We start from the raw sequence: 142,966 nt of genomic DNA, 5'->3' as shown, positions 1-142,966 counted from the left end.
TCATCAAGATCCGAAGATTGTGCCAGAATCGTCCGCATCTTGACTTGCCACAGTGCAAATCTCGTTTTGTAATCCAGCAACGGTAGATCAAACTTTATCGATGCCATCGCGAAACCCTAATGTGAAACCCAGCTCTGGTACCACCTGTTAGAAACGATAGGTAATATAAACGACGAAGGACAGTAGATCAAACACAGAGGACACGAGATTTTAACGTGGAAAACCCTTCTAAGGAAGAAGGAAAAAAACCACGGGCACCAGCCAGTAAATCTTCACTATATCAGGTGAGGTTACAAACGTCGGGAATTTACAACTTTTCTTATCCCAAGACGACGGCTCATATATAGAGATAGAAAACCCTAATAGGCGACGATCCATACCGCAGGGGGCTCCCCCCTCCCCCCCCCCTCCCCCCCCCCCCCCCCCCCCCCCCCCCCCCCCCCCCGCGGAGGCACGGTAGGGAAATACGATGGGTCCAGCTTCGCTCCGGCAGAAGTAAGCCTTTATCTTGTACATAACTGAATTTGGATCACAACTCAACACTTCGTGCATGAGTAGATACCAATTAACTACTTGCACACTAACAAGTAGAAACACGTGTTGACGGAGGTTATATTTTAATAAGATAAGAGGTCTAGAGCTCAATGTCAGACGATGTAAACTTTTTAGCAGAAAAAAGGAAAAATCAAAAGATGTGTGTATAACGGTGCCGAAGGCATGTACGTGTCTTAATTAATTTTTTTAAAAGCCGAAGGCTTGGCAGCTTTGGAAACCTTTTTTTTAATATTAATAGAAAGGAGAAGGGAAGGGATACTCATCGTGGATTTTTGTCTGATGTACTCGTTTCGTCCAGAAAACCCAAAAATGGCCGAAGGTCCGAGCTTCCGGCCTTCCGCACCACCGAACTCCCATCGAGGGTGTGCCCGGAGGCCGGAGGTGTGCTATAGCCTCTTCGAAGCATGGAAAAGCACGCAGCCTGCTGTATTGTTAGTATAGTATTTGAGTAGCTGATTTTTTTCGTATACTTATCTTTATCCGAGTAGGCGAGGCCGCTGAACTTCTGTACGAAAACAGGGATGCCCGGAGGGAGTAGTCGGTCTCGGCGTGATCCGAGGAGCCGACCGGTAGCCAGCAGGTCGACGACGTTAGAAGCGTAGTTTGCAGGAAGAACAGGTCCGTCCGTGCGCGTGTACTGATCGGCAGGCTCTCTGAATCGCCGCGCAGGCACCATCACCGCAGCGTCATAGGAGCCAGCATCGGCGTGGCTCGGGACTGCCAAGCCAACGACGCAAGATCGCTCCTGCTGCCTAGCTTGGTTAGCGACGTGGTGGCTGCGTTGTCTCGTGCCATCCGTGGCGGCGTCCATGGCCACGCGCGCACGTTGAAGGTGCGGGCCGTGCGCCTGGACTTCGTGGAGGTCGAGCGGGGCTCCTCGGCCGCTGGTGGCTGACGATGACGCAAGCTGGTCGTCGTCGAGCCGGCCGAAGGTGCTGGTCAGGCTCGGTTCCGTTGCAGGGCTCCGCAAGCAGGCGCAGGCCTGAGGCGCCGGGGCGGAGATGAAGCTGTGCCACTGGGGCCGAAGGCGCCTTTGACTTCTCTTAAGCTGACACCGCTTTTGCGCTCCCGATGACTGACTACGAGTTCGGCAACTCCCGAAGGACCCTGAAGGTTCCTACGACCTCCGATGGGTGGCCGCTGTACCTGAACACCTTGGTCCCAGAAGGTGAATCTCAACACCTGCATTTACGAGGTCATGCCTGCAAAGGGGTCTATGACCCTTCGGCAGTGGTCATTAAGAAAACTGCTCAACTTTTAACGCAAAAGCAAAGGAGATGCAGGCAGTGTTCGGCTCGACTTAGATTTTCCTGTTCATACTGGAAAACACTGTTTATGCTAAAATTTATGAGAGGAAACACAGCTCCGGCTGAAAACTGTAGCCAACTAGCCAGCCGAACACAGTCTACATCTCCTTTGCTTTTGCGTTCAAGACTTTGAACAGTGGTTAGACTTTGTTGTTTGGAAAATCGAAGGTTATGCGTACAAGACCTTGGCATTGTTTTTGGAAATTTTGGGAGTTAAAGTCGACTTATCTGGACCATTGGAGACAGAAGGCTTAGCCTTGGCGAAGGCGCCGAAGGCTTCCCTCCAGGGTTCAAAGTTGACGAAGGCTTCGCTCGGAGACTTCGGTGGATTTTTGTCCCCTCGGTTCCGACTCTCGAAAAAATCACTCCAAAGAAGGTCTCCCAAAGAAAGCCGGCCGGAAACTTCCCTCCAGGGTTCAAAGTTGACGAAGGCTTCGCTCGGAGACTTCGGTGGATTTTTGTCCCCTCGGTTCCGACTCTCGAAAAAATCACTCCAAAGAAGGTCTCCCAAAGAAAGCCGGCCGGAAAAGGTTTTCGGAGAAGGTCCGTCGACGAAGGCCCGTCCGGAGAAGGTCTCCCGACGAAGGCTGGTCGGAGAAGGTCCGCCGACGAAGGCCTAACCGAAGAAGGTCTCCCGACGAAGGCCGGTCGGAGGTCTCCTCATGAAGGTTGGCCGAAGAAGATCCATCGACGAAGGCCCGGCCGGAGAAGGTCTGTTGACAAAGGACCGTCCGGAGAAGATCTCCCGACAAAGTCTCGGCCGAAGAAGGTCTCCTGATGAAGGCTCGGACGGAGAAGGTCTGCCGACGAAGGCTTGGTCGGAGAAGGTCTCCCAATGAAGGCTCGGGCGGATAAGGTCCGCCGACGAAGGCCCGGCCAGAGAAGATCTCCCGACGAAGGCTCGGACGGAGAAGGTCCTCCAACGAAGGCCTGCCCGGAGAAGGTCAGTTGACGAAGGGCCGGCCGGAGAAGGTCTCCCGACTAAGGCTCGGACGGAGAAGGACCACCGACGAAGGCCCAGCTGGAGAAGGTCTATTGACGAAGGCCCGGCCGGAGAAGGTCTACCGACGAAGGCCGGTCGGAGGTCTCCCAACGAAGGCTGGCCGAAGAAGATCCACCGACAAAGGCCCGGCCGGAGATGGTCCATTGACTAAGGCTCGTCCGGAGAAGGTCTCCCGACGAAGGCTCGGCCAGAGAAGGTCTCCCGACGAAGGCTCGAATGGAGAAAGTCCGCCGACGAAGGCCCGACCAGAGAAGATCTCCCAACGAAGGCTTGGCCGGAGAAGGTCTCCCGACGAAGGCTCGGACATAGAAGGTCCACCGACGAAGGTCCGGCCGGAGAAGGTCTCCCGACGAAGGTTCGGACAGAGAAGGTCCGCCGACGAAGGCCCGGCCGGAGAAGGTCTATTGACGAAGGGCCGGCCGAAGAAGGTCTCCGACGAAGGCCGGTCGGAGGTCTCCCGACGAAGGCTGTCCGAAGAAGGTCCGCCAACGAAGGCCCGGCCGGACAAGGTCCGGAGAAGGTCTGGTAACGAAGGTTCCAACTTGCAGCTCTCCGAAAAAATTCGTGCCAAGCACGGTGGGTGCCAATGTTTGGGAAACGGTTCCCAAACAGGTTTAAGAGATGAGAGTGGAAAGAGGCGGCTAGGGTTTGTCAACAAGAGTCGGAAGGGAGAGCCCCCTTGCCCTTATGTTCTTAGCATTATACAGGCAAGCAGAAATTTACAAACGATCTCTCTCGGTGGGGATGTATTTTATATGCCACTCCAATAGTGCTAGTTGGGCCTCTTCTCAGGGACTTGGCTCATATAAATATGGCACGTCCCAACAATGGAGAACTCGGGCCTGAGAAGCCCAACGGCGGAGAGGAAGCTCAACTCTGATACTTGCAGCTTCATGCAGTCGACAACAAAAGCAAGAAAGCCGGCGCTACAGAAGAAGGTGGCCACCGGGCTATCAATGACCACACACAAGAAAGCTGTTGCTCCAGCTGTCCAGTGGATTGGCAGCACATCCAGCGCGACACGGCGAGTGCTGTGAACCACTTTGCGGTGCGAGTGTTCATGTGATGATCTCTTACAACTACTGGTCGATCTAGTCTAACGTGCAAATAAAATGTTACAAAAACGTGGAAATAAATAATTATATTATATCTTTTGTTTATTTACAAGAACGTATATATATTTTTGATTTTTCACACGCCGCGGTCCATGTAGTCATCATGTAGAAAAGCAACAGCAGAGCTAAGACAGCATGCAGAGTATCAGTTGATGCCCAACCCAACACAAGATTTCTCGATCAAACGCTACCTAGCGCCGCCTCACGTTAACTTTTGCCCGGTCGCTTGCATTATTGGACTTTCTATATCAGAGTATCATCAGTTGATGCCGACAATTAACCGTTGTCATGATGTAATACTATTTTATTATTTCTTCTCATTTCTTGGTGGTAATAGTACACGTGTGTATGTGCCTTACGATTCTTTAATTTAAGTAGCACCTCCATGTATAGCATCGACTTTCCCGTAGGAGCGAAGTAGGAGCAAATTTAAGCAGGTTGGAAAAAAAAATCTAAAGATACGTACTCTATGAATTATTCTCTCCGTCCAAAACAAACAATTTTTTAACGTTTAAAATTTGTCCCCCAAAAATAGCATTCTTTAAAAAAACATGAAACATTGTCTCTTAATACAAAACCTTATCACAGGTGTGTGCAAATGGTAAACTGCCAAATCTAGGAGATATCCTCCGGGATATAAAATAATGAGACGAGGGCACATGCATCTTTTGTCAGCACCGTCCTTAATTTGTTTGAAAATTTATAGAAATCTATTTTGTTTTGAACAGAGAGACCTCGTCTACCAAGTTTGAGTTCTCCTACTTTAATAGCAATGAACCAGGAGGAGAGGTCATACCCTTAGGTTTATAAACAGGAAAATATGTGGTGGAAACAACATCTTTTATGAAAACATAGAAACCAATTCGGAAAACATACTTGGGTATGTGCACACACATGCAAAAAAAAAAGTTTTGGAACTTATCACATCCATAGTGAACCCATATATGTAGTAAGCACACAAAAAGAGAATTGCAAACTCAGTACACAAAAATTTATACAAAATGACAATTTTCAGGTGCATGTGCACTAGAAGACAAAGTTCTGGGAATTTTGTCTTGTTGTTCATATGCACCTAAATTTTTTCATTTTCGTATGATTGTTTTAAAAATGAGTTTTCATCTCAAGTATTGCATATGAGTACATATATGGATGCACTATAAAAGTGCCATGTTTCATTGAGCGATTGAAGTATGTTTTCTTAAGTTTTCATGTATGTTTCTGTCAAAGATATAGTTTACACCACATATTTCCAACGTTAAACTTAGTGCTTGTTTGGTTGCAGGTTACTAAATTTATTTTCCATCCCTAACTTTAGGCATCCACAGCAGTAAACTTCTTTAAGTTATCCTTACCTTAATAGAAATAGCAATACCCTTTGGGGATCGAGGTCATACAACCCTAGGTTTAAACTTAGGTCTTGTTTGTTGCCCGTTACTAAATTTGGCAACATCCATGGATTATACTAGGGATCTCTCTCTCTCAAGGTTTGACTTCCACAAGTATAGCAAGTACTCACACACACACAAGTATATATATATACTTCACATAGAACCTAAGATCACCAGTTCACCACGAGTCCACACAGCCAGGCAGATGAAGAAAATGGAACGCTCCTGCCTAATAAACAACTTCTCTTCTAGCGACAGGCACGTTTGTGTTGTGCAAGCTGGCAGGTGTCACTGAGATTTTTTTTTAAATTTTAACACCTTTTGAAAACTAATTTTAAATCTAACACTGCCTGTTTTTTTAACTAACACTTTTGGCCGCGCCTATTGTCCTGGCGTGGCCAAATGTCTGTGCCGCGCCATGCATGGTGGCACGATAGAGGACTGACGCGACTGCGACCGGAATCGAGATCGTTGACGTGGCAGGACTCTGCCGCGCCACCGATCTTGGCGCGACAGGGCCAAATAAATATCGCGAGCGAGCCCGCCCGCCCGCCAGCCGCACGCGCCCCGCCGCCGCGCAGCGCCCGCACGCGCCCGTGCCCGCCCCCATGCCGCGCCCGCCCACTCCCCAAACAGCGCCCGCGCCGGCCGCGCCACGAACGCCGGCGCGTCAAGGCCGCCCGCTCCTAAGGTACCTCCCTCTCGATTTCATGTTATTTTGATTATTATTGATTTAGGATAATTAGTGATTTAGGATAGTTAGTAATTTAGGATAGTTAGGGTTTTATGATTGTTATTGATTTATGATAGTTAGTGATTTAGGATATTTAGGTTAGTGAATTTGTTTATGATTTACGTAGGTAGTTTTTAGGTTTGAGGTTGTGTGTTCTAGTATAGTTAGGATTTTGGGTTTAGGGATTGATTAGATAATTATTATTTAATTTATAGTTAGTTATTTAGTTAGGGATTTTGGGTATAGATACTAGTTTACAAATGTCGGTACTTACTAGTGCGTGATACGTCAATTTTGATGACTTCATAAAGTTTCGTTAAATGCTTATATTTCTAGTGAAGTTGTTTATGTTACTAGTGCGTGATATGTCTGTTAATGTTACTTTGAATATATACATGTGCTTTCATATTGTGTTCGTATTGCGTAACAAGTAGTTCAAATTTTGCAATGCTACATAATGTTAATTTAAATTTTGTTAATTTGAATACTATAACGCTTTGTTTATCAATTTATAACAGGATGGTCCCTCCCACGTAGCACTCGTTGTACCCCATTCTTGAGGTGGAGTACGACGACCAGCACTGAGCACACATCTTGAGTGACAACGATGCAGAGGTGGCCTTACCTAATTGAGGCCCCGCACGCACACCAGGGCGCACCAGTGGGACGAGCATTACGCGCCGTACATACGGCGTGCCGGCTTCCTCGAGCTTGTCCGTATTGTCAACCACGGTCTTCCGCCCCTTGACCCAGCACTACTTACTGCAGCTGTAGACAGGTGCGAGCGCATTCTTTGTACATAAACTTTCTTGTAACAAATTTGAGGCAACTAACAGTCGTTCTATTCTTATAACAGGTGGAGGCCTGAGGCTCACACGTTCCACCTACCTTGCGACGAGATGACCTTGACCATGCAGGACGTGAAGGCTATTTTTGGCCTTCGGTTGGGGGGACTTCCAGTGACAGGGATAGTTGACAACGATCACTGGAGGGAGCTGGTGGCTCAGTTTACTGGCTTTCTTCCACCGGACGACGAGGCTTCCAAGAAAAATAAGTGAAAAATTCAAGCCTATTTAATACTTGCATTGCTTTCCTGCAGCCATCGGGTCTCATTTTCTTTGGTCAATTTCAGAAAAAGTTCCAGTGTTTCGTCGTTCTGGATCACAGAGCGCTTTGATTACTTGGACCCACAGGCTAAGGAGGCTCTGATCGACAGGTTCGCTCGAGTGTGGCTCTGGCACTTTCTTGGTGCTTTCCTCTTCCCAGACACCTCGGGCAACACCATCAGCATGATCTTTCTTGACATACTACGTCAGCCGTGGGAGAACATAGCGGCGTACAGCTGGGGCAGCGCAGTCCTAGCATGAACGTATCGATAGTTATGTGTTGCCTGCCGTCGCACCTCAGGGTATACAAACTTTGGGGGTTGCTCGTACCTACTCCAGGTTTGGTGTTGGGAACGATGGCCCGTTGGGAGGCCCCTTAATACTGGTCTATCGGTAAGTACTTCAGTTCATTATATTCTTCGATATGGTTACATATGATGAGTTTATTAATGGCTAATTCATTATTGTGTTTAATACAGCAATGGAACGGGCAGGATACACTCCCTACTGCTCTGTTTATCTAGACAGAATTAGAGTTAGTTAGAGGAAATATGAGGCGCAAGTACATGGAGTACATGGACGGTCTCGGCATCCTGACACAGCACCAGGTTATGCTCTCTTTACTATCATACATGTGTCTTGTTCGATGTACACTATATCACAACCTAACTCAATTACGAAATGTTTAGATGCATTGGTGTCCTTGGGATGCTCCGGAGCTCAAGTACTATCTCAGTCCTGTCACTAGGGACGAGTCAGAGGAGTATCGCTGCAACGTCCCTCTTATTTTCTTCCACGTGGTCGAGATTCACTTGTCCGTCAGGGTCTGTAGACAGTTTGGAAGAATGATAGGCTACCTACCGCCGCTTTACTCCACCAACCAAGGATTGCACGGGTGCGTTATAGATTAATAACAAAGCTACAATTCAGAGATGTGTGTGGTACAACTAACATCGTTTTGTTGCAGGTATGACCGCAGGAAGAGGTATAAGACCAAGGATTGGTGCATGACACACAACGCGCACATCCACTTATGGGAGACCAGGGAACGACAGCCGGTCCATGCGGGTCCTCCACACGACCAGCACACCTTCGACGAGTACCTACGGTGGCATCACAGGTCTACGAGGACACATATCAAGCCCCCGTATACTGAGGAGGCGATTGATGAGGACTCAGAGGAAGATGTCATCGAAGATGTGTACGACGTTACCACTAGGGAGGACACACAACTACAGAGAGCCCCACTTCAAAGATACATGGTAAGATACTTGAATGGTACAATTTATGATTCTTTTGGTATTAAGTATGTGTACTAAAACTGTCCAACCGCATTTCTGTACCCAAGCGACACAATTATCAAGGATGTCCAACGAAGCAGCGTTCCGGCTTCACGAGTCTAGAGGGCAGGGGCCAGGCGTTCTCGCGGCTTTTGTGGAGGTAAACATAAACTAGTCTATTCCGAAAATGTTTCTTTAGTGTATATGCGTTTGGGAAATGCACTAACTTTAACGTCTATTTATGCAGAAGGTGAAGAAGAGCTGCAGGAAGCTAGCTCAGAAGCTGAGCTGCATGGACACTCCTTATGAGGAACCGCCACTCCCGGCGCGGTCGGGTGGCACGTCTTCAGCCTCTTTGAGGACACCAGCCGGCTCTTCTCAGCCGATGACAGATGCCACTTCCGTGATGCGTACACCACCACATCATAGCGCTGGGAAGGACCTTGCAACCGAGGACGACGAGGACGACGATGATGACGACGATGACCCCCCGGGCTTTCGCAGACAGCACGACCAGTGGGACGATTGGCCACAAGACGAGATCTGCATGTCTCAGCTTGGTGGTGCCCCGCTTGGTACCGAAGGAGCCTCACAGGTACAAACAAAGGTAGTTTCTTTAAATACGTAGGCTACATGAACTAACGATCATAAAGAATTCTAAGTAATTGTGCATATCATATACTTACAGGGTACGAGCCGTACGCACCGGCAACATGACCACACCGACGTTGGCTACACTCCTAATGTGTTGCCAACAAATCCAAAGAGACAGAGGCGTCCGAGGGATCCTTATACTCCTGGGTGGCCGGGTCTTAGTTTGTTAGATCGAACTATTATTGGCGTTCGAAACTTGCAGACTTAGTTGGTTATGTTATGTCGAACATATGTCAAACCAATAAAAATGTTATGTGGCAGCTTGTCAACTTGCGCACGGACTTCATTTATTTGCTTCATATTCGTTTCAATGCGTCGCGGCATCACTGCATGCGAGATTAAGTAGCAACTAGTTCAGAAACCGGCAGTCCCGGGATATCTCAACGTCGGTGGCCGGCGTCTTGCGCGAGGGGTCGAGGAAGCCGGGGTCCATGGTCGCGTCGCCGCCGATCCTACAATATGTGGCCAAAAAGCCAAATAAATAAGTTCCCTTAAAAATATTCATTTCAATCCGATCAAATTTTTCGTAATCGATTAGTTAACATGGTGGTTAACCGTATTATGAAAGACGAAAAAAAATCATTGTCTTATCAAATTCTCTATTCGGCCATGAAAAATTCAACAAAAGACAGAAATAAATCCACTATTGATTTTACGTCAAGCAATACTTAGAATAACTCTGACTATCAATGCGACGCGTTCCGATTAAACCGTCCAGGTACCGTCGGGCAAGCGGCGGGCGCGGCGGCCAGGCGGGCTTGCTGCTCGGGCAGGCGAGACTGGCCGCGGGGTTTTATTCGGCTCTACCACGCCAAGGTCGGTGGCGCGGCAGGCCCTGCCACATCAACGGTCAGCAAATCTGGTCGCCGCCACGTCAGCCCTCTGCCACGCCACCATGCATGGCGCGTCACAGGCATTTGGCCGCGCCAGGGCAATAGACGCGGCCAAAAGTGTTAGTTAAAAAAACGGACAATGTTAGATTTAAAATTAGTTTTCAAAAAGGGTTAAAATAAAAAAAAATCGTCGCTGACACCAGCACTGCACATGTACAATTTCCATGCTTATCAATTTATCATCACTCTAACTCCGTATTTGACTGTTCTCCCTCTAGCTAGCTAGGTTGCTAACTACCTTATTCCTGGTGTTTTGAGAATAATCCTGCGTGCAGTTGTGTCCTGGAGAGGCTATATAGCTAGACTGCAGATGATGATGACAGTATATATGTGTCAGTTTTGTCATGCATACTGTATATAGCTAATGTACTGATCACACGACACCGTTTTATTTTTCTTAATTAGGCAAATAATTTTTATGAAATAAAACATTTATCAGTTTTGTGACAACAAAAGTTTTTCTTTCTCGGGCGCACGGGCGCCCTAGCGCGTCAGGCTGAGAGCCGCCGCCGCCCACGTTTCCACCACCGTAGCGGTCCCCCTCCCTTCCCCATCCGACATCTTGCTGGAGGCCGTAGGGAGTGGAGATTGTCGGTGTTTTGAGTTGCCACCGACAAGTAAATTTCTAATATTACGCGTCTGGCTCGGATGGTATGCTTAGAGGATACGAGGTTTATACTGATTCAGGCAGAATATCTCTACGTCTAGTTCGTTGCTGCTGCTCGTGTTACTAGCACTGAAAGTTCGTAGTAGGGGTTACAAACGGGAGTGAGAGGGACATGTCCCAAGTCTCTGGTGAAAGGAATGAACGGGTGCTGAGAGAGCTCGGTTGCTACTCGGTCGTGTGTTCGGGGTTCGATGGGATCGTGATGGTTCGATCGGATCTAGCCTGAATCGATGTGATGTGTTGCGATGCCCCTTATGAGACGTCCTACTTTCCCTTTTATAGGCCAAGGAAAAGCATGGGCTTCAGCGGAGAAAAAGAAGAACGAGAGAGAGAGAGAGAGAGAGAGAGAGAGAGAGAGAGAGAGAGAGCCGAAGGCCTTCAGGATCGCCGAGTCCTACTTCATGCGGGTCCCACCGACCCTGTAGATGTCAACAGGGACGGCTTCGCGTTGCGGTCCTATCCATCACTAGTGCCATGCGTAGATGTCATATGCCGGTCATGGCGCTCCACTTCGTCCTGGCGAACATCGTGGTGAACTGACGCACCCGTCAGTGTTCGTACGGGGGTTATGCAGAACAACACCGGTACGCCCGACGCTGTTCTTAATGTGAATCCTCCGGTATGGCCCGTCAAGGCCACGGGTTACATCGGGGTATGCCTGTCTCTTCCCTGGTGTCAGAGCTTTGACTTAGGCCCATACGCTTGGACCTAGAGTGGTTGGCGGTGGTATGGGTCTCCGTCAGGCGAGGCAGAGCCCGTGGCCTCGGGGCCGGGCGAGGCGGAGTTCTTCCCCAGAGGCTGGGCGAGGAGGAGCGCAAACCCAAGTGTCGGACGAGGCAGAGTCCTTCCCTAGAGGCTGGGCAAGGCGGAGCGCAAACCCGAGGGTCGGGCGAGGTAGAGCCGTGGCCTCAGGGTCGGGCGAGGCAGAGCATAGACCCAAGGGCCGGGTGAGGCGGAGCGCAGACCCAAGGGTCGAGTGAGGCGGAGCCCATGGGCTCAGGGTTGAGCGAGGCAGAGCATAGACCCAAGGGTTGGGCGAGGCGAAACACAGACCTAGAGGCCGGAAGAAGCGAAGCTTGCTCGTCAAGGGTTGGTTGGAGCTATAGTCGTGCTCTTGACTGCTCGGATGAGTCAATGTTGATGGTCATTAGCTCCTCCTCTTTGGGTACCCTAGTATTGGTCCTAGACAGTAGCCCCAAGCCTACGGAGGAGTAGGAAACTCCTTCGGAGGTTTTTTCGAGCGGGAGGACTCTGATGGCCTTAGCCTTCTTTTGTCGCCCATGCCGTGACCTGGGGACGATAGCCATGAGGTTTGGTGGGTCGGAAAAGGTCCTTCCCTGATTTTGACCCCTTCAGGGGTCTGTCGTTCTGCTACCGTGCGTTTGGTCTCCTTGCGAGCCCAACTTTCATCGAGCCTCTACGCGTAGCAGGGGTCCGGTCAAGGGTTGGCTTGTCTTTGTGATCGTCACCACATCCATGGTTTCTACAACCAGAGGGGCTGAGCCGTGCTATGATTATCCTCTATGAACAAGCCACGGTGCTCGTTGAGTTGTTAGTTGGCTAGTCCGAGTGGGGCCCGGCATCCCATTCATGGGGATTTGGCTCGGGTCAACTGGTGACTGACTCCATACCCTTAACAGTCAATCCATATAGTTCTTGGGTCTGTTTGACCGGTCTCGAGGGCCTTCTGCCTTTCTTTTGAGGAAAAAACCATGGATCGTATCCGGTCGAGATTCGAATGTGGGCCGGGATGCCTACAGCGCTCATGCACCTGGGTATCGGCCGCTAGCGGGCCCATCCCTTTCCACCTCTCACTTCAAAAAGGCATCCGGAGTGGTTGTTGAACCCATCGGTGGGCCAATTTTCAAACTCCTAGGCCTAGACGGGCCGCAGTAGAGTTTTTAGCTCCGTATCCCTTACCCATGACGGGTCGTGGCCCATCTGGAGAGGTGAAATGTCTGGTGAGTTTTTTGAGGGAACAAACAGAGATTGTGTGCGCACATCCAGTGATGAGATGTGGTGGTAGATCATGGCAGGCGCGGAGATCTAGGTGGGTGGTTGGTTTCCTCGCACCCATCGCCCCTATAAAACCAAAGGGTTTGTCCCCTGGGTTCCATACCTTGCATCCTTGCCTCCACAGCCACGACCGCCGCCGCCAATCGCTTAGGTTTCCTAGCACTGCATCCCCATCACCGTCGAGCCCACATCCGTCCGCCCCCACCTCCAATGGATCCATGGTGCCGCTCTGACATCACCTTCCAGTGCATGGAAGGCCTCATCCGTCGTGGTCTTCTATGCGCGTGGACCTCAGCCGAGGAGTGGCTGCTGTCCAACAAGGAGGATCTACCGTCACCACCCGACGACTATGTGGTGTCATTCGCCCACTTCCATGAGCGTGGGTTCGTGACCCCCACCCACAAATTTCTTCAGGGGCTGCTGCACTATTACAAGATCAAGCTGCAGCATCTCAACCCCAATAGGATCCAGCACATGATGGCGTTTGTCGCCCTATGCGAGGGGTTCCTAGGGATCAGCCCCCACTTCGATCTATGGAGGTACTTCTTTGTTGTCACCCTCCAGAAGAAGAGGGAGAAGAGTGGTAGGCAGGAGCTGCATATGCCGATGGGGTGCGCCGGCATCTAGCTCTAGAACAATTGGGTCGGTGAGTACCCGCCCATGTGGCTCTCGACATCCAATATGGGGTGATACTCGCAGTGGTTCTACCTCAAGAATGATGTCGCTGCCCCTCTGCCGGAGTTCACTGGGCGCCTGATTGAAGAGGCCCCAGAGTCATGGAGGAAGTGAGGCGTCCTGGAGAAGGACAAGAAGAAGATCTAGGACCACATCACCGCCATCTACATCCTGAAGGAGAATGACCAGATGGGGTCGGGCGTCATTGGGGCCTACCACGCAAGAAGGGTGGCACCGTTGATGACACGTGCGCTCCCGCTATATGCGATGGCGCCCAAGGCATCGTTCGACAGAACAACACTCGTCGAGGGGGCGCTCCCCAACTCTGAGATCACACAATGCATCAAGGAGGCAGTGGAGCCCTCATGGGATGATGTGAGTGCCCCTCGATTTTGTCTTCCCGGTGCCAGGACATCCTCCGATGTGGCCGAAACTAGGCCACGTCGTCTTCATAAGTTTCCCCTTCTCTTGCCTTCTCTTCAATTGATTTCTCGGCCCCTTGATACTAATTTTGAAAGGGACAGGGCCAGCCGAGGGATCTCATCCTCACGGATCACCTGGCACCATTATCGAGGGATTTGGTCATGAGGATGGCGAATCGTGCCGAGGGTGAGCGGTTGAGGAAGGCGAAGGACGATAGGAAGAGGAAGAAACAACGGAACCTATAGGTGCGGGAACAAGGGGAGGACACTGATAGTGATGATGATGATGATTACTCCAACGACGAGGTAGCCGATGACATTGAGTGGGATGACCTGGAGAACAAGGATGCGCTGATAGGTATCAGTTCATCCTTGTAGGCGTCGGGACCCTTCCCATTCCACAGAGGGGAGGGTACATCTAGGGAGCCAGCGGAGATAGGTCGTACCGTCAGCCTACCCTAGGAGCCAACAGGGGCGGATGGCTCTACCACGCACGCCTAAGGTGCTAGCGGAGGTAGGTGGCTCCGCCGTCGCACCCCAAGAACCAAGGGGAGCGAGCCCCTCTACCTAGGAGCAGGGGGTGGGATCAAAATGGCCTCATTCCGATGAGGCAGAGCAAAGGTCAGGGGGTTCACCCCCCAAACACATCTGCCGCCTGACAACACTAAGGTGAGTTGTCAATTCCTCTATTTTTTCATGTTTTAGTCAGATTTCGTCGTGACTTATGCTTTTCATCCCTTGCAGCGTTGGTAGGCAACGCAATCCTTTGGTGCTAGCGCCGAAGAAGAGCGTTGCCCTCAAATTGAGGTAGCAACCATCGGCTAGTGTCACGCCCATTTCTGGTAGGAGCGGCACCAGTGTGACCTTGTCGTTGGTCGATCGAACGCTGCCCACGGTGGCGCCCGTACCCTCGGTGAGATGGGCAGACGTGGGGGCTCAAAGGGCGCCTTCAGAGGTCGTGGAGCAGCCGGCGATGGCCGCAATACCGCTACCGACGATGGGGCGGATGGAGGGGGCTCAAAGGGCGCCTTCAGAGGTCGTGGTAGGCGCGACATATGGGTCACAACCGAGCACAACCACAGCGGCGCCTGAGGCACCGGCATGACCCACGCCATTAGTGGCCCAAGCGATGGTGCCTGGTGTGAGTCAGACGGAGGGGGACGTGGTCGAGGGGTCCCCGAGAGTCATGGTGGTGGTAGAGAGGTCGGCGTCCACACTACAAACCCCTTCCATCATCAGAGGGGGTCTGTCGGCAGGGACGTCACAACGAGAGGGGTCGGTGGTGCTTAGGACCGACAGGGAGTCGTCCCTGGCCCTAACATCGGTCGGCAGCCACTCGCCTGTGCAGGGTGAGCCCCTGCTCCGATGGACAAATCCGCATAATCTGGTGTCGACGCTCTTCACCCTCAATGCCACCGCCAAGAGCATGGAGCAGGAGAGCCTCATTGTTGGGATCGTATCCATGCTGGAATCTTTGGACCACACCAGGGGTGCCTTGCGTCATGCTGTCATTCCTTCCGGCCGGGTATTTGCCTAATCCTGCTTCTTGCCCTTTTCTTTCTCTATATACATTTTGTATTCTGACCATCGTTTCCCTACAGTCCCTCATAGTATGCAGCCAGGGGAAGTCTCGGTTCCTTTGTCAATAGAAGGAGACCTAGGACCGCCTCATCCAGGAGGCATAGTTACATGGGAAGGTGACCACTCAGCTTGTTGCCACCCAGCAAAGGGTGGCCAAGCTAACTCCCCTCACCGAGGAAGCAGACAATCTTCGGTCGCGGGTGGCCGAGGCCTGTCGGGACACTAACGAGGCCGAGAAGGCATTTGAGGCCCTATCGGTGAGGTCGTGGAGGGACGACGAGGAGGCCACCAAGGTCAGGAAGGAGTGGGACGAGTTGCTCTAGAAGGATGCTGAGACCCGCCAGTAGATCCTCGACCTTCTGGCCAAGGTTGAGAAGGAAAGGGAGCTAAAGCTGGGGGCCGAGGAGAAGCTCATGGCCCTGGAGAATAGGTCGAGCCTAGATGCTGCGGCGGTCGCTCGGCTGCACAAGGAGTGGGATGAGCTGCTCCAAACCATGGAGAGGCTCTACTTGGAGTTTGGCACAACTCACGATGAGCATTACCTGGCCTTCTGAGAGCATGACCAGGCCTACCAAGAGCGCGATGATGCATAGCAGAAGGTCGTCTCCCTCTAGGCCAAGCTCAGAAACACGGTGACCCAGAAGCTAGAGGCCAAGAGCATTTCTACCAGGCTAGCCTTGGACCTTGCCAAGGTGAGGTGGAATCTTCAGGTGGAGAGCGACGAGCTCAGTATCCTGAGCACCTCCCTTAGAGTGGTCCGCGATGACCTTGAGGTGGTGCGGTCGGAGGGGACCAGCTTGCTCGTGGCCTGTGCCATTGAGATCACGGCTCAGGTGCGCCAGCTCGAGAGGAATGCCCTTCGCACTGGGGTCAATCAATCCTTCATGATTGCTCATTCTCATTATGGGGACAGCATCGATCTGGAGACAAGGAGCCATGGCTTCACGCCTGGCTATGAAGTCCATGAGCTGGAGGAGATGGAACCGGTGGTGGCTCCCCTTTTGTAGGACCTGGCGGATAGGATCGAAGGCATAGTTCTCCCCTGAGGGGTTAGTTATCTCAATTGGTCGGGTGGTCGTTCTTGTAATAAGCAAACAAGTTCTGACCCTTCTATATCGTTTAAACAAACTTTTCATTTTGTTTTGTTTGATCAAATCTGTTCTTTTGTTTTGGTGTGAACGAATTTGTGTTTCCTCCCTTTTTACGTGTGAAAAGGGGTTCATGTGTTTCAACGCTTCCGTTTGTTAAGACCATAGAGTTTGAGGTGTAGAAGGGAAACTCTGATCACGCTAGTAAGCAAGAGTGCCATAGCCGCTAGAGCGTAGGTTTCTTGCAGTTCGACTAGCCTTACTTAGTCGTTTGTTTCTGCAGACCTTACCACAAGTTTTTTTCAAAGTGAGGAATGGGTTGGGCGTGATGACTGCTTCTGAAAGGGTGTATATATACCCTTATCAGCCCCCGAGTGAGACCTGACCCCTTACTGTTGCTAAGGTTGGGTGTCACTGAAGATCGAGGAGAGGATAGCGAAACTAGTAGGTGAAAGAGTCTCTTGTTTTAGAAACGTTATTCTTAGTTTTTGCACATACCCCCTCCCTAGGATCTGAGCCATCATTTTGCGACCGTGCATTCGGTCTCCTTGCGAGTCCAACTTTCCTCGAGCCCCTGAACGTAGCTGGGGTCCAGTCGAGGGTCGGCTCGTCTTTGTGATTGCCACCCCATCCGCGGTTTCCGCAACCGGAGGGGTTGAGCTAACGTTACTTGCCTTGATGTCTCAAGTGACGTGCTTAGCAAGCTTGCTAACAGACATGCTCGAGTGGAATCTGGGTCCGTCGTTTATGAAGGGGTTGACATAGCCCTCATATGGCATTTCACTACTTCTTAACCCGCCTCCCGGCAGATGCCCGGGTCATTCCAGAGAGCGACTCAGGTGGCCCGCTGGCCTCTCCTCAATGGAGATTCTATGGGCTTGACTCGAGGTCAGGATCGAACAAGAAGGTTGGGATGACCCTGTCTACTTCTAAACGGGTCAGGCAAAGGCTGCTGGGGCTCATCTATGTTTTCTCCCCTGGCTCTGGTCGACGTGAGGGGGCCTCGAGCCCTTCATGGGTCGGCCTTCAAACCCCGGTCAGTTGGATTCCTGAGTTAGGGTCGGGCAGCTCAAGCCCCTGAGCCTCGTTGGGCTCGGTAGGGGTCGTCCGAGTTTCATGCGTCACCCCATCCATGGTTTCCACAACCAAAGGGGTTGAGCTAACGACACTTACCACGATGGCTCGAGTGTCGCGCTCAGTGAGCTCACTAACGGGCATGTCCGAGTGGAATCTGTGTATGTTGTTCGCTGATGGGGTCGGCATAGCCCTCATGTGGCATTCCACTGCTCCTTAACTTGCTTCCTAGTAGATGCCCATGTCGCTCCAGAGAGCAACTCAGGTGGCCCACTGGCCTCTCCTCGATGGAGATTCTGTGGGCTTGGCTCGAGGTTAGGATCAAACAAGAAGGTCGAGATGTTCCTGTTCGCTTCTGAGTAGGGTCGGGCAAGGGCCACTAGGGCTCATCTCTATTTTTCTCCCCTGGCTCTGTTCGATGCAAAGCGGCCTTAAGCCCTTCGTGGGCTGGCCTTCGAACCTCGTTCGGTCGCCGCTCATGTCGAATGAGACGACTACCGCTTCGTGACGTGATGCGAAGCGTTGTGATGCAATAATTGCATATACAATGCTTGGATATATGAGATGAATGTATGGATGAATGTATGAATGAATGTCTGAATGAATGTATGAATGCATGCATGAGAATGGATGAATGAATGCTCATGTACTAGAGAAGTAAAGTGGGGATTGGTAAAGTTACCTCAATGGCTTGAGTGACGGGTTCGGGGAGTTCTTACCAGATATGTCTGTGTGGGGTCTGGGTCCATCATTCATGACGGAGTTGGTGTGACCTACATGGGACATCTTGCTGCTCCCTACCCATCTCTCGGCAGTGGCCAGAGCCGTCTGATTGACTTTGGGTGACCTGCTGGCCTCTCCTCGATGGAGATTCCACAGGTGGGCCCCTCCAAACCCTTCCCAAGAAGGCGGAAGGTAAAGCTTGGGGTGTGGGGACAAAAACTCTGATCATGCTGGTGAGCAAAAATGCCATAGCCGCTAGGGCATAGGTTTCTTGCGGTTTGACTAGTTTTACTCAGAGTTTGTTTCCACACACCTTGCTTCTAGTTTTTTGACATGAGAAGGGGTCAGGCATAAAGAATTTATAGCAAATAGATACTCTTCTAGCCCCCAAGTGAGGCTTGACCCCTTGCTGTTGCTGGGGTCAGGGGCTCAATAGCGAAATCAATAAGAGAAAACATGCGTAAATTAAGGGTGACCCATCTCTCGGCAATGGTCCGAACGATCCGATCGACTTGGGTGACCTGCTGGCATAGGACTTACCTTGATGGCTCGAGTGATGGGCTCGGGGAGCTCTTATCGGATATGTCTGGGTGGAACCTAGGTCCATTGTTCATAACAGGGTCGGCGGAACCCTTGTGCGGCATTCCACTGCTCCCTAACTATCTCTCTGCTCTGGCTCGAGCCGTTTGAATGGCTTGGGTGACCCACTGGCATAGGGCTTGCCTGTGGAGATAGAGGATGAGATCCCTCCAAGAATTTAGTTAGGTAGATGAGCCATGCGGCAAACTTGTAATAAGTGGACAAGCTCTTAAATTTTGTTATGGCCTAACAGATTTTTAGCCCTTCTCCCCTTTTCGTATAAAAAGGTTAGTGCGTTCCAACCCGTTCCATCATTGAGTCCATAAAGCTCAGGGTGTGGGCAAACAAACTCTGATCACGCTAGTGAGCAAAGATGTCATAGCTGCTGGGCGTAGGTTTCTCGCAGTCCGACCAGTTTTACTCAGAGTTTGTTTCCGTAAGCCTAGCTTCTAGGTCTCGTCATGAGAGAGGGTCGGGCATGAAGAATGCTTGCCAGGCGGATGGACTCTTAAAAGCATACCGACTCTTTCCGTAGCTAATGCCAAAAAGCTCGAGGTGCAGAAAAAAAACTCTGATCACGCTGGTGAGCAAAGACACTGTAGCCGCCGAGGCGTAGGTTTTTCATAGTTCGACCAGTTTTACACAGCATTTGTTTCTGCAAACTTTGCTTCTGGGTCTTAACGTGAGAAAGGGTCAGGCGTAGAGAATGTGTTCTAGATAGATACGCTCTTACTAGCCCCTGAGCGAGGCCTGACCCCTCACCGTTGCTGGGGTCGGGTGTCACTAAAGATCTAGGAGTTTGAAAGCAAAACTGATAAGAGAAAGTGTGTGTTTATTAAGGGTAAAAGCGATGTAGCTCCTCGATGTTCCAGGCGCAACGGTTGCTGGTATTTGGCTGAGCGGAGGAGGTCGATGTCATGCGCTTTGTCTTGCTGGTCCATGGCATCTTCAAGGGATGCCTCAGCTCCCTGTTCGTCGCACGACCTGACCATTGGCTCTCCATAGTCAAGGTCAGTCGGGAGGATAGCCTCAGAACCGTTGACCATGAAGAATGATGTGTAGCCAGTGGCCTAGCTAGGGGTCATCCTTAGGCTCTAGAGCGCCGTGGGTAGTTCCGCAATCCATCGTCCGCCAATTTTTTTCAACCGGTTGAAGATCCTAGGCTTGTGGCCATGTAGGATCATGTCGTTCGTGTGCTTGACCTACCCATTCATGCGGGGGTGCACCATGGTGTCCCAATCGATGCGGATGTGGTATTCATCACAGAATCAGAGGAATTTCTTTCTGGTGAACTGCGTGACGTTGTCCGTGATAATGGAGTTCGGGATCCCAAAGCGATGGATGATGTTGAGGAAGAACAACACGGCTTGCTCGAACTTGATCGCGGAGATCAGTTGAGCCTCTAACCACTTTGTAAACTTGTATACGGTGACAAGCAAGTGCGTATAGCCCCCGGGCGCCCTCTTGAGGGGCTCGACCAGATCGAGCCCCCAGACCATGAATGGCCACATGATGGGGATCGTCTAGAGTGCTTGAGCTGGCAGGGGGGTCTGCGGGACGTAGTACTGACACCCTTCATAGGTGCGCACAATATGTTTAGTGTCGGCTACCGTGGTCGGCCAGTAGAAGCCTTGTCAAAATACATTTTTGACTAGGGTTCTAGATGCGGCATGGTGACCGCAGACCCCACCGTGGATATCACTCAGCAACTGCTTCCCTTGCTCGATTGGGATACAGCGCTGTAGGATCCTGGTGTGGCTCCACCTGTAGAGTTCGCCATCAATAATGGCAAAGGACTTGGCCTGACATGCAAACCGCTAAGCCTCCATCTTGTCCGTTGGCAGCGCCTCATGGAGGAGGTAGTCGAGGTAAGGCATCCTCCAGTCGGCTAGAGGGTCAGGCTCTGTCGCTGGATCTTCACCAAGCTCCATGACCTCAGGGTTGGATAGAGCCAACAGGTGGTTAGGCCCTGAGCCTAGGGCAGGCAGCCCATCACTTGCCTATTCTAGCTCCTCGTAATGAACTAAGGGCTTGTGTTGATCGCTGGCGAAGACGCCCAGTGGCACCGGCTCTCGGCCTAACGCCACTTTTGCTAGTGCGTCGGCCGCATCATTGAGACGCCTTAGGATGTGGTTGAGCTCGAGACCGTCGAACTTGTCCTCCAGCTGGCAGACTTCTTGACAATATGCATCCATCTTGGCGTTGTGCCAGCTCGAGTCCTTCATGACTTGGTCGATGACTAGCTAGGAGTAGCCCCAGACATTGAGACATTAGATACCCAACTCGATGGTGATGCGTAGGCCGTTGATGAGCACCTCATACCCAGCCACATTGTTGGAGGAGGGGAAATGGATGTGAACAATGTACCTCATGCGTACCTCGAGGGGTGAAATGAAGACCAGCCCCATGTTGGGGCCTTTCTTCATCAGTGATCCGTCAAAGTACATCGTTCAGTACTCCTGGTTGACGACTACTGACAGCATTTGGACCTCAGTCCACTCTGCAATGAAATCAGCCAGTACTTGGGACTTGATAGCCGTTCGGGGGGCATACAAAATGCCTTGACCCATTAGCTTGAGTGCCCACTTTGCGATTCTTCCCGTGGCATCCTGGTTTTGGACAACCTCACCGAGGGGGAAGGATGTCATGACCATCACTGTATGCGACTCAAAGTAGCGATGTAGCTTCTAAATTTGGGGGTAGCGGGTCTTGGAATTGGACAAGACCTCACTAACAAAGTACATGGGATGCTACACTTTGAGGGTGTGCCCTTCTTCTTCTTGCTCCACTACTAGGGCGGCGCTGACCACTTACGTGGTGGCCGCAATGTAGAGCAAAAGAGGTTCTTCATCAGTCAGAGGGACCAGGATTGGTGCCTTCATCAGTAGCTGGTTGACCATGTCAAGTGCCTCCTAGGCCTCAGGCATCCATTTGAAATGATCGGCCTTCTTTAGAAGCTAGTAGAGGGGCAGACCTCGTTCACAGAGGTGCAAGATGAAGCGGCTAAGCATGGCGAGGCACCCTACAACTTGTTGTACCCCCTTTACGTTCTTAATCGGGCCCATCCTTGTGATGGCCAAGATCTTCTCCGGGTTGGCCTCGATGCCATGCTCGGAGATGATGAAACCTAGCAGCATACCCCTTGGGACCCCGAAAATGCATTTCTCGGGGTTGAGCTTAATGCCGTTTGCTCGGAGTTTTGCGAAGGTCTGCTCAAGGTTGGCTATGACTTGGTCAGCCCATTTGGACTTGACCATGATATCGTCTACGTAGGCCTCAATGGTTCGCCTGATGAGGTCCCCAAAACACTTGAGCATACAACACTGGTATATAGCCCCTACATTTTTTAGACCAAATAGCATTGTGATGTAGCAGAATGATCCGAATAGGGTGATGAAAAATGTCATGAGCTGGTCAGACTCTTTCATCACGATTTGATGGTACTCGAAGTACGCATCAAGGAAGCAAAGGGTTTCACACCCTGAGGTTGAGTCGACTACTTGGTCTATGCGTGGCAAAGGAAATGGATCCTTTGGACATGCCTTGTTAAGACCCATGTAGTCAACACACATTCTCCATTTCTCACTCTTCTTTCATACAAGAATGGGATTGGCTAACCACTCGGGGTGGAATACTTCCTTGATGAACATGGCTGCCAAAAGCTTCACAAATTTCCTCGCCGATGGCCTTGCACTTCCCCTCGTTGAAGTGACGCAGGCGCTGCTTCACCGGCTTGGATCCTGGCATGATCTTCAAGGCGTGCTTGGCGACAGGGCCATGCCCATGGGTGTGCAACCTGTACTTCCGTACATGGCCCCAAAAATTATAGGGCCTAAAAAAATAAGCCTAGTAGTAGAAGGCCCTATGCATTCTAGCGAGGCCAGATTGGCAGCACCTAGTTCAAGTCTGCGCACTCGTCTCCCATCTTCGCAAGCCCGTAGCCCTCGCGGTGACTTCGCGTGTGTGGCGACGGCGTGACACTTCATGTTCATCTGATCATCTCGTCTCTGGCCAGCGCTCGTGTGTTCGTCTTGCAAGCAGTGAAGCAGGCACCAATGATAGGAAGAGGTCTGAGGCGGAGGCCCCTACAGGACTGAAGGTCTTGTTTTTCCAATTCCATCTGTATTGTACTTGTACTAATTAAATCCTTCGTATGAAAGTCTAGAACTGCTTGCATAATTTTAATTTTATTCTTTTCATCTTTTGAAGCCATGTCTTCTACAAATCGATTTAGAAAATATGAATCCGGTTACCAAAAGTGTAAGAAGAAACAAAGAATTGAGGAGTTAACTCAGTCTTAGAAAGGAGCAATGGATAGATTTATTATAAAACAATCAAACATGCTTCCCGGTGATGAGGCAGTTGATCAAGGTCCTGCACTTGATAGTAATATTGAAAATGATCTTAGAGATGGTCAGATAGGGATAGAAAATAATGTTGAGGTTCAGGAAGTTCCTATTAATAACATAAATGTTGAAACAGATAATGATGGTGATAATAGTGAGAATATTGGTGATTCTTTTCAGCCTGATATATTTGATCCAAGATATTGGGATTCACTTAATCCTAAACAGATAGATATTTTAGCGCAAAAGGGCCCTAGAAGAGACTTGTCAATTCAGAAAGGTCCCAAGGATAGATATTCTAGAAGATTTTCTGCACTATTCTATACTAGAATTCTATCAAATGGAGAGCATTGCGATAGAGATTGGCTTGTCTATTCTAAGGAACTCGATAGAGTATTTTCCTTCAGTTGTAAATTATTTACAAAAGGGCATAGAAAGGGTCAATTGGCAACTAAGGGGTATAATGATTGGATACATCTCAGTAGTAGGCTTAAAGAGCATGAGACAAGTGCAGATCATGTTTTGAATATGACCACTTGGTATGAGTTACGCAGTAGGTTGCAAAGTGATCAAGCTATTGACAAAACTGCTCAGCGACAACTTGAGAAAGACAAAGACCTCTGGAGAAAAGTATTATTCAGAATTGTTTGCTTTGTTAAATTTCTTACCAAGCACAGTCTAGCATTTCGTGGTACTAACAACAAACTATATGAAGATAGCAATGAAAATTTCTTAGGTTTGATACAGATGTTGGCTGAATTTGACCCAGTTATCCAAGAGCATGTTTGTCATATTACAAGTGAAGAAACTTTACTTCATTATCTTGATCCAAAGATTCACAATGAGTTGATCAACTTGCTTGCTTCTGCTATTAAGTTTGAACTTGTAAGGAAAATAAAGAGAGCAAAGTATTTCTCTGTCATACTTGATTGTACCCCTAATGCAAGCCACCAAGAACAAATGTCTTTAATTATAAGATATGTTGATTCATCTTCAGATAATATTTCCATAGAAGAATCCTTTCTATGATTTTTAGATGTAAATGATACAACCAAACAAGGACTTTTTGTTGTGCTAGAGAATGAACTAAAGTGTCTTGATCTTGATATTGATGATGTGAGAGGCCAAGGTTATTTCAATGGGTCAAATATGAAAGGAAAACACCAAGGGGTGCAAAGGAGACTTTTGGATGTAAAGCCTAGAGCTTTCTATTTTGCTTGTGGTTGCCATAGCCTTAATTTGACACTTTGTGATATGGCCAAGACTTGTGGTAGAGCTAAGGACTTCTTTGGAATCGTCCAACGCATTTATACAACTTTTGCTAATTCCACTAAGAAATGGCAGATTCTGAAAGATAACATAATGGGATTGACTCTCAAGTCAGTGTTAGCTACATGATGGAAGAGTCGTGTTGAAAGTGTTAAAGCTATCAGATTTCAATGCGCCGACATTCGAGAGGCTCTACTTCAGGTATTTGGCATTGACATATTAATAACTATACATTTTCTCTAACTCTCCTCAAAATTTAACTTATCTTTTTTTCTTCTTAATTTTAGGTATCTGATGTTGATAATGATTTAAAAACTAGCAGTGAGGCTAAAGGTTTGGCAAATAATGAACTTGGAGAATTTGAATTTATAGTGGCAATAGTCATTTGGTATGAGGTATTGTATGCTGTTAATTTAGTAAGCAAGCACTTGCAAGCAAAGGATATAGTTATTGATGTTGCTATTGAGAAGGTGCAAGGGCTAATTTCTTTCTTCCAAGGGTACAGAGAAACTGGTTTCTTAGAAGCATTGGAGGCAGCCAAAGGAATTGCACTTGAGCTAGATATCGGCACAACATTTCGTAAAAAGCAAGAAATTAAAAGAAAGAGATAATTTGATGAGAACCCAGATGACACAAATGTTGCCACACAGTCTCTAGAGGAATTATTTAGAACCACCTATTTCATACCTATTGTTGACCAAGCTATTGCCTCGCTTACAAGAAGATTTGAACAATATTAGGAGTACCAAAATAATTTTGGTTTCTTATTTACTTCTGACTCATTGCAGTCATTGGATAGTAACAACTTGAAATTTTCTTGTGACAATCTTGAAGCAGTCCTTAAAAGAGAAGGGAAATATGATATTGATGCTAATGAACTATATACAGAGTTGAGATTTCTTTAGGATTTCATTCCAAGAGAAAATATGGGTCCACTTGAAATCCTTAAGTTTCTAAAGTGGCATGATTGTTTCCCAATGCAGCTATTGCATATAGAATTTTATTGACCATTCCTGTGACTGTTGCTTCAGCGGAGCAAAGCTTTTCTAAGTTGAAGCTATTGAAGTCATACTTGCATTCTACAATGACACAAAAAAGACTTAATAGTTTGGCTATGATAGCACTTGAGAGTGGATTGCTCGAGAAGATTAACTATGAGCATATTATTAAAGATTTTATTTCAAAGAACACTAAGAGAATGGTGTTATTCAAGTAAATATTAGTTCAAAACGTACTATTCTTGATATATCACATTTGTTCTACAGTATATACATTATTTTGGCTATATTTGGAACTTTGATTCTGGCCTCACTTAGAGCTTCGAACAGGGCCTGTAAATCTAACGGCATGGCCCTGCTTGGAGACTTCTCTCGGAATGCCTGGCATGTCCGAGGGTTTCCACGTAAAGATATCTCTATTGGCACGGAGGAAGTCGACGAGCGCGCTTTCCTATTCAGAGGAAAGCATGGTGCCAATGCTCACCACTTTGCCTTGGGAGCCGTTGGGGTCTATGAGGACCTCCTTGGTGCCCTCCACAGGCTCTAAAGACCCAGCCGACTGCTTGGGGTTAGGCGCTTCTTCAGCGACCTCCTTCTTGATGGCCGCAAGCTCCTTGGAGGAGACGATTGTCGTGGCATGTTCGTAGCACTCGACCTCGCACTCGTAGGCGCGCTGGAAGGAGGTGCCGATGGTGATGACCCCGCATGGTCCTGGCATCTTTAGCTTAGGTAGGTGTAGTAGGGGACAGCCATGAACTTCGCATAGCATGGATGTCCCAGGATGGAATGGTAGGTTCCATGGAACCCGACCACCTTGAAGGTGAGGGTCTCCATCCTTTAATTGGACGGATCCCCAAAGGTGAAGGGCAGATCGATCTGCCCAAGTGGCACAGAATGCTTTCTAGGTACGATGCCATGGAAAGGCGCTCCAGTCAGTCGGATGCATGATCGGTCGATGCCCATGGAGTCGAGCATTTCGGCATACATGATGTTGATGCCGCGGCCTCCATCCATCAGTACCTTGGTGAGCCACTTTATGCTGATGATCGGGTCGACCATGAGCAGATATATCCCTGGTTATGGGATGCTCTCTGGGTGGTTGGTATGATCAAAGGTTATGGCGGACTCCAACCATTGGAGGAAGGCAGGCATGGCCGTCTCAGCCGTATAGACCTTGCGATGCGCAAGCTTCTGTCAGCACTTGGAGTCGTAGGCCGCCGACCCTCCAAAGATCATGAGGTAGCCATCCAACGTTGGAAAGCTACCGTCATTCCCCTCGACATTGTTTGCGGCTGGCTTAGGGTCCTCCCTGTGCTCCCCCTTGTTGGAGCCTTCGGATAAGAACCGCTTCATGAGGTCGCAGTCCTTGTAGCAATGCTTGACGGGGAAGCCATGGTTTGAGCATGGCCCTTCGAGCAGCTTTTTGAAGTGGTTTGGGATACCTTCTATGGGCTTCTAACCCCTCTTGCGGTCAGGGATGGCCATGAGCGAGCCCTCGTGCCTCCGCTTGCTCATCTTCTTGTGGAGGCGGTTGGAGGCGCCTTCGCTGGCATCCTCATCCCGATTTGCCTTGCCCTTGAGGCGGTTTAAGATCACCCCTACCGCCTTCTCACCCGAGGCATGGCTGGTGGCGATGTTGAGGAGCTACTTGGTGGTTCGCGGGCCCTTACATCCCAGCTTATGGACCAGGGACTCGCAAGGGTTTCCCTGGCCTTCTACCTATAGTTTTTGAGATCCCATGGGTTCCTAGGACTCTTGTACGTGCCCTGGAAGTTTCCTATGAAGATCTCCTTCAGGTCTGCCCAACTCTAGATTCTGTTGGACGGAAGGTGTTCCAACCACGTCCGTGTCGAATCGGCCAGGAATAGTGGAAGGTTGTGGATAATGAAATCATCATCACCCGCTCCACCGGCTTGGCAAGCGAGCCGATAATCCTTGAGCCACAGTCTAGGGTTTGTTTCCCTAGAGTATTTCAGGATGTTGGTCGATGGTCGGTACCATGGCGAGAAGGCGGCGTTGAGGATGTGTCGGCCAAAGGCCTGAGGTCCTGGTAGGCTGGGGCTCGGGCTTTGGTCCTCACCGCTGTCATAGCATCAGCCATGATGAGGGTGGTAGCCATAGCTAGCTCCCTCTCTCGCATTACTGTAGACACGCCTACGAGCATCGAGGGTGTCGCGTGCATCACGGTGGCGGCCAAGACGCTCATGCACCAGGGCCGTGGCACGTGTCCTGCTGCCTTGTGGCACTGGGTGGACAGACGCATCCTTGTTGGGTCACTCTAAGGGCGTGCGCTAGCTAGTGTCGAGCTCGCATCATCGAGATAGCGAGCTCTTGGCCTGTTGCACTGCCGCATGCTTAAGTAGTGTGTAAATCTCACGATGAGCCGACCATCTTCGGGCGTTGCGGGCCTCGAAAGCCCCCGGAGCAAGACGGCCATAGTAGCAATGTTCTGACTTGCCCGGGTGAAGTGTGGGAGCACTTCATTGTCCTCAATGATCCTCCGATTCACATCACGGGCCATGGTGCACGCGCCCACCATCTCTGTGGTGCTCGATCTGTCGCTCGAGGTCCACGCGTTCCTGCTCGAGCTAGAGTTGTGCTTCCTTGACCTCATCGTCAAGGTTGTTCATTGGGGTAGCCTCTTCCTCATGGATGCTTTCGACATGTCCCTCGGGGGTACCTGCCATGAAATACTCACGAGAGGGGTGATGCCTCCCCCTGCTAGAGTTAGAGGTGGAGGGTGACTCCATTTCTCTCATGAGGAGGTCGTGAAAAGATTCCACAACATATTCGGTCATCCCCACGAACCCATCGTTCACGGGGGATGGAGGCATGTGTTGTTCCTCAAGGTGGCCATCGGTTTCTACGGCATTGCAGAGACTGAACGAGAGCACTGTCGAGGCGCTCCGGATGAGGTATTCTGGGGAGAGCGGCTCCCCTCCGACAAGCTGCGCTATGACGTTGGTGAACGAGAAGGTGAGGTGGCATAGGTCCTCCCAGGATGGTTGGGGTCCTAGAAAGGCGCTGAGCTGGCACTCTAACCTCCCATAGTCAAAGTCGAGGAGCTGGTCGCTTCCAGGTGTGTGGGCCTCTAGTGCGTGCAGCTGTAGCTCCTCAAGCGCCTTGGCGATCGCATTGAGGCCGGCGGAGTGGAGAGGTTGGATGGCTGCGGGAGCCATCGCCAACTCTCCCTCCATTGTGACGATGAAGTCCAGGTCCCCAAAGCGCATGTGCGTGCCCGGGACCCAGCTAAGGTTGTGACTAGCCATCTGAGGCCTGGTGTGGATGTCGAGATGCACAAACATCCCTGACCTAGCGCACCAACTATCGGTGTTTCGAGTTGCCACCGACAAGTAAATTTCTAATATTGCGCGTCTGGCTCGTATGGTGTGCTTAAAGGACACGAGGTTTATACTGTTTCAGGCAGAATGTCCCTACATCTAGTTCATTGTTGTTGCTCATGTTACTAGCACTGAAAGTTCATAGTAGGGGTTACAAACATGGCTACGGGGTCACGCGAGGTGGAGCGTAGACCCAAGGGTCAGGTGAGGCAGAGTGCAAACTCGAGGGTCGAGCGAGGCAGAGCCTGCAGCCTCGGGGTTAGGCAACGCAGAGGGCAAACCTAAGGGTCCAGTGAGGTGGAGTGTAGACCCAAGGGTCGGGTGAGGCGGAGTGTAGACCCAAGGGTCAGGCAAGGTGGATCACATGGCCTCGGGGTTGGGCGAGGCAGAGCCCGTGGCCTCGGGGTCGGGTGAGGCGAAGCGCAGACCCAAGGGTCGGGCGAGGCAGAGCGTAGACCTAAGGATTAGGTGAGGCAGAGCGCAGACCCAATGGTTGGGTGAGGTAGAGCCTATGGCCTCAGGGTCGAGTGAGACAGAGTCCTCACCCATAGGCTGGGCGAGGCGAAGCATAGACCCAAGGATCGGGCGAGGCGGAGCGTAGACCCAAGGGTCGGGCGAGGCGAAACGTAGACCCAGAGGCCGGAAGAAGCGAAGCTTGCGCACCGGGGGGTAGGTTGGAGCTGTAGTCACGCTCTTGACTGCTCGGATGAGTCAATGTTGATGGTCATTAGCTCCTCCTCTTTGGGTACCCTAGTATTGGTCTCCAATAGGGATCCATCATTTTTAATAAGTTTTCTAGTAGATAGAGTCCTTTAGGTTAGGGTTTCTCCATGTCAAGTTTTTTAGTACTAGAGATTTATCTCCTCATTCTCCTCCCTGGTGATGGCGAGGGGCAAGGTGGATTTGTCTTCTCCATGGTGGTTCTCTTGAAGACGAGGGTGACAACGGCGTCAACAACTACCTTAGCATGATGACATGGAGACTTGTTTTTCCAAACGGTGACATCAAGGCAGAGATCATGTCGTCACCATGGAATAATTTTCTCCGGTCTCTTCTCCATTTTGTTGTGGTTAGATCTGACCACAATAAAGGACTAGGAAGAATAGTTCTTAGATCAGTCTTCCTTATTCTTCAGTAGCAAAAAGAAGAAGAAGAAAAATATAAGAAAGAAGAAGTTTCTCAACATCACCTGCAGGAATGTTGGCCATCGTTCGTTGAACATCATTTTTTAGGCCTTTTATCGAGTGTTTGCCTATGCTGTCATCCATACAAAGCGTCATACATGTTTGGAATTGAGATTTGATATATGTAGTGTATTCTAGAAAGCGTGTAATGTGATGATGTACTCAGCTATAGTTTAATATATTTCTTATTTCGGCTAAAAAAGAACTTTTATCAACTGAGGCATGCATGCAAGAACAGGAAAAAAATGGGGAACAAAAACATGGGAAACGAGTGGATAGTGGAGGTACTTTATCGCTGCATTGTGAGCACACAACCATAGCTAGCTAGGTGCATGCACAAGCACAGTGTAGGTACTTTATCGTTGCATTGTCTACCATTTACACACAAGGACTAGCTAGTCTACCTTTGTCTTCAATCTGTTGCTTCTTCCAGCATGTCTCGGCTTGCTGCCTTGCTCTTTTAGTCTTGTGTTGACGTCGACCACAAAACATAGTCAACCACCGATGGCGATCCGAGGGTTTCTTTCTTTATGTACTATAAATTATAATTGATATTATAATCTTTGGAATTTACTATCGCCCGCACGCGCAGGCAGAAACGCATCCACCCGCACACTCCATCTCAAGCCTACATCCTCTTCCTCCTTCCATGCCACCTCCTCGAATCCTTCTTCCCTGCCACCAGCGCCTCCCCCACCCAGCACCAGATCCGGCAACGCTGCCCATAGCTCCGGTGAGTGCCCCCGCCTCCACCACCTCTCACCGCTTCGGCGAGACCCTACAACCAGTGGTGACCTCCTTCTTCCCCCCTCCTGTGGGGGTATAACCCCTGATACCAGTAGGGCTGTATATGGGCCGAGCCACTAGGGGAGGTCCAGCCCACAAGACTACGCATGGGCCACGCCACTAGTGGAGGTCCAGCCTACAAGACGACACCATGCGAAGCACGACATAGGTATGCGTGCCTCGCAAGACTGCGTGAAGATCTTTGGTTATCTAGGAAACCTGCTCGGATATGCTAGATCCCGTAATATCTATAACTTCCTATCTTGTGAAACCGATCAGGATAGAAACAACTGATCAGTAACCCTACCCCCAGGCTATATAAGGTGGGTAGGGACCCCCTCGTTTTCATCTCATCTCTCATAATACAATCCACAAAGACATAGGACATAGGGTATTACGTCAAGCTGATGGTCTAAACCTATCTAATCATTGTTTTTTGCTTTCTATGTCACCATCCGGTTTCCTCATGCGCACCTCCATCGATTCATCTACTACCATGGGTATACCCCTCGGTAGACTGCCGAACGTATTTCATCGATAGTGGCATGCTAGGTAGGGGTGTACATGCTGAATTCATGGTGAACCAGATGGTCACCTTCCGGAGCTCCATAGCCTTTTCCGAGCTGGGCTAGATCTTCACGGTCGGATCCATGACCTGGGTCATCGGCCCTGATGGTAACGGGGAGATCATGGAGGTGGTGCAGGATCACCCTGCACCGATCACGCCAACACCTGCAATGACATCTTCGATCCCGGTGCCCCGCTGCTAGGTTAGGAGATCCATTAGCAATGATGATCTAATCGCATCCATCGATCGGGTCACAGACCACTTAGCGGAATGTTAGCTCCTCGTGGATTCGGTCTTAAATCAATCTAGAGCGAGTGATGAATTTCTCATCCTCCAAGATCACCAAGCCGCTGCAACCGAGTGACCTGCTCAGCCGTATCGTTTAAGGTAGCCAGATTTTGATCTGGTGATCACGGCGGCCCCAGAGGGGTGCACGGCATGGCACCGACCACTTCCCGCTGCCGACCTATGTTTGGCCAAGTACGAGGCCCCAATGGAGAACCCACCGAAGCCCTATCCCTTTGGGCTGGAGGGTGTGGGATCTATGTACCAGAACACCATCCACCACCTCTTTGTCAACCACGTCGACCACGACCATGTCACCAACATCTTCATGATCGACCCGACTAACTCTGGTCAGCCCACGCCCATGGTCAACGTGGTGGTTGTTTGCCAGCTCTCGGATGATCCCTCTCTTCCAACCAAATCTCTTCACAACGTTCTGAATGAGAGCCCCGACGATTATTCTGATGGCTCAATCAAGACCGTATCAAGCTGCCCTACTTTCCCTCTAGGGTTCGAGGGCATGATTTTCCACGTCAGCCATGATAGCGTCACCAAAGATGGCAAAACTGCTGAAGAGCGCGAAGCTCATCTAGAAAAGAACGACGATTGCCAATGTCGCTGGGATGTAGAAGCAGCCCAAGGGGCCGATGAGGATGGTTGTGACTCGCCTCACCATCAACGTAATCTAGAGGAGGCATTTGACATGGTGGGTGAACAGCCAATCTACCAGACTCTAGGCGCCAATCTAGCCATCGCTTTCAATGAACTCGACAAACTCCCTCACACTCTAGACGTCGAGAAGGTCCGAGCACATATCATAGCAGCGCAAGTCCAAGTCAACTAGTTCAAGAATGATGCCCCATCTTATTCCACTACAACAGCTCATAGCCATCGCTCCCGCCATGACAGAGGAGGCCAGCATCATGGTGTCGAGGGCCCCCGACCTCATGCTCAGGGTCCCTACCACTATAGAGGATCCAGAGGCAACTATAAAGCTCATTCATGCCACGATGGCCGCCCCCCCGTGCCCTTAGGGAGGTCGGGCGGCAACCACAACCAGGAGGTCAATCAACCCCGCCCTCATGACCTTTGTGACCACATCAATGCCGGCGTAGATGTCCACCGCCGAATCAAAAATAGCAGGTCCGCATGCTACGAAGCAGAGATGGAGCGTTGCCAGCAATTTGACACCGAACATGAGGGATTTGTTGCCCATCAAGCGCCACTTCCCGCCGACACTACAGGACTTCACCCCTTCATGAAAAGGCTCTGAGTCGTCTAGTGGCCTGTGGGTTTCAAGGTTCTTGGTGTTAACACCTATGATAGAAAGGCTAACCCCGCTCAGTGGCTAACTCTATATGAGATCACCATGAGAGCCGCAAGCGGAGACGAAGACATCATGGTGAACTATCTACCCATCATGCTTAACTAGTCTGTGAACAACTAGCTCCTTAGCCTGTGGGAGAATTCCATCTGATCTTGGTATGACCTTAAGAAAGTCTTCACCGACAATTACATGGCTAAGTGCGAGCAGCCTAGCACCAAGTATGACCTAGAGAAGCTTCATCAATCCTCCAGGGAGTCCATGCATGACTTCATTAGGCGCTTCTCGGAGACAAGAAATTATGTTCCCAACATCACTGACGCCGAGGCCATCGCTGCTTTCACCAAAGGGATCTGGCATGAGCAACTCTGTGGCAAACTATACCATAATAGGCCCATAACCATTGGTGAACTGATCCAAATAGCAAACGGATATGCCGACGTCGAAGAAGTTGAACGGGCTGCCCGCTCCGCTCACCACCAACGCCGCGACGATGACCATCATGAAGATAGGCGCTACGACAACCATGACCACCGCCATGATGACCAAGACCACCATGATGACCATGACCATTGCCAAGATGACCGCAAGCCCTGGCGTGATGACCACCCAGATAGCTCAAGAGGCAGACAAGGCCGCCGTCGCTGGCTTGATAACTCCATCAACACCATCAATGCACGTGCCAAGTGCACCGACGATGCTAATTTCGGCAAGCTAGTAGACGACCCATGCCCTATCCATAGGGATGTCAAGCACACCATGCGAGAGTGTAGAGGCCTAAAGACAGCGCTAGGTGGCGAATCATCAAAGAAGCCATGGCATGACGATGATGAGACCGAAGATGGTCAAGGTGGAGAACGAGGCAAGAACAAGGGCCCATCCTACTAGGACCACACCAAGATCATCACCACCATCTTTGGTGGGAGAGCTATCTCTAAAGACAAGCAGGAGCAGAAGCTTGTAGCCCAACATGTCATGTTGGTCGCTACATATGATGGCCCCATCACTGATCCCAAGTACCTCAACTGGTCAGAGCACCCAATCACCTTCTCTAAGGCTGACCAGTGGTCGAATATCCTTGTGGCAGAACCTCCTAAATTATAGAGCCCACATGCACCTGTCATTGTCCAATGACTTCTAACGACTATGCATATGTTCCCGGTAACTTAAGAAGCCTATCGGATGTCCTCGGGAGACCCTAAATCATCCACGATTTCTTCTGAGCAGGATCCATCATAGAGTCATTGTAGTATTACAATAGTTTATTCATTAATATACATCAGAGTAAAATAGCGGAAGTCTTACAATAACTTAGTTACAAAACAATTGTTTCACAAACTAAGTATGATTATTATTACAAACCATAGTAGTGGAGTAGCTTGGTAACATAAATAAAACACGCAATAAAAGTGCCCTGCCCAAGGACCACACATTTACTCGACATCTTCGATTTGAACAACCGTCATGCAGCACGGTCCAAGATAGACCTGCCCATGAGGCTCATCTGCAACAAGGGTTAATGAACCCTAAGTACGAAAGTACTCAACAAGACTAAACCGACGTATAAATAGAGAAAACTCAGAAATGAAGGCTCGGGGATTAAAGGTAGGGCTTTAGCAAGAATCAAAGTTCTTTTGCGTAAAAGCTTTCTAACAAGATTCTTTCTTTCAACAAATAACCCTTATCAAGATCATATATGAATCTACCATGATCCGTATTGAGATCATGAACTTCATATCAACCCTTTCTCAAATCTTCCTCAAGTTTCATTTATTAACTACGATGATGAACAGTGAGTTGAGTCTCCATAACCGAGGAGCAGCGATGATTCGAACCGATTATAACCTAGCTGGGGATTCCCAACCACACGACATATGCAGGTCCTCGACCTACATATACCAACCTACCCTCAGATTCTCTAAAACAAGAACGGGTCTACGCCACCCGAGAATACAGTACTCCACTAATTCAGCCCATGGCCACGTGGGTACACGCTACTCTCGCCATCTCTCCACTCCCAGTGCGCGAGTAGCCATTCTTGTAATAGAATAGCCGAGTTAAGGCTTACTAGAGTATGAGGCTAGTACTACAAAGTCTCACCTCATGCAATTCAACAACGGATGGTTCTTAACCGACACAGGCGGAAAGAACCCGCTCACAAGACATCCATGTCTTGTGGCTCTCATACACCGGGTCCACCCGGTCTAGATTTATTACTCCACATGATTATACCTCATGATAGCATGAATAACCAATCGTATCCAAAAATCTATTTATACCTCGTAGGTGACCGGTAATCACCCGACTGTTATCTGTCTAAGCATGGCTAAGCATAACTAGACCTTCCCTAATTAGAACTGGTAACAAGGTTGATATGGAGAAATAGGGTTGGTAATGCATCAATTAGGTTTCCACTCAACTCCTAATCACTTAATGCAGTATTTAAAAGCAAAAGCAATATAAATTTGTAAAACACAAGGTAGGTTTAAATGCATCCGGGGCTTGCCTTGATTGTCGGAAAAGTCCAGTTCTAGAGATGTTCCACATATATCAAACCCGACCTCAACAGGCGGATTAACTCCCTCAACAACTTGGTTGACTACCACGTTCTCACTTTCGTTCACTACACGTAGTAATAATGCCAAGTTTAAAATGATGCGAGATATAAAACATGATGCTTGACGATGGACGCAAAAGTTAATAACTTGAATACAACTTTCCTTCGCGGTATAGTTACAAGCCAAAAACTAACTAAACCCTTTTTTATAAACTCAAACACTTACTTTAAATGCCCAGGATCATCTTATGCTTATGACCCAAGGTCATCACTCAATCCCAAATTCAAACAACACCTAAGTCATTAAGGGTTAATATTTGTTTTTATTAATTAACAATTAATTCAAAATTATGAAATAAATCAACTTTTTCCAATTTAGCTCAAATTTTTTGTGAAAGCTCATCACATGATGACTAAGTGTAAAAACAATTCTCACAATTTTTGGATAATTATACAAGCCTAGAAAAATCATGAAAACCCATTTCTTAATTAATATGAGCAATTTTTATCACATTCAAAATGTACCAAAAAGTAACATTTAATATTTTTCCTAAAAAGTTTACACCTCAGAAAGGTCACACGAAAATTTTCATAATTTTTGGAGCTCTATTTAATTCTACATAAAATAAACAAATCACAGCACTATTAATCATTTATGCAAATTAGAAAAATTCATTTTCAAACAAACAGTCACTGACATCGGGGTCCCACTCGTCAGTGAGAGCAACACGACGGCGAGCCTCTGACCGGCGCGTTCTCCCCGGCGGTGAGGTTTCTGGGGGCGGGAATCGGACCAACATGATCTCCTAGCCATTGCGCACACACCGGTGGCACGGGTTAAAGCTCAAGGTCACTGGAGTGACCTTGCCGGCGATGATGGTGGCTCAGTGGAGCACAGCCGATGTGCGCCCGGTGATCTACGACTTCACTGGCGATACAAAGGTCTTCGGCGTACTCAGCAACTCCTAACGGACTTAACCGAGCACTCAATTGGTCCAACAACGCTTTACAACGCAAGCAGCGACGAGCGCAGCGGCACGGCGGAGCAAAACTCATCGACGTCTCGTGGTCCGGTGGCTACGGCGTGGTAGAGATTAAAAAAGACCACATAGGCATGATCAGTGGCTCACCCTGAAGCTGATGCGCTCGAGAACGATGGCTGCGGCGAGTCGGAGCTAAGTCGTCGATGTTGGAGACGATGGCGGCGGTGTGTACTCACGGTGAAGCCCCGTTCTAAGGAAAGCAGCTGACCAAACGAGCAACGATCAAGCTCATGAGCATCACGAGAGAATGAAGATCAAGAAATAGCAAAAGCTGAAGCAAGAATCCCACCCGAACTCCCTGTCCACGGTGGAACTGATCTCGGCGGAGCCTTGCCGAAGTTAGAGAAGACGGGGTTACGCCGGGCAAACCAAAGGGAAAGAAGCTAGGCAAGTGGGTGATCTGGAGGCGCTAGGTGATGGAGATCATGGTGACATGCTCGGCTGAGACTGGGAGGGCTCTACGGCTCCGGCATGAGCTCGTCGGAGCAAGGCGGCGCTGACGGGAAAAACAGAGGGAAGGGAGAGAGCGATTGGACGGCGCCCAGAGTTATCAGGCGAGTGAAGGGCGGCGGAAGAAGGTGCACTCGACACGTTACTGCATCGCAGACACGTCAAAGCAGGAAGTGGCACTCGTGGACGCACGTAGAAGCCGGTGGAAGCATGGCCGGTGGCGAGAGTTGCCTGCTTGCACTGTTCAAGCAAATTACCGAATTGCCACTCCCTCAATTTCTCAAATTACTCTTAAATTTGTTTGGAAACTCAAAAATCCCCAAAAATAAAAGTTGTTCCAAATTCAAAGTTCTACAACTTTGCTTTAATAACCATACCCAAATTTTGTCTAGATTTGAAAATGAAAGTTTGAAATGAAAAGGGGACACCTTAAGAATTTATCCCCTCTTAAATTACTCCAAATTTTACATAACAACTTTGAAAACTCTAAAAACCAACTTTGTACACATTGACAAGCTCTACATTTTTCCTTTTAGGCTCAACCCCAAAATGTGCTTAGATTTTGAATTAGGTTTTCCAGGGCAGAATTTAAATGCTGTAAATCACGGTTTTGGAATTCAAATTTAATACTAGAGTTATGAACTTGATTCATCCAAACAAGTCAACACATATAATCATAAAAGTAAACTTGTTTTAGTGAATGCATTAACAAAGTTTTCACTAACTCAAAAATGATGTGCAATGCAGATGATGACATGGCATATTTTAGTGTTTAAAACACTAGAGGTGTTACAATCCCATACCTAGGGCATTTCCCACTTGTCCTGGATCCCATCATCAAGGACGTGCGCTTCCAGAAGGTCCTCATCGACGGAGGGAGCGCCCACAACATCCTGTTCGTAGGGTCCCTAGAGGAGCTAGGGATCAAGAAAGAAGACCTTACCCCATGGATTCTCTGTTCTGGGAGATCGTTCCTGAAAAAGTGTCCCTGCCTCTAGGACAGATTACACTATTGGTACAATTCGGCACCGCCAAGCACTTTCGTGTCGACTACGTCAACTTCCTGGTTGCCAACTTCAACATGACGTACCATGCCATCCTTGGCCGACTAGCTCTCGCCAAGTTTATGGTCGTGCCGCACTACACGTACCTAGTGTTGAAGATGCCAACGGAGTAGGAGGTCCTCTCCCCATGCGCCAACCTTGACGTCGCCTACTCCTACAAGAAGAAAAGCTTCACGCTCGCCAAGGCTATTGAAATCTCCACCCGCATACACAACTGCCTCGTGTCTTTGCATCAGATTTCCCCGTAGAACCTGGAGGTCCCAACCATGGAGGCCGCCTGAGCGTCAACTAAGTCCAAGGAGGTGAAGGAAGTGGTCCTCGTCCCTGGTGACTAGTCTAAGACTACTCGAATTAGGGCCGACCTCGATCCCAAATAGTATGACGCGCTCATCAGCTTCCTAAGGGAGCATGTTGATGTGTTCGCATGGAAACCGACAGACATGCCCGGTGTGCCTCGAGAGCTGATCCAGCACTCCTTAAATGTCTCGGTGACCGCCAAGCCGATCAAGAAGAAGCTTCAACGATTAAAGCATGACAAAAGGAGGCCATTAGGATAGAAATAACCTGGCTCTTAGCTACTAGTTTTATCAAAGAGGTGTATCATCCAGAGTGGTTAGCCAACTCGGTTCTTGTAAGAAAAAAGAATAAATAATGAAGAATGTGTGTTGATTACACCGATCTCAACAAACACTGCCCTAAAGACCCCTTTGACTTACCTCGCATTGACGTGGTCATAGATTCCATAGCCAGTTGTGAGCTCTTGTGCTTTTTAGATTGCTACTCTGGTTATCAACATATCATGCTGAAAGAAGAAGACCATATCAAGATGTCATTCATTACGCCCTTCGGCGCCTACTGCTACACGACCATGTCCTTCGGGCTCAAGAACGAGGGTGCGACTTATCAAAGAGCCATCCAGCGTTGCCTCAAGGACCAGATCTGTGGCAGAACCTCCTAAGAAATTGGGTCCATGTGCATCTCTCGTTGTCTCAATAGACCTTTGATAGCATACACAAGTTCCCAACAACTTAACAGGTCTGTCGGGTGTCCTCGGGAAACCCGAATCATCCACGAATCTTTTCCGAACAGGATCCCAATCACAGACATTGCAGATTACAACAGTTTTCAATATACATACCAGAGATTATAAAGTGGAAGATTTAAGTTTTAATATTACAAACTAGTTGTTTCAAACTTACATAACCATAAGTGTCATACAACCATAGTAGCAGGATAATATTACATTAACATTATTTATCATACAAACTAGTGCCTTGTCCAAAGGCCATTCATCATTCCTCATCGTCATCGACTTCAAACACAGACATGTAGCAGGGACCAAAACAAGCCTGCACATGCGACTCACCTGCAACAAGGGTTAACAAACCCTAAGTACAAAAGTACTCAACAAGACTGACCCAACGTAAAAGGGGTGAAAGACTTTAGATATGCAGGTGTTGGGGCAAGGTAAGGATGTAGCAAGATTCAAAAGTTCTTTGCCAAAAGCTTACTATTCTTGATCCTATTTTCAAGTTTTACCCCTAAGTCTTCTTAGTTCATTATCTCAACTAAGTGTTCATATTCCATGTTCCAATCCTTCTCATTCCATTCCTTTTCTCAAATTTTAGTAATTCACCAATCCTGCATTGCTTCTGTAATGAAACGAGTCTCCATATCCGCGGAGCACCGGCAATTCGAATTGATACAAGTCCTAGCTGGGGATTCCTTATCACACGACATATGTAGAACTTAATCTTGCATATATCAACCTCGCTACTAGATCCTCCTATACTAAGCCGTCTCCATGCCACCCAAGAGCACAGCACACCTCCAATCCAGCCACATTCTAGCCACGAGGGTACACGCTACTCCCGCCATCTCTCCACTCCTAGTGCGTGGGCATTCATCTTAGTATCGGATTAGCTGAAGTAGGCTTACCGGAGTATGTGACCAGTACTATAAAGTGTCTTGTTTAGAAGATCCACAATGAGTGGCCTTTAAACGACATAGTCGGCAACATTACCCAACATTCAAGATAAGTCACCCGACTAGTCTCTAGTCCATTCTATCTTCTTTCTTTCTTTGGCCAGAATGCCATCTTTGAGTGTATCGAAACTTTTACTTTGAAAGCCTACCATAAAGCATACTAAGCATTCTACGCCTTTGTAAATGAAATCATCTTCAAGGATGGTAAACAATTAACAAGGTAGGCAATGCATCAAGTAGGTAACATTTGGAATAATCAACTTAATGCAATAGGTAACATAGGTGATAAACTTTTCAAAGTAAACAAGGTAATGGTTTAATGCATAAATCGGGGCTTGCCTTCGTTGACGATCTCGGGTTCCTGATCAGTACCACAAATATCAAATCCCGAGACAACCGGGGTTCTTCCACAACTTGTTCAACTAGGATCGGTTCACTCTCGGATTCTACATGAAATAATAACATATGCTTCAACATGATGATAATGTAAACATGATGCTTTCATGGTGCATGAAATATAATAACACCTTGAGTACAACTTTCCTTCATGGTACAGTTGCACGCCAACAAAATCAACTTGCAATTCTACCATAAGGACCACACAAGTGACTTGACCAAATTGATCTTGAAACCCTACTGGTCACAAAACATGACCAAAACAAGATCAAACTCTAACCTAACACTTAGGGTTTGCTTTTATTCATTTTTGAATTAAATTTGGAATTAAGCTAAAAATGAACTTGTCCCAAATGACCTGAAAATTTTATGTAAGCTTCCTCATGACAAATTAGTGTACCAAAACAAATTTCATAATTTTTGGAATTATACAGTGGCCTACAAAAATCATGGAAATTACATTTATCAATTAATTGAGCAATTTTTATCACATTCAAAAAGTACTGTAAATCAATATTTCATATTTTTCCTAAATAATATTCATCACAGAGAGGTCACACAAAAATATTCATAATTTTTGGAGCTCTAAATAAATCTACATAAAAATAATAAAAACAGACACTATTCATCCATATCTGAAAATAGAAAAATTCCATTTGAACTACACAGTCGCTGACATACGAGACCCACTTGTCATCCCTAACCTTCGGCTTTGACCGCGGCGACGACGGCGCTGATCGACGCTAACTCACCGACGGTGAGTTTAACGGCGAAGGCAAAGGCACCACGGTGATCACTACGACAAGGCGCAATGATTGGTGGCACAACCGAGACCCTACGCGGCTAGAACCGAGCACTATACCGGCCATGGCGGACGCGGTGGCACGGCAGCGCTGTGTCGACGACAGGAGAATGGTAGCAATCAAATAAATAGCTCAGGAAGCATCAGTAGCATACCCCGAACGTGTTGAAGCAAAGAACAAGACCGGAGGAGCTACGGTGACGTGGTTCGACGGTGACAGCAATCACGGTGGAGCAAACTTCGCCGACGACGGTGTTCCAGCGACTGCAGTGGGCAAAACGAGCAAGCAACAAGTCATAGAGCATCACAGGAACAAGGCGGAGCTGACAGCATACCAAGCACGAGCAGAGACAGACCATGGAGCTCTGGTCACGGTGAGGCGAACGCGACGGTGGTCTGGCCGGCCGTGAGGAAGAAGAACGTGAACAACGAGTTCTCGGCGAAATCAAGCTGTAACAGCAGGTCGGTTGGAGACGCAAGGAGTAGGTGGAGCTGGAACACTGCTCTGCCGAGATTGGCTTGTGCTGAGGAGGCGAGGGGAGCTCGATGGAGTTGAGGTGGCGGCGTCGGGAAACAGAGGAGCGAAAGAAAAGCCGATAACGGCGTCAGAGCTTTATAGCGCGGCCAAGAGAGCGAGGGAATGACCCGCGGTGACCCGCGGTTGGCCTCGTGAAACGATTTTTTTCTCTCTCTTCATCAATATAATTTCTGCAGATGCGATGCGTCATCTTATTTAATACCCATAAAATCTTCATGACATCCTCATTAAGACTGGTCTTCTAAATATACGAATATAATGACATCAATTCTACATATATCACGAAAGAATATATTGACAAGGTAATTATCATCAAATGATTGCCCTAATGAAATGAGCCTGATAATTCTGAAAATAGAGAAAATGCACGCATGAGACGTACGAGATGCGGTATAATAAAGGTGGCTTAAGTCATTTTCACGCTCTGTAACCTCTCCTTCATTTTATCCATATCTAGAGGACCCTTAAGAGTTAAGAGGGACCAGGTTAGAGGCAATATGGGAGGCTTGAACTCCACCTGTCTCATCGCTAAATCCGTCCTTACAGAACAAAGACTTTATAGTCTCATGTTTTCTCTCATCCGCTACATTGTCAATTCATTAGTTGTTCTCCATATAAAATAGCTGCATTAATATTTATCAATCTGGATCAATTTACTAGCAATAGTTGGAATCTGCACGTAAAAAAGGGCCTCGTGAACTATATATATGTGATTTAACACCTAAGATGAAAGTAATGCGTATGACGAGAGGGAGACTCAACCACGCGTTTTCCTTAGTAACATCCCTCGTTTTCATACGTAAACTTAGACAGCAGTTTACATAGGTAAATTTAGACAACTGATATGAATTTTGCCAAACTTCAAGGACTGGGTTAGCTCAACAGATTTCCTCATTTGATAAAAGGGTAGTTACTGACTTACTGTCAGACAGCTACAAATCTTGAGACGGTGAGAAGAAGGCCTGTGCTAAGCTAAGCACCTGCACATAATAAGACAAATGAAATTATATGGACATCTATGTTTTGTGGCATGGAAATGCTGCCTTCAATAAATTTGTCAGCTGAGCAAGTGCTCTCAATGAATATTTCATGAAATGAGTTAGCAAGATAGGTTTAGATTGAACAAGATATTGTTTTAGAACAAGCACACGAAATCTCCCTAATAGAGACCCCCAAAACTAAAGCAAGGCCACCATTGATCCATTCATATATGGCACACTCATACATGAAAAGCCACTAGATTACATGATTAAACATTACATTTAAGACAGACATGGCTGAGGAGAGTCAGATCACACTGGTAGGAACATTTAAGATAAACATAAAGTTGTGCTGCATATTTTCAGTTCAGTCACCAAACTGGTAGCACAGCATATATCAGTTGCCCCAAGTGATTGGAAACTTGCTGATAATCCCCAAATGAGCTGGCGAGAAGGGGACATTTCCCAAGTTTTCTATATATCACACGAACTCTTGATCTTGAATTATTTTACTGCATGGACTAAATTTCCTTTTAGTTGTACCTGCTTTCTCAGCATTGCGTTTTCCAAATTACACCAAGGGACACAATGCAATTCCAAAGTAAATACTTTGAAGATTCATGTATTTAATGAGTAAATGACTGGCAAAATTGCGGCTCTATATTCCGTAGACTATAGTTGATGGGCACTACAGATAGCATTAAAACTAAATAAAGCCTATTAAACACAACATTATACACCAACTAGAATATCCTCTATAGCTCAAGCTTACTTGATTATTTCTTTTTTGGCAAGTTGTTGGAAGCAACGATCAGCTCCAAGAATCAATTCTTAAGGAGACTGCAAGGAAGGAAATTAAGTATTAGAAAACAACATGATTTTTATCAACTAACCAGGGAAAGACAAGAAGCAAAAAATTACCTTTCATGATACGTGTGAGAATCTTAAGTCCCATTACTTGAGTATAATTTTCACTATTGCCATGTAACAGGTCGAGTATTTGCACAAAACTGCTATACAGAACATATGAGTTCTGCTGATCCAAGCAGTGTTGCTGATGCTCATGTAGCTATATCTAGGCTGCCCTGCTACTTGCTAGCGATGAACATGTACAAGATGAATAATAGCACAAGTGTATATGCAACATAACTAAGCTTGCCTCCCCTCTGCAAGAACTTCACCCCAAACCTTCATCTCCACACGAACAACTTCCATCCTTAAAATGGTGGAGTTGCTTACTGTCCCTAACAATTATATCTCTTCGTACTATGTTAGAAATCATCTTCAATATCCTGTGACAACTCTGACATGTGTACTGGTTTTTGGTGACAGAAATTGAGGTGCCATATGTGGTATTGATCAAACCAAAAGCAACAGCAAGTCTTTCGCTGTGACCACAAAAGATGTCATCCTTCAATACTTTATCTTCTGGAGAATGAGATTCAACAGGAGCACATCCAGATGCTTTCATCCGCTCATATATTCCTTCTAGAACAGTATTTATTTCTCTGATCTGTGGATGTGATTCATCATCCGTAAGAAATGCATGGACCACTCCTTTAACCTCAACCCAGCTACATCCAGAATCATGATCCAGTCCTTTCTCCCGCATGGTTTTCCTCACCCTAGCCAATTTATTCCATATACCAGCATCAGCATACAGATCACACAAAAGAACATGATATCCAGCATCATTAGGCTCCAATTCAAGGACATATTTTGCAGCAAGCTCCCCAAGTTCAACATGCCGGTGTATCCGGCATCCATTTAGCAAGGCTCCCCAAACTGCAGCATCTGGTGTGATAGGCATTTCATTTATGAAGTTGTAAGCTTCTGTCAGTTGCCCAACACGACTTAGAAGATCCACCATGCATGCATAGTGCTTGAGATTTGGAACAATACAGTATTTCTCAGTCATGCTGTGAAAAAGCTCCCAACCTTCACTGACCATTCCACCCCTACTACACGCACATAGCAGGGCAACAAATGTAACTTCATCTGGGCATTCTCCTATTTTCACCATTTGATTGAAGAACGATAAAGCAGCATCCCCATGACCATGAGCAACAAAACCTGCAATCATGATATTCCACGACACAACATCCTTTGCACCGTGTGCACAGAACTGTGCCCAAGCATAGCCTGTCTGGCCACATTTTACATACAAGTCAATAAGGGCATTGGGCAAATAACCTTCATATGCAATACCACACCTTAAAACATGTGCATGGATCTCCTTACCACTCCTCAAAGCCCCAGTAGCAGCACAAGCAGCAAGAGCAGCGATAAAAGTGACAGAATTAGGCTTTACATCTGCCAGCATATGCCTGAAATAGTAAAGAGCCTCAAAGTTCCTATGGTTGAAGCAAAATCCTGCGATCATTGAACTCCATGATACTACGTCCTTCTCAGGCATGCACTTAAAAACTTCAATAGCCTTATCAATACGCTTGGACTTTGCATACATTTCAAGGAGTGCATTTCTAACTACGACATAGCTCATGAATCCCTTGCTCTCGGCAAGCTCATGCAACTTGACGCCGACATCCAACCTCCCCAAGCAAGCACAAGCAGCAAGGGCACTTGCAATAGTAATATCATCAGGACTTACATTGTTCACTTCCATAAGTGCATACACTTCAAGAGCTTTATCTGGGAAACCATTTTTCTCATACCCAGATATCATAGCTGTCCATGACAAGGCATCTCTAGCATCCATTCTTGAGAACACTGTTCTTGCTTGCCCCATCATACCGAGACTCGCATACATCTGAATCAAAGAGTTACAGAATGCAACATCAGTGGCAAAACCCCTCTTCACTGCAAGCCCATGCATTTCTTTTGCAAAAGTTATGTCAGATAACAAGCCTGATGCAACAGTCACACTAGTTATTGTCATGAGGTTAGGCTGAACCTCATCCTGCAGCATGGTAAGAAACAACTCCAGCCCCGCATTGCACTCACCATTCTCAAAATGCCCAGCAATCATGGCATTCCATGAGATACAGTCCATCACGGTCATATTGTCAAACACCTTGCGCGCAGCCACAACGTCCCCACACTTGGAGTACATGGTCATGAGTGCATTCAGGACATCGACCTCCTCCCCAAACCCAAACCGAAGAACATGCGCATGCACCTCCCTCCCCATCCTCCAGTCTGGGACGCCCCCACAGCTCCGCAGCACGCAGGGGAACGTGTACACGTCCGGCCTCACACCTGCCCACATCATCCTGTGGTACAGGTCCAGCGCCTCTTCCAGCAACCCGGCCTTCCCGTACCCGCCCACCATGACGTTCCAAGAGAAGACGTCCCGCTCGGGCATCTTGGCGAACACCCTCCACGCGTGCCACGTCTCCCCGAACCTGACGAGCATGCTGAGCATGGCGTTCCCGAGGCGGAGCCCGAACCACGCGTGCCGGTCGTCCACGTGTGCGCACGCGCGCAGCCCCAGTTCCACCGCGCGGCGCCACTCGCAGAGGCGGAACAGAGCGACGTAGGCGTCCTCGTCGGGCGGCTCCGCCGAGGACTCGAGGAGCCAGAGCGCCTGCGCGAGCTGTCCATGGGAGCAGAGCGCTCGCAGCTCCGCGCTCAGGTCCGCGGAGGAGGAGGTGGACGCCGCCGCCGAGACGGCGGCCGAGCTGAGACGGCGTAGGCGCTTCTCTGCGTGGAGGCGGATCGGCGGGAGGGCGCGCGGCAAGGCAAGGGAGGCGAGTGGGAGGAGCACTGGATTGAGTGCGGGCTTAGTGGGCAGCGGCGGCATCTCTGGAAGCGGAGGAGGAGGAGGCGCGCATGGCGCTGGAGCCGCAGCCTCGGGGTTTTGGAGAGGTTTGGCGGACGGCGAGCGGAGGAGCGCGTGGCCAAGCTGGTGGCCGCTTGCTCCGCGAGCGCGAGTGGATAAAGCAGCGCGGGTGTGAAGCGAGAGGGGTCATTAACGCCCTCCGTCACTCCGTGTTTACAAGTTAACTTTTTTTTTTTTTAGAAATGCTATATGTCAACCGGTTGATTTCGGTATCAACCGATTTTGGGGCCGTCTGTTACGTCCGCCCGACGGCTGTGGCCGTCCGATGGTCCTCCCCGACAGCATCTCCCCTCCCTCCGGCAGATCCTCCCCGCGCGCTCCCTCCCAGTGGATCTCCCTCCCCGGTGGCCCTGCTCCGCCGCACACAGCCAGCCGCAGCCCCAGGCCGCCGCACCCAGGCTGCCGCCGCCGCCCCGGCTAGGGCGCAGGCGTCCCTGGCGTGGGCGCTGCCATCCCCGGCCCGGACGCCGCCGTCCCCGATGTGCCGCCGTCCTATGCTTCCTCTCTCTCTCTCTTTCTGTTCTCTGTTCTCTGTTTTCCGCAATTCCATGCTCGAAGCTCTATTCTCTGTTCTTCTCTCCTATTTGTTCTTCTTCTATTTGTAAATTTATAAATTTGTAAATAATTTTATGACATTTGTGAACAATCTAACATATATTTCTCTGGTATCTGGAATCCATAGAAAAAATTTATAGTTGTTTTTTTAAAAATTTGGTATATATTTGTCTAAGATATTGTGTTATCTTTAAATTACACCACCATGTCCAATAAATTACATTGAAAATATCATTGTAAATATAGTAATAAGGCAGTGTAAATGTAGCAAGATGACAGTGTAAATACATGAGAAAAATTCAGTTGAGAGGAAGACCCAAAAGAACCGAATATCACTTAGACACGTCCTTTTTTTTATGAGGGGAGTGTTCACAAGTTAACTGATTATTATGGGCTCCATCTATCTTACTGGGCCTCCGTCTTCCTTAGGCCCTTATTTAGCCCGATTTAGCGGAAGCCTGGAGCCTGGTTCAGCCCAAGCCCAAAGACGACAGGGGAAATTCACTGAGCCTTTTACCTGTGTACCACTCTGAAAGATGGTCCTGACCTACATGTCACTAAAAAGTTTGAACGCACTCTGGTGCCATGACGCTAAACTTTCTTGCCTTCCACGTCATTCCATCCATATTTTCCTCTAACGGTGTCAAATCGTAGAAAAAAAAGTCTAAAATGCCCTCAAAATTTTATTTTCTCATTTTCTTTTCTTCCTCACTTATTTTATTTTCTCCCTCTCCTCTATCCGATCGGCTGGGCAGCTTCTACACAGATCCACATGCCTCTGTGCTGTCGTGCGTCTGTGAACTGGTCGACGCCCATGGGCCACGCCAGCCTGGCCATCCCCGACTACGGCCTCCTCCAGCACCGAGTTCTAGCCCACGGCGCGGTGGCGCAGCACCTCCACCTGTGGCGCCCACCCACGGATCACCAGCCCGCACGACGCCATGCTCGCCTCGAACCCGTCTGGCACCGTAGTGCCCGTCCTCGTCGCCTACACGAACGCTGCCGAGCTCCGCGCCCGCGCATCCGGCAACAGCTCCACAGAGCCTGCACGAACGCAGGAGCTCCGCCAAGCCCACACGAATGCGACAGCTCCTCCACGGACGCCGCCTACGTCGGTGACAGTGCCTGCTGCGTCCCGAAGCTGACGTACACCACGGAGCCATCCGAGAACACGTCCAGCCACACGACCACCCGCGTCGTCGCCACCGCGGGCTTCCCACCGTGGTTGTCCCCCGACGACGTGGCCACGCCGTCGGCGTCCGATAGCGGGCCCATCGTGAACACTTCGTCGTCGGGCTATGCAGAGGGCATGCGACATGGCGAGGTGGAGTGCACAGGAGGAGGAGAAGGTGACGTGTGGCACACGCGGACCAGCTGCGTGAGCAGCGCGGCATTGTCGGACGGGACGGCGACGGTGACCGCGAGGCCACACGCGGCGAGCAGCTCCTGGGCAGCGCTGAGGTAACACCTTCGGTGTTACGTCCTAAACAAACTAATAAATCATGTCATGAGCATCATGTTTATATAATAATGCATGTGATAGAAGATATTGATAAATTTCTTGAAGCCTAAAATGACCAATAAAAATATTAAATAAAAATTTATTCAATAACTCATGTTATGTTAAGGAGGATGAAAAACTAATTTTTTATTGAGCAAAAGTATTATAGAATATGTGTGTGATACCTAAATAAGGTTTGAAGTATAAACTTTGTAGATGACAACGCAACTCTTGCTGTAGAAAAATAATATGACTAACTAGTATTTCTAATGGCTTAGAAATGGAACTTGAAGTCAAATTCAGCTCAAGACTTGGAAGAAATTTTAAGTTTGAAAATAGTGTGGCAATGCCATGTTGGTGAACTAATTCTAAAAAATCTAGCTAAGGTCAATGCTGTGTTTTTGTTCCTTACGGTAGATTGATGTACCCTCGTTAGCATGGTCGAGGTAGTTTAACTTCAACTGTGTTAGGTTAGTTTTTAGACGCGCTTTAAAATTCATGCATGTCATATGCCTGGCCCGTGCGCACGGTCACCTTGCGCGGACGCTCGGCGTCACGTGGTTGACCGTGTTCCGCGCACCGTGGTGTCGAGCCCGATCGGCCTGTCTGGTCGTGGGTTGGCCGTGGACGGCCCTAGCGGGCCGCTGTCATCACCCTACAGCTGCTGGCTATCGCGCTGCTGCCCCACCTCGTTGCCGCGCTACTGCCCCTGCTGCCGTCCTTCCCGCCTCGCGCTGTGGTGTTGCTGTTGTCCTTCTCGCCATCATACACGTGGGTGTGTCCCTACTGCCAGCGTCGTCGCATCGTGGTCGCGTCTGCGCTCTCTGCAATCCTACGCCGCTGCCAGGCCCTGTCCGATGGTACTGTCTCTGTCGCGTGCACGCGGCCAGCCTAGCCATGCGTGGGGCCAAGCCGACACCGCGGTAGTCATCGTCTGGCTATCGTCTCGCCGCTCAATTCACCTACCCGCCGAGTCACTACCTGCCTCGGCTATCTCATAGCGCTACGATCTTGCCCCACTGCCCTGCCGCCCATGCGCCGTTGTCGCCTTAGCGCGTTGTGCCTAGCGCTCTTGCTTGTCCCATTTTTGTCGTTATCCCCTCACTCACCGACGTGTCTCTGCTACAGACTCCACGGTCATGTCCCCACATGGCTATGCTCTCGTCATGTCTTGGCTGGTCCACGTTAAGTCGAGGTCGCGAGCCACGATGTTGCAGCGGTAGCACACCATTCCCTTCTAAATCCCTAGCTCGGGCTCCCAGTCCAATTCCTCATGCCGTGAGTAGTATAGGAAGTCAATTAGGCATCCCATCCTCCTCAAGCCCGGTCAAGCACTGTCGACCGATAAATCGGTGTTTTGCTCATCGCTGGCCAGGCACGTCGCCGAGCTGGTAGATTTGGGGGTAAGGCCAAGGGGTTGGTAGCGGTTCAATTGCTTGTATCCTCGAACTCGCCTTAACTCTCTCTATCAGGTTCTTGCACTATTTTGGCCAGAGAACTCATCGGCGACGTGGTGACGCGTCGGTGACCAGCTTAGAGCGCTGCCACGTGGTGCGAGCGCACATGGCCAGGGTTCTCTCGACCATCCCCTTCTCAATCGGTTGCGCGGCTGTCCTTGTGGGAAGCCATTTATGCTCCCTCGCAATCGTTATCATCTTGTTAGCTCTTAGACACATCAGAACAGTCGCGCCACCATTGTGGATAGTCGCTCGCCGCTACAGTTCACACCAGTGCGCCTCCGAGTCCCTAACCGCCACCCATCCTTGCTCGTTTAGTCATAAATGGTGGTTGGCCCCTTACTTCCATCGTAGCAAGCCTAGGCTGCCCGACATAATCGCCCTATGCCGACAGCCACCGCGTCGACAAGCGAGGGGATCCCTAGGGACCTCCCCATGGTAAAGATAGAAACATCTGAGGGTTTGTTTGCAAAACCATTGTTGGTAGGAATAGTGCGTATAGTAGTCATATTATTATCTAAAAGCTCGGGGGCTTTTCTGCAAAGCCGCCGTCACATGCGGGCTCCCGGCCTTGGGACATGTTGGGCCATCATGACCCGCGCAAGGCCGCGCCTGCGCTGGGCTACCAGGCTAGGATGGGTTGCTGCCGGCCTTTTCCTTTTTCTAGCATTTTCTAATTTAGTTTCTAAGGCAAACTTGTAAATGCAATATAAATTTGTGTAGTTGGCCAAAAATTATGAAACTAATTTTGTTAGGTTCCTAAAATCATGATCTATCTACTAGTATATTTTGTTCACATAGTTTTGTAATATTTTTAGGAGTTATCTAATTAAATTGAGATACTTAATATTATAAGATATAAATTTGTAGGAATTGTTGTGATAAATGGGTGATAGTGTTGGCTCTAAAACTTTCACAATAAATTCCTAACATTATTAGGTGTTCACTGTAATTTTTGTAGCTCCATAATAATTAGTTTGCTAGGGTAGCTAAAGGAGCCCTAGTTCAAAAATATATATTTAATCAATAAAATGTCGAAACACCTTGGGATTTTAGAACTAAAACATTTTTTCGGAGACAATCCTTACCTGACGACGTGGATACGTAGACTAGTACGTTAGTCATTAAAGCTAGCTCGTTAGCTTGCGGAGCGTAATCGTATTTTAGAGTTGTAGTTGTCGTTGGTAAATTACATTTTCTACGTTGCATCCACGTATATCATAATAGGAACAACGATAGATCATGGAGTCGATTAGAAAAGCAGAAAAGATGGTGCCTAATGATTGTATCGCCATGATGAAATACTAACTTTTGGTTATATCTTACCCAGGTAAGCCCCGGTGCATAACCCCTATTATTCTGCACTTTATTTTATGCTTGCGCATTAAGTTTGAAGGATTTGAATGAAAACCACTTGCATATATATATCCTTATCCTATGAGTCCTACTAGTATGTTAGGATCATGTAGATTGCTATGCTATAGGATCTGGTAGAAGTCGAGTGATTACCTGTCACTCGTGAGAGATAGAAAAGATATTGTTGTTGTTATTATCATATTACTATCACATGGAATATATATATCATGATGATAATTGGAGACCGGGCAGAAAGATACTTTGGATCTGGACTTAGTTAGGCATTTGAGCGAGGCTCAGGTTGCATTTGTTCCACCTGTGTCGATTGAGGACCGTCCGTTGCTGTGGATGGTAGTCAGGTCAAAGACTTATTTGTAACACCCTCGGTGTTACCGCTTAAACAACTTGCTAAACTATGTCATGAACATTATGTTTATGTGTCAATGCATGTGATAAAGTTTGTAGATCAATTTCCGTAACTCAAAATGATCAACAAAAGTGCTAAACGAAAGTTGATTCAATAGTCATGTTATATCACTTAGGGTTAAAATCAATTTTTATTAAGAAAAATACTATAGAACATGTATGGGATACTTAAATAAAGTTGAAGTACAACCTTTGTAGATGGCAATGAAATACTTGTGGTTGAAAAATGATATTACTAGCTAATAATTCCACTAGCTTAGAAATCATAATTGGAAACCAAAATCAGCTCAACACTTAGAAATTTTCAAGTCTATCAACTGCTGGACATTGCTATATTTAGCAATTTATTTTGAGGAATTGGGTTTAGGAGTGATGTAGTATTAAAGCTCGATTTGGTAGTCTTATATATTGTCTGGAGTGTAGTGAAGACCGTTTAAAATTAGGAGCAACGATTTAGTAGCGGTGAGAGCTTTAATATTCGTGCACGACACGTTCTCAGGAGAGTTCGCCGTGTGCGCGTGGTCACCGTGCCTCGGGGGCGCATCGCCACCACGTCGGTGCGCTCTATGCATGCACGCATGTTGCCATGCTTGGTTGGCCATGGCTGCCCTGTCTTGGCCGCCTTGGCTCGACTATGTGGAGCCGTCGCTGCTGCCGCTTGCATGGTGGGGTGGCGCTGCCGTGCTGTAAGGTCGAGATGGTGGACTAGAGGGGGGGGTTAATAGTCCTTTCTAAAATTAATTGCGTCGGCTAACCGAAACAAGTGCGAAATTAAGACTATCGGTCTAGCCAAGACTACACCCCTCTATCTATGTTCTCTAGCACCTTCCAAAGATACTAATTAAGCAACAAAGGTGCCAGGCTAGCTACAGATCACCTAACCAATTATAGAAGCAAGGTCACACAAACCTATACCACTAGTACTTTAAGCAACAAGGGAGCTCCTACACATGCTAGTAAGCAAAAGCACAAAGCCGCCTAATGCTCACTAACAATGCTCAATAACAAGACAACCAATGCCAAATTAGAGAGCACAATTATTTAGCTACACAAACTAAGCTATGCGACTAACAAGGTTACACAAACCAAATTAGCCACGCAAAGGAGCTACTTCTATGATACATAAGCAAGAAGATAACTAGTAAGCTACATAAGCTAACTAATTACAAGAGCAACTACACAAGCACAATGTATATGAAGGTAATTACAAGCTTGTGCAACGAGGATGCAAACTAACAGGAAGAACAAGGTTGACACGGCGATTTTTCTCCCGAGGTTCACGTGTTTGCCAACACGCTACGTCCCCATTGTGTCGACCGCTCACTTGATGGTTCGGCGGCTAATTGGCATCACCTGCCAAGCCCACACGTCGGGCACCGCAAGAACCTACCCCGAAAGTGAAGGTAGCTCAATGACACGCTCAACTAGAGTTGCTCTTCGCGGCTCCCACGGGGTGAGCACAATGCCCCTCACAAAGCTTTTCTCCGGAGCACCGCACAAGCTTCTTGCGGGCTTCAATGGAGACCACCACCAAGCCGTCTAGGAGGTGGTAACCTCCAAGAGTAACAAGCACCATCAGCTTGCAACTCGATCACCTAGTGCCACTCGATGCAACCTCACGATGCAATCGCACTAGAACCGCTCTCACACAATCAAATGATTACTATCAAGTATATGTGAGATGGAGGGCTCCCAAGCACCACTACACAAGCCACCAAGGCTCTAGTGTGCTCAGCTATCGGCCCAAGGCCGACCATGGCTTCTATTTATAACCCCATGAACAAATAGAGCCGTTACCCCTTCACTAGGCAAATGTCAGGACGATCGGACGCTCCAGTCCGATCGACCGAACGCTAGACCTAAGCGTCCGGTCGTGCGATGCACGCCACGTATCCCCTACTTCAAATAATGTTCGCCCGATCTCAATGGTCATCTATCGACCAGACGCTCTAGCTTGAACTGACCAGACGCAGCAACCCCAGCGTCCGGTCGTTTCCAGTAAGGTACCAGACATGACCGGACGCGTCTGGTCGGTCACGATCGGACGCAGCACCAGCGTCCGGTCACTTCTAGCTTCTCTACTCTGCCTGCGTCATCACACGTCACCCTGACCGGACACACCCTGTCAGCGTCTGGTCACTTCCTGCGCCAGCGTCCGGTTGATGACCGACGCCTGCCTGCTGACGGCCACTACTGACCGAACGCTGAAACCCAGCATCCGGTCACTATGTGACCAGTGTCCGGTCCACTCTGTGAGACCATATCTTTTTAGAACAGGGCGCCGGTGGCACCGTCGGACTGTTCACACTCTACGGGCGGACACTCCGCTGGTGGAGTTATGAACCCTTCTCGCCTCCATTCCATCACCGAGTTGATCCACATCGACTCCAACTTCATCTCCTTTGGAAATGTGCCAACACCACCAAGTGTACACCGCTATGTGTATGTGTGTTAGCATTTTCACAATCATTTTTCAAAGGATTAGCCACTCAACTTGCCACGCCACTCAATCCTAGCGACGATGCAAAGTTAGATCACTCGAGTGGCATTAGATGACCGATATGCAAACAAGTTTGCCCCTCTTGAAAGTATGGCCATCTATCCTAAACCTGGTCATAAACTTCTCCACACACCTATGACCGGTGAAATAAAATGCCCTAGGTTATACCTTTGCCTTGCGCATTCCATTCCATCTCCAATGTCGATGCAACACATGCACCAACACAATCAATAATGATATGATCCACTTCATATCATCACATGATCATATTGGTTCATCGATCTTGACTTCACTTGCTTTTCACCGTTGCCTTCGTCCATCGGCGCCAAGTCTTGCTTAAGCTTCACCGCCACATGGTCCATCGCTCCAAAGCCTTCAACTTGCCCTTCACGCTTGCAACCAGTCCATCAAGCCAAGTCTTGTCTTGATCTTCTCCACCTTGATCACATGACTCAATGTCATGTCTCATGTGCAATGAGCTCCTTCATCATCACATGTGTGAGCTTTGCAACATCTTCAAGCCATTTTCACCTTCATGGCATATGTTGCTCACACATATGTACCTATGGACTAATTACCTATGTATCTCATATAAACATAATTAGTCCACCTAGGTTGTCACTCAATTACCAAAACCACACAAGGACCTTTCAATCTCCCCCTTTTTGGTAATTGATGACAACTCTACAAAGATATGGAAATTAAGCTCTTTTGGATTCATGTTGCTTGCCCAAGCAATTTTACCATGTGAAAATGATTTTGGACAAGTACCACAAACCTGAAATGGTAGTATTAGCTCCCCCTATATATATGCTAGAGTGTTTGATTTGAAGGTCGCACATATGCATAGATTAAAATTGTGGGAGAGTAATTACTACAAAATGATGCTAAGGTGTATAGAATAAACCTTTGAAGCATGTACCAATCGGAGTTGCACCTTTAAGTTCATCCTTAGCCCTATGGTTAGCTAGATATCACTTGGAAATAAAAGCACTAGATACCTTGTGAGATCAACATTAAAAGCAAGGTACTAGCATTACTTGAAAAGCATACCAAGTGTCTAGCTATCATCCTATGCATGCTAGTTATCAAATCATCATTCAAGTTTTACAACTAACATACACCACACAAGCATGCATATTGAATTTGAAAGCTTATGCAATGCAAGCAAGCATATGAATATGCACATATCAAATGTAATTAATCAAAGTTTATGAGCTTGCTCCCCCTACTTGTGTGCTTCTCTTGTCCAAGAAATTTTGATCCATCTCTTTTCTTCAATGTTGCTCCCTCTTTGTCCATATCCATGTCCAACCTCTACTTCTTTGAGCTTTTATATCTTATCTCTCCCCCTTGTATAATCTCAATCTCAAAGCTTTCATATCTTTGTACAATCTCTCCCCCTTTATCATCAATTTCCATAAAAGGTGAGCTTCTCATTGATGCAAAGGTATACATTTGGGGTAGATGGTTGAGGCTTGAATCTTGCATTTTTTATGGACATCACTTGATTGTTGGAATGACACCACTTGTAACTCATACCACTTGTATCTTGTGTAAGGCTTCTTGAGATACCACACATAGGATCTTTTGATCTCGATACCAATTTGTGTGACACCTCCCCCTATGTGATAGCATGGGTCATCCATTTGATACACTTGAGCTCTTGTAGGTGAGGGATGCATTCTTCATTTGATGATCACTTAAAGTTAAGGATCACTTGTGGAACCATCATCTTGCATGATTAATATTATGTGTAGATGTGATATCACTTGAAAGAATCTTCTAGTATAGAACCACTTGTTGGATTTATAAATAAAAACCATTTCTTGAACCTTTGCTATCTTTACGAGTACTACTTATAGGATATCACTTGTGAGTTGATCTAGACATCACTTGTGAATTCTTGATGAAATACTTGAGTCTAGATACTATTTGAAACAAATGAACTAGATATCTATTTGCATTGTTGTCTTGTGCTTGTACTCTTATCACTATTATGAGCTTCTATGGTTGACTTGAACTAAATTGATTTGCCTAAGTTTCCAAGTCCGGTTTGAACCAATGACAAGCTTCTTCACATCTCTTACAAGGGTTATCTTGCCAATGTTGTACTTGTCACTTGTTGGCAATCTAAATTAAATTAAGTACTTGGGTTCACTAGCTCATGAACAAATTCATGCACTAACCACTAGATCAAGTAATCATTCAAACAATAGTGGTAGGCTATGAATTTAAGCATTTCATTTGTTATGCATGATCCTATGAAGCATGTACTATATGCACTAACCGTATACTAGTAAGGGATGAAATGATCATGCACATTACAATGATACCTTTGCTATGTTGGAGTAGAGGATAGTCACATAGATTCCAATTCATTACTCCAATAGCAATGTGAAGTCTAATTATAACCTTGGTGAAGACCAATAGATACCATGTTGAATTTCATTCTTCACCCATATGAAATAAATACCACTTATGATCAAGTGCACTTTCTTGTTGTGGTTGGCTTACTTTATCTTTTGATTTTTGCTTGCATGAGAGCATCAATTTGAGAATACCACTGGAAATATCATGACTAGCTCTCTTTTGGGTGTTGCTTGTTTTTCTTGATCAACCCTTTTGATTGCTTTAACTAAGCATCTCAAATGTTCCTCGGATCACCACTTCCATATTAGCCTTCCAAGTACCATACTTGGTTCACCTACACATAGGCGGCAAGCCCCTACACTAGGGAGAAGTGACCTCTCTCCAAGAGTCATTCTTGATACTCACTTAAAATGACTTGATTGATTGATCCAAGTGATGGACTTAACTTGGTGAGTAACCTTGATTCCTTCTTTAAGTCCTTTTCTTTCTTCTTGTTTAAGTCCTTTTCTTTCTACCAAATAATTTCCAATAGTCACTTAGAACTTAATCTTCAACTTCATCTTGAGTTTGATCTTGATCTTTCAATTTGAGTACCGAATATGTGCAAAGTACACTCCACAATCAAATAGCCTTGTACTCTTTGCTTGTCATGCTTCTAGATCATCTCAAAACCAAACTTAGATACCTCAAACACTTGTAAACATGTTTCCAACTTGAGGACCTTTCAATCAAAGTGACTCTAGATCAATCCAACATTTATCACTTTTCTGACAGATTTTGTACCCTTCAAATAAATAAGCATATCTCCCAAAGTACAAATCCAAATACCACTAAATTTGGTGGAGGTGTATAATACTAAGTTACCTAGCAGCTGTAAAAATTTTAGCTTCATTTGACTTCTAGATTGCTATCAGATTTCAATTCTTCCACCACTGCTATATGCTGAAAATAGCTGCACTATAGCTGACAAGATCCACTCCAAAACCAAAGCATTTCTTATCCAATTCTCATAAAAATTATACAGCATCTTATACCATAAGTCCAGAGCATATACACCAATTTTTATGCCAATCCAATAAGTTTTAATTACTCAAACATGGCTAAGATCATAGCTCACTCAGATTTTCCATATAGGATAGATTTCAATCACTTGAGCTATACTTCATCAAATATGAATCAAACTTGAAACTATCTCATTTGAATACTTTCACAAGATATAAATCCATTCAATCCACTTACTAAATATCATCTTATGAACTTATCCAACACAAATCAATCCAAACTTGACTACTAATCAATTATCCATTCAATCATTTCATAGCAAGCAACATTGCATATTTATCCAATTCTATCAACTCATATGCACCCAAATGAATTGATCAACAAGAGATATACCTTGGTTAGCTCATGATCACCCAACTAGCAAGTTTCAACTCAAATATTTTTGCAAGCCATCAAATATTCCAATAAATCACCCCAACTTGAATTTGACACTTGTATGTTGTAGCACATTTGGACTTCACTCAATTTGTTATGGCATTGGGACAATGATCATCTCTTAGCAATACTTGGCTCAACTATATGATCAACAAGATGAATATCATTTGAACCAAGTCTCCAATGCCGATGGTACCTACAAACAATCATCTACTTTTTGATGGTACCCAAATAAATTTGGGTCCTCTCAAGTTAGGTGCAACATACTTAGGCATAGCCTTAGCATGAATAGCGGGATGTTTTGCAATAGCAACCATAAAGGTACCATTACCATCCTTTCTAAGCATATGATTATCAACAATTGAAATAGGCTTAGAAATGTCACCTAAGGGACATGAATGTGCCATGTGTCCCCTTTCTCGGTATAAGTAGCACTTTCTCTTTGATTGAGCCTTCTCTTCCTTGCTCATGTTGTGCTTCTCATTGCCTTGCTTCTCCTTGTTTGCTTGATCCTTCTTCTCAAGCTTGTTTGGACAACCCAAAGCTAGGTGGCCCAATATGTCACAACTATAGCACCTCATGTGAGCAATCTTCTTTATTTTCTCTTCTTTGTTCTTGCTCACTTGCTTTGCATCTTGATTCATCCTTGGACGCATTGCTCTTTCTCTTGTTTTTCCACCTCTTCTAGTTTTCTTCTTCTTTATCATCAACTCACCACCATCTTCATGGTTGATCTTGATTTGAACTTGGGGTGTCTTCTCTTGCTCAACTTGTGACTTTGGTTGAGGCTTCACTTGTTGCTTCACCAATTGCTTGGTTGGGCACATTGAGGTAAGATGACCCCAAGTGCGACACTTGAAGCACTTGACATGCTTTAGCCTCTTTTTTTCTTTTATCTTCTTGAGCTTTTCTTCATTGGGGCAACCATTTGCAAGATATCCCGCTTCATGACACCGGTAGCACATGGTATGAGAGAGCTTTATTTGTTGTAGCTTCTTCATCTTTCTTTCTCTTTCTTTTGCCCTTTGCCATCTTCTTCTTGAAGCCAAGGCCACACTTGTCACCATAGTTTCTTTGAGTCTTCAACATGTGCTCAAAGGTGACTTTTGAGTTATAGCACCTCTCTAACTTGTTGCTCAATTTCTTCACTTCACTTTTAAGCTCAATGTTCTCCTTCAAAATGTTAGTCTCACAAGACAAAGAAGTAGAACAAGCATCTATTTGTGAAGAACATGGCATATCTAATAAATCATCACAAGAGGTGGATACATGCTTCTTGCCTACATCACAAGGTTAGCAACAATTTGTGATTTATCATTTGATCCATGTGATGAGTTCTCATTATTTTTAAGTTTCTTTGTAAACATTTTAATGAGAGAAGCATGTTGTTCTAATAATTCATCATGAGATGCAAGTAGTGTCTCATGATTCAATTTTAGCTCATCATGTGAAGATTTATAAGCATCAAGTAATTTCTTATGTTCTTCACAAGAGTTCTTTAAAAATGAGTTTTCATTTTCTAATTTCAATATTTTAGCTTTCTCAATTTCTAAAGACATGGTCATGCTAGCAAGTCTACTAACAAGCTCATCATATGAATCAACATGATCAACCACATTATCATTTGTTACCTTGGTGTCACCTTGTGACATGAAGCAATGTGGTGATATAGTTGGAGAGCTTGTAGTAGCATCTTCATCATGGCTTGAGCATGAACCATCATCACCATCAAGTGTGCATGGGGTAGCATCATCACTTGCAACACTTGTGGCATCATCATCAACCTTATCAAGTGAACTTGTAGTAGATCGATCATCATCATCATCACTTGACCATGAGGTGGAGCAATCTTCCACAATCACCAAATTGTGGTTATGCTTAACACACTCATGCGCCTCATTCTTGGGCTCATCCTCCTTGAATTTGCCATCATCCCATGTGGAGGAATCATCGAAGGTTTCCTTGATGGACTCCCATATCTCACGAGCGGTTTCCTTGATGTTTACTTGTTTCATCAAATCAAAGCTTAAAGCATCCATTAGAAAACAACAAGCATGTGCATCAAATTCATAGAGAACTCTTTGAGCTTTGGTGAGATTTCTATGGTCCAAGACATGGGTGAGACCACTTGTGACAACCCACCAAAATTTTGGTCCCTTTGCACGAAAATGATCAAGCATGTGATTTTTCCAAAGTGCAAAGTTTGTGCCATCAAAAATGTGTGTTTCACAAACATCTAGCCCATTAGACGCCATTCTCTTGGGTCGGTGAAGACCACAAATGAGAGACCTAGCTCTGATACCACTTATAAGGTCGAGATGGCGGACTAGAGGGGGGTGAATAGTCCTTTCTAAAATTAATTGCGTCGGCTAAGCGAAACAAGTATAGAATTAAGACTATCGGTCTAGCCAAGACTATACCTCTCTATCTATGTTCTCTAGCACCTTCCAAAGATACTAATTAAGCAACAAAGGTGCCAGGCTAGCTAGAGCTCACCTAACCAATTCTAGAAGCAAGGTCACACAAACCTATGCCACTAGTACTTTAAGCAACAAGGGAGCTCCTACACATGCTAGTAAGCAAAAGCACAAAGCCGCCTAATGCTCACTAACAATGCTCAATAACAAGGCAACCAATGCCAAATTAGAGAGCGCAATTACTTAGCTACACAAACTAAGCTATGCGACTAACAAGGTTGCACAAACCAAATTAGCCACACAAGGGAGCTACTTCTATGCTACACAAGCAAGAAGATAACTAATAAGCTACACAAGCTAACTAATTACAAGAGCAACAACACAAGCACAATGTATATGAAGGTAATTACAAGCTTGTGTAACGAGGATGCAAACCAATAGGAAGAACAGGGTTGACACGGCGATTTTTCTCCCGAGGTTCATGTGTTTGCCAACACACTACGTCCCCGTTGTGTCGACCGCTCACTTGATGGTTCGACAGCTAATTAGCATCATTTGCCAAGCCCACATGTCAGGCACCGCAAGAACCTACCCTAAAAGTGAGGGTAGCTCAATGACATGCTCAACTAGAGTTGCTCTTCGTGGCTCCCGTGAGGTGAGCACAATGCCCCTCACAAAGCTCTTCTCCGGAGCACCGCGCAAGCTTCTTGCGGGCTTCAACGGAGACCACCACCAAGCCGTCTAGGAGGTGGCAACCTCCAAGAGTAACAAGCACCACCAACTTGCAACTCGATCACCTAGTGCCACTCGATGCAACCTCACGATGCAATCGCACTAGAATCGCTCTCTCACACAATCGAATGATCACTATCAAGTATATATGAGATGGAGGGCTCCCAAGCACTACTACACAAGCCACCAAGGCTCTAGTGTGCTCAACTATCGGCCCAAGGCCGACCATGGCTTCTATTTATAACCCCACAAACAAATAGAGCAGTTACCCCTTCACTGGGCAAATGTCGGGACGACCGGACGCTCTGGTCCAATCGACTGGACGCTGGACCTCAGCGTCCGGTCGTGCGATGCATGCCACGTGTCCCCTGCTTCAAATACTATTCGCCCGATCTCAATGGTCATCTATCGATCGAACACTCCAGCTTGAACTGACCGGACGTAGCAACCCCAGCGTCCGGTCATTTCTACTAAGGTACCAGACATGACCGGACACGTTCGGTCGGTCACGATCGAACGCAGCACCAGCGTCCGGTCACTTCCAACTTCTCTGCTCTGCCTACGTCATCACATGTCACCCTAACCGGACGCACCCTGTCAGCGTCCGGTCACTTCCAGTGCCAGCGTCCGGTCGATGACCGACGCCTGCCCGCTGACTGCCACTACTGACCGAACACTAGAACCCAGCGTTCGGTCACTATGTGACCAGTGTCCGATCCACTGTGTGAGACCCTATCTTTTCGGAACAGGGCGCCGATGGCACCGTCGGACTGTCCGCACTCTATAGGCGGACACTCCGCCGGTGGAGTTATGAACCCTTCTCGCCTCCGTTCCATCACCGAGTTGATCCACATCGACTCTAACTTCATCTCCTTTGGAAATGTGCCAACACCACCAAGTGTACACCGCTATGTGTATGTGTGTTAGCATTTTCACAATCATTTTTCAAAGGATTAGCCACTCAACTTGCCACGCCACTCAATCCTAGCGATGATGCAAAGTTAGATCACTCGAGTGACATTAGATGACCAATATGCAAACAAGTTTGCCCCTCTTGATAGTATGGCCATCTATCCTAAACCCGGTCATAAACTTCTCTATACACCTATGACCAGTGAAATGAAATGCCCTAGGTTATACCTTTGCCTTGCGCATTCCATTCCATCTCCTCCAATGTCGATGCAACACATGCACTAACACAATCAACAATGATATGATCCACTTCATATCATCACATGATCATATTGGTTCATCAATCTTGACTTCACTTGCTTTTCACCATTGCCTTCATCCATTTGCGCCAAGTCTTGCTTAAGCTTCACTGCCACATGGTCCATCACTCTAAAGCCTCCAACTTGCCCTTCACGCTTGCAACCGGTCCATCAAGCCAAGTCTTGTCTTGATCTTCTCCACCTTGATCACATGACTCAATGTCATGTCTCATGTGCAATGAGCTCCTTCATCATCTTATCTGTGAGCTTTGCAACATCTCTAAGCCATTTTCACCTTCATGGCATATGTTGCTCACACATATGTATCTGTGGACTAATCACCTGTGTATCTCACATAAACATAATTAGTCCACCTAGGTTATCACTCAATTACCAAAACCACACAAGGACCTTTCACCTGCTCCGCACGCTGACGTGCCACCACCACCTCATGCCATGCTGCAGTTGCTACCGCTGTAGTCCCATCCATTGAGCTCATGTCTATCTGTTGCTCCCGCTCCTCGTTGCTAGCCTAGTTTGATGCCATGCGCACGTGGCCTGCTCGCCATCACTTGCCATTTATGGCACTACGGTCGCACGGGACATGGCCGGTCGGGGACGCGTGCGTTGTCCATAGCCCCTACGTGGGTACATTTGCATCATGTTGCCCCATGTCCCGCCGAGCCAAAGCAGTGCCAAGCCTACCCGTTGCCCTATCACTTCTCTCTCAATCTCCCTCTTCACTATTGTCGTTGGAGCTGCGCCCACGTGGTTAGCCTATGAGGGATCATGTCACCTCAATTCAGCGCGTCTGTAGTTCAATCATCATGCCTACTTGCTATCCGACCCTACCAAGCCATGATGGAGGTGCTGCCAAGCTCCAATTTTGGAGTTTTCCCTCTGCCGTGCCATTAAGGGCAGGTTCGGCCGTGGCCGAGGGCAACCAACCATCGCACCATCCCACGCCCAGCCAACTGCGCCACGAGCTTCGCCTCCACCTCCACTGCACCTTGCACTCCTCGCTTGCACCTCTACCACCTCACTGGTGCTGCTGACATGGCCACGCCATCATGGAGCATCGCCGCCTCTTGCTGGCCGCACGTGGTCAGTCCTGCTCAGGGTATCTCCAATCGAACCATCACTGCTATTGTGACTAGGGTAAGCTAGGGATGCTCTCATGTTAGCCAATAGCGGCGCGGTGGTCTAGGGTGGCTAGTACGGTCGCGCCACCATCGCATATGGGCGCTCACCGTGGTCGTCACTCCCGCAAGCTCCGCCGTTACCGTAGCTTTGGCTAGTGTAGGCACTTGGGCTGTAGGTGCAGGTCGGCCTACTTGCTGGGCCGAGGTGGGTCCTGGTTGGCTGGTGTGGTCGTCTAGTGCCGTGTTCGCAGTGCCGACGCGTGCAGGGGTGGCCAAAGACCTCCCTGATGCGAAGGTGAATTATTACAAAGTCATTAGTGCATGATTGTTGACCGCATGAATAGCACGCATAGTGGCCGCGTGATTTCATTTAAGCGTGGGGACTTTTGTGCAACTGCGGTAGTGCACGCGGGATCCCCCACGCATGAGCCGTGTTCGTGCGGTTCATGTCGTCGTGGGTCGCGCCTCGTTGAGCCACGAGGTCGAATTGCCTTTTCTTTTTCCTAAGAAAATAGAAATAGTCTTATATTTTAGATTCTAAGCTAAACTTTAGAAATTAATATCAATTCGCTTAGATTTTAAAAAATTGTGAAACTAATTTTTTTAGGTTCCTAAAATCATGACCTATCTGATAATGTATTTTGTTCACTTAGTTTCATAGAATTTTCTAGAGTAGACTAATTAATTTGAAGCACTTAAAATGTGTAAAATAAGAACTTGTAGGAATTATTGTGATGAATTGGTAGAAGTACTAGCCCTAAAATTTTTACAGTAGATTCCTAACAATATTAGGTACTCACTGTAATTTTTGTAGCCCCATAGGAATTCGTTTGTTAAGGTAACTAAATGAGCCCTAGTCTAAAAATATATCGTTAATCAATCAAATGTCAAAAATAATTAAGGATTTGTAGAACGAAAACATTTTCCGGAACAAGCATTACTTGGCGACGTGGATACATAGACTAGTATGTTAGTCATTAAGCTAGCTCGCGGAGCGTAATCATATTTTAGAGTTACTGTTACCATTGATTAATTGTGTCTCTGTGTTGCATCCACATATATCATAATAGAAACAACGATGGATCGTGGAGTTGACCGAGGTAGTGGAAAAGATGGTGACTTGATGATCATGCTACCAAGATGAAAGCTAACTTGGTTATATCTTACCCAAGCAAGCCCCGGTGCATAACCCCTATTATTCTGCACTTTATTTTATGCTTGTGCATTAAGTTTAAGGAGTTGAATGAAATCCACTTGCACATATATATATCCTTATCCTATGAGTTTTACTAGTATGATAGGATTGTATATATTGCTATGCTACAGGACTCTGGTAGAAGTCGAGTGATTGCCTGTCACTCACGAGAGATAGGAAAGATATTATTATTGTTATTATATTACTATCATATAGAAAATATATGAATGATAATTGAAGATCGGACGGAATGGTACTTGGATCTGGACTTGGTTTGGCATTCGAGCGAGGCTCGGATTGCGCTTGTTCTGCCTATGTCGGTTAAGGACTGTCCGTTGCATTGGATTCTAGTCAGGTCACAGACTTATTATCCTGAACATATACTTGTTTATGGGAGCAGAGAAGGCTCGTTACTCTCTTATCATGGGTTCTGGCTCTTTCTGGACCGACTGATTGGAGATAGGGATGGTGGAGGTCTAAGCACCACACTAAGTCTGGGACTCAGGTGTGGGGGCTTGGAGTCCAAGTTTGGACAGGAACTTGGACCCCTTGGCAGGAGAGTGGTTGGTTGGTCCTGCTTGTGTCTGGGGTACAAGCGGGGCGTGTGTTTCGGGGGTACCCAGCTGGCACATTGATTTGTGAATCGCCGGGTAATCTGGTACGACTTGTCTATAGTCTAGCACCGTAGTAAGAACTGGAATATGAAAGATGATAAAATGGTTCTGATTGCTTACCACCTGCTTAAAAGTAGTACAGGTGCTTACATAAAATGGTTAGTTAATGAACTAATGATGACTGCTAATGAAATTGAATATAAGGATGCACGCTTAGTAATGCTTTCTGTAGCTGTAATAAACCCACAAGCCAGATAGCCTTGCATATCCTTAGAGTCTTTTCTTTCCTCCTGATGGGTAAGTCTCGCGGAGTACAATTGAGTACTTAGGGTTTGTTCTACCCTGTTGCAGGTGACAGGAATATGTGGATCTGACACTTATATGTGGAAACCTCCTGGTGGGCTCAGCAAGGATTTCCTTAACGTTGTGGACATAGAGTTTATTTGAAACTTCCAACCAAAATGTTTTACAATGGAAAAACTTATAACCTGTTATGATGTATATAACGGATCATCATGTTAATGTTTGACTTATCATTAAATGATTTTATTTCCGCTGAAACTCTGATAACATGGTTATATTCCGCTGTTATAAACAATAAATATTATACTCTGATGTTGTATGGAAAGTGATGTAAGAAATGGCTAAAATGATGTAAGCTTTATTCTCCCATTTATGATCATGTTGAAAAATGTGGATTTTCGGGTTCTTCCATGGGGTGTGCTCGACATAACTGCCTGGTGTAGCTCACCTTCGGGGTGCTTAGTGTCTAGTGGAAGACAAGCGCCTCCGTAAGTGTGTTATTTTAGGCAGTTTTGCCATATTATTATCCTGAGCACATACTTGCTTATGGGAGCGAGAAGGCTCGTTACGCTCTTGTCGTGGGTTCTGGCTCTTTCCGGACCGACTGATTTGAGGCGGGGAAAGGTGAAGGTCTAAACACCACAGTGAGACCGGGTCTCAAGTGTGAGGGTTTGGAGTCCAAGTTTGGATGGGGACCTAGACCCCGTGACAGGAGTGGAATGGGTTGGTCTTGTTTGTGCCTGGGGTACAAACGGGGCGTGTGTTTCGGGGTACCCAGCTGGGATACATTAGTCGTTAATCACCGTTTCTATGAGATGGTACTACTTGGCTATGGTCTATCAACGTAGTAAGAACTGAAATATAAAAGATGGTAAAATGGTTCTGATTGCTCACCACCTGCTTGAAAGTAGCATAGGTGCTTACATAAAATAGTTAGTTAATGAACTAATAATGACTGCTAAAAAATTAAATATAAGGACGCACGTTTAGTAATGCTTTCTACAGATGCAATAACCCACAAGCCAGATAGCCTTACATGTCCTTGGAGTCTTTTTTTTCTCCTGTTGGGTAAGTCTTGCTGAGTATAATCGAGTACTCAGGGTTTTATTCCCCCTGTTGTAGGTGATCGATGGATGGTAGAAGACTTTTGTGTGTGGAAACCTCCTGGTGCGCTCAGCGAGGATTTCCTTACGTTGTTGACGTATAGTTTATTCAAAATTTTCACAAAATGTTTTTGCAAAGAAAAATACTTACAGCCTGTTATCATTCCATGTATATGAATGTTCCTCTTGTTAGCGCTTAAACTTGTCGTTATATACATTTCCGCTGAAAACTTTGATAACATTGTTATTTTCCGCTGTTATAATCAATTGAGGTAATATTCTGCTATTGTAATTAAGTGATGTAAGAATGACTTAAAAATATTGTAAGCTTTATTCTCTTATTTATGATCCTGATGGAAAAACATGGATTTCGCGTTCTTCCTTGGGGTGTGCTCGACGGAACAGCACAATTTAGCGCACTCTCTTAGGTACTTAGTGTCTAATGGAGGACATGTACCCTTGACAGGGCATTAGATTTGTCGGTTCTGCCACAGCTAACGCAGCCGAATAGCTGACCGGTGAGGGCGTTGGGCACCCAGAACCTCTGCTCCTTCCACCACGTCCGCAGCGCGATCCTCCGCTTGTTAGCCTGCTGCCGACGTTGTGGTGCGCGAGCACCAAGGCACCCATGCGCGCGGCGGTGGCTCCCGGCGGCAGTGGCCCATGGCGGCGACCACGACCCAGGGAACGAAGCGGCACACGCACAGAGGAGAAGAAGACGGAGCCAGTAGCGGTTTTGGTTGGGGCAGAGGACGGCTGCAGGCAATGGAACACGACGATGCTGTGAGCTCTGCTCACTGACCATGGTGGTTGCGGCGGCGCTCTGTCGATCTTTATCCTTGAGCTATAATCGACCAAGGTAGGTAGTCCATCGGAACCCACTTGCCCTCCTCTCCCTCCCCATAGGCTTGGATTAGAAAATGGTGAAGCTCCATAGAGCTGCCATAGTGGTTGCGGCGACGCTGCTGTGCCCCGTGACTCTGCTCTCTCTCCTCTCCCTGTTGCGCGGCGGGTGGCGGCGTGGCTGCGACGGCTTCACTCGCTCACTCGTCCCGACTGGACGGAGCACGCGGTGGTGGGGGGCGCGTAGCCGGCGGTGGGGTGCGCGACCGAGACACCGCAACCGTGGCGGAGCTGGGCGAAGTCCGCGTGGGCTTTGGTGGCGTGGTCACGCGGGTAGCGAGCTCCGACAGCGGAGCGCACAGGGGCACGGCTGGAGCCGAGGAGCCACACACGACCGGCGACGAGCTACGCGCATCCAACATCGGGCTCAGGGTGGGCTCGCCTCACCGCACGCATCCGTCGCTGCCCTCAAGGTCGGGCCACGCGCTGACGCTCGCGCAGGCCACGCCTGCCGAGCCACCGTCGTTGGCCTGTTTTTAGATAAGATGGAGGTAGAGGAAGATATCAGGATGAGCAGAAAGACGGTGACTAGGTCACTTGCGGCTTGGCCCCACCGGCTAAAGAAAGAAGGTTATTCTAGGTATCGTCACTGGGCGGGCCCGCATATCAAGAGTGTCAAATGGTAGGCTAACAGAAATTGGACTGACGTGGATGAAAAAAAAAAAAAGAGTTTAACGTCGTGGTATCCACGTGCGTTCAAACTTTTTAGAGCCGGGGGCCTGGATCATCTTTGCTAATGGCACACGGCTAACAGACTCAAATTCACTGGCCTGAATTAATCTTCCGGTCCTGAATAAACTGGTGGCGGAAACGAAGCATCTCACTCTCAGGTAGTCAGGTTGCGAGTTGCGACAATGGCGTCGTCCGCTGCTGCTACCGCGAAGCTGATCGCGCTCCCGCCGGCGCCAACCCGCGGCGGTTGCTGCTGCTGGAGGGCATGCCCCAGACCCACGGTCCCCGCCGCGGCGGCGCGCCTCGGGGTCTCCGCCTCCACCGCCTCGTCGGACGTGCCGGACTTCCTCTCGTCCAATTGGTCAGTACCCGCCGTTTCGACTTCCCTTTCCCCTCGCTGCATCTTGCTCTGCGCGTGTGAGAAGTCTCAGCTAGGTTGAGTACACGTTACGGGATCTAGTTAGATTAGGTTGCGTAATCAGGGCAGACACGGATAGCTGATGGGGCTTCTGGTTTTGGTTTCTAGTGTGTTCTCAAACACATTTTGGTGACTACTACACCACTTTTTTTTTCAGTTATAAAGTAAATATATTTGTAAGAATGACACAAAATGCCATGAAAGTATCATTTGGATTGATTACCGTGATCCGGACAGTCCAGGATTGGAACAAAACTCGAGGGGAAAAAATCGTTTTCAGGCAAAAACAATGTTTTCAGGTACATACATCAACTGAAATTTGTGTGCCTGACTGAGCACTGTATTGACAGGATGTTATCATTGGCAATGAAAGTATGTACTGGAAACTAGTTTCTCTGGACTTGACTAAGTCTATTAGGTGGTAAAATGGTTCAATAAATCAAACAGACAAGTGTTTCCCCTTCAGGTTAGACATCCAACAGTAGTGTATGAACTAAACTGACATCAGAGCCTCAATTTGGCTTTCCGTGGAAAGAAACCATACCATTCATTCTCCAACCCACCTTTTGTCTACCAAAACAGTCACATGGTTACAGCTACCTGGATGCTGCATATTACAAAACATTGTGGTAGTAATTCATTCACTTCAGGGCTTCTGTATTTGTTTGAATTGGTTAGCTAGACCATACATGGCAATTGGATATGCTAAGCGTCATTGTGAAAGCATGTTAGGAATGGATAAATACTGGGTCAGGAGGGCCTGTTTCCTTCTGCCATTTCCAAGAACATGCTCAGTTTTTTGGAGTTGTGTGCGAGACTGCGAACATCCCAAGTGAGGGATGCCTGTTTTTGGAGGACTTGACTCTTCTGAAGATTAGGTTGCCTGCACAGCACATATAGGGAAACTGTAACCTGAGGCAGACAGGCTGAATCGATTTTATTACTTGCATATACATCCATCAAAATTTTATAAAATATAGTTGCAGGGATTTGGGCAGCCAACTGTCATAGTATATAAACTCATATGTTATTGTTCTACCTAACTTTTCTCTCCAGTGTAGGGCAAAAGGGCCACGGAAAGGACTGCTGTCTTTTCACTTTTCATTTGTCTGCTTTGTTTAAATTTATTTATCAAGTCATTTTGCTTCCTGTTCTGCCTAAGAACTGCACAAATAACTGAGAAACTAATGGCATAGCATACCTTTTCCACAAATTTACAGTGAGTTGTGAGATCGTTACCATTACCTATCAGGTATTCCTTTAGGCCAAAAAGCTTAAGGACATCCTGAAATATCCTCTCCCTGTAACAACTGTTCTGGCAAAGTGGCATGTCCTCTCCTATAAAATTACTTTTTTTGTATTGTAAATCCTGTCTTCCTTCCCCCAAGATCATGCCTTACTGCATAAAATGGTTGGATTTGAGGACTTTCAGGCCTCTACTTAGATTATTTTTTTGTGAGCTTGGCAGTGGGAAATCCCACCTGAACAATTCATACCATTAAGGAGTAGCCTCTACTAGGCAATAAGAAACTTGTGAAGTTGTGTCGACCATGATATGGCATGCGTTTATGGCCTAACATCCCAGATGTAATAATTAGTATGACATAGTACATGAACATGAGTTAATCCCGGAGTTGATGCGCTTGCAATACTGACTGGAACTTGCTGTTGTTTGCCTCAGGCTTGAAACTCGCAAGAGAAAGCCCTTCGGTCCCAGGTTGAATGTAATGCCCTGTCTGAAAATAATTGCAAAAGAGCATAAATATTTAAATCTCAACATTAAAGGGCGTACCCAGTGCAGAGAGCTCCCGCTTAGTGGCAAGCCTTACTCTCGCCTGTGCAATGCGAGGAGACCGCGACTCGAACCCAGGACCCTCCGGTCACAGACGGTAAGACTCTACCGCTTGCACCAGGCCCGCCCTTCTATTTAATCTCAACATTGGGCATTTAAAACGGTTCTATCTTTCAGTTTAGTGCAGAAGAAGCAGTCGAATACCAGCTTGAATCCTTAAAATACAATTATCAGCCCCACCAAGATTATGGGATAGAGGTCATGTACCGGGTAACTATACAAGCACGAAAATTCTTCATTTCATCGGTCATCGTGTTAATGAAACTCAACTTTGATCAGGCTGACGAGTTGTGTGGTCTTATTAGTTTGCAGGCTTTGACCCCTTTGAAAGGTCGACTTACTTTGGACGACAGTTTGATCTAGGACAGGTAGTCTGAAACCTATTCCTTCTGGATTATACTGGCAGTCATAGTGTGTTAGTACTGACTAACTGACACCAATACATTCCAGTTTGAACGCTTCCGGCGATTGTTTCACCATTCATCTTACAGAGTGCTGCTGGGCCACAAAGAAAGAAATATATTAAGCAGTTTATGGGTTGAAGAGGTATTACAATGCATAACAGATGAAAGTTATCATAATTCATATATACATAATTATCTTCATTCTCGGAGAATTAAATTTATGTCATTCTGCATCACACCATGTTCAACGGAACCGGTTTAAACAAAGAGTTTGGGTACAAGGAGCCCGTCCAGGGAAAAAGGACGTACACAGTGCAGAGAGTTATTCTTGATGCTGCCTGGCTGCGGATACAACAGGTCAATGACGTGATGAAGCAGGTGAACACGTACTATTTGCAGCAAGTTCCGGCGCGGTTTTTCTGTCTTTTTGGTTCTTTAGTCGCTCCTAAAATTTATGTCACATTGAATATTTAGATACTAATAAAGAATATTAAATATAGATTAATTACAAAACCAATTATATAGATGGAGGCTAATTTGCGAGACGATTTTTAAGCCTAATTAATCTGTTATTAGCATATGTTTACTGTAGCATCGAGTTGTCAAATCATAGACTAATTAGGCTTAAAAGATTATGTCTCGTAAATTAGTTGTAAGTTATGTAATTAATTTCGTAATTAGTCTATATTTAATATTCTATGCATATGTCTAAATATTCGATAGGATAGAAATTTTAGACGGCCCCGTAGAAACTAAACACCCCCTTGCTATCTTTTTTGAGTTTTGACCCTCGCCTCAATTCACTTTTATATGTTTAACGTGTTTGGTGGAGTCTGTGGCGTCGCTTTTCAACATGTGTTCTCGTGACCTACGAGGACTTAAAAAACATTGTTTTTACCAGTGTTTTCCTAAACGCTAAACGGTAAACAGTCGGTCACTTACCGTTTAGCCATTATTCGGGCTAAACGGTCTACTAAACGGGCTAAACGGTCAATTAAACGGGGTAAACGGACGATTAAACGAAAACAGCGCACCACCGTGTAGCGTGTACACGGCGTGTACACGGGCTACACGGCCGTGTAGGCGAACAGTAGTTTTTACAGTACAAAACAGAGACCGCTGGGCTGCAACGAATATATGTAAAGGTTTTCACACTCACCGGAAAGGGTAGGAGTTTGGTTCTCTGGTCATTTGTAAAATTCATATCACATCAAATGTTTAGATAATAAGGAACATTAAATATAGATTAATTACAAAACTAATTATATATATGAAGGCTAATTTTTGAGATGAATTTTTTAAGTCTAATTAATCTGTCATTAGCATATGTTTACTGTAGCATCATGTTGTTAAATCATGGACTAATTAGTCTTAAAAGATTTGTCTCCCAAATTAGTCGCAAGTTATATAATTAGTTTTATAATTAGTCTATATTTAATACTCTATGCATGTGTCCAAACATTCGATGTGACAGGAACCGCGGGAACCAAACAGCCCCTTGCAGTGCTGGTTTGTAGCCGAGAACGGTGATGATTGGGCAGGTCAGTAACGTGCTTGCGAGACGAAAGGAGCATGAGATCGACTGCATATATCTATCTATCATCTGACTGACCTCTGTGATCTATGCAGTGTGGCCACTGAGGCACTGACCAGGTGATTCGGTGAAGAAAGCAGCATCTCTGAGACTTTGACCCTGCCTTTTTTCGTACTACTTGTTACTGCACTAATCATCCACTAGAGTAAGTCCAAAAACTTCACTTGGAAAAAGAATCCTTCCATGAAGGACTTCATGGTACACACGATTTGCATGAAAGCGAGCAACGAAATGGCCCCGAAATACCCTTTCATTTACGTACTACTTCTCCAAATAAATTAATTTTCAAATTACCAAATTAATCTTTTTAAATTTTAACTAAATTTATAGGAAAGAGAAGGAAGATTTATAACACTAAATTAGTATAATTAGATATACTATAAAATATATTTTTATACTATGCTCATTAATGTCATAAACATTTATACTCTTTTTTTTAATAAATTTGGTCTATAACACAAAAAAAGTTTTACTTATGACAACTCTAGAAATTGATTTTTATTTAGAGACGAAAGAAGTATATTATAAAGTGTGTGTACTACATGTATTCCATAAAAAAATGTAAATTAGGTTTGATAAAAGTCAAAACAAATTATTCTAAATTCGACTATTTTATATAAAAAAATCCAAATACATGGCTTGAAATAAGTATACTAAAAAGTATGTTTCATTACCAAGATAATAATATATTGATTTAAGGGCCTGTTTGGATCTTATTCTCATAGTAAGACTTTGGAATGTAGATATTGAATGTAGAATTTGGATTCTGGATAAAAAATAAATAAAAGGTGTTTAGATCTTATTCTCATAGTGATTACTGCCTTTGCACAATGAAAATCTTCAAATAATAGGGGTAGGATTATACAATCTCACTCTAAAATTCGAGTGTTTGGATCCAATTTTCATTTTTCTCTCGTTAGCGTTTTCTAGGAGATCTACACAGGGCCTTACTATAATTTTTTAGAAGTAGAGTAGAACCGTATCTTTTCTATATGGAGGAAGTATAATATAATCTACGTACGTTCGTGTACACGTGTGTGTTACGCTCGAAAAAGGCGTAGTCCACCACACGCCGCGCAGGCGCGCACCGCATGTTCGCGTATCGTCCGTCCCCCGAGCTCCGCGCCCGAACGTGTGTGTATGGCTGGACCGGCACCCGCGCAGCCGCGCACGGCTCTCTCGGGGGTCCGGGCTAACCGCCTGGCTCGGCCGCACCCACGCGCGAACACGGCGCGACTACAAGATGCCGGGCCACCACGTCGCGTTCACCCGGGGCCCTCCCCTCCTCCCGGCTCATCCTCCTCCCGCCCGCCCGCCCCGGTCCCGTAACTGTCGCCGTCGAGCCCCCATCCGCGTGGCGTTTGTCGAGTGCGTCAGGCAGAACGCATGAAGCGCCGCTAGCGCGTCCAAGCCTTCGAACGCAGCACAACCCCGGGTGGTTGCTTGCCCGGCCCACCGCTGGCGCGCGGACTCTCTCCTGCTCATTCTGCCTGCCGCCCACGCGGCTCCGATCCGTCGGCCCGACGATGTGCGTGGCATGGCGTATCTTTCGGTTTGGATCTCCGAGACCGATCGGGTAGTAGGTGGGCATCGGCCTCGTCACGTTAGCTTCCCGTGACATATGCATTGTCCTCTCTTGTGAGAGGTAGCAGTTGGGGTAACGAGAGGAGTAGGCAGATACAGAGGAGGAGGAAGAACAATATATGCAGATGAATGATTAGCTCGAGTTTTAATTCTATTACAATAGCCATAGCCTCCTTCCTGGAGTTCTCTTCCCCTTTATACCGATACAAAGGACATGCCTCTTTACGCACGCAGGCGGAAATCAGACAGCCCAATCCCTTCCGGTGTATTTTGGGTTCACCTTCCTGGGCCTTGGCTTGTCGGCCCGTAGCTTTGAGATATCCTGGCCCGTCTTGCTCGTAGGCTCTTCTAAGGTAGCACTCGGTAGCTGAGTACTGACATTCCCCCTTCCTTTGGTCGCTGCTTGCCCCCAAGCAGTGGATCTTGGAAACTCCTGGCAAAGGGCCTCATAATCCTCCCAAGTGGCGAGTTCCAATGGCAAGTTGTTCCATTTAACCAGCACTTGAGACACACGAACATCATCGCGAACCACCGAGTGAGTCTGCAATATCTTCTCTGGAGAAAGATGTAATGCAAAATCAGTTGGGAGAGTAGGTACCACCTGATGAGATGCACCCACGGCCTTCTTGAGTTGAGAAACATGGAAAACCGGATGAAGCAATGAATGAGCAGGTAACTCCAACTTATAAGCCACAGACCCAACACGGGCTAAGATACGGAAGGGGCCGAAGAAACGAAAGGCCAACTTCTGATGAGCACGTGGAGCAAGAGAAGACTGCACATATGGTTGGAGCTTCAAGTACACCAGCTCATCCACTTCGAACGATCGTTCTGAGCAGTGAAGATCAGTGTGCTTCTTCATACGCTTCTTGGCTCGATTGAGATGATGTTGAAGGAGCTGGTCCATCCAGTCATGACCAGAAACCCACTGAATAACCTCTTCATTAGCTATGGAGCCCGGAGCAACAGGAAGCAAGCGAGGCGACTAACCATATAATGCTTCAAATGGAGTTCGTCCAGTAGCAGAGTGGGTGCAGGTGTTGTACCAAAACTCAGCAGCAGTAAGCCAAGAACTCCATTTTCTGGGACAAGCATGAACAAAGCAACGTAAATATGTCTCGAGGCACTAGTTGACTCGTTCAATCTGCCCGTCGGACTACAGATGATAGGCTGAGCTATGACAGAGCTTAACATCATCCAATTTAAACAATTCAGACCAAAAGTGACTAGTGAAGATCCTATCACGATCTAACACCAGTGACTGAGGCAAGCCGTGCAGACGATAAATAGTACTGAAGAAACTCTATGCCACACCAGCAGCCGTGAATGGGTGTTTTAGTGGAATGAAGTGGCTGTATTTAGTTAAGAGATCCACCACAACCATAATGCAGTTGAAGGAAGCAGATAGAGGTAAACCTTCAATGAAATCAAGCGAAATCACTTGCCAGGCCCTGTCAGGCACCGGGAGCGGTTGGAGAAGACAAGGCAGCTTGGAGCGGTCGGGCTTGGATTGCTGACAGACCGAGCAGTCTCGTACAAACTGATGAACAGCCGTCTTCATTCCTTTCCACGCAAAACACTGCTTGAGATGACGAAATGTCACAGGTGCACCAGAATGGCCACCCCAGGCACTGGCGTGGAATTCAGACAATGGACGCTGTTGCAAAGAGACATCATGGCCAACCCAAATGTGGGATCGATAGCGAAGGACCCCAGACTGGAGGGTGAAATTGGGCACTACGGCCGAATCCAAAGCCAATTTAGCAATCATAGACTGAGCCGAGGGATCCTGAGCATAACTAGCCACCACGGCTGATATCCACGATGGGACCAAAGTAGATACTGCCGCACACGACGCCATTGGAGCTGGGTGCTGTGACAGAGCATCCGCTGCACAATTATCAGAGCCAGGACGGTAAACAATGCGGTATTGAAGCCCAAGGAGCTTGGAGAATACACGTTGTTGCCAATAAGTATGCAAACGTTGGTCAGACAGCTGAGTCAGACTCTTCTGATCGGTGAGAATCACAAATTCTTGAAATTGCAAATAAGGTCGCCAGGCTTGTACTGCCAATAAGATGGCCATGAACTCTTTCTCATAAGTAGAGAGTCCTCGAGACTTCGGCCCTAATGCCTTGCTCATAAATGCAATTGGATGGCCTTCCTGCATTAAGACAACACCAATACCAGCCTCAGATGCATCAGTTTCAATAGCAAACGGTTTGGAGAAGTCAGGCAAAGACAAAACTGGTGATTGACAAAGAGCTTCTTTCAATGTCTGAAAGGCAACAGCATGATCTGGAGTCCACACAAACAAGGAGTGTTTCCTGAGTAATGCAGTCGATGGCTTGGAGATAATACCAAAGTGGCGTACAAACCGGTGATAATATCCAGCTAGTCCCAGAAATGAACGAAGTTCCTTGATAGAAGGAGTCGGCCAATTTGCAATAGCTGTCAGCTTAGAAGCGTTTGTGCCTACACCTGCACCACTGATGATGTGTCCCAGATAGGAAATAGATGTCTGAGCAAATACACATTTAGATAACTTCAGGTGCCACTGATCCTTAGTAAGCAACTGAAAAACAATTCTTATATGTTGGAGATGCTCCTCCAAACTCTTACTGTATATCAGAATGTCATCGAAAAAGACCAGTGCAAACTTTCTAAGACAAGGGTGCAAAGTAGTGTTCATGGCACCTTGAAAGGTTCCAGGAGCTCCTGTCAGGCCAAATGACATCACTCTGAACTCGAATTGGCCAAAATGTGTCTGGAAAGCAGTCTTGAATTCTTCACCCTCTTTCATGCGAATTTGATGGAACCCTGCCTGCAAATCCAGAGTAGTGAAATAATTAGCACCAGCCAGTTCATCTAACAGCTCTTCAATAATAGGCACTGGATACTTAGTTTTAGCAGTAATAGCATTCAGCTGTCGATAACCAATGCAAAACCGCCATGTGGAATCCTTTTTCTTCACCAGTAAAATGGGAGAAACAAAAGCACTGGAACTTGGCTGTATAATCCCTTGTTGCAGCATATCATTTACTTGTTTCTCTATTTCAAATTTAAGGATGGGAGCATATCTGTATGGCCTTACAAAAACTGGTTGAGCACCAGCAATCAGTTGTATAGTGTGGTCACAGTTCCTGCTAGGAGGTAATCCTAATGGTGGGGTAAATAAATGAGCAAATTCATCCAACAATGGTTGAACCATAGGACTGACAGAAGAATGCTCAGGCTAAAGAGTTTCCGGCACTATGGACAATTGCAGAACAGAACCTGCTGAAAGAGCAGCCATATTACCCCAAAGATATACAGACTAACCCTGATATGGAATGTAGATCCACTGTTGACTCCAATCCACTTGCATAGGACTGAAATGGGACATCCAATCAAGGCCTAGAATCATATCATAAGAGCTCAGAGGCAACAATTTCAAATCAGTGGTGAAGGAATGGCCCTGTACCGACCAACTAGCAGTAGGAATGTGAGAATCACAACTGAGCACTGCCCCATTAGCTACCTGAACTGTTACTGCAGGAGATAATTGTTGGACACCAGAGAGGGAACCAGTCAAAGCCATACTGACAAATGAATGAGAACTACCAGAATCTAGTAAAATAGACAATGGATTGCCTTGAATATCACCAGATAAACAGAAGGTCTTGGGGGAATGAGCACCCGCGACAGCAGCAACAGATAGATGCATCATAATTTGAGCAGCAATAGGAGAAGTAGGACCTGAATCATCAGCATGAATGTCTTCTTTAGGAAAAATGTCCAGGAGCTCTTGGACGAGATGGAGCTGAACTGCCTCAGAGCAGCGATGGTCATGACTCCATTTGGCCCCACAGCGAAAACATAAGCCCTGGGCACATCATGCAGCACGCAGGGACTGAAACTTCTCATCAATAGTGGAAGAGGAAACTGGCCTAGAGTGTTTTCCATCCACAGCATCAGTACAGGGTGGTGGAATAGGTAGTGGTACTCCACCATGCCACACCGTCTTCTGGTTAGGCACAACATTAGAACGCCTGAATACCCTCTTGGTAACACCCAGCGCCTCTTCCTGCAATTCAGCCAAAACGCAAGCAGCATCGAGAGTAGACAGCTTGTGGACAAGCAAAACAACTTTAATGTCATCACGTAATCCATCAATGAATCGTTGAACATAGTATAGTGGGTCTGGGTGTTTAGCATATGCTTTAAGTTCATCTACCAAACTGACGAACTGCTCAATATAATCGGCGACTAAACCATTCTAACGAATGTGGAACAGATGACGCAAAAGCAATTCATGCTCATCGCGTCTAAAACAAGAGAGCAACTGAGCACAAAACACATCCCACTCTATGGACTCAAGGTCATCTTCAATTGAAGAGAGCCAACGCTTGGCGGGGCCATGAAAATGCATAGTGGCAGCCGAAACCTAGACAACAGACTCAACACGGTAGAGGTAGAAATAGTGTATGGCTTGCTTAACCCATAGCTTCGGATGTTCCCCTTCGAACCTAGGAAAATCAAACTTAGGTAGTTTGCCTGTGTGATCCCCCCTAGATCCTCCCTGGTACCCGGACTCAAAATGGTGACTCGGTGGAGGGTGTGGTGGATGGGCTGGCGGTAAAGGCAATGGGGATGGGGAGTGGCTAGACGACATACCCTTGGCATGTGGTGGCAACAGAGTGGTGACCACTCCGAAGCCACCCTGGTCGACGCGGTGCCCGTTGGGCGGGTTGGCTGCATATCCCGCAGATGGGCGCAGGGCAGCCTCGAAGCCACCATGCGGAACACGAGTGTTCGGCAGAGTCGGTAGCTCTGGCTTGTAGTTCGGCGATGGAGGAGCCGTGCGGAATGTTGGGGACGGCGGTGAAGACTTGAGCGCAGGCGAACACATGGGGTTGTTGGCGAAGACGGCCACGCTCGGCGAGGCAGGGGCGGACGAGGACTTGGCGATGAGCACGGACGACATTGATCCATGAACACCAGGAGTAGTGCTCGGGCCATCCACCATGGATCTCTCCATGAACTTGGAGATCTTCCCGACCTCCAGCTTGAGGGACGCCAGGCGGTTCACCTCGACCCGCAGATCGTCGATGAGTTCATCGACTCCCGGGTGCCATTTGTCGAACACCTTCGCTGCGTTCTCCAGCGCGTTGAGGTGAGTCGACGAAGAACTCGCGGTACCGCCGATCTTCTTCTCTAGGTCATCGAAGCGGCGGTCGATGCTATCGAAGCGTGTGCCGAAACGGCGATCCATCTCATCGAGCAATAGCTTCTGAGTGGGGTCCATCACGTCGAACTTCTTCTAGCGACGGGTGAAATGGTCATGAGATGTGGCAGACGGGGGATCCAGATCGGTGATTCACACCACAAGTCGTGACTCTGGGATCAGAATTATGGAATCCCCAACTCAAGCTGTAGATCACAGACTCAAATTAGGGTTAGACTGACCAAAACCGTTGGAGTACGAGCAACCGATGGGGATGAGGGAATCGAGCGACCGGTCAGTGTCGAGGATCGAAGGAATCCGATACCAAATGTGAGAGGTAGCAGTTGGGGTAACGAGAGGAGTAGGCAGATATAGAGGAGGAAGAAGAACAGTATAGGCTGATGAATGATTAGCTCGAGTTTTAATTCTATTACAATAGCTGTGGGAGTTGTTGATTACCACGATTACCAAAGCAAGTTATTGATCAGAACTGGGCTGATTATGAAAAAGAGAGTAATGAGGATGAATATGTTTGACAGGAAGGCCAATGGTGTCAGGAGGTCTAACAAGAAGCCAGAAAATAGGAGTGCAATGCCTAAGGAATAGAGAACTGGAATAGGCTCAGGCGTCTGGTAAACCTCAAGTGTGGCACGCTAAGCAAACAGTCGATAGGGGGCAACCATCGGCTAATATTCAGATGGTTTTTCTATTGCCGTCAGAATTTAGAGCTCCAGCGGACCAAGAAGTTTATTCAGATTTTGATGAATCTGAGTATGAGGAAATAGTTGTCAAGTTGACAGTTATACAGCAGGCTATATTCGATAAGCCAATCAAACATCGGCACTTACAGGCTTTATATGTAAAAGATTTTATTGATGGGAAGTCAATGAGCAAAATATTGGTAGATGGAGGTGCTTCTGTTAATCTTATGCCCTATACCATTTTTCGCAAGCTTGGCAAAGGGCCAAGGGATTCAATTGAAACTGATATGATGCTTAAGGATTTTGGGGGTAATGCGTCTAAGACCTAGGGGCAATGAACGTCGAATTGACAATCGGAAGTAAGACTTTGCTCACCACATTCTTCGTCGTTGATGGAAAAGGGTCATGCAGTTTACTCCTTGGTCGTGATTAGATTCATGCAACTGTTGTGTGTCATCAACCATGCATCAATGTTTGATTCAATGGCATGGAGATGATGTCGAGTTGGTTCGCGTTGATGAATCTGTGAGTATCGCAACAGCCGATCCAGTATATTGGGAGCTAGAAGACTTCGATTATTTTTCTGACAAGCTGTGGGAAGGAGGCTTCATTAAGATCAGTAATGAAGACCAACAACCGATCCAAGCAATCGGCTCTGAGAGTTTGTTTTAATAGATAATCCACTAGATGGTATAGATGGTAAACTAGGACATGGCTTTACGTCGACCGATGAATTAGAAGAGATAGATATTGGTTCTAGAGATAGGCCTAGGCCGACGTACATAAGTACCAAGTTGGATCTTAAGTATAGGCAAGAGTTAGTAGATCTATTGAAGGAGTTTAAAGATTATTTTGCTTGGGAATACTATGAGATGTCTGGTCTAGACCGATCGATTATCGAACATCGGTTGCCAATCAAACTTGGATATCGATCGTTTAAACAAGCTCCGAGAAGATTTAACCCAAATGTTCTTGATGATATCAAAAAGGAGATTGAAAGGTTGCTAGAAGCGAAATGTATCCGACCGTGCCGATATGCAGAATGGATATCGAATGTTTTTCCTGTATATAAGAAAAATGGGAAGTTAAGAGTTTGCATTGATTTTAGAAATCTGAACAAAGCTACACCCATGGATGGTTATCCAATGCCGATAGCCGATATGTTGGTAGATGCAGCAGCCGGGTACAAGGTTATTAGTTTCATGGATGGCAATGCAGGATATAACCAAATTTTTATGGCTGAGGAAGACATAGCAAAAATAGCTTTCAGATGCCCTAGCGTAATTGGTTTGTTCAAATGGATTGTGATGACCTTTGGTTTGAAGAATGCCGGTGCAACTTATCAGAGAGCAATGAATTATATTTTTCATAAGTTGATTGGTAGGATTGTTGAAATATACATCGACGATGTGATGGTAAAATCCAAGGGGTACAAGGAACATCTAGCTGATTTGCGAGAAATTTTGGAGTGCACAAGAAAACATGGTCTAAAGATGAACCCTAATAAGTGTGCCTTTAGAGTGTCAGCTGGATAATTTTTGGGTTTCATGGTCCACAAGAGAGGAATCAAAATTGGTCAAAAAAATATGAAAGCAATTGATGAGGCAATACCCCCAACTACGAAAACAGAGTTACAATCTTTGGTTGGTAAGATCAATTTCATGAGGAGATTTATTTCAAATTTGTCAGAAAAAGTTTTGTAACACCCTCGGTGTTACGTTGTACAGTTTTTGCTAAAACACCGCATGAGCATCATACTTATGTGTAAATGTGTGTAACATAAAGTATAAATCAATGTACGACACTTGAAACGTTCATCCGAAACAAGAAACAAATGTTACGCTTCATGTCGCTTAATATCGTTTAGTATTCTAAGCGAATTTTTTTATTGAACAAAAATGCTATAGAACGTTTATGCGAACTTTGATAAAGTTTGTAGTACAAACTTCGTAGACGACGATGAAATACATGCGGTTGAGGACGAGGTTCGCTAGCTAATATGTCAAGAAGCTCAGAAATTGAAATTCGATGCGAAACCGTTCGAGGTTTATTCATTTCGCGTTAAGTCTGTAATTGGGTCGACGAAGCCATGTTTGGAACATTTCGCGTTAAGTCTGTAATTGCGTTAAGTCTGGCTGCTCTGCTCCTCCTTCAGTGCATCCGTTCGTGGTTGCTGCTCGCCGTCACGTCGTGTCATGTCGCTTGCCGTGCGCGCCGTTTGGCGCTGCCGTCCCGCTACTGCTTCCGTTGACATCGGTTGTGTGCGCGCGTGGGCTCGTCCTGCTTGCCTCGTCCTCACGCTTACGCTCGAGGCCACGCCAAAGGTGCCTGTCACATCGCCTAGAAAGTCGTCGGCCGGCCGAGCCACGCCAAAGCCAAATTGATGCGCTGGCCCCCTTTCTTTGTACCGAGCACGTTTGGTGGTCAAGTGGTAGGACGGTGTTGTGCCAAACCGGTCACTGTGGCAGTGGTACAAAGGAGGGCGCCAATTTGAAATTTTGCCGTCGCTAGCCGCTATAAGTTCGTAGGCGTCGCTCCTGCAACTGGCCTCACACACTCCACCATTTTCCAATTAGCGGTGCACCCTACGAGCTCAGGTAGTTAGCTGTCGAGTGAAGTCATCTCGGCGTTCGTTCGGCCTACAATGAGGTGAGGCGGGGCATTCTTCTCGCAGTGGTCCGCCATGGCCACCAGAGCGGGCGCATGGCCAGAGCATCGTGTGGTGCTTCGCCGTTTCAATTAGGCTGTGCCTTGAGTAATAGTTGACTTGGTTATCGCGCTCGTGCAGTGGTTTCCGTGCTCCTAGGGTAGCTGGTTGACCAAATTAGGGTCGGGGTTCACCGGAGCGCGTAGCCGGCCCCAGCGGACGTAGGTAGATGCTGTTTCCGTGGCCGACGCGTTTGAAGGTAGTAGCGGACCAATTCAGACTTCTACATTGTTTAACACATCCTGTAGATGGTCACCGAGTAGTAGTAGAGGCGTTCGAATAGGTGGTTTCGTTGGCGTCGGGCTACCGCGGCCAGACACCACCGCGGCACGTGGCCACGCCTGTGTGGTGCGCCATTCTGGGCGTGTGTTACCTCAATCCATTGCGCGTGGCACGAGGAAGCTGGTGGGGATGCTGGTGTGTGCCGAAGTGGTCGGTGCTCGCCGGCGTTTGGCCGGTGAGGTCGTGACTCTGTTAAGTCCGGCTAGGGGCGTCGCGACATGAATTTGAAGTAAACCAAGGGGCTAAGTGCTAGAGTTAGTGAGAGGAGGGAATAGTGGAATGGACTGCGTTGCTATTTGATGGGAATCCGAGGGCTCTTTTGCATGACGTGGCATGCGCGCGGGTCTTTTCCCTCGTGGGCCGCTGGCGCGCATGGGTTGTGCCAAGCTGGGTCGCGCCGGTGCGCTGCGCAAGTGCGCGCGTGGGAGTCGTTTGTTGGGCCGGAGCGCTCGCGTGGGCCACGGAGTTAGAATCAATTTTCTATTTTTCTATAAATTCATGCATATTTATTCAATATTAGTTTGAGCTGAACTTTAATAAATTGCAGTAAATCGTGTAGATGTCCAAAAATAGTGAACCCAATTTTGTTAGGTTCGCAAAATTACCATCTACTTGTTAGTACAGTTAGATTACAATTAGCTATGATGATGGTAGTTTTATAAATTAAAACTAAAGAGCTTAGTATTATGTAGATTACTATTGTAGGAATATTTGTGGAAAATTGGTGATAGCTATAGCTATGAAAATTTTACAGTAGCCTCACTAGATTATTATGTACTTGCTGTAAATTTTGTAGCCCTAAAGCAGGATGATAAATAGAGTAGCTATTATCCTTACTTTATCTTATATAGCGTAAATCAGCATTAGGAGTAAGAATACCTGTAGTTGCTATAATAATAATGAATGTCATACTTCAAACTTGTTATCGGTAACAATAGATAGCTTAAGAGTTGCTGTTGTTATATTACTAAGTATTGCACCATCATTTCATGCATATAGATCACGAGCTAGTAGACTTCGTGCCCATCGACGAAAAGGAGTATGACGAAGTGATTGAGGAGTACGAGGAGGAGATCCTCATGTAGGAGGGTGCCCCAGAGCCTTTTGGTGCTGACCTTACTGACCCGTCGCCTGCCCAAGGCAAGCCCCGATGCATAACCCTTATTTTAAATGATCACTGAATATATATATGATGTGCATTTTCGTTACAGGCATTTTATTAAAATCGCATGCATAAATATATCTACCTATGAGTCCTACTAGTACAGGTCGAGTAGCCGCTAAGCTTAGGATATCGATAGCATGAGTAACCTGCTGTTACTCACAAGTAGGTGATAAATATGATCACTCCTGGTAAAATGTGGTAAAGGTAAATGGTGATCGGACAGGGATATGGTTTGGGTATTGGTGGGTGTAAGGGGTTGTGTCCTACGGCCAATAGAGCATAGCTTGGTTACACTTTTTCCCTGTCTGTGTCGATTAAGGACCGGTCGTTGCATATGGCTTTAGACAAGTCACAGATCTATTGTCCCGAGCACATACTTGGGTATGGGTGCAAGGAAGACTTGTTGCTCTCTTATCATGGATCTGGCTCTTTCTAGACCGACTGATTGGAGGTGGAGATGGTGGAGGTCCTTGCACCGCACTAAGTCCGAGACTTAGGAGTGGGGGCTTGGAGTCCAAGTTTGGACGGAGACCTAGACACCCAGGACAGGAGAGTGATGGGTTGGTTCTGCTTGTGCCTGGGGTACAAGCGGGGCGTGTGTCTTCGGGGCACCCAGCTGGGGGCATTGATTCGCGAATCGCCGGCGTTCCGGTACGGCTTGTCTGCGGTTTAGCACCGTAGTAAGAACTGAAAGTTGAAAGGAGAAGAAATGGAACTGATTGCTCAACTCTTGCTTGAAAGTAAAACACATGCTTATATAGACTGGATAGCTAATAACTTAATGCAGCTAATAATAATAACATAAGTGAGGACTCACTATTAGTATTGTTTTCTGCCCAAAAGAAACCAGCAAACCATAAAGCTTATCATATTCCTTGGAGTCAGAAAATTATTCCTACTAGTTGGGTAAGTCTTGCGAGTACATTATGTACTCAGGGTTTATTTATCTATGTTGCAGGTGATGCATGAGAAGTACCTTTGTGTGGAGGACTCTTCTGGTGGGCTCAGACGGAATCCTCGTTCTATCGCTAGATGTTTATTTAAATTCCGTTGTTTATCATTCCGCACTCTGACATTTGGTAATGTAATAATGTACTTTTTAAGAACTTTTGATGTATAAAATGGACATGTATTGTAACTCGTTCTCATTATTGGATCCTTGAGAAAAATGTGGATCTTTCGGGTTCTCTCTTAGGGTGTGCTCGACGAATACCGATCGATGTAGCCTGTTTTCGGGGTGCTTAGTGTCTGGTGGGAGACGAGCACCTCCGTAAGCGTGCTATTTCGGACGGTTCTGCCACAGTTGGTACCAGAGCCAATAATGGTTACGAGTTTCATCACTCTTTTTCAAAAATTTAAAAATTTGACCAACAAAAGCTTTATGAAAAGTAGGATATGATTAAGTTAGTTAAATAAGTATAAGCCCTAGCAATATAGTCTATCTAGGATAGCGACACTGGTTTATCTAATCAGTTTTCCATATGTACACCGACTTACGTTACGTAAGAAATCGCTTAGTATTTGCGGAAAGTGAGTGTGCGATGTGCCAAAAATTTTAAGAATGCCGCTATATTCTGGCTTGAGTGAACGTATAGGCCGAAACATGCATCATGATAATAGCATCTTACTTAAATTGAAATCCCCCTACACGTATAATTGAATTAGTAAATTGATAGGACTAACTAAAGGAATGCTTTAATAAATGTGCTGTCATTCCTCTAATTCCTTGCTTCTAATCATGAAGGTTGTTCTAAATGGATGGTTCCTATCTCTTACAGATGAATCTAAGGTCCGGACACGGGAGCACCAGTGCTGGGGCGGCTCACGGTCTTGGCGAGGGCCAAGGCGAGAGTGGCTAGGCCCATGAGCACAACGGGGAGAGCCATGGGGCTCCACTTTTGTCTCCTCTGCCACCTCTGCCTTCGATGACTCACGCTGAGATGATGGCAGAGATGTTGGCTGCTCATCGTGAGTTACCCATGCCATGGAGATAATGGCACATGCTGTCACGGGCTTCGCTCGCGGAGGCCATGGGGGCAACGGTGGGAACGGGGGTGGTGCCCGCCATCCTGAGGGATCCTCCTCTTACTAGGACTTCCTCAAGACCTACCCGTCCACCTTCACGCTGACAGATGAGCCCCTGGATGCAGAGCACTGGCTTTATATTCTGGAGCAGAAGTTTCTATTGCTCAACGTGGCCGATGAGCAGAAAGTGTGTTTTGCAGTGCAACAACTATTGGGGTCCGCAAGTGCATGGTGGGATACCTTCCATACCATGCATCAGCCTGATCATTCGACAACCTGGCAGGAGTTCACCACAGCATTCAGAGAGTTTTATATCCCTGCTGGTGTCATCAACCAGAAGCTAACTAAGTTCCTAGAGCTGTGTCAGGGGAGTATGACAGTGATGGATTATGTTAATAAGTTCAATCACTTGTCCTAGATGCTGGCATTCATGTGGACACTGACGATAAGAAGAAGGATCGCTTCTTTCGCGGTCTCTCTTTCATCCTTCAGGAGAAGCTGTACACGGTAAACTATCAGACCTTTAGGGCACTGATGAACGCCGCCATTGCCATGGAGGGTTTTTAGCAGGAGTCCCAGGCAGAGTGGAAGAGGAAGCGGGTGGCTGTAGGGTTTTCCAGCCACCCTCATACTCAGAAGGTATAGGTTGTCCGGCGGGGGCCGTATCAATCATTAGGCAGGCCTTCGTTTCGGCAGCCCCAGCAAACTTCTCAGACTTCTTCCATATAGTATCGTTCTCCCACACAGCAGGTGCAACCCCAGCAGCCTCAGGGATAGCAGGTCCCACCTCGCCAAGGATTTGGAAACAAGCCTGGTGCTTGCTTCAAGTGTGGCAAAGGTGACCACTATGCCCGAGCTTGTCCCCAGAACTAGCCAGCTCAGTCTACTCAACCATCAGTGAACTCCAGACTTGTTAGGAGGACCGTAATCAAGAAGAAAGTGCCCAGCAAATCCGGACAGGTGCATTTCACAGATGCTGAGCAGATATTACAGCAGGAACTGGTGATGGCTGGTATGTTTATCATCGATTCCCATCCAGCCAATGTGTTGTTCGATTCTGGTGCATCACATTCTTTTATGAGCATGAGATTTGTAAATCGGCACAACTTACCACTTATGGCTATACCGTATGCCTATAGAATCAGTACTGTGGGTTCGCAAATGTTCATCAATACCCGAACGAACATAGTAAGCTTGGTATTAGGCACCCACACTTACCGCCTACAGTTCATGGTAATGCCTGGGTAAGGCATTGATGCTATTCTTGGAATGAACTAGTTGCGGGTATATGGGATAGTATTGGATATGAAGAAGAGAAGTGTCGAGTTACGGCTTCCGTCTTCTGAGGATAGGATGTCTCTGCTTGTACCCTTAGATCCAGTCTTACCTATTACTGCCCATGCTGAAGCCTCTCCTGATCTTACCCCATCCCTGTGGTTTGTGAGTTCCTGGATGTTTTTTCTGAAGATCTTCCTAGGTTGCCACCGAACAAAGAGGTAGAATTCTCCATTGAGCTAGAGCCTGGTACTGTCCCTATCTCTAGACGCCCGTATCGCATGGGTCCAAGGGAATTGGCAGAAATGAAAAAGCAGCTGGAAGAGTTGATGGAAAAAGGTTTCATCCGTCCAAGTTCTTCACCATGGGGCTACCCAGCCATTTTTGTGAAGAAGGATGGTACTCTGCGGATGTGTGTGGATTACCGCCCTCTTAATGCGGTAACAGTTAAGAACAAGTATCCTTTACCCCGCATAGACACTTTATTCGATCAGCTAGCTGGCGCCAAGGTGTTCTCAAAGATTGATCTTCGATCAGGCTATCATCAAATCAAGATCAGACCATATGATATACCAAAGACAGCTTTTTCTATTAGGTATGGGCTGTATGAGTACCTAGTGATGTCTTTTGGTCTCACCAATGCTTCTGCCTTCTTCATGTACTTGATGAATTCAGTCTTTATGCCGAAGCTAGACAAGTTTGTGGTAGTATTCATTGATGATATACTAATTTATTCCAAGAATGATGAAGAGCATGCACAACACCTTCGGATTGTACTGTCTCGACTAAGGGAATACAAGCTTTATGCCAAATTTAGCAAGTGTGAATTTTGATTAGATCGAGTGCAGTTTTTGGGGCATGTGGTAACACCTGACGGCGTTTTAGTAGATCCTAGAAAGGTGCAAGATGTGTTGGATTGGAAGTCTCCCAAATCTGTGCACCAGATTCGTTAGTTTCTTGGTCTCGCTAGGTACTATCGGCGTTTCATTCTGGATTTCTCTAAGATAGCCCAGCCAATGACCAAACTATTCCAAAAAGAAGCTAAGTTTGATTGGAGTCCAGCCTATGAAGAAGCATTCCAAGCTCTGAAGACATTTCTGACCACTGCTCCTATGTTGGCCCAACCAGATATTGATAGGCCCTACGATGTATACTGTGATGCCTCGAAGACGGGGCTGGGGTGTGTGCTTATGCAACATGGGCGTGTGATAGCTTATGCTTCGTGCCAACTGAAAAAGCACGAGGTGAATTATGCCACCCATGACTTAGAGCTGGCTGCTGTGGTCCATGCTCTGAAGATTTGGAGGCACTGTCTGTTGGGCAACAAAGTGCATATCTTTATGGGTCACAAGAGCCTCAAGTATATTTTCACTCAGTCTGAGCTGAATATGAGGCAACGGAGATGGTTAGAATTGATAAAGGATTACAACTTGGAAGTCCATTATCATCTAGGAAAGGCTAATGTAGTAGCTGATGCTTTGAGCTGAAAGTCACACTAGGTTGAGGAAACACCTTTGTCTCTCAACCATGCAGAGGTGTTGGCTCACATTGCATTGTCCTCAGAATTGCTGGAACAGATTATTCGAGAGCAAAAGGAAGACCCTGAAAAAATTCCCCACATCCGAAAATTGATTGCCGAAGGGCGTGGCCCTCACTTTAGCGTTGATGAGCATGGTGTAGTAAGATACAAGGATAGGCTAGTGGTTCCATTTAGTGAGGAGTTGAGAAGGAAGATTTTGAGTGAAGCCCATCATTCAAAGCTGTCTATTCATCCTGGCAGCAGCAAGATGTATCATGATATGTGCCGCTTGTACTGGTGGTCCAACATAAAGCAGGATATCACCCGGCACGTCACAGAGTGTGACACTTGTGGTAGGGTTAAGGCAGACCATATGTGTACATCGAGATATTTGCAGCCCTTACCCATTCCTATTTGGAAATGGGAAGATATTTCCATGGACTTTGTGGTGGGATTGCCCCACACCTCCAAGGGTTATGATTCTATTTGGGTCATTGTGGACCGCCTAACTAAGTCTGCTCATTTTATCTCAGTGGACACCAGGTATGCAGCCAGGAAGTATGCTCAGATATACTTTGATCAGATTGTGACTCTGCACAGGGTTCCTCTCACCATCATCTCTGATAGAGGGTCAGTCTTTGTCTCCTATTTTTGGGTCCAGCTACAGCAATGTCTTGGTACTCGTCTCCTCAGAAGCTTAGCATATCATCCGCAAAGTGATGGCTAGACCGAGAGGGTGAACCAGGTGCTCGAGGACATGTTGAGAGCTTGTGCCATCTCTTTCTCGGAGAAGTGGGATGCCTGCTTGAAGCTAGCGAAATTCTCTTACAATAATAGCTACCAAGAAAGCATCCGCATGGCACCATTTGAAGCTCTATACGGAAGAAAGTGTATGACGTCACTCAACTGGGTTGAAGTGGGAGACCATGGGTACTTTGGACCCGAATTCATCAAAGAGGCTCGAGAGCAAGTAAGTATTATTCGGAGTCAATTGAAGGCAGCTCAAAGTCGACAGAAAGCATACACCGATAAGCGAAGAAGGCCCTTAGAGTTTGCAGCTAGAGATTATGTGTATCTCAAGGTGTCTCCTATAAGAGGGGTGCATCAATTTGGTGTCCACGGTAAGCTAGCCCCTTGATATGTGGGTCCTTATCAGGTGTTAGAGTAGTGTGCCCCTATTGCTTATCGTCTTCAGCTTCCCGATATCTTATCTGTGGTACACAATGTGTTCCATGTATCGCAATTGAAGAAATGTCTGCGAGTGCCAGATGAAGCTGTGGAAATTGAAGGGTTTACCCTCCAGCCAGATTTGACTTACATTGAGCACCCTGTCAAAATCTTGGATGAGAAGGAGAGAGTGACCAGGAACAGTGTGGTAAAGTTCTACAAAGTGCAATGGCAAAACCATTCAGAGGATGAAGCCACCTGGGAACAAGAGAGTTACCTATTGAAGCATTACCCCCACCTTCTTCCTAGTTCTGATAGTTAGTTGTTGCACCAAAAATGTATTCCCTATCTCTTTCTCACGCTAGGCACATGAAATCTTGGGCCGAGATTTTGTTTTAGGGGGGTAGATTTGTAACACCCTCGGTGTTATGTTGTACAGTTTTTGCTAAAACACTGCATGAGCATCATACTTATGTGTAAATGTGTGTAACAAAAAGTATAAATCAATGTACGACACTTGAAACGTTTATCCGAAATAAGAAACAGATGTTACACTTCATGTCGCTTAATATCGTTTAGTATTCTAAGCGAATTTTTTTATCGAACAAAAATGTTATAGAACGTTTATGCGAACTTTGATAAAGTTTGTAGTATGAACTTCGTAGGCGATGATGCAATGCATGCGGTCGAGGACGAGGTTCGCTAGCTAATATGTCAAGAAGCTCGGAAATTGGAATTCAACGCGAAACCGTTCGAGGTTCATTCATTTCGCGTTAAGTCTATAATTGGGTCGACGAAGCCATGTTTGGCACTTTTTGCAGAGCGATTGGCTTAGGAAGTGGTGAGATGTTATGTCTTAGGTCGATAGCCCTACGTACCCTCTTGCATATAGAAGAATTGGTTTGGCGTTTGGACCATCGGATAGGATTTTTCAACGGCTTTAAAAAGCGTGCACGTCACATAGTTTCAACCAAAGCCAGTGCTGGTCGCGGTCACCGCCTCTGCTTGGCACCGCTGCTGCCGCTGCTGGCCGCCTGAAAGCTCTAGTTTGGTTTTGGTAAATTGATGAAACCCTAAGTGCTAACCTAGTTCATCAAGTGATCATGAGATAGGTAGCACACTTCAAGTAGAGAAGCAAATGAAGATCATAACATGACAATGGTGATAGCATGGAGATGATCAAGGGCTTAAACTTGAAGAGAAGAAAGAGAAAAACAAAAAGCTCAAGGCAAAGGTATAACTTGTAGGAGCTATTTTGTTTTGGTGATTAAGACACTTAGAGAGTGTGATCACATTTAGGTTTGATAGCCGTACTATTAAGAGGGGTGAAACTCGTATCGGAATGCGGTTATCAAAGTGCCACTAGATGCTCTAACTCATTGCATATGTATTTAAGATCTAGTGGAGTGCTAACACCCTTGATAATATTTGTGAAAATATGCTAACACATGGGTTCGACGCTTTCGGAAAAATGAAATGCCTATTTTCTATTGCGCCGGATGCAAATTCTTGGTGGTTGGCACATTGGAGGAAGGGTGAAGAAGTTAGAGGAGAAAGGGATTCGGTCTCACTGTTTAACAGTGACCGGACGCTGAGTCTGAAATGACCGGACGCTGAAGTAGTGCGTCTGGTCAGGCTGTCGGTCGGCACAGTGCTTAGGGTTAAGCACCGGACGTTGGGCTACGTCCGGTCGAGTTGACCGGACGCGTCCGGTCATGCTCGGGAGCTTACTGTAAACGACCGGACGCAGGGGCTTCAGCGTCCGGTCTGTTCAAAGAAGCAGCGTCCGGTCGAGGCTGATGACCGTTGAGTCTGGACACGTGGCTGACATCGAGCGACCGGACGCTGAGGGCCAGCGTCCGATCAATCTGACCGGAGCGTCCGGTCAGAGCGCGTTTTGCCCAGTGAAGGGGTATAACGGCTCTATTTGATTGGGGCTCTATTTATAGCCCCATGGCCGGCTCAAGGGAGCTCTCTTGCACATTTTCATTGACATAGCAACCTTGTGAGCCTAGCTAAAGGACTCCCACTCATCTACATCATTGACTCATCATCATAGTGAGATTGGGAGTGATCCAAGTGCATTGCTTGAGTGATTGCATCTAGAGGCACTTAGTGATCGTGTTTCGCTGCGGATTTCACTTGTTACTCTTGGTGGTTGCCGCCACCTAGACGGCTTGGAGCAGCGAGGATCGTCGAGCGGAGGCGGTGATTGTCTCCGGCTCCGATCGTGGTGATTGTGAGGGGTTCTTGACCTTTCCCCGGCGGAGCGCCAAAAGGTACTTTAGTGAATTGCTCGTGGCTTGTGTGATTCTCATCTTGTGTTGGTTGTGCGGCACCCTATTGAGGGTTTGGCGAGTGATGCCAATCAGCGCGTGAACCTCCAAGTGAGTGAATCACCACAACGAGGACTAGCTTGCCGGCAAGCAAGTGAACCTCGGTAAAAATCATTGTGTTCATCATTTGATTCCGAGGTGATTGGTCTACATTGGTATTCATTATTGTGATTGATTGGTTCCTACCACTACACGGCGGTATAACTCTCTTGCTCACTCTTACATTACCGCAAACTAGTTATCAAGCTCTTTAGTGTAGCTAGTTGTGAGAGCTTATTTGTTTGATTAAGTGTTGCTCTTTAGTTAGTCTTTGAGAGCACACTATTTTAGCTAAGTGTCATAGCTATTGTGTGGACATACACTATTCGAAATAGAATTGTGGTAGGTGGCTTGCATTTTAGTAGGCTAGCGCAACACTCGCTTCGCCGCAAAATTGTCTAACACATTTTGTTAAGTGTTGTTGTAGAATTTTATTAGGCTATTCACCCCCCCTCTAGCCATTAGGACCTTTCACCACCAGTTAGCACTATCGAGCCGGCCATGTCACCACTGCTGCGCTTGTGCGGGGCACGCCACGCATGGGCCACCGCACTAGCTGTCTCAGCCACTACCCTCGCCCTACTGGCTACATTGCGCTGCTGCTCTGTCACGTCGCGTACACTCCCGCACCGGCCACCGTCGCGCCTGCGCATGTACACCCGCGCATTAGCCCTGCGCTGCCGGCCTAGGTCTCCTGTTGTCATGCGCTGGCACACAACACGCGTGTGCGTTGGGCCCAGCCATGCCTGGACGGTCTGCTCCTCCTTCAGCGCGTTCGCCCATGGCTGCTGCTCGTCGTCGCGTCGTGTCATGTCGCTTGCCCTGTGCATCATTCGGCACTGCTATCCCGCTACTGCTTTCGTTGACATCGGATGTGTGCGCGCATGGGCTCGTCCGACTTGCCTCATCCTCACGCTTGCGCTCGAGGCCACGCCAAAGGTGCTAGTCACATCGCCTGGAAGGTTGCCGTCTGGCCGAGCCACACCAATGCCGAATCGATGCGCTGGCCCCCTTTCTTTGTACCAATCATGTTTGGTGGTCGAGTGGAAGGATGGCGTCGTGCCAAACTGGTCATTGTGGTGGTGGTACAAGGGAGGGGCGCCAATTTGAAATTTTGCCATCGCTGACCGCCATAAGTCCATAGGCGCCGCTCCTGCAATTGGCCTCACACACTCCACTATTTTCCAATTAGCGGTGCACCCTATGAGCTCGGGTATTTAGTTGTTGAGTGAAGTCACCCCGACGTTCGTTTGGCCTACAGTGAGGTGAGGCAGGGCGTTCCCCTCGCGGTGGTCTGCCATGGCCGCCAGAGCGGATGCACGACCAGAGCGTCATGTGGTGCTTCACCGTTTCAATTAGGTTGTGCCTTGAGTAATAGTTGACTTGGTTATCGCGCTCGTGTAGTGGTTTTACCGGTGGAGCCACAGGTCACCGAAGACGCCATTGTTGTGCTCGCCGGGAACCAAAGTCACCCCATGTTCGTGGTCGACCGTCTTGCCGAGCCTCGTGCCTTCGCCTAGTCTATCCGTCACACCGCTGGTGAGGTCCTCTTGCTCCTAGGGTAGCTGGTTGACCAAATTAGGGCTGGGGTTCACCGAAGCGCGTAGCCGGTCCCGGCGGACGTAGGTAGATATTGTTTCCGTGGCCGACGCATTTGAAGGTAGTAGCAGACCAATTAGGACTTCTACTTTGTTTAACGCAGCCTGCAGATGGTCACCGAGTAGTAGTAGAGACGTTCGAATAGGTGGTTTCACCGGCGTCGGGCTACCACGGCTAGACACCACCACGGCACGTGGCCACGCCTACGTGGTGTGCCATTCTGGGCATGTGTTACCTCAATCCGTTGTGTGTGGCACGAGGAAGCTTGTGGGGATGCTGGTGTGTGCCGGAGTGGTCGGTGCTCGCCGGCGTTTGGCCGGTGAGGTCGTGGCTCTGTTAAGTCCGGCCAGGGGCGTCATGACATGAATTTGAAGTAAACCAAGGGGCTAAGTGCTAAAGTTAGTGAGAGGAGGGAATAGTGGAATGGACTGCGTTGCTATTTGATGGGAATCCGAGGGCTCTTTTGCATGATGTGGCGCCCGCGGGTCTTTTCCCCCGTGGGCCGCTGGCGCGCGTGGGCTGTGCCAAGCTAGGCCACGCCTGTGCGCTGCGCAAGTGCGTGCACGGGAGTCATGGGTTGGGTCAGAGTGCTCGCGTGGGCCACAGAGTTAGAATCAGTTTTCTGTTTTCTGTAAATTCGTGCATATTTATTCAATATTAGTTTGAGCTGAACTTTAATAAATTGCAGTAAATCGTGTACAAGTCCAAAAATAGTGAAACTAATTTTGTTAAGTTCGCAAAATTACCATCTACTTGTTAGTACAGTAAGATTATAGTTAGCTATGACGATGGTAGTTTCATAAATTAATTAAAACTAAAGAGCTTAGTATTATGTAGATTAATATTGTAGGAATATTTGTGGAAAATTGATGATAGCTATAGCTATGAAAATTTTACAGTAGCCTCACTAGATTATTATGTACTTGCTGTAAATTTTGTAGCCCTAGAGTAGGATGATAAATAGAGTAGCCATTATCCTTGCTTTATCTTATATAGCGTTAATCAGCATTAGGAGTAATAATACCAGTAGTTGCTATAATAATAATGAATGTCATACTTCAAACTTGTTATCGGTAACAATAGATAGCTTAGTACCGTGGTCGGTAGCACTAGCTTAGTAGTTAAACAGATGTACTTTTATTTTAAGAGTTGCTATTGTTATATTACTAAGCATTGCACCATCATTTTATGCATATAGATCATGAGCTGGTAGACTTCGTGCCCATCGACGAACAGGAGTACGACGAAGTGATTGAGGAGTACGAGGAGATCCTCATGGAGGAGGGAGCCCCGAAGCCTTTTGGTGCTGACCTTACTGATCCGTCGCCTGCCCAAGGCAAGCCCCGGTGCATAACCCTTATTTTAAATGATCACTAAATATATATATATGATGTGTATTTACGTTATAGGTATTTTATGAAAACCACATGCATAAATATATCTACCTATGAGTCCTACTAGTACATGGCAAGTAGCCGCTATGCTCAGGATATCGGTAGCGTTAGTAACCTGCCGTTACTCACAAGTAGGTGATAAATATGATCACTCCTGGTAAAATGTGGTAAAGGTAAATGGTGACCGGACAGAGATATGGTTTGGGTATTGGTGGGTATAAGGGGTTGTGTCATGCGGCCAACAGGACATAGCTTGGTTACACTTTTTCCCTGTCTGTGTCGATTAAGGACCGGTCGTTGCATATGGCTCTAGGCAAGTCACAGATCTATTGTCCCGAGCACATACTTGGGTATGGGCGCAGGGAAGACTTGTTGCTCTCTTGTCGTGGATTCGGCTCTTTCCGGACCGACTGATTGGAGGCAGAGATGGTGGAGGTTCTTACACTGCACTGAGTCCGGGACATAGGAGTGGGGGCTTAGAGTCCAAGTTTGGATGGGGACCTGGACACCTAGGACATGAGAGTGATGGGTTGGTCCTGCTTGTGCCTGGGGTACAAGCGGGGCGTGTGTCTTCAGGGCACCCAGCTAGGGGCATTGATTCGTGAATCACCGGTGTTCCGATATGGCTTGTCTGCAGTTTAGCACCGTAGTAAGAACTGAAAGTTGAAAGGAGAAGAAATGGAACTGATTGCTCAACTCTTGCTTTTAAAGTAGAACATGTGCTTATATAGACTGGATAGCTAATAACTTAATGCGACTAATAATAACATAAGTAAGGACTCACTATTAGTATTGCTTTCTGCCCAAAAGAAACCAGCAAACCATAAAGCTTATCATATTTCTTGGAGTAGGGAAATTGTTCCCACTAGTCAGATAAGTCTTGCGAGTACATTGTATACTCATGGTTTATTTACCCCTGTTGTAGGTGATGCTTGAGAAGTACCTTTGTGTGGAGGATTCTTCTAGTGGGCTCAAACGGAATCCTCATTTCTATCGCTAGATGTTTATTTAAATTCCGTTGTTTATCATTCCACACTCTTACATTTGGTAATGTAATAATGTACTTTTTAAGAACTTCTGATGTATGAAATGGACCTGTATTGTAACACATTCTCATTATTGGATCCTTGGGAAAATGTGGATCTTTCAGGTTCTCCTTTGGGGTGTGCCCGACGGATACCGCTCGCTGTAGCCTATTTTCGGGGTGCTTAGTGTCTAGTGGGAGACGAGCACCTCCGTAAGCGTGCTATTTCGGGCGGTTCTACCACAAGTTCTGTTGTGTTCTCCCTTGTTGAAGTTGAGAAATGATCAAGAGTTTAAGTGGGGTGACGTACAACAAAAGGCGTTTGGGGAGATAAAAGAATATATGAAATGTCCACTTGTGCTGGTCCCTCTTTAGTAAGGTAAGCCTTTTAAGTTGTACATATCGGTCGATAACTAGACAATTGGATCGGCCCTGATACAAGAGTTCGAGGGGAAAGAGCGAGTTATTTTCTATCTTAGTAGAAGGCTTATGGATCTGGAGACAAGACATTCTCCCGTCGAAAAGTTATGTTTATGCTTATATTTCTCTTGCACTAAGTTACGACATTACTTATTGTCGGCTAAGTATACAGTTATCTCCAAGACTGATGTGATCAAGTACATGCTATCAATGCCAATATTAAATGGAAGAATGGGAAAACGGATTCTTGTGTTGTCAGAATTTGACTTGAGGTACGAATTGGCTAAAGCAGTCAAAGGGTAAGTAATAGCCGATTTTGTCACCCAGCATCATAAGCCAAGTGTTGGCTATGTGGAGCCGGTACCCTGGACGTTGTTCTTTGATGGGTCATCATGCAAACAAAGTGGTGGCATTGGTGTTGTTATTATTTCACCTCAGGGGGCAAGTTTTGAGTTCGCTTTTCTAGCTGAACCAATGATTACCAACAATCAAGCGGAATATGAAGCTATTCTTAAGGGGCTTCAACTTCTTCATGAAGTAAAGGCTGAGGCAATTGAAGTATTTGGAGATTCACAGTTAATTATTAATCAGTTGATCGGCCTATATGAGTGTAAAGAAGATACTCTGAGAGGATATTATGATGAGTGCCAAGGGTTGCTCAAGGAATTTCCTCATGTCTCTCTTCAACATATTCCAAGAGAATAGAATCAAGAGGCTAATCGTTTAGCTCAAAGTGCGTCAGGTTATCGAGTATTTCAAGAGGTCTTAAGTGGTGAAACCTCGAATAATGATTGAAGAGTTGAAATAGCCGATTACCTTAGGAACCCATCATAGAAGGTTACTAGGAAGATAAGGTATAAATCGACAAAGTTTGTTTTACTAGATGATCAGCTGTATTACAAATCAGTCGATGTGGTGTTGCTTAAATGCTTAAATCCAGAAGAAGCTAAGGTGTTGATGGATGATGTGCATGAAGGGATATGTGGATCTCATCAATCGGCTTATAAGATGAACTGGATATTTCTGGCCAACAATACTAGAAGACTGTTTTGAATATTATAAGGGGTGCCAGGACTATCAACATTTTGGTAATGTTCAGAAATCACCTGCATCGGCTATGAATCCAATAATCAAACCATGGCCGTTTCGAGGTTGGGGAATTGATCTAATTGTCCAAATTTTCCCGCCTTCAAGTAAAGGACATAAGTTCATATTGGTAGCAACGAATTACTTCACTAAATGCGTTGAGGCAATTCCTTTGAAGACGGTAACCTCAAAGAACATGGTTGACTTTGTCAAGGAGCATATTGTGTACCGTTTTGGGATCCCTCAAACTATCACTACCGATCAAGAGACAATGTTCACATCAGAAGAGTTTGAAGATTTTGCTGCCAGTATGGGAATAAAGTTGATAAATTCTTCTCCTTACTATGCTCAGGCTAATGGCCAGGCAGAGGCATCCAATCAGATTATGATTAAGCTGATCAAGAAAAAGATTGAGGAGCAGCCAAGGAAGTGGCATTGAACGCTTAGTGAGACACTATAGGCATAAAGGATGGCATATCATGGATCGATTAAAACATCACCTTATAAACTTGTGTATGGTCATAATGCAGCCCTTCCTTGGGAAATTCAAACTAGATCAAGGCGTGTCACATTGCAAAATGATTTGTCAGTCGAAGTCTACAAGAATCTTATGATAGACAACCTAGAGGACTTGAGTTGCCATCGACTGCGTGCTCTTGAGAATATCGAGGCCAATAAACTGAGGGTTGCCAAGTATTACAATAAAAAGGTCAAGGGCAAACAGTTTTCTAAAGGAGACTTAGTCTAGAAAGTAAAATTACCGATCGGGTCAAAGGACAACAAGTTCAACAAATGGTCACCTAATTGGGAATGACCTTATCGGATTAAACGCTGTGCGCCTGGCAATGCTTATATTTTGGAAACGCTAGGAGGAGAAGAGTTTGACAGAGCAATAAATGGAAAATATCTAAAGAAATATTATCCTAGTGTTTAGATTAATACTTGACAGCCAATTTGTTTGATCACTGGCTCTAATAGCCGATACCAGAAGGGTGTCGCGCTCTAGTTCAAAAATAGATCCAAAGGAGTAAAAGCCGGTACGATATATATCGCCTATAGAGCGAGAACAAACACAAATTGATGCATGGAATATAAGTACAAGAAACCAATTTAAACAAAGAAATTGTTTGCCAGCTTCTCCTATTACAAGCTAAAGGCCAGGGAACACTTTGTTCACTATATCATTAGCCTGGGAAGTAAGGGCTATAGAGTTGGCGGCGGCGAATAAATCCTCAACTAGGCGCTCATGATCCCCAGGGTGTTCGGTGGCTGGAAAACCATGGGGAAGAAGCCGAAGCTCGTGGCCAGAGTGAGCTTGCGCAGCAGCCAACGCTATAGTGGCACCATGAAGAGCGACCTCTCTGACATGGTTTGGGATGTCGTACAAGCAAACCTCTAGCACGGTACTCCTGGCATTGACGAATACTGTCGCGTGCTCCACAACTGATTGGAGGCTTTCTAGCTGGGCCGATACATCTAAAAAGATTCAAGAAAGGGGTGATCAAGATCTTGAAGACAAAAACTAAGAAAAGACAGAAAATTGTGGTAGGCATCTAACCTATGATTTTGGCCTCAGCCTCGGCCAACCTCTCCTTTACCTGGTCGGCCTCAGAGGGTGATCGGGGCTAAACCATGGCCAGAGCTGATTCTACGATGGAGAGGCAGTCGGTGAGCTTTTGGCCAGCCTGGTCGATGGAAGCAATCAAATCATCGCTGTCGATCCGCCTCCTTGCGTAGCAAGGGAGCTGGCGGCGAATTGTTGATGAGGACGACCTCGGAAGTTGAGCGGAGTCGGCCCCATGCTCTAGGACGATGGGAGCATCCCAGGTTGCACCCTCCTGATGACGAAGACACCAGCATGGCGACACAGACCCGTTGAAGGCCTCCTCAGCAGACCTCTTGCTGTTCTCCATGCCTTCAAAACTATGAGAAAGCAGAATCACTCCAAAGATACGGAAGGTTTGGGACGAAGCAGGTTGTTTTTTGATCCACAGCCGTGGCCCGTATATATAGCCCGAGATATGAGAAGATAGGCTTCGCCGTGGTTGTGGAATTAAAATCAGATATGGAAACAAATCGACACTCTATAAATTTAGGGGACGGATCACGAAGAGACAATAGATTCGGACTTATTGCTTCCCATAATTACAAAATATTGTGGGATTGATACGAAGGGTTTACATTAACTGGCGATCAACCCACCAAGACTTCTTTGGATTAAAGGGAGTCCGGATCTCCACAAGACCGAAGGTCATCATGGACCAAGTCATATCGGCCCGTTGATAAAATTGCACCAGGGGAAGAGAAAAGGCCGCCTACTTAAAAAATGCCCGTATACCCAACCAATTTCTCGATGACTGGGAAACAACGGGAAAGAAAGCTGCCTATTAAGAGATGTCCATTTATCGATGGCTAGGAAACTGTGGAAAAGAAGTCTATGGTTTTCCCAATGGGCATTTGATGAAGCAAACAAGGGGAAGGTGTCCACACTTTTAGCCCTTGCAAACACTAGAACAGCTCTGTGATCATGGTGAGAAAACTCACATGATGTCACAAGAATTCTTCTAACCGCAGTAGATGATCTTCTTGCTCGACAAGGCGCTAAAATGAGCGACACAATCACCTTATGCACAAGAAATCTTCTAACCACTCAAGATCCTCATAGCAAGGAATTAGACCATGGAAGGTCTGGTGGAGCTAGAGGAACCCGAAGAAGCAAACAGAAGAGAAACATAACTAAAGTTGTTGAGTTGCTCTCGCCAGAGTCGGATAGATATTTATAGTCGGCCTGGAAAGATGGATCTAAGCGCCCATGAAGCAATGATGCTCTCGTAAAGCTTTGAAGCATGGGCTCATAAGCTTGCAAAGACGATAACAGACAGTAGACCCCAGATCAAGATTCTCTACCCGTGACTACGGACCTATCGGAGGTACATGCATGATAATTTTGGAATAAAATTACTTTTATCCCAAAATTAGGAGACATGTATTTATACCAAAATTTGGGAAGAAGAATGCGAGAACTTGAAGCTTCTAAGATCATGTCATCTAAGAATTGATTGCATAAGGATCGATATCAGCTGATTCAAATACAGCACTAGAATCGGCTCTCTTTAGATGACGCCAGCAGACAACGACAAAAAGCTACGGTTAGCGTCGGGGAAAAAACATGTCAGACTCTACAAAAAAGGGAAAGATTAGGATCCAAGTTATCTTAAATTAGGAATGTTTATCTTATGCTAGAAATTATAATGAGTCGTACTTAAGAAGGATTCATGCTTAGGTTCCGGGTATAAATATTGGACCCCGGCTATTGTAAAAAGGACATCCAATCAATCAAATATAATTTACTTTTTTGACTCCGTGCCAACCCTTAGGAGTAGGAGTAGAGTAGATATCGACAAGTTCTTCAACAAGCAGGGCTGTATCGGTTCGGTCGACCTCCAGTTTGTCTGTAAGTACCGTCATGGCTTATACTTCTGTTTGTACGGCTGCATCGGTTAAGTTCGACCTCCACTACGAACTCTAGTATAAGCTAGTTATCGACTCTTGTCTAATTCAAGTACGGCTGCATCGATCCGGTCGACCTCCACTGCTCAAATTAGATTAAGGTAATGTTATCGGCTCTACCTAAGGGTGGTGTCCTTCGGGTAGATTCATTAAGTTATCGATCTTGCTGATGGTCTTATTGATATTAGTTTACAGCAACATCAATCTGCCCGATCGAGATCGATCTAGATCGGCCTCATATCCTTTTAGTCGGTCGTTTGCTTTGTCACAACATGATGCTTCTTACTCTAAGCGACGCGTTATGTTTCATCGGCTGTTCTATTTCGATCTTGATCGTGCATAGTACGCGGTTAAGGCATGCATGATCTTGAAGAGGTTTGCTTGTTAGTTAAATCTGGTCTATAGCTTGCTATTATGGCTGCAACGATCCGGTCGATCCCCACTAAACGGCACTATAGATCGGAGGATGCTAGTTAGTAGATTTGTTCTTGATTAGGTGTGACCTTAACTGTTTGCTATGTCTGCATCGGCTAAATAGTCGATCGCCTATGCTTTAACGCCTACAGCGTGCGTCCATGATTCTATTAAGCGTGAATAGATCTGTGTACTTTAAGGGTTTGATTTGTTGTCTTTTATCACGGTTGCATCGATCCGATCAAACCCCACTGTTAGAGATAGTATGTTAAGTCTGATGAGTCCATAGGTTTGTCCATGTTAAATAGTCGATTGTTCACACACTGTAGTTCATTTTCACCTGAATCGGCTATTTCAGTCGATTCGCTTGAGCCTTCACGTATAGCATGTCTTTCAGAAAAGCCTGTCGAAATATAGATGGTTTTACGGATTCTTCGGTTTTAGTTTGTTATTATCATTATAGCTGCCATCGATCTGATCGAATCTCACTGTTGATGATAACAGATTAGAGTTAGAGCGTTTATAGGTCAATTTGTATTAGACAGTCGATTTGTTTGCATGCTATATCATTTCTTGTTAGATTCATCGGCTCAATGATTCATACTGGTAATATCCACCCAGCTGATGATTTCACTTACATCTGCGGGCATTGTACTCATCAACATAAAATCAATTACGATCCATAAGCTTTACTGTACGTAACAGCCGATTTTGTGCGTATCGGCTATTTAGTCGATTTTCCCGTCTGTCTGCTCCCGAAGCGACACACTTAGAACTGTCTGGGCAAAGACCGGCATGTTCCACCTTAAATTACTCATAAACTTTCTCTCCTTGTCAATTGCAGGTCAAATTGACTGGCACGCCTCGGGAGGAATTCACAGGATCGGTTAACCATGCGTTGAAGCCAAGCGGATCTCCGGGTTCATCCTAAGCAGATCCTTTCGGCTTGCCATGTGTCGACACATTTTCGTGTCGACAGTGTTATTACCTACCTACACTGTAAGTGCAATTAGCTCGATTATTTAGTTGAACCACTTTGTAAATCTTGTTGATCGTCGTATTGTGGTCGCTATGTATCTAGACAATAATATATATCCAGATGCACAGAAAAAAAAATCTATACAAACAACTCGAATTCATTATTTCTTATTTCTCTTCTCCTCTTTGTCCATGATACAGTAAATCTGTCGCTGCCCAAGAGAAAATCAAAGACACAAGTATGAATCCAATTTCCAATAAGTTCTGTTTCCTTGGATCATACTCGTGTCTTGTGATGGTGATGGTTAGCACATTGGCTGTACATGCAGCTATGCCGCGATAGAAACGACTGAAGTCAATTCAGACACAAGTGTTAGATGTCTGAGCCCTTGTTTAGTTCGCGAAATTTGGAATTTGGGGTTACTGTAGCACCTTCGTTTTTATTTGGTAAATAGTGTCCAAACATTGACTAATTAGGCTTAAAACGTTCGTCTCGCAATTTTCCACCAAACTGTGCAATTAGTTTTTCTTTTCGTCTACATTTAATGCTCCATGCACAGGCCGCAAACGTTCGATGTGACAGGTACTGTACCAACTTTTTGAAATTTGGGGGTGAACTAAACAAGGCGTGAGTAACCAGATGGCTTTTCCTCGCTTACGAAATCCAAATTTCCTGGAGACTCCAGGGCATCGACGCATTTTTTTTTGTAAATAATTGAGCGTTAGTAGATAGATTAGATAATTGAGCGTTAGTAGATAGATTAGATTAGATTAGATGAACCACTTGTAATCACTCGCCCAGTGAAAGAAATTGTAGTACGAGTCTATTGCCTCAGATTGCGATCACATCATGTCATTGTCACACACTGTACAGATCACAAGCACATATTTGTCTTCATTTAGAGGAACAACTATAAACATATTGGGCCGTAAGCAAACACCATATGAAAAGAAGAGTTGGGCCATCACCTCGTGTTGTTGATCATTAACGAACACAAGATAAAAGCCCACGCAGCCCACCCCTTCACGGCACCCTTCGGATCCAACGGCCAGAAATCTCGCGTGGGACGAAAGCTAGCCGGATGCGATCGCCGCCCGCCGCCCAAGATCCGGCGGCCACAATTCCTGCGTCCATCCAAAGCTACCAAAACCCCGCACCCCCGGGGAAAAAAACAACACGCCACCGCAGCTATAAAACCCTCCGCCTCCACCGGCGGCTCGCCCAATTCCATTTCGAATTCTAGGGTTTTGCTGCTCCCCGACCCCGTGCTCCGAAGCCCGCCGCATCGCCGCATCAGGCGCGGCCCCCCTCCAGTGCGACCGAGATGGTGAGTGCCCCGCACGGATCCGATTTCCGCCGTGTTTGATCTCGGGATCTGTGGCCGCGTGTGTCTGATCCGCGATGTTTTGTGTTTTTTTCGCAGGCGCTCCCGAATCAGGGGACCGTGGATTACCCCAGCTTCAAGCTCGTCATCGTCGGCGATGGCGGAACGGGTGAGTTTCCGAATCGCTCCGTGTCTGTATTGGTTGTTAGGAACGGTAGAAGCTGCCAATGTTTCTACGAGATCTGATGGATTGAACTTGGGCGTTGTGTGGATCATACGGGCTGCCTCCCCCTGGTTTCCTCACGATCTCCGTGACTGGAATATTAGATAGGCAGTTTCCGCTAATACTGATTTTAATCATGTCTATGTTGTAGTTGTCTCCCCTCATTTAGATTCGTTTTCTCATATAAACTGCAGAAATATTTTAGACCTTGTTTCCCCTCACTTAGATTCGTTTTCACATATAAACTGCACAAATATATTAGACCTTGTTTCTCATTTAGATTCCTTTTTCACATAGACGCAGAGGATCACGGGTGCTGCCTCCCCTACCCAATGCCACTTCAATACCTTAAAATATTATAAGGACGACTCTTTGTGATCCAGTTGTTTTATCATCTTTTGTATTGTAGCAAATCCGTATTCTATTCTAAGTTAGGGCTACATGTGATGCAACTAAATTTGAGGTGGAGGTGGTTGATTTCTTGTTTCTAATATTTTGTATGCTAATACGATAGAAATTCAGTTGATGCACAACCTAATTAGCTCTTGCTAAGAAACTGCATGATTGTTTGTATGAAAACTCTCACGTCCAGACGCCATTAATCTTTTTGTTTGCAACCTTCATATGCTAGATGGTTCAAATTTCAGTTGCTAAGGCATAACATTATTGCCCTCACAGGCTTTAGATGCTTGACTATACACCACATCTATCCATTATCCGTCTCTTCTGTTGGCCCTGTGTGATTTTTATCCCTCATGTTTTCTTGTTGCAGGTAAAACTACATTTGTGAAGAGGCATCTCACTGGAGAATTTGAGAAGAAATATGAACGCAAGTATCATGTTGATTGGGGTTTTCCTTCATTTACTTGCCATCAATAATACTTCCAGCTTCTCTAATGCATTTTGTTGTTTCAGCAACCATTGGTGTGGAAGTCCACCCATTGGATTTCACCACGAACTGTGGTAAGATCAGGTTCTACTGCTGGGATACTGCTGGGCAAGAGAAGTTCGGTGGCCTCAGGGATGGATACTAGTAAGTCTTATTCGTGTTTTATCTTCAGTAACATCTGAATTAACAAGTGTACATACACTATAAAGTTTATGTATACTTTCAGTACTGAACTATTTTCGATTGCATTTTCTGACACTCTTTGCGATTTCTATTCCCATGCAGTATCCATGGTCAATGTGCAATCATCATGTTTGATGTAACCTCAAGGCTGACATACAAGAATGTTCCAACATGGCATAGGGACCTGTGCAGGTTTGTTGCAGTCTTTCTTTGTCATAAACTTGGTACTTATTTATAATTTTGTTGGTAAATTCTGATGTTCAATTATGAATTCATGCAGGGTGTGTGAAAACATCCCAATTGTCCTTTGTGGTAACAAGGTTGATGTCAAGAACAGGCAGGTGAAAGCCAAGCAGGTCACCTTCCACAGGAAGAAGAATCTGCAGTACTATGAAATTTCTGCCAAGAGCAATTACAACTTTGAGAAACCTTTCCTTTACCTTGCAAGGAAACTGGCTGGGTAATTGACTAACCTACTTTTGTTTATTGCATCTTGTGCTCACAACCATTTACCACTATATGTTTATTCTTGACAATGTCTTTGGTCTTAACAGTGATCCGAACCTTCACTTTGTTGAAGCTGTTGCTCTTAAGCCTCCGGAAGTTACCATCGACATGGCAATGCAGCAGCAGTGAGTGTCGCCTTTTGTTTTTGTCCACTTTATAATCGACATGACTTTGTTTTTGTCCGGAAGTTCCTACTATCCCTTTAATCTGTCGCCTCAATTCGAAGTGTTGCAAGAACTGATTCACTTTTTATTGACTCAGGCATGAAGCTGAGCTTGCTGCAGCGGCTGCACAACCTCTCCCTGATGACGATGATGATCTGATTGAGTAGAGAGGATCATGAATCTCGGACTTGAGCAGGAGTTGTGCCTCACGTTTTAAGTTGTTCTAGGGTGAACTCTCTCTTGAGTTAGCATTGTCTGGAGCATCTTTCTTTCCTTGGACGTGTTGCAACTTTTGAGTGTGGAAATTGATGGAACTTTTGTGTGTTTGGTTGCCTGGTTTTTTTTTTATACAATCACCTCCTCTATTTTTTTTTTGATACAATCACCTCTTCTCTAAATCGGTAAGGTTAACCCCTTTGAGAAATTTTGTTGAACATCTGGTGGGCGCCTCTTGAATGGGAACGGAACCAGAGCGTGGCGAGCATCCAACGAGCACGGGAAGCACCGCCGCTCATAAAGGACGTGGCGGAGGGGCTGAACGGGCCCCTTGGCGGCGTGGGCGCCGAGCCAGGGGGTGTGGCGCCAGACGAGGCGGCCATTGGAGCCGGCATGGACCTTGCTACCACCGACGGCGAGCTCGACGTACCACATGTCGGGGGTCATCTACCACAGCCGAGGAGCAGGCGCAGATCGGACTGCCGGAACAAGCCGGACCACCACTGCCAGCTGCGGCAGAGGAGGCCATGGACGGCGTGCGCGAACCCCTTGGCTGCTGGAGTCCTTAGCTACGGCTCCGTTCCTTATACAAGCGCGCGTTGGCTGCGGCTCCGATGGGGACGGAGGCCGGGGCCAGTGCGGCGAGCGCGAGCGCCCCCGTGGCGTTGGGCAAGACCGCAGGAGGAGGGCGAAGGATATGGCGTCGAGCGGGAAGCGGAGAAGCAGGGGTAAGGTCGGATCTGCAGCGAAGGAGGAGGTGCTCCGGCGGGGCCTCCGCAACGAGGTGCTCCGGGCCACGAGCTCGGGCTCCGACGGGGCCTCCGGGACGAGGCGCTCCGGCGCGGGCTTGGCAAGGCGTTTCTCGGGGGTGCTCGTGCAGGGCCTTGCGGGATTGGCGGAGCTCACGCGAAGGGGCCGGCATGGAAGAGGAGCAGGGACCGTCGGTGGGCATCTCCGTCGAGGAAGAGGAAAGCGGAGCAGCAGAGGCGAGCGGTGTGGAGCAGGGGGCGCGCGCCGGAGGTGAGGAGAACGGGGAACGGTGCCTGGCCAAGCCAGTCTCCAGAAGAACGAGCGATTTGGGCGTTTAATCCTGGCAAGGCTAAAGGGGTCCGGATGGCCAGTAGCTTAGCTTTATTACTAAAAGCTGTTTTTTTAAAAACAGCTTAATGAACAACTTTCTAAGCGAAGCTAGAGCTGTTTTGAAAAAATTGTTTGACAAAAACAGCCGTAGAAAGCTGGAATTCATAATAGTTTCATGCATGGATGAGAGAGAAATGAGGGAGAAAGCTGGGATAAGCCATTTTTTTAGCTGTATTTTAATTCATGTCTTTGTGAGAGAAGAAAACAGCTATTTTGGAAATGAGTGTTTGACAAAAATAATGAGCTGTGCCAAATAAGCCCTATATTTTGCCCACAACAGAGGAGGTCAAATTTTTTTTCCAGAGAAGAGAACTAAAACATGTGAGGAGACTAGAGTAGGCCATTTTTTTTTCAAGAAAACACAACTCTTTTTTTTTGGGGGCGTGGGTGGTTGTGGTGGTGGGGGGTGAGGGTGTAAAGTAAGCAGAACTCTATAGACACCCAATTCACACACATTCCTTCTCTATATCTACTAGACATAAAAGTCCTATATAGTTGAATCTTTGTAACGTTTTTATCACCGGGATAGCCACAGCATTAGATTGACGTCGCTAAACTTCTATTGAAAATCATTGATGTCACTAATTATCTGAAAATCATTTTGATAATATAAGGCGTGTTCGCTGGTCTGAAACTTGACTGAAACTGACTGGTTTGGTGAGAGAAAACACTGTTCGGCTGGTTTTGATGAATAGTGAAATGAGTGGGCAACCAGCCGGCTGGTCTGGTTTTTTCAAAATTATTGTTTGTCAAAATTTTATATTGTCGTTGGATGTTTCTAATTGGTGCATTCAAGATCAAATGGATTTGACGTGAAGAATGTTCACGGTTTATTTTGTATATTTACACTAGCAGTGTCGTCTCACGCGCTTATGTATCGAGGGCAAAGAGAGAAATGCCAGCCGATTTCTTCATGGTGCGGTGGTCGGGTGCCAGCTCCTAGCCTGGTTGCTAGAGCTAATTTGGACTCGTTGAGTGCTGGTTTAGTTCCCAAAAACTTTTTTAAAAAGTGTTAAGCTATTATATCGAATCTTGCGATACGTGTATGGAGCATTAAATATAGACGAAAAAAACTAATTGCACAGTTTGGTTGAAAATTGCGAGACGAATGTTTTGAGCCTAATTAATCTATGATTGAACAATAATTGCTAAATAAAAACAAAGTGCTACAGTAACCAAATTTCTAAAATTCGCAAACTAAACACAGCCTGTAAGGCTGTAAGGGGTCCGGAGCCTGACTCGCGCTGGCCCACCGTACAGTTGGGGCCTGGCCCCGGTAGAACGCCCGATTCGGCCGTTCGCGCGGAGCGGCTAAGCACCGGTACCCGTTCCCCTCACCTCCCATCTCACCCGCGCACCCCTCCTTCCTCACCGATGCATCTGCTCCTTCGCCGCGCACGGCGGCCCGCATCTGCCCCTTCGCCGCGACCGTGGCCTCGCGTGGCGCGGCAGCCGAGCTCCTCCGTCATCCCCGCGTGCCGGATCTCACGACCCCGGCCTCGTCTGGCATCTGCGCTTGGCCGTGCCCCTTCGAGGGCGCTGCGGAGGAGAGCAGAGAAGCACGACGGATTGTGCTCGCCGTGCCCGGAGGAGAGCAGAGCAGCTAACGAATCAAGCAGCATGGCTAGCGACTCGAGCAGCACGGCGGGAGCAGCCAGCAACTAGAGCCAACGACTCGTGAAGAAGCGCGGTGTGTTCATGGCCGCCGTGCCGCCCTGCTCTGCCGTGGGCGCTGGCGAGCTCCGTGAGGGCGCTGCGGCCGACGACGACCTCCACATCCACCAAGACCATCACCGTCGTATTGTCCATACCATCCCCGGCGCCACCATCCGCGGAGGCAACAACAGCAGCAGATCCAGTGGCGGCAAGTTGAAATTTAAAGCTGGAACATGGCCTCGTATAGACCTCGTCGTCCCCCCCCCCCCCCCCCCCCCCCCTGCCGTTCCTAGTGTGTGCGTGTGTATTTTCAACAACAAGAACTGCTGCTCGTAAGTCCAAAATCGTGCTGTGGAATTTGGGTTTGATCGTGCTGCAAGCCCTGACGTCTTCTCTGTTCACGTGGGCACTTTGCTTACGCTAACAATGTTAGTACATTTGATGTCCACCTGTTCGAAGAAATTTCTCAAAGAGGATAAACTTACCGATTTGGAGAAAAGATAACTGTATCAAACCAAAGAGGTTTAGACAGTACAAACAACCTCATGTTAGGCTATCTCCAATAACGACATCCAAAATTTATTCGGCATCTTCTCCAACAACAAGATCCAAAACAGAATTCTTTCTGTAAATGGGTTTCCAGGAGATGGGATGCCCATATTTAGATTGTGCCTCTCAGGCAACCCAAAATAGGTCTCCCGTATAGGTACTTTGTTGAAGGCTGATTTTGAGTCTCTTACTACCCATTTTAGATTTGGATGTCCATATAAATTCTTTGTTGGAGACAGTCTTACGGCATGTTCGCTGGTTGGTTTCTGGGCTGGTTTGGGCTGGCTGGTGCTGGTTTGTTGTGAGAGGAAAACACTGTTGGCTGGTTGGTTTGGGCTGGCTGAAACCAACAAGCGAACAGGCTGTTAGTTTGCTAGAATTAGGTTTAGCCTACCCAAGCTACAATCCTAGCCAGGCTACACTAAGCCAGGAAACTAAATGCATCCATACTTCTCGTTTTTGAATGACATAAATGGCTAGAGCAAGTGAGCAACATCATTGTACTTGTACTCTAATTTCTCCATACAAAAAATATCTTAGGCGAGGCTCAGTGTTGTGACCATACCAAAGTTTGAACTGTGGATTCGAAAGGAAGCTAATTTCATCCCGTTCGTTTGTTGGTTTCAGCCAGACTTATTCAACCAGCCAACAGTGTTTTTCTCTCGTAAAAAAACCAGCACCAGCCAGCCCAAACCAACACCAGCACCGACCAACGAACACGCCGTTTGTCTTTAGATTTTGTTGCGGCGTACCTCCGCAACGCAGAAACCGTTGGGTTTGTAGCCGCCTCCTGTTCCTGTCAGCTCAGCTGTGAGTTTGGCAGTCCATTTCCATCCAGAAGTGAAGCACAAAACCAAGGCCCAAAGGCATGTTTACCGCTGAACCGCGGTGGTGCGAGTCGTTATGCGCCGCGCCGTCGTGCTCGCACAGTCGTTGTGCACTCTTTGAGTGCGCTAGTGACCCTTCCACAGTTCCACCTCGGCCAGCGCCAGCCAGTGAGCCAGATAAACCCAAGTGGACAAGAACAAGAAGGCACAGAACGGGCGGAGACGTCGAGACGAGACGCCAACCCTCCCCTTTTTTCTCTCTCCCACCGCCACCAACAACTTTCCTTCAGATCCCATCCACCCTTGGAGTTTGGATCCTTCCTCCCCTCTATTAAAGCACCCCACGCCGCCGCCGCTCCGCTCCCCCATCAAAATCCCCAGCGAGACACGCCCGAGCGAGCGAGCGAGCGAGCCCCGACCCCGCCGCCGCGATGAGGCCGTCGCTGCTGAAGTCCACGGCCGAGCTCCTCCGCCGCAGCCGCGGGTACGCGTCCTCGGCCAACCCGGAGCGGAAGGTGGCCATCCTGGGCGCGGCGGGCGGCATCGGGCAGCCGCTCTCGCTCCTCATGAAGCTCAACCCGCTCGTCTCCTCCCTCTCCCTCTACGATATCGCCGGGACACCCGGCGTCGCGGCCGACGTCTCTCACATCAACTCCCCCGCCCTGGTACGCCTATACCCACGCTCGGCGCGCTCCTCTGGCTTGGCTCGGGCGGACTGGACCGGACTGGATCCGAGCTCACTGGTTTCCGCTCGACTCCTGCAGGTGAAGGGGTTCATGGGGGACGACCAGCTCGTGGAGGCGCTGGAGGGATCCGACGTCGTCATCATCCCCGCCGGGGTGCCCAGGAAGCCCGGCATGACCAGGGACGACCTCTTCAACATCAACGCCGGCATCGTTAAGGGGCTCTGCACTGCCATCGCAAAGCACTGCCCCAACGTAAGCGTCGCGCCCCCTTGCCACTGTAGATCTGCAGCTTAGGGGGCAAATTTCAGGATTGGTTGCTAGATTTCGTACTCTACTTTTGGCAATTGGAATGGCCGGTGGTTGGATTTGCTGCAGATCTAGCGTTCAGTGATGATCTGGTGAAGTAAAGTGGCACACCTACCTGACAGGAAATGGAGTGGACTTGTTTGCCCAAATCATACAGAATTACCACCACGTGCTACTTGCCAGCCTCAATGCTTTGAAATTGCCACCTGAAGTAAAGAGGGCCCACTTGCTCTAGAGCTCACTTCACATGCATTGGGATATGAGATCTGTGAACATTCCCATGCTTTGCATATGAGATGTTAGATGATATTGAGTGATATATGCATGCTTGTTCCTTATATATGTCCAGTGAACATTTTCATCTTGATTTGCTTAATTTGTTCCATCACACTGATCATGTTGATTATATGCGTTTTAGGCTCTTGTCAATATGATCAGCAACCCTGTCAACTCCACTGTCCCGATTGCGGCGGAGGTGTTCAAGAAGGCTGGTACCTATGATGAGAAGAAGCTGTTTGGTGTGACTACCCTTGATGTTGTTCGCGCTAAAACTTTTTATGCTGCAAAGGCGGGTGTGCCAGTTACTGGTAATAAGATGATGTTTTAGCTGGCAGTTGCTGTAGACATTGAGATTATGGATCAGAATTAACTTTTCATCCCTCTTAACATGAGTTATTGATGTGGCCTTTTGCAGAGGTGAATGTTCCTGTTGTCGGGGGCCATGCGGGTATTACTATTCTGCCACTCTTCTCACAGGTATTGTATCCATGGACCATGTCTGAGGTTTCCTGCAAGAGAGATACACATGATCCCTCCAAAATGTAAAAGTTAGAAAATAACAAAATAACTTTTAGCATAAACATGGCTTGTGGTTATCAAATAGTGTGTGGACATTGTTGGCAAAATATGCAAGTTGATTAGCATGGAGGTTGTATTCTGTGGACTGGAGTCAAAAGAGAATGTTTACCTAGACTAGTGCAATAATTTCCATTTGTCAATTGTGCATAGGGACTCTAAAGCTTTCTTTGGTTAAGGTCTGTTTGGTTGCATGCACAACTCCTTCTCCATGCTCCGATAATGCAAAATCGACTTGATTGGTTACCTGCACAGAGCATTATGCAGCGTAGCACTATCCTCAAAGCAGTGCTGATCTGCATCCCGTTATTCACCCGAATTCGGGCGTATCCACTCTGCAGAAACTGGACAGCACCCACTCTGCAGCGGCCTTGCACCCGCTCTGCACTCCCGCACACGCCTTTGCACATCTCCGGCATCCGCTCGTTCCCAACCCCTCCCCCCTGTCCTTCCACGCGCTCGCCGTCCTCGAGGGCGGATCCCCATCACCGCCGCCACGCGCGCCCATGTCGCTATTGGAGTCGCCGAAGTTGAAGAGCACCACCGCGTCCCCCTCCTCCACGGCGGGCACGACCACAGCTGGGACCGAGCGAATGATGCCACCTCCGCTGGTACTGGTGGTGGTCGCCAGGATAGCCGGGCTTGGTATGTCGCGCAACGTGGCCAGAATCACCGCTGTGGCCACTGCACCCGGGCGGCGACAGCAGCTTCGTCTTCATAGCGGGCGGCCAGATCTAGTGACGGCATGTCCTTCCCCTCGTGGCGGCACGCGGGAGCGCGGGCCCAGCGCGGTCGCGGCATAGGGCACGGTTGTGGTGGCACGGGGCACACCGGCATGGCTGTGGCCGCGTTCATGACCACGACGTGTCGTCATTCATGGGGAACCGACGCCGCCGCCGCCACCAGCAGGCCACGAGGCGTGCCGCACCGGCCCAGCCATCAAAATAGTACTCGTCCCAGCTTGCCTGCTCTCTCTTTCTCGATGGTGGTTGGTGGTAGGAGATTGAGAATTGAAAAAGAGTTATACTGATGAATGACTGATTTTTTTTTTTTGAGAATATGAATGACTGATTTTTTTGATGAGCGTGTGGGGCAGGGGTGTGAACCTGAATGACTGATTTCACTGATGAATGAGCAGCAAGACCTCTTGCAGTGAAAGTGTTCGATGAATTGTCAATGCCTATTTTAGATGTGCAGTGCAACCAAACATAAATTATTAGATGCAGCATATCATTATACATCCAACCAAACGAAGACAAACAATACACCAGAGTAATTCAACCCAACCAAACAAGAGCAAATTGCATTTGCTTATACAGGCGTAGCCTATGCTGCATAACCCGTAATGCAATGCAAGTCTTGTGCGAACAACCAATCAGACCCTTAGCGTTTTACATTGCATAATCCTTTGTTGTACTAACATATTGTGCAAGCGATAGTCATTTCCATTGTCATGGTAGGTGTATTCTATGATGTGCCCCATCTCTGAAACTAGAAACTCAATCAAAATTTCTGTTTTATACAGGCCACTCCTGCAAGCAATTCATTGTCCCAAGAAGACATTGAGGCCCTCACCAAGAGGACACAAGATGGCGGGACGGAGGTTGTTGAAGCAAAGGCTGGAAAGGGATCTGCAACATTGTCCATGGCGTAAGTCTATAGAACATATGGACCGTTGTCAGCATGTCTATTGGTTGCACTATAGCATATGCTGTCTGTTTATCATCATTTTGGAATATTATGAGTATTTTCTTCTATGCTCTGCAACCAGTCAATCAGTAGATGCTTCTTGCTTTCATTGTTTTTTCTATGAAAAACTGCCTGTGGCATAAATTAGCTTCTGCATGATTGCCCATGACATACTTGTGCACAGATTGTCTGGTATTGTTAAGCTTATAGCTTCCAAGCTAGTTGCGACCAAAATTTGCTAAATTTACAACTACTGTTTCATGGTTGTTCCTGTATTAACTTCATTTGATTGTATGTCTATTCCATCAGTTCCCTGTCAGAATTAGATATAGCTATCAAGCTATGTAACTGTAATGAACATCATTAGCAGGTTATGATATTCATTATACAAGTATAATTGGATTAAACCTGTGAATATAAGAAACCTTCACTGTTTTTGTAGACATTGTTATAGGAAAACTTGCTCATTCTACTTTGTTAGCTTTCTGTTATTGCATTCATGTCAAATACCGCTCAAAGATATTGCTATTATGTGGAATGAAGCTTCTTGCCAAATGAAGGGCTTGTCCAGGAGCATCTGTACAAGATCATGTACCTTACTTTTCCAACTAATTTAATGCAATATGAGCGAGGCCCTGTCTGGGTAGGTGGGATTTGGATCCATATTCTTTAACTATACAGAGCAATCACCCTCATCCTAACACCCCCCTTGTCTGGAATTTCTCTGTAACTATACCTTAGCTTCCATAAGTGCTCTGCTTGTATGTACTCTCCTGTTTTACAAAATCATCATATCATAGTGTCTGTGTAGACAAACTCTAATACTCCACCAACCTTTTTTTTTACATAACCACATTAGATTTATGCTGATTTTAGGTCAAACCCTGCAATTTATTTTTCTAATAGTGTTATTCACTCTCTCTCTCTCTCTCTCTCTCTCTCTCTCTCTCTCTCCAGATATGCTGGTGCTGTTTTTGCGGATGCATGCTTGAAGGGTCTGAATGGAGTTCCGGACATTGTAGAGTGCTCTTTTGTGCAATCAACTGTGACAGAGTTGCCGTTCTTTGCCTCCAAGGTACTTAATGCATAACTGTCTACCTAAATTTTAGCTATGTATTTATCATATGGTCAAAGTAAATATCCGTGGTTCTTGTTACCTGCTTTTCTTTTTCTGTTGAAGGCTTGTAACCTTGTACAGGTTACCGATGTTTAAATTACGATAGTATAATTTGTTTCACAGTTATTTCTGACTCCCTCCATTCCAAATTGTAAGTCATTCTGGATTTTCTAGATACATAGCTTTTGCTACGCATCTAGATATATATTATGTCTAGATACATACTAAGAGTTATGTATCTAAAAAAATCAGAACGACTTACAATTTGGAATGGAGGGGGAGTATATAAGTGAAACTCTTAGTTCTGTGTCCTGAATTATTTGTGGTTGGAGGCATTAAAAGAACTTTCTCATTGTTCAGTTTTACGTTTATAATACTTTTTATTTTATTATCTCGATGTGTCCGGCGTGTCTTATGGATTAATGGGACTGGAGTACTGAACCTGCAAACCAATTGCCATTTTGGTGCATTGAGCATCCGTGTTGCATGTTAGACATCCGGTTCCATATTAGCAAGTTCGAGTTACCAGGCTTCTATTAAAATATGAAAAAAAAATGTTAAGAGCTAGCTTATGAGAGCAAGTATAATAACAGGCTGTAAGTCGACTAAATGCTGAGGTGGAGGAGAGAGGGGGAGGAGAGAGAGGAGAAGTGGGCTGTAAGCTTACAGCCGGCTTGGGCACAAGAACCAAGAAACTCTCTGAGAGAAACAAGTGGGCCATGTATTAACTGTAAAGAGCTAACTACTATATGAGTGGGCTGAGAGAAGGCTACAAGAAACCTTAGCAAGCCGGCTGTATTATTAGCCTTGCTCTGAGTCTGCCATTGCGGGTGCCCTTACAGGACAAATGAATTAGCTTTAGATAATTTATCTTGATCTAAATCTCAAGTGATCTTGACTGGAGGGTGTAAAAACAATGTGTAGTTATTGCCACTGTCTTTACCTATGCTAGTTGGACGGGTTCTGGTTCAGCATTGCTCTTGATTTTGTTAGTTTTTTTTCCCTCACTATGAGATGGTCTTGGAGTTCTAACGTTACTCCCTTTCATGTTACAGGTACGGCTCGGCAAGAATGGAGTGGAGGAAGTGCTTGGTCTGGGTGAGCTCAACGACTTCGAGAAGAAGGGGCTGGAAAACCTCAAGGGCGAGCTCAAGTCTTCCATTGAGAAGGGTATCAAGTTCGCCCACGGGAATTAGGCAACCTGCTCGGCTTCTAACAATTGATATCCCTTGCATTTTTTGTTTGACTGCCTTTTTTCCGGAACCCTTATGGTTGGCGCAATGAGGCGTAGTAGTCCATAATAAAACCCAGCGGAACGAATAAAACGTGTACCAGGAACAGTTTGCAAACACCGGTGCTTTTTGTGCTGAGCCACCACTAGTTGAGCCGTGAGGGAATGGTGAACAAACTTTCCACTTGCTCATTTCCGAGCGCTTCCCTTTGATTGTATGCATGTTTTGGACTCGTCTGGACGTCTTGTGAAAAGACCCCAATTTCCGCGAAGGGAAAAACCACAGCGTCGAAGTGTAATATGATCGTTGTAGATCATATTACTCAAATTCCAGTCGAATATCACATTCATACAACGATAATATCAGAGTACAAATAGTGTGGAATTACATAATTTATTACATCGCCGCATTGGCGGAATCAAAAGTAGCATTCATTCAGAACAGCTTAAGATAAGATCGTCAAACTCGAGCGTAGGCACGAACCCCTCAACCGTCAAACTCCTCGGAGCTATACTCCTCAGCAGAATCTGTGTGCTAAAATTTATCAGTACGATTTGTACTGGCCACTCCCATCCCTATGAGCATTGCTTTGTGGAAATTGGATGCAAATTGGACATAGTCAAAGAAACCTATAAAGCTGGGGTTTCCTATGCATTAACATATCAAGTAAATAATAATAGTTTGTCAAGTTTTAACACCATTCCCACACACATTCCACTCCATTCCCTTTTCCGAGCCAGGTTTCGATCCTGGGATCGACATACCACCATCTCCATACCATCACCATACCATACCATCGCTCAGTCGACAGGCTAACTCCCTCTCGGCACTGTCTCAAGGCCCGTAGCCCCTGGCTACGACCGACACTCTCTCACGGGGGAAGAAGAGAAGGACTCATCTCACTATCTAGTTTAAGCGAAACCCAGGAAAGGTCCATAGCCGACGAGTCGGCACATGTATCGATCGATCAACCATACACTCTGCAGAGGTGTTAGATAACCACAAGATCCGCCTTCCTCGCTGACCGTCATCAACTAGGCTGATTCCGGCTGCTTACTAGCCTAGGATAATGCCACTCTACCATTCAGCCCTGGTTCACCCCAAGTCAAGTCTGGGGTGGCTGAAACTGTGAGTCATGAGCCGGGTCCACAAGGTCTCCATGAAGTCTCGAAAGGGTGTGGAGGGAATCCTCCACGCCCCGTACCTCCTTACACTGTCCGCTATCAACCTAGCAGTAGTGGCAATATCCTACCAAGTAGTCCAGCCGTCCCGCACCATATAGGGCGAGTGGTACGTAAGGTTTCCCGGTGAATCTGAGTACTAGTAAGTCCTTAGGGATGACCAAGCCAGAATGTCTCCATCAGGGTTTCCGTTTACCGTGCCACCACAACACCTCCATCTCGGGCTCCACCCGTCACAAGTTCACACCCAGGTCCATCTCATATACCATTTACCCACCACAGGTATCCGTTTCCAGGGGTGCCCAGGTAGCATTCCGTAGCAAGACTTGCCCCAGGCTCGTCGTATACTCTAACTTGGTCGACACAACCCTCACCCTCCATACACCTAAGTCACACACGTAGCACTCTCCCCATGGTCCAGATAATACCAGTATCCACCACGCACGTAGTATAAGCGTAGTAGAAGTATGAGTAATGAAATGTATAGCAATAAGCGTGTGTCTAGCCTAATAGCAGGGTATGCAGGGGTAAGGTTGCGCCAAGGTAAAGGCTTTCAAGCAAGCATACTACCATACAAGTCCTATCATAGTATGATTACAACAGTAAAGTAAGCAATAGCAGTTCTATATTAGCCATGCGTAATAGGTGCTACGAGATTGGGTGGGATGTGGCACCTTCAGTGTAGTCGTCTCCGTACTCCTCACGGTACTCACGGTCCTCGTCTGTCAGGTTCTCCTCCGAGTCTGCAACGTTTGCATTATAGTCGCGTTAGCGACGTCTATAGAGTAGCACAAAGAAGCAATGAAAATTTAAAAGAGTCAAATGCACTCAAACATGAGTTCATTGCGTAGAGCTTGATTTTAGATGAATTTTGGTCCTGGTCTCGTATTTTTCCGAGGTCGTATGAATTAGTTATGAATTCCTGAAGTTTAAATCCTTTCTGAAATTGAATAAAGGCTGAATTAATCCTGGGCTGACACGTGTCATGGTGTCACTGGTCAACGTGGCATGCTGATGTCAGCATGACATTAGCATGACGTCATCGTCTCGGTTCCGAGCTGACAGGTGGGTCCCTCGTGACGTCATCATGATGTCAGCATCTGACGTGTGGGTCCAGCGTGTCTGTGCTGCTGACATGTGGGGCCAGGTCAACGCTCAACATTGATCGGTCAACGGTCAATACGTGCCGGGTCTCAAATGGGCTTTGGTGGGCTCGGGTCGGGCCGGTGTGGGCCGGGCCGGGCCAAACACGTGGCGTGCTGTGGCGCAGCCACGTCACGGCCATGGGCTCTTATTGGGCTTCGTCCGCAGCACGGCTCACACCATGCGGCTCACGGTGGACCAGCGCTCCTGGTCCATGGTCCTAAGGCAGGGTCCATGGTGGACCGAGCCCATCGTCATTTCTCCTCGGCTCGGCTCATGTGCACCGGGTGCAGGGCTGCGCTGCTCACCTTGCCCCTTCTCCTCTGTTTCTTCCATGGCGCGCTCCCGCCGGCGACGTGCTCACCGGCGAGCTCCCGCAACGGCTCAGGCATCCAAAAGAGGTGGGGAAAAGCCTCCCTGTGCCATGGCGACTGCAATGGTGGAGTCAGGGCAACGGATGGTGCATCCTAAGTCACTGGTCACTGCGAACGGCGGCTCGAGCACAACCGGCGTGCGGGAATGGCGCGGGTGCAGCGGCATTGGCCGGCTCTGTGGTGCGCATGGGCGTCACAATGCTCCAGCAGGCATGTTGGGTAGGTCGAGGGGTCCTCCAGGGCCTCCGGTGGCTTTGGCCACGGCGGACGGCCTTCCGATCATGTCGGCGGCGTCGGTGTGGTGGCTATGGCCTCGGAGGGCGTCACAGTGGGGCGTGTAGGCTCCTACGGATCCGTGTGGACGCGGCGAGGGCGTCCAGAGCTCAGGGCAGGACTTCCGATTTCTAGGTGGCTGGTAGGGTCTTCCCGGCGGCCACGGCGACATGGTGACGACGGCGAGGAGCGTGGGTCACTACGGGCTCTTGCGGGGTGGTCATGGCGTGCGCGTGAGTTACCCGTGGCTTCAGCGAACGGAACGGGCGAGTCAAGGAGGCGCCAGGCGCTCCCGGCGGTACTGGCCACGGCGGTCGGTGCTCGGACCGGTGGTCGGGTGCTCGGACCTATGGTCTGGTGCTCGGACTGGTGGTCGGGTGCTCGGACCAGTGGTCTGGTGCTCGAACTGGTGGTCGGGTGCTCGGACCAGTGGTCTGGTGCTCGGACTGGTGGCCGGGTGCTCGGACCAGTGGTCTGGTGCTCGGACCAGTGGTCGGGTGCTCGGAGGTGGTCTGGTGCTCTGGTGGTGGCTGCGTCATGGCGGCGGCGTTGTGAGCGCGGCATGCGTGCTCGGCTACGGCGTCCGGGGAACCTGGAGAGGCCTACAGCGTCCAAGGGCTCGGGGATGGTCACGGTCAACGTGAGTGTGCTGTGCTGGTGTGCCTAGAGGCCAGGGATGGCCTTGGCCTACGCGCTCACGGTACGGAGCGCCATGGCCGGAGTAGCAAGGTCTAGTGGCGAGCAGGGAATGAACCGGGCTCACCGTGGGTGCTGTGGAAGAAAGGATGGCGGTGCAGTGTCGAGTTGCGGCCGTGTAGCTCCGGAAGTAGTGCCGAGCAGTGCCGACCCACGATCGTGATGATGACGACGGCGTCACCCTCGGCTCTGGCGACTTCGGCAGCGTGCGAGGGCTCCGATCCTCCTCTCACGATCTCCTTCTCGGCCCTCTACTCTCGATGTGGTGCGGCTGCTGGGCCACCAAGCGGCGGCGGAGGCTGAGGGAGAAGCTAGGGCGCCGGGCGTGAGCGGCGTGCGGGCTGGCTTTATAGCCGAGCGCCATGCCTCCCAGGGCGGATGGCATCGTGCGGTGGAGGCAGATGCATCGCATCAGACGGTGGTGCGGGGTTGCGTGGGCGCGGTGCAAGGGGGACAGGGTCATGCCCCGGGCGTGACCCCCTGGCCCGCCCCTGCCACAGCTGTCGGGCGCCGGTCGCGTAGGCGGTTGGGGCGTGGGTGAGGAAGACGACACTGTAGACGGGGGTGCGGCTGACATGCGGGGTCTAGCGGGCAGTGGCTGTGAGCGAGGCAGACGGGTGCGCGGGCGTGGGCGACGCGCTCGGCCGGCTCGTGGGCCGCGTACGTGCGCGCGCCGGTGCAAGGTGGGCGCGGTTGGGCTGGCTGGGCCACGAAGCCGAGCAGCCTGGGCTGCGAGGCCTTCACCCTTTCTCTTCTTTTTCTATTTTGTTTATCATTTCATCTCTTTTGTTTGAATTCGAATTTGGTTCTAAAATTTGAATTCCAAATTGGTGCACCTAATTTATTGGAGTTGTTAAGCATATCATAACTCAAATGGAAATCCAAATCACATTCAATGTATGCAACACTTATTTGTTAGAATTTAAATAAACGCAATTAACTAATGACATGCCATGCTTATGTGTTAACTTGGGTTGGGGTTAGACCTAATGCATTTCTTAGGTTGGGTTACTATACATGACACTCATCATCACATGGAAGTTTTTAAGAAAAATTTTTGTAGTTGGTATTTTCAGTGTGTGGATTTTTGGGTTGTTACGTCTTGGCACACAGGAATCCAGTCGCTGGAGTTGCTAGATACTGGTATGAAAAATCCAAAACTGCTGTTGTCGAGATTTCGCAGCGATTGGAGTCTGATGGGAACTGTTGAGCGGGACACCTCTGAGGTCCCGTACTGGATTGGTTGTCCAGAATGGTACGCAGATATGCTTACACATTGATGATCCTAAACGCGATGCATGAATGCTTGTTCGTATGGGGCGCTGGTTCAGGGCATGTACAAAGGATCCATTTGGCAATTGGTAGATGCATTGATTTAGGGCCTGTTTGGTAGGGATTCACCAGCTCCAGATTCACTATTTTTAGCTCTACTCCACCAAAAATTTCCCAAACACCCTAGATCCATCAAATTCAAATCCACCAAAACGGTGGATCTAGAGACCAGATTCACCAAATTGGTGGAGCTCCTCAGGGGGTGCTCCACGAATGGGTGTTTCGTACCTCCTCATGAAGTTGGATAAAAATTACCCACCTTTGCCACTAGTTACACACCCCTTACCCTTACCAGTTCGATTCTTTCCTTTCTTCCCCACCTCACGGGTTACGACGCCCCTTCGACTCGCGCCTCGTGCCGACCTCCTCATCCGTTGCGGCTAGGGAGGCCGCGCCGCCCATCCCCTCCCTCCATCCCTCCACTCCGGCGAGCCCTCCATGGCCGGATCCGGTAGATCCGGTCCTGCTCGCCCTCCTGCACCTCCTTCTTCGTCCACATCCATGGGAAAAGACCGCACCTAGGGTTGGGCTTTCTCGTCAGCTACAGGACGCGGCCACCGGAGCTCCTCCTCTCGGCATCGCGGACATGCCCCCTTCGGCCGGCCTTCAACCCGCCCCAGTCAGCTGGCAGGGAGCCGCGACCGGTGTCGACCCCGCCATGGCCGGTGCTCAGGCAGGCGCGGGCGGCCTCCAGACCGCCATGGACGGCGCCCACCAGCATGCCTTGGCTGCCCAACAAGCCTTCCTGGAATCCTGGCCGGCCAGCAGCCCCTACCGACCGGCCAGCAGCCCTTACCGGCTGGCCAGCAGGCAGCCATGGGCGCTGGGGGTGTGGCCACTGGTCAAGCAGGCGGTAGTTCATCGCAGCAGCCCTTACCGGCTGGGCCAGCAGGCAGCCATGGGCGCTGGGGGTGTGGCCACTGGGCGCTAAGGTTATTTTGGAGAAGCCCACCAAGAAACCTAAGAGTAGCACAACCCTTGTTATCCAAGAGCACATCTCAAAGATTTCTGAGTCTGCATCTTCTTTTGTGTCTAAAAGGCAAGGTGGGATCACCATTGAGCAAGTTATGGAACATGTTGTGGCATGTGGGGCTGCATATAAGACCGATGAGCATTTTGTGGCAACTGAGTTGTTTGTGAAGAAAGAGCAAAGAGAAATGTTCATGACCCTCCCCATCGATGAAAGGCTCGATTGGCTTAGGAGGAAGTACAATGTTCATGATCCTCATTTTGTCCCAACAATACCAGAAAAGGCTCTTGCTCTAGCTTGGAACAACTAGCATGTAATGGAAGACTATCTAATGTTGAGAAGTTGTCATGAACAATCGTAATATTTAGTTAATCTTTAGTTATTTTTATGTATGGACAATCGAAATATTGTTGACATGAGTTAATTAATTATCTATTTGGTGTGTCATATTGCATTTGTGTTTTAAAAATATACCTTTTTTGAATGAATATAGTCATAAGACGTGAGCCACATGTCTCATGTTACAACCTAAGGGCAAAACAGGCTATTCCCACCAAAACCTCATTTTCGTGAATTTGGATCTGTTGTTTTGCCAAACAGTTCTCTGGTACATACACGGTGGATCTCAGATTTACGGTGGAGCTAATCCATGGTGAATCCTAGATTCAGATTCATATTTTACAGTGGTGAATCTCTGCCAAACAGGCCCTTAGGTGTGGATTTCTGGTTGGAGGGTCTGGAACGAGCGATTGGCTGATGCATCGATTTGGCGAGGCATGAACCGGCACGGATGGATAGTGCCGGATGCTCAAGCGGCTCTGCCCAACACGCTCCCAAAAAAGTAGGAAGATATGTCTATTCTTTTTTAGATGATGTAGCACGCTGGACCGTATCCATCATGAAAAACGAATATGGGATGTTTCCCGTTTTTATTGGTTTGCTGGAAACCATAGATGTTATGATCTACATACTGAGCAAAACCGGTGCACTGGTCTTGGGGCATGTTTTGATCCATTAGCACTAAAAGATAGCTAGCTAGTAGTTAATAGCCGTTATTTTTTAGCTTGCTAATCTTTATTAGGAGACCGGCTAGATTGACGGTTGGACAGTGGATTGAAGGAACTTATAAACTATTAGCAGCTTTCAGCTAATAATTAGCCGCTAATTTTTCAATGCACTGTTTCTATCTGTATCCTGTCAACTCTATGGAGATATGATACACGCGGTGGAATTAAGAACTCGTAGTGGTGGAATTAAGAACTCGTAGGCAAAGCGGTAGCCACGATGACAATGCAGCTTGGCGTATCTCTGTTGCACGTACACTTCTTTCGCATACACTCGTGGTACATGCTCCAGTCTGGCGTCAAGTTATTTTGTTATTCATGCTATGAACAATATTACCTCCTAATTAATTGAAAAACTGTCATAAGACGTGCTACGGTTGGATTAACGATCAAAAAATTTCTACAACATGAGCAAACAGGTCGACCCAGCACACCTGATATCATTTGTCTCTATCAGTGCTACTGTCATCGAAGTAGACCTGGAATTAAGAACTCCTTCTGACTAAGTAAACCAGGAAGCTAGATTTAGCATGCATATCTCTGGCAGCTGGATCCTTCCATAGTTCTATGTTTATTCAGACTCATGTTACACGCTTGAAAGCTACCGTTTTGGCGTGCCAATCAACGTCGTCGTCAACTCGTCATAGATAAATTTCACCAAAAACGAAAAAGGGTGGCAAATGTCACAAAAAAACAGAGTGAAGCAGGATGATGATCAGATCTTGGACGGGACAAGCAACTAGGCTTGCACGCAAGCAAGTGACACATGCACTTGTACCTCCATTCTTGTTGCCAGGCCAGGCAGATCGTCTGCCTACCTGCAGGGGTCTGGGTCCCTTTTCCCTACCGGCGCTCACACTCCAGTTCTCTGATGCACTCACAGGATCGGAAACGTTTTCACAGCAGAAAAATCTTGTGACTGTTCGTGCACACACCTGACCTGACGTACGTAAGAACGCCATGCATCAATGCAAGCAGGCTAAAGTGCATGACCGGCATGTTCGTATTTGGAGCGTACGTGTAGATGTTGGCTACAAGCCAAGATCATTTTGTCGGAGACGCAAGGTCTCACTACCAACATTTCGTTGGCGCATCTAGTTTCCCGTCTCGCCGGTCATTTTCCAGCTGCACGATATAATACACTTTCTTTTGGCACACTGAGATAGAAGCATTTCAGAACGAACATAGCAAAGCCGTTGTCATCGATCTCATCGACGCGACCTGCATCTATCTAGTCTATATAGTGATATATATAAATACACCCCATGACCACAAGCAGCAATGCAAGCCGAAACGAAGCTACAGCCAGCAACCAGTCTGAACCAAACTCTAGCTAGTAGCCCAACCAAAGGCGATGACGCTCGGAAGCATTGCCAGCCGGTGGCGCGAGCTCCAGGGCGCGGACTCGTGGTCGGGGCTACTGGACCCGCTGGACCTCGACCTGCGAACGAACCTCATCACCTACGGCGAGCTCACGCAGGCCACCTACGATGGGTTCAACCAGGAGAAGCGGTCGCCGCACGCCGGCGCGTGCCTGTTCGGCTACTCTGACCTGCTGGCCAGCTCGGGCGCCGCGGCGGCCGGGAGCTACACCATCACCAAGTTCATCTACGCCACGTCGGCGCTCCCCGTGCCCGAGGCGTTCCTGCTGCTGCCGCTGCCGGACCTGCTGCCGGAGTCGTGGAGCAGAGAGTCCAACTGGATGGGGTACGTCGCCGTCGCCACCGACGAGGGCGTCGCCGCGCTGGGCCGCCGCGACATCCTCGTCGCGTGGCGCGGGACCATGCGCAGCCTCGAGTGGGTCAACGACTTCGACTTCACGCCCGTGTCCGCCGCGCCCGTGCTGGGATCCGCCGCCGCCGCCAACCCGGCCGCCTTGGTGCACCGCGGGTTCCTCTCCGTGTACACGTCCAGCAACCCGGACTCCAAGTACAACCAGACCAGCGCCAGAGACCAGGCAAGTGTTAGCTCTGCTTGCTACTGCTACTCTATATATATGTACTGATGACTACTGAGATTCAGATCGACCATTTCCCAGTTCTTTGACTTCGTCACCTAAAAATCACCAAAGTGTTTTCGACAAATTAACCTTCAATTTTCTGTAAACATTTCACTCATTGGTGAAAATTGTTCACCGTGAAGAATTAATTCGTGGCTGTACGTTAGAGTCTAGGCACATGCACATTGCATGAATGTTCCGGTAGGCCCTACTTGTCAGGCACTGATCATTGGCTTAAACTTGCATCCAATTAAGCAACGAGTTAGCTCATGCGAAAAGGAATGCATTGATGGCTTAAATTTGTTGAGAGGCATAAAAGTTTATACTTAAGCAACGAGTTACTGTAAAAATATGTTTTTATAATTAATATAATGATACTTGTTATCATAGATATTAATAATTTTTGTATAGATTTAGTTAAATTTAAAATTGTTTGACTCTTTGCCTTTGGCAAGTGAGAATTGCATTCTCTTTAGGATGAAATGGAGTATTACCAAATCAGATGCTTATCACGTACTGTGCAGTGCTTAGTGAAGAACCACATGAATGAAATATGATATGGTGCAGGTCCTGGCGGAGGTGAGCAGGCTGATGGCACTGTACAAGGACGAGGTGACGAGCATCACGGTGACCGGGCACAGCCTGGGCGCGTCGCTGGCCACGCTCAACGCCGTGGATCTCGCGGCCAACGGTGTGAACGCGCCGCCGGCGGGCTCCTCGCAGCCGCCGTGCCCCGTGACGGCGTTCGTGTTCGCGAGCCCGCGCGTCGGGGACGGCAACTTCAAGACGGCGTTCGCGTCGTTCCCGGATCTGCGGGCGCTCCACGTGAAGAACGCCGGCGACATCGTGCCGACGTACCCGCCGCTCGGGTACGTGGACGTGGCCGTGCAGCTGCCCATCGCCACGGGGCGGTCGCCGTACCTGAAGCAGCCCGGGACGATCGCGACGCTGCACAACCTCGAGTGCTACCTGCACGGCGTCGCCGGCGAGCAGGGCAGCGCCGGAGGGTTCAGGCTGGAGGTGGACCGCGACGTCGCGCTGACCAACAAGGGGGAGGACGCGCTCAAGGACCAGTACCCGGTGCCCGTGGAGTGGTGGGTCGCCAAGAACAAGTTCATGGTCAAGGGCGCCGACGGCCACTGGGCGCTCCAGGACTTCGAGCAGATCTGATCAGATCAGAGAGCCAGCTCGCGCTGCCATGCACGATGTATGTAGTATATATATATCTGAATAATGAGTGCCAATAGGCAATACGGCATGCATGTATGATCATTCAGGTTGTGCGTGTGTGTGTGTGATGCTTCTCAACTCTTCCTCCTACGAACCGGAGATTGCGATGAGGCTGGAGTCAAATATTATTTATAAATAAATAAACCATCCTCTGATTGTGATTGTGTCTCATGCATGGTGCCATAATTCTTGGCTGATTCTTCCTGCCGTATAGACGGCACTGAACAACAGCGCTCTGAGGTGCACGACGATTTCTGAACCGGAGAAGGCGGACGCGTCCTCGTAAACAGGCCGATTTTCTTCTAATAACGGATTTGTTCCGGCTTCACCGCTTAAAAAATCTTCAAATCAAAGAATAAGTATGAGACTACAGATCATCTCCTGGTGAGCTTTGTCTACTCCAGGGAAATTTGGACCAAAGTCGTCAGAGTGGCCTGTTCGTTGGTTGGTTTCTAAGCTGGTTTGGGCTGACTGGTGCTGGTTTATTGTGAGAGAAAAAATACTGTTGACTGGCTGATTTGGGCTGGCTGAAATCAACAAGCAAACAGACTTGTTTGAGGGTTTGGTGGCTTCATTCATTATCAGCCCCGATTTTAGGAAAGGTTTTGATTTTGACTCGCTGGTACTGCTCATCTCATGGTCTGGAATGAGCGCAACCGTCGCCGTATTCAGGAACGAATCAATGCAGCAGCCATTAGCTCCTAAATTTAGTAGTTTTTAGTTATTTTAATAATTTTTTTATCAAACACTATGACTAAATGTGACTAAAAGGACTTTAGTCCTCTCTATTAACTCTGAAGTTAGTGACTAAACCATTTAGTAGCTCGTTTAGTAGCCCAAACCAAACACCCCATATGATATGGTGCAGGTCCTGGCGGAGGTGAGCAGGCTGATGGCACTGTACAAGGACGAGGTGACGAGCATCACGGTGACCGGGCACAGCCTGGGCGCGTCGCTGGCCACGCTCAACGCCGTGGACCTCGCGGCCAACGGTGTGAACGCGCCGCCGGCGGGGTCCTCGCAGCCGCCGTGCCCCGTGACGGCGTTCGTGTTCGCGAGCCCGCGCGTCGGGGACGGCAACTTCAAGACGGCGTTCGCGTCGTTCCCGGACCTGCGGGCGCTCCACGTGAAGAACGCCGGCGACATCGTGCCGACGTACCCGCCGCTCGGGTACGTGGACGTGGCCGTGCAGCTGCCCATCGCCACGGGGCGGTCGCCGTACCTGAAGCAGCCCGGGACGATCGCGACGCTGCACAACCTCGAGTGCTACCTGCACGGCGTCGCCGGCGAGCAGGGCAGCGCCGGAGGGTTCAGGCTGGAGGTGGACCGCGACGTCGCGCTGACCAACAAGGGGGAGGACGCGCTTAAGGACCAGTACCCGGTGCCCGTGGAGTGGTGGGTCGCCAAGAACAAGTTCATGGTCAAGGGCGCCGACGGCCACTGGGCGCTCCAGGACTTCGAGCAGATCTGATCAGATCAGAGAGCCAGCTCGCGCTGCCATGCACGATGTATGTAGTATATATATCTGAATAATGAGTGCCAATAGGCAATACGGCATGCATGTATTATCATTCAGGTTGTGTGTGTGTGTGTGTGATGCTTCTCAACTCTTCCTCCTACGAACCGGAGATCGCGATGAGGCTGGAGTCAAATATTATTTATAAATAAATAAACCATCCTCTGATTGTGATTGTGTCTCATGCATGGTGCCATAATTCTTGGCTGATTCTTCCTACCGTATAGACGGCACTGAACAACAGCGCTCTGAGGTGCACGACGATTTCTGAACCGGAGAAGGCCGACGCGTCCTCGTAAACAGGCCGATTTTCTTCTAATAACGGATTTGTTCTGGCTTCACCGCTTCAAAAATCTTCAAATCAAAGAATAAGTATGAGACTACAGATCATCTCCTGGTGGGCTGTGTCCACTCCAGGGAAATTTGGACCAAAGTCCTCAGTGCAGCTAGACTGGAGATGCAGCCTCCGCTGTCAGATCAATGTTTGAAGGTTTGGTGGCTTCATTCATTATCAGCCCCGATTTTAGGAAAGGTTTTGATTTTGACTCGCTGGTACTGCTCATCTCATGGTCTGTCTGGAATCAGCACAACCGTGGCCGTATTCAGGAACGAATCAATGCAGCCACACCGCCTGCTGTTACTAATTGTTACTAATTCTGGAAGAAGCCCATGCGTGGATTCAGGCCGGCTACACGTCGCTAGCGCCTCTGCTGGTGAGGGCGGTGCCTTAGGAGGGTGTGCTCTATACCTTGCTGTCGCAAAATTGTACTTTGTAATAGGAAGCTGTAGTATTCTTGGGAAGCCGGGATTTGGGTAGCTTCGGTATGCGTCTTGCAATGCCGTGCTTCCTTTGTCTCGGTTGTATCAAACTTCTAGCTCCTTTCCTCTTAGGTTTGGTTTGGATCCTTTGAATTAAATTCGTTCTACTAAATTATAATTTAGACATATATTAATTAAGCCAATATGATTATATATGAAATATATTTGTATATTATTGTTAGCCATGCACGAGAGATGCTTATATGTTGTATTTCTACTGTAGAAAAGCGAGTTGAAGAGCGTGCTATAAGTTGCAGAGTAGAAACATAACATGGTGATCTATAAAATCAATTTACATCCCCAATCCTATGAATTTGAGATAGACTTATATGTGAACTTTGGAAAGTTGTGGAATCTCAATTTAAAGCTAAATAGCCTAATTCATTAAGTAGATTCTAATTCCTCCTAAATGAAGGAGTCCAAATGGCCCCTTTATGAAATACTTACGCTACGGCGCACGTTCGTGAAAAAAAAAGATTAAGTATGAGACTATGACTGAAAATCAAAACACAAAAGGTGTTCGACATAAGTGCATATATAAGCAATCATAAAGATCATGCAAAGCCTCTATGGGACTGTCAGCAGGCACCTGAGCGACTCCCAAATATTTTTTATTCTCTTCATGGAACATCTTTTGCTAGAACATACAGCCGTTCTAGGTCAAAAAAAAATGTTCAACTGCAAAGGAGTCATGAAGTGAAAAATGTTCTATACTTTGAAAGGGAAAAAATGGTTCATTAAGTAGTAAGGGGGGAGATGTTAATTTACAGGTGCCTGAAAAGTAGCCAGGCTCTCAGGCGACGCTTTACAGTCGTTGGATTTAATTGAATGGCTGGATCATCGCCTTCAATCTCTAGCGTAGCTGCTGCAAGGTCATTAACCACCGATGGGGCAGTCTAATGCAGCAAGGTGAGGCTCCACCGCAGGACACGGGGCCGCTCCGCTCGCCCACTGGTCTATGCACCTCAGCGCCTGTGGTCTGCAGGTTGGGCGAAAGCAGGAAGCAAGCAGCAGAGCTGCATCGCTGAACAGTACTAAAAACTCAGTCGCCTGATAGATAGGAATCGTGAAGTGTTAAACATATATAATTAGCGACATAAATCATTTTTTAGTTGCTTAGGTGACATAGATATAGGGAACATCCCCAATTCCCCATGCATAACCAAATGACTACTTGTCAATCGATTGTATGGGTTTTGTCCTTTCCACACAAAGCTGCCTGCATGGCAAGAGTTCGTTCCATCCCTTCGCCGTCTACTCATCATCCTCGTCCTCCTCGCAATCCATCAAGCTCCAGCGCCCGTCGGCGCCCTCCACCATGCCCCTGTTCAGCGGCACCCACCACCCGGGCGGTACCCCATAGTCGTCCCGCAGCGCGTCGTACAACTTGTTCACCAACGCCACGTCCCGCGCCACGGCGAGCTCGAACCCACCGCGCGCGCCCCGCGTGCCCGACACGCCGTGCAGGTACACCTCGAGGTTGTGCCAGGTCTGCTCGCGCCCGGGGCTCTTCAGGTACGGCGACTCCCCCGTGTCGATCGCGAGCTCCGCGCCGACGTCGTGGTAGAACACGATCGGGTACTTGGGCACGACGTCGCGGGCGTTGCGGACGCGGAGGAGCCGCAGCCCCGGGACGGCGTCGAACCGCTTCTTGAAGCCGCCGCCGCCGACGCGCGGGCTGGCGAACGCGAACGCGGTCACCGGGAAGGCGGCCGCGCCCGCCGTCGCCACGTTGTAGCCGTTGGCGGCGATGTCAAACGCGTTGAGCGTGGCGAGCGCCGCGCCGAGGCTGTGGCCCGTCACGGTGATGCTGAGCTCCTCGTCCCTGTAAGTGTCCACCAGTCTCCGCACCTCGCTCAGCGCCTGATGCCGTGCGCTGTCCTGGTTGTGGCTGGACGCCGGGTCGGTGGAGGTGTACATGGACAGCCATCCACGGTGCACCATGGTGTCGCAGGCTTGGCCGTCCCCGAGGAGGCCTCTGGTCGGTACCATGGGGAACTCGAGGTCGTCGGCCCACTCCAGCTTCTGCATGGTGCCGCGCCACACGACGACGACGTCGCGGCGGCCCAGCGCGGCCTTCCCTTCGTCGGTGGCCACCGCGACGTAGCCGATCCAGTTGGACTCCCTGCACCGGCGCGACCTGGACACGGACCTGAGGATGAACGCCTCCGGCACGGCCACCGACGACGTGGCGTACAGGAACCTGGTCACCCGGTACGCGGCGGCGTGCGCCAGCAGCCGCACCCGGTCGAAGAAGCGCGCCATGGCGAAGCGGGACAGCCCCGCGTGCGGCGACGCCCGCTCGCGGTTGAAGGCGTCGTAGGTCGCCTGCGCCATCTCGCCGTACCGGAGCACGGTGCGGCGCAGGTCCAGGTCCAGCGGGTCCAGCAGCCCAGCCCAGCCGCCGTCGCCGCCGCCGCCGTGGAGCTCGCGCCACCGCCGGGCCGTGTCGCCGAGGCCGCCGTGCTGGGACATGTTGCCTTGCTGGTGCTTCTTCTGATGATCAGCTTGCTCAGCGTGGTTGATCTATATATGGAGGACACAGTGATGGTAGCTTGCATGGGTTTGCTTCTGATGACGAGGATTGCAAACGGCAAAGGCATGACATGCACCGTGCTGGGACTGCGTGATGGAACGTGCATGCTTCGTGTCCTGGTCACGCCAAACTGGGCAGGGCGAACAGTGTAGGGGAGCAAGGTGAAGTGGGACACGCTTCGTGTCCTGGTCACGCCACACACACAGTACAACGCGTGAAGGTGCCATGGCTATGCATTGCAAACTGCATGCACCCACATCTGACGCGAGCAGGGGTTACTGATTCTTGGCTGCCCTGAACTCCTTGATCTAGTCCAAACATCCTCTGAAACATGGCCTTCCATGAGGCAGGACCCAAGGCCGAGAGGGCTTTGTTGGGCCAGCAGTTCAGTTCCATGTATGCTGTTGGTGGATTCGGCTGTCACAAACAGAGCTTAAATTTCTTTTTTGGCCGGCCCGGCTAAACCATAAGCCATGGCTGAAAGTACTGTTGGATGATTTGTTGTTGTGAGAGAAAAATACTATTTATTGGCTGAAAAAGTACGGCTTATGGCGTAGGATAGTACTACTTTCCTAAAAAAAAAAGTAACAGTAGTACTTGTATGGAATCTTTTGAAACTTTCACCACCGATACGGAACCTCAAAATTTAGTTTGGAGATATAAATTTGATAGCGTAGATTTTCCTTAAATAACAATTACATAATCACGGTGTTAAAAGGAACTTATAAGAAAATACCTAAATAAAGAGTTAGATAAAACTTGATTAGTAAAGGTAAGAGCAACTCTAAGAGATTAGCCAAAAAAAAGGACAAAATTCATGATTTAGCTATTGTCTAAAATAGAAACCTCAAAATAAAAAAAATAGAACTCTCTATTCTGCCATTGTCCATATTCAAAAAATGTAGAGACTCGGCAAGTCGGAACACTAGCTTTTCAACCTAGCAACCATCGTCCGCACGACTTGTCTTGAGATAGGACATTCAGAAATGCAAATTCAGCTTCGGTAGGTGGAACAATGATTAGAAGCAAATTGCAAGAAGAGACAGAATCGGTGTGCTCTCATGACATAAAGATTGCACGCATGTACAAGAGCTATCTAAGTCGGACACTAATATCTTGGCACACCTAGAAAACATATTTGAAGCACTTCAAATGCCCATGCCACTTCCTCACCCTTCTCTCCTCCATTCACTGTGTTCTACGCCTTGCCATCTCAACATGTCCGCTCGTCGAGTCACTCTGTCCCCATCTTTCTAGTCGAGAAGTTTTGCATCACGATTGATGTTGATAAAGGAGAAACAACCAAATACAATATGTCGATTCAATGATTGTGGTTTACATCTGACGGCCTATCAAGGTAGTGGCCTAGAAGAGGAACAAGTTTCGTCAGCCAGTATTAGGGCATCCACAACAGTAAGAGTCCGGTTACTAGGCTCTAAGCCAATCTCTCCAATAGTGTTAGCTTTTAGCAATGGACTCATCGTATGATTAGGCTCATATGATACTCTCACATGTTCTCGAAATGTGTATATGAGCCTAGCTCTTACTCAAGAGCTAGTTTCTCTCTCTCTCTTTATTAAAATGTGAAAAAATGCTTTAGAGCTAGTTTATGAGTCACCTATTGCTGGTGCCCTTCTAATCAAATCACTAAAAGCATATCTACATTTGATATTTTACATGAAACTGGTTCATTGATTCTTCGGTGCGCATGCGTGAGAAACTTACGAGCTAACTCATCATTCATCTTTGGGCCTTTTCATTTGCAAGAATCTATCACAAACAGAAACAATAATATGATCACATGATGTCCGACAACAATGCAACAGAGTGGCATGGGGCAGATCACCAGTGATGGCTCCACGGTTTCTTTTGAGAAGGCTTGGGGCATTGATGGTGTTGGGGCGATGAAAGGGCTCATCAGCGGCTGCTTGTGGCAGTAGTTGCTCCAATAAACATGAGCAGCATTGTGATGGATCTAGCTATGTTTTAGGGGGGAAATGCAACTATGAACTAGGCGCAATCAAATGTACAAGATAGTCCAAAAGTTAAATCTAGAAGATGACCCGGGAATTGAACAACTTCTGAGTGACTTGGATTGTGGTTTCTTTGAGTATTAGAGCTCATCAAAACAAAACTGAAAACTACCTAATTTGGCATCGACCAAAATTGCACAACCAATTGATTGGAGCGGGAAGAAAAGAAAGATGAGAGACGACTATGGAGAGAGTGTGTACCAATAGATAGATACAACAGGGCTCACGGAGAAAGAATTGATGCAATCAAACAAACAAACAAAATTATTATAAAATATTTTCAAGTAAGATAAACCCAAATATTATAGCAAGAAAAGCTAGCTACCCATACTATTTGCACAGATTAGCTTACTAATTTTATTATATACTTGACTCATTTTTACTAGATATAGAGGGAGGGAGTAGTAGTTTCAACTTAGGCCTTGTTTAGTTGGCGAAATTTTTGGCAAAATGGTATTGTAGCACTTTCGTTGTTATTTGGTAATTAGTGTCCAATCATAGTCTAATTAGGCTTAAAAGATTCGTCTCGTGAATTTCGTCTAAACTGTGTAATTAGTTTTATTTTTTATTTATATTTAATGCTTCATGCATGCGTCCAAAGATTCAATGTGACGGGAAATCTTGAAAATTTTTGCAAAATGAAGTGCAACTAAACACTACATTAGTAGGGCGGGATAGACTTACATGTCTTCACCCGCTGGGGGCAAATCTGGTTGCTTAGAGTGGCCAACACGCCAAAGGATAATCACTTTCACCAACCGGCGTTTCCATGGATCGAATCTGCCATTGCCCGTTTCAGCATGAAGACAAAGGCTAGATAGTGCACTCGATCTCATGAGATCCTTTGCGTCCATGCTACTCCCTTCCCTCGCCGATATATAATCCGTGACGTTCGGTCTAAGCGTCGTAGCTCCCTGGCTGCCAAAACAGAGCTTAAGTGGATTCGTGTAATCCATGTTTAAATGAATGTAGAAATAAGTTCGGGTCTATTTAGCATTAAAAATTACTCCCTCGATTCTCTTTTATAAGGCACAACTTGATATGACACGGGTCTTTTAAATTACACTTTGGCCGTTTATTTATTTTATATTATATTATTTGTACTTATAAACTTATGGTGAATTGAACTAGTAGATTTAATTACAAATCTAACTATATTAAGTTTATATTATGATAATTAGAAATTATTAGTCAAAGATTTTGAAGTTTGAATCTTGGTATGCGTGTACGTATTATAAAATAGAATGGAGGTAGTAGCAGCCAAAGTTAATGCTAATGGATTCAAACAGATTTGCTAATAAATTAAGCATACTAATTATTCAGCCTGGGCACTTTTTACCTGCAAACCGCAAACCGAACCGAACCGAACCGCACCGAACCGAAATATCGGTTTGTTCGGTTTTTTGTTGTCGGTTCGGTTTATGATTTTGCACTGTTCGGTGTTCGGCTTCGGCTTCGGTTTTCTACTCAAATCGAACCGAGGAACCGAACAAACCGAAGTGCATGCTGTGCCCTCAGTCCCTCACGGCCCATAGTTTGACGGCCCATCAAGACGCAAAGGAAACCCCCATCCGGCCATCCCGCAGCTCAGCGCGCAGAGAGGCAGCGCCGCAGCCGCTCATCCCGCTCTCTCGGACGCTCGCCATTCCCTTCCCTAACCCTAAATCGTCGAGTGGCGGCCGGCGGGCGACTGGAGCAGGTCACGGCGAGCCGGCGAGGAGAAGGGAGGCAGGAGGCGGAAGGCTGAGAGCGCAGTCGCAGCCTCGCAGGGACCAGGGAGGAGGCGCGGCAGGCGGCCAGGCGCCCGGCAACACCCTCGTGAAGTTCTCCGACCAAGACAACGGCGGCGCGGACGGAGCAGTCCTCCAATGTAAGTTTAGATCGAGCTTCAATTCTTCTTCTGGTCTTCTGGTCTTCTCCTTGCTGTTGTTAATTCTTGATTTGAAACATTTCGTTTCTAGATGGGGGACACAGATGAAACTGTTGCTTGTGAGATTAATCAGACTCAAACTCAAGAAACTAAAGCTGGAGCGTCAACGACTGGAGTGGTAGATGCAAGCAAGGAGCAGCAGGACTGCAGGAGAGCAAGGATGGAGAGAAAGCGGATGAAGAATCCAGGAAAAGGAAACCCATGGCTCTAAGATCTGATGTATGGGATAGTTTCAGCAAGGTCAAACTTGATAATGGGGAAGAGAGAGCCAAGTGCAAGTGGTGTCAAAAGCTGTTTCATTGTGGCTCAAGAACAAATGGTACGTCATCCTTGAAAGCTCATCTGAAGATTTGCAAAAAGAATCCAAACAAACCAGTAGTTGATAATCAAGCAACTTTGCAACTGACACCATGTGCTGGCACTAGTAGTATGGGTATTGTAACCACTTGGAAATTTGATCCTGATAAACTTAGAAGGATTTTTGCTGAGATGATAATTGAAGATGAACAACCATTTATGTTATCTGAACGTTCTGGTCTTAGGAAATTAATGGCAGAAGCATGTCCACGGTTTATTCTGCCATCTAGAAGAACAATCACTAGAGCTTGTGTTAAAGTATATAAAGATGAGAAAGAAAAGCTTAAGAAAATTTTTAAGGAAAATTGTGAAAGAGTTTGCCTCACAACTGACACATGGACTGCAAAGAATAGCCAAAACTATATGTGTGTTACAACCCATTTTATTGACAATGATTGGAACCTAAGGAAGAAAGTTATTGGTTTTTTCTTGGCTAAGGGCCATAGAGGGGAGGACATTGGGAAATCATTAGAGAATTGTTTGGCTGAGTGGGGCATTGACAAGGTTTTCACAATAACAGTAGACAATGCTAGTGCAAACAATAACGCAATTAAGTATGTGAGGCGGATCTTGAATGAGTCAAAAGGTTGTTTTGCTGAAGGAGAGTACCTGCATATGCGATGTGCTGCTCACATTATCAACCTAATAGTAGGTGATGGGTTGAAGGAAATTGATATATCAATTCAGCGTGTCCGTGCTGCTGTTAAGTTTATCAGGTGTGGAACATCTAGGTTGGTAAAATTTAAGAAATGTGCTGAGTTAGCCAAGGTACAGAGCAAAGCATTTCTTAACTTAGATATTTGCACTAGATGGAACTCAACCTACCTTATGTTAAATGCTGCACAGAAGTACCAAAAAGCATTTGAAAGATATAGTGATGAAGACCCATACTACAAATTAGAATTAGAAGGAGAGAATGGTCCAGGGGTACCAACAAAAATAGATTGGGATAATGCTAGGAAGATGGCTGAGTTTCTTGAACACTTTTATGACCTCACTCTCCGTGTTTCTATACAAAGTCGTCCAACATCTCACACTTATTTTCATGAGATTGCTGATGTATTACTTCTGCTGAGAGAATGGTGTCATAATGAAGACAACCTGTGTAAGGAAATGGGTATGAGAATGTTAGTGAAGTACTACAAGTACTAGGGAGATAAGTATGGTGAGAGGTTGGGAGACAGAGAGAAGAGAGGAGAGAAAGATAAGGGGGATCAGCTGCTCAACTTCATTGTTTTCTTCTGTGTTGCTATTGATCCTAGATACAAACTTTCAAATGCATTAGAATGGGAATTAAGGTAATGTTTGGGGATACAATAGGAGAAAAGCTGTGGGATATAGTGAACACTTATTTTCGTGCTTTGTTTGAAGAGTACAAGGAAATGTATGCCCCAAAAGATAAGGCACCACAACCTACTGAATCTGAATCAGCTGAAACCAGCACAAGAGTGAGTAGGTGGATGTCAGTAATTACTGAGCAGATTAACAGTGAGGGTGGAACTGTCAAATCTGAGGTAGACAAGTATCTATCAGAAGATAATGAGCTGGACACAAAAGGATTTGACATTCTAAAGTGGTGGAAGGCTAATTCAATAAGATTCCCAATATTATCTAGAATGGCCCATGATCTGTTGGCGATTCCTATCACCTCAGTTGCCTCTGAGTCAGCCTTCAGTGCTGGTGGCCGAACTCTTGATGACTTTAGGACCTCACTAACCCCAAAAATGGTTGAGCGCCTCGTTTGTGCAAATGATTGGCTTCGTGGAGGAAACTATGTTAGTGTTGAAGAGGACAGCGAACAAATATTTTTGCTTGAGGAAGGTAACATATTAAATTATTAGTTGCTTCTAATGTGCTTCATGATTCATACACTGTACTAACTTAGATCATCTATTCTTTATTTATTTTAGAACTTGGTGGCCTGTCCATTTCTAAGAAAGCTACTACAACTACTGAGTCCTGACTCCTGATCACCTGGTAAAAGGTAAATTTATATTGCAGGTTTTGTACATAAGTACATTCATCTGTTTAATATTTCTTGGACTGTTGAGATTCACTAATTGAGTCACTGAGATCACTTGATGGCTGCAGGACTGTGGACTGCTGATGCTCCAGTCATACGATGCTTGTAGTACTTCAAATGTGATTCTGTCCAGTACTTGTCTCCCCACTTGGTGTCTTGGTGTATGGAATGGATCCTGGCATATGATGCTGCTGCTGGCCTGCGGCTACTTCTCTATTTGAATAATAAAGAACTCTAGAATCTATGTAATTCTATTCTGTACTGTTGTCTTGAGGCTTGTAAGCTTGTTGATTTGTTGAATTTATGTAAGCTTGTTGATTTGTTGAATTCATACACTGTACTAATATATCACTTGAGGCTTGTAAGCTTGTTTTCTGGAGTGCTTGAATTTATGTAAGCTTGTAAGCTTGTTTTCTGGAGTTTCGGTTATTTCGGTTAAAACCGAAAACCGAATAGAAAAAATCGAAACCGAATTATGCGGTTTCCTGTTTTCTGGAGAACCGATCGGGGGCTGAAGTCTGAAAACCGAAGTTTTAAATAACCGAATTAACAGAACCGAATTGTCGGTTAAAACCAAACGCCCAGACTGACTAATTATTAGCTAAAGGGCTAAACCGATCGGACTTGGGTGGGCCGAGGCTGTGTTTAAAATCTTTTCATGCCTGTCCAGTAATCAAACTCTTTTGTATCTTAGTACAAAGATGCACAAACCTTTTGCGTGTATCCACTCGTGTGTATATATATATATAATTAATTAATTAATTAATTAATTAATTAATTAATATACAAGATACTATAATGCTATTGTATGCGTCTCAACAACCAATCAAACAATACTAAAAACACTCCTTTTTTCCCATGCTACTGCATCCACCTAAGCGTACTTTCACATCCAAAATATAATGCGGCCAAGTGAGACTGTGAGAGCAAGTGAGCAACCATGCAAACACAAGCCGAAGCTGCCTGCGCTCTGCACCACGACAGTACGACACACAGTCGCAAGGTAAATAACAAGTGCTCCGAGCCGAGCGTGAGTTGAGTGAGTGAGAGTAAAATCAGCAATCAAGTGAGTGACACCGGCTGATCGGCCGCTCGTCGCGTGGCGGGAGTGAGATGCCATCATTCTCGTCTGGTCTCTGCCCGAAACCAATGGGTTGTTTATCAGTGAAGTGATCTGCATCGATGGCTCTGTGGGGTTTGTGGTTTGCCGCCGACGAACCGGGCGGAGTACGTGTCGGATCAGCAGAGCACAAGTACCACTAGAGACTTGAGAGCGATGCCATGGCGTGCACGTAGCACGGTCGTGTGTGTCGCCGTGCGTGGGTGGCGGGACCTGACAACCGACGACGTGGCGCCATGCCGCCATCTACCTGGGTTGCTTGCTAATCATTCCATCATTCCCTTAACCACCGTTGCTAATGATGGATCTTCTTCTTGTCTGCACAGCATGCAAAGATCTACTCGTACATGTACATCTATCACGTGAGATCTGTGCGGCGACCGCGCTAGAGCGTGCGCGTGCGTGCGTTGGCCGCTCCGCCGGCCGGAACCACCGCACAGCAACGGTAACGGTTGCTCCTAGTACCTCGTAGTCGTAGCGGCTCCCCTGCCTTTATTTCCTCGGCGCGGCGTGTTCCGTGCAGTGCCATTACTCCAACTCTGCGCTTGGTGTACAATTTGAAACCAGGCGTCCCGGCCAGTAGCAGTAGGAGCGCTGTACGTGTCACCAGCGCATGGCATGCATGGCGTAGTACGCACCTGGTGCAGAGCTGGGCGCGTTGCATGCCTGCATCTGCATGGAGTCACGCCTAGCTAGCTCTACATAGCATCAGTGCGCGCCACTTACCGAGCCCTGGGCCGCTGGCGCGGCGACGGCGACGCGCCTCCGTGGTCCAGCACCGTGCCTAGGTACGGACAAGCAAAGGATGGCACTCGCACGCACGCTTTCCCTCGAATTTTGGCGGGCTCCAACTCCAAGCCTCCATGCGCTGCCTGGAAGCGAGGAGGAGGAAGTCTCCAACCGAACGATTTACCCACGTCACTCTCACTGGGATCCCGTCGTCACATCACATACTCCATGCATATCAGTCTCCAGTAGTGCCATGCTTCACGGTGGCAGTTAGCATACCATACTAGTACGTGGTGTAACACGTCGCCGCAGCTGGTGCACGAATCGCCGTTCGTACCCCCGTGCCGCCGTGCGTGTGCGTCATCTGTATTGTAGCATGAATGCGATTGCACGCAAGCTCAACCCAACAATTTTCAAATCTCGTGGGTATGTGGGATTTGGCATTCGGGGTTTCATCTGCGTGAATCAACGGCAAGAAAGCCAGAAAAGGGCATCATCGGTTATAGGGCATCTCACTGAGCTGACAAATAAACAGATCAAGGAACTGAGGAAAGGAGGAAAAGCAGTGGTTTCCAGATTCAGAACATGCAAAGCAGATGCAGCTGTGGATTGTCTGGGTCCGGTGGCGACGTGGCGTGCCAACGCCTTTCGCCAATTCCCCCCAACGTTCACATTCCACCCCCAACGTCCAACGAGCTGAAGCTGACGAGTATATATATTTTACCACCCAACACTCCACTATTCATCACTCCCAGCACCAGCAGACCAATTGACGAAAGACCGTTCCTCGAACGCCGTGCCCCACTTCACCTCTCTCTTTTAAGATCCCACGACCCAACCGCACGCCAAAAAAAGCCTAGCCTACTACAACACCGACGACCGCTCCTCGAACGCCATGCCCGTGGCGCAATCCTAGGCGTCCATTTCGTATTCCACGGCCGGCGAAGCATCAGCCAGCAGCCAGCCATGGTGGCCGGCCGCGTCAAGGCGGCCATGGGCTTCCAGCGGAGCCCGGCGACACCCAAGCCCGGGGCCGCCGCCTCCTCCACCTCGTCCTCGCGCAAGGCGCGGGCGCCGCTGCAGCTTCCCGGGTCGGCCGCGGCGGCGGGGCAGCCGGAGACGCCGCGCCGGCGGTCGTCCGGCTCGCCAGCGGCGCCGCCCGGGTCGGGGTCCAAGGGCGGCGGCGGGCCGTTCTCGCGCTACTTCCCGCGGTCGTCCGCGCAGGTACAGCCGGCGCGCGCGGCGGGGCCGCCCGAGCCGCCGCCGGGCCCGGGCCCCGCCGCCGTCGCCGACCTCGCCCGCCTCGTCGAGGAGCTCCGGGAGCGGGAGTCCCGCCTCCGCACCGAGCTGCTGGAGAGCAAGATCCTCAAGGAGACCGTCGCCATCGTGCCGTTCCTCGAGACCGAGCTCGCCGCCAAGAGCAGCGACCTCGGCCGCTGCCGCGACGCGCTGACGCGGCTCCAGGACGAGAACGCGCGCCTCCGCGCCGAGCTCGACGACGCCGTCGCCGCCGCCAGGACCAGCCAGCAGCGGGTGGTTGAGTTGGAGAAGGAGGTGGCGGAGGTCAAGAGGCGACGGCGGCGGGACCCCGACCCCGAGCCCGACCATGATGACTGCTCGTCGTCGGTGTCGTCCGACAACTCCTTGTCCGGCCGCTACAATGCGGCGAGCAACGCGGTCGTGCCCGGGCTGTCGATTGTCCCTCCTCCCGCGCCTCCGCCTCCGCCGCCGCCGCCCCCGCCAATGCCGGCGCCTCACAAGTCCAGGTCGTCCTACTTCTCCGGCTCGTCGGGCGCCTCGCCGGCGAACTCCTCGTCCAGCTCCTCGTCGTCGGCGCCATCGACGCCGGCCCACTCTTCAGACACCGCGGCGTCGAGAAGCCGCGTGCCAGAGCTCTTCAAGCTCCCGCCGATACCCGCCCCACCACCGCCTCCACCTCCTCCACCGCCGCCGTCAATGCCGGCGCGCGGACGCCGCAGCGCGAGCTCGTCACCGTCGACCTTGAGCAGCAGCGGCGGCGGAGGCGGAGGGGCGGGGCCTCCTGTGCCGCCGCCGCCACCTCCACCGGCGGCGAAAAGGAGCTCCAAAGCGTCGTCCTTTGCGACGGCCCCGGCGCCCGCCCCGTGCGTCAGGCGAGTCCCCGAGGTAGTGGAGTTCTACCACTCGCTAATGCGGAGGGACTCCAGGTCTAGGGACGGCGGCGCTGCCGGCGACGCTGGCTCCGGTGGCGGTGCCGCCGCCGCGAGGGACATGATCGGCGAGATCGAGAACCGCTCTTCTCATCTTCTCGCGGTAAGTGTTCGATCGATTTACTCCATCATAGTAATGGAAATGGAAAAGAAAGAGTGTTCGATCGATAAAATTCGTTCATTTATCTTTATTAGTCTCTACTCATAAAGTAAAATTCCCTTGTCTTGGCATTTTAGACCCATTCCCCACTCATCTCGTATTCTTGTTTGGCAACGTCGTCATCTCCTTGACCTGCCATTTTTGGGGAAAATTTTCTCAAAAGCGAAAGCTTTTTAACAAATTGCCTTGAGTTGTTCTGAAGTAGCTGTTGCACTTGCTGATAAGGAGTTGTTGTGGAGAGATGAACAAAAGAAAGGTGAGCACCAGAAAAGTGATCGTCTTTTCGAGCTTGTGAGCTCGCATACGGCCGTCTCAGCGCCAAATACAGTTGAAACAGACAAGCGCCTTTTCCCCCTGTTCATCGCCCCCGTGCTCACCAACCTTCCATGAATTCGTGCAAGAAATCCGTGGATTCCTGTCTGCGTTTGTCTTGGAATTTTACGGTCTATGACGAGCAGAGAGGACGAGGGAGATGAACATGATAGGAGTAGTCGAATAGGACAATGTGTAGTTGGGAACAAAAAAGAAAGCTGCAACCTCTTCTGGTCCTGGGA

The 142,966-nt window shown here is 47.5% G+C and overlaps 8 protein-coding genes across 19 annotated transcripts in view; 6 read left to right on the top strand and 2 right to left on the bottom strand.

Moving 5' to 3' along the window:
• Positions 1 to 39,229: 39,229 nt before the first annotated feature.
• On the bottom strand, positions 39,230 to 46,669 carry LOC136517284 (pentatricopeptide repeat-containing protein At1g15510, chloroplastic-like). Of its 6 annotated transcripts, XM_066510820.1 has the most exons (7): positions 43,698 to 46,669; positions 43,549 to 43,616; positions 42,719 to 42,776; positions 41,615 to 41,966; positions 41,414 to 41,522; positions 40,400 to 40,506; positions 39,230 to 39,440 (listed from the first exon to the last, which is right to left on the bottom strand). In XM_066510820.1, the coding sequence occupies exon 1, from the start codon at positions 46,537 to 46,539 to the stop codon at positions 43,954 to 43,956; it is 2,586 nt and encodes an 861-aa protein (XP_066366917.1). In that variant the 5' UTR covers positions 46,540 to 46,669; the 3' UTR covers positions 39,230 to 39,440; positions 40,400 to 40,506; positions 41,414 to 41,522; positions 41,615 to 41,966; positions 42,719 to 42,776; positions 43,549 to 43,616; positions 43,698 to 43,953. The 6 variants fall into 6 exon arrangements, with proteins under 6 accessions (XP_066366917.1, XP_066366920.1, XP_066366918.1 ...); XM_066510823.1 differs by lacking the exons at positions 41,414 to 41,522; positions 41,615 to 41,966 and having other exon boundaries at positions 42,715 to 42,776; XM_066510821.1 differs by lacking the exons at positions 41,414 to 41,522; positions 41,615 to 41,966.
• A 21,921-nt stretch (positions 46,670 to 68,590) lies between these two features.
• Positions 68,591 to 85,484, top strand: LOC136519007 (uncharacterized). 7 transcript variants are annotated; one of them, XR_010774672.1, is made up of 9 exons: positions 68,591 to 68,836; positions 70,575 to 70,782; positions 70,863 to 70,955; positions 71,051 to 71,113; positions 71,196 to 71,291; positions 71,418 to 71,527; positions 72,624 to 72,690; positions 72,779 to 72,888; positions 85,347 to 85,484. XR_010774672.1 is itself a non-coding variant. In XM_066512679.1 (6 exons), exons 1-6 carry the CDS (start codon positions 68,658 to 68,660, stop codon positions 71,409 to 71,411), a joined length of 675 nt encoding a protein of 224 aa, XP_066368776.1. In that variant the 5' UTR covers positions 68,591 to 68,657; the 3' UTR covers positions 71,412 to 71,751. The 7 variants fall into 7 exon arrangements, 5 of the variants coding, with proteins under 5 accessions (XP_066368776.1, XP_066368775.1, XP_066368774.1 ...); XR_010774673.1 differs by lacking the exon at positions 85,347 to 85,484 and adding an exon at positions 84,223 to 84,323; XM_066512679.1 differs by lacking the exons at positions 72,624 to 72,690; positions 72,779 to 72,888; positions 85,347 to 85,484 and having other exon boundaries at positions 70,575 to 70,610; positions 70,695 to 70,782; positions 71,196 to 71,751.
• Positions 85,485 to 104,350: 18,866 nt separating this feature from the next.
• On the top strand, positions 104,351 to 106,799 carry LOC136516328 (GTP-binding nuclear protein Ran-2). Its single transcript, XM_066509692.1, has 8 exons — positions 104,351 to 104,502; positions 104,599 to 104,668; positions 105,495 to 105,551; positions 105,638 to 105,755; positions 105,897 to 105,986; positions 106,075 to 106,254; positions 106,349 to 106,426; positions 106,563 to 106,799. Exons 1-8 carry the CDS (start codon positions 104,500 to 104,502, stop codon positions 106,630 to 106,632), a joined length of 666 nt encoding a protein of 221 aa, XP_066365789.1. The 5' UTR covers positions 104,351 to 104,499; the 3' UTR covers positions 106,633 to 106,799.
• A 4,263-nt stretch (positions 106,800 to 111,062) lies between these two features.
• Positions 111,063 to 116,991, top strand: LOC136516718 (malate dehydrogenase, mitochondrial-like). The gene is made up of 7 exons (XM_066510197.1): positions 111,063 to 111,518; positions 111,618 to 111,791; positions 112,264 to 112,432; positions 112,540 to 112,601; positions 114,226 to 114,350; positions 115,347 to 115,464; positions 116,562 to 116,991. The coding sequence occupies exons 1-7, from the start codon at positions 111,285 to 111,287 to the stop codon at positions 116,700 to 116,702; spliced, it is 1,023 nt and encodes a 340-aa protein (XP_066366294.1). The 5' UTR covers positions 111,063 to 111,284; the 3' UTR covers positions 116,703 to 116,991.
• An 8,039-nt stretch (positions 116,992 to 125,030) lies between these two features.
• On the top strand, positions 125,031 to 127,055 carry LOC136517715 (phospholipase A1-II 7-like). Its single transcript, XM_066511357.1, has 2 exons — positions 125,031 to 125,728; positions 126,338 to 127,055. Exons 1-2 carry the CDS (start codon positions 125,126 to 125,128, stop codon positions 126,938 to 126,940), a joined length of 1,206 nt encoding a protein of 401 aa, XP_066367454.1. The 5' UTR covers positions 125,031 to 125,125; the 3' UTR covers positions 126,941 to 127,055.
• Positions 127,056 to 127,871: 816 nt separating this feature from the next.
• On the top strand, positions 127,872 to 128,698 carry LOC136517716 (phospholipase A1-II 7-like). The gene has a single exon (XM_066511358.1). It carries the CDS (start codon positions 127,893 to 127,895, stop codon positions 128,469 to 128,471), a length of 579 nt encoding a protein of 192 aa, XP_066367455.1. The 5' UTR covers positions 127,872 to 127,892; the 3' UTR covers positions 128,472 to 128,698.
• A 1,693-nt stretch (positions 128,699 to 130,391) lies between these two features.
• Positions 130,392 to 131,816, bottom strand: LOC136518610 (phospholipase A1-II 6-like). Its single transcript, XM_066512281.1, has one exon. It carries the CDS (start codon positions 131,808 to 131,810, stop codon positions 130,590 to 130,592), a length of 1,221 nt encoding a protein of 406 aa, XP_066368378.1. The 5' UTR covers positions 131,811 to 131,816; the 3' UTR covers positions 130,392 to 130,589.
• Positions 131,817 to 140,822: 9,006 nt separating this feature from the next.
• LOC136517925 (protein INCREASED PETAL GROWTH ANISOTROPY 1-like) overlaps positions 140,823 to 142,966 on the top strand; it is a 4,699-nt gene continuing 2,555 nt past the window's right edge. Inside the window, exon 1 of the mRNA XM_066511580.1 lies at positions 140,823 to 142,355. Within this exon, the coding sequence (XP_066367677.1) occupies positions 141,030 to 142,355 (1,326 nt within the window). The 5' untranslated portion in view covers positions 140,823 to 141,029. The remainder of the gene's footprint in view (positions 142,356 to 142,966) is intronic.

Source organism: Miscanthus floridulus, chromosome 17, assembly GCF_019320115.1.
Source record: "Miscanthus floridulus cultivar M001 chromosome 17, ASM1932011v1, whole genome shotgun sequence".
Lineage (NCBI taxonomy): Eukaryota > Viridiplantae > Streptophyta > Magnoliopsida > Poales > Poaceae > Miscanthus > Miscanthus floridulus.
This window is presented reverse-complemented; position numbering and strand designations above follow the sequence as displayed.

Excerpts from the sequence above, each read along its gene's own strand:
- LOC136519007 (XM_066512676.1), top strand. The coding sequence starts at position 68,658 with ATGGCGTCGTCCGCTGCTGCTACCGCGAAGCTGATCGCGCTCCCGCCG. Across the intron at positions 68,837-70,574 it reads GACTTCCTCTCGTCCAATTG|GCTTGAAACTCGCAAGAGAA; the intron begins GTCAGTACCCGC and ends TGTTTGCCTCAG. Across the intron at positions 70,956-71,050 it reads GGATAGAGGTCATGTACCGG|TTTGCAGGCTTTGACCCCTT; the intron begins GTAACTATACAA and ends TGGTCTTATTAG.
- LOC136516328 (XM_066509692.1), top strand. Across the intron at positions 104,669-105,494 it reads CGTCGGCGATGGCGGAACGG|GTAAAACTACATTTGTGAAG; the intron begins GTGAGTTTCCGA and ends TTCTTGTTGCAG. Across the intron at positions 105,552-105,637 it reads ATTTGAGAAGAAATATGAAC|CAACCATTGGTGTGGAAGTC; the intron begins GCAAGTATCATG and ends TTGTTGTTTCAG.
- LOC136517716 (XM_066511358.1), top strand. The coding sequence starts at position 127,893 with ATGGCACTGTACAAGGACGAGGTGACGAGCATCACGGTGACCGGGCAC.
- LOC136516718 (XM_066510197.1), top strand. The coding sequence starts at position 111,285 with ATGAGGCCGTCGCTGCTGAAGTCCACGGCCGAGCTCCTCCGCCGCAGC. Across the intron at positions 111,792-112,263 it reads TCGCAAAGCACTGCCCCAAC|GCTCTTGTCAATATGATCAG; the intron begins GTAAGCGTCGCG and ends TATGCGTTTTAG. Across the intron at positions 115,465-116,561 it reads TGCCGTTCTTTGCCTCCAAG|GTACGGCTCGGCAAGAATGG; the intron begins GTACTTAATGCA and ends TTCATGTTACAG.
- LOC136517284 (XM_066510823.1), bottom strand. The coding sequence starts at position 46,539 with ATGCCGCCGCTGCCCACTAAGCCCGCACTCAATCCAGTGCTCCTCCCA.
- LOC136518610 (XM_066512281.1), bottom strand. The coding sequence starts at position 131,810 with ATGTCCCAGCACGGCGGCCTCGGCGACACGGCCCGGCGGTGGCGCGAG.
- LOC136517715 (XM_066511357.1), top strand. The coding sequence starts at position 125,126 with ATGACGCTCGGAAGCATTGCCAGCCGGTGGCGCGAGCTCCAGGGCGCG. Across the intron at positions 125,729-126,337 it reads AGACCAGCGCCAGAGACCAG|GTCCTGGCGGAGGTGAGCAG; the intron begins GCAAGTGTTAGC and ends GATATGGTGCAG.